The sequence below is a fragment of the Amblyomma mixtum genome, chromosome 10 (assembly GCF_055824585.1).
Source record: "Amblyomma mixtum isolate Tamu chromosome 10, ASM5582458v1, whole genome shotgun sequence".
Classification (NCBI taxonomy): domain Eukaryota; kingdom Metazoa; phylum Arthropoda; class Arachnida; order Ixodida; family Ixodidae; genus Amblyomma; species Amblyomma mixtum.
Window position 1 is genome coordinate 16652958 of NC_143021.1, and position 144179 is coordinate 16797136.

At 47.2% G+C, this 144179-nt stretch overlaps 3 protein-coding genes across 10 annotated transcripts in view; 1 reads left to right on the forward strand and 2 right to left on the reverse strand.

Annotated features, from left to right (window-relative positions):
• Nucleotides 1-17841: 17841 nt before the first annotated feature.
• On the reverse strand, nucleotides 17842-77143 carry Scm (Polycomb protein Scm). 6 transcript variants are annotated; one of them, XM_089563839.1, is made up of 15 exons: nucleotides 77028-77143; nucleotides 76025-76099; nucleotides 73327-73487; nucleotides 48891-49086; nucleotides 47434-47487; nucleotides 45639-45709; nucleotides 43722-43898; nucleotides 42238-42384; nucleotides 39704-39947; nucleotides 36412-36759; nucleotides 28256-28456; nucleotides 25609-25788; nucleotides 23742-23966; nucleotides 22510-22709; nucleotides 17842-21297 (listed from the first exon to the last, which is right to left on the reverse strand). In XM_089563839.1, exons 3-15 carry the CDS (start codon nucleotides 73477-73479, stop codon nucleotides 21169-21171), a joined length of 2325 nt encoding a protein of 774 aa, XP_089419965.1. In that variant the 5' UTR covers nucleotides 73480-73487; nucleotides 76025-76099; nucleotides 77028-77143; the 3' UTR covers nucleotides 17842-21168. The 6 variants fall into 6 exon arrangements, with proteins under 6 accessions (XP_089419965.1, XP_089419963.1, XP_089419964.1 ...); XM_089563837.1 differs by having other exon boundaries at nucleotides 23742-23969; nucleotides 77028-77142; XM_089563838.1 differs by lacking the exon at nucleotides 77028-77143 and adding an exon at nucleotides 76764-76986 and having other exon boundaries at nucleotides 23742-23969.
• Nucleotides 77144-77270: 127 nt separating this feature from the next.
• ND-B15 (NADH dehydrogenase (ubiquinone) B15 subunit) lies at nucleotides 77271-86789 on the forward strand. Its single transcript, XM_089563844.1, has 3 exons — nucleotides 77271-77458; nucleotides 84746-84895; nucleotides 86643-86789. Exons 1-3 carry the CDS (start codon nucleotides 77300-77302, stop codon nucleotides 86709-86711), a joined length of 378 nt encoding a protein of 125 aa, XP_089419970.1. The 5' UTR covers nucleotides 77271-77299; the 3' UTR covers nucleotides 86712-86789.
• A 9361-nt stretch (nucleotides 86790-96150) lies between these two features.
• LOC149325216 (cyclin-dependent kinase 8-like) overlaps nucleotides 96151-144179 on the reverse strand; it is a 73315-nt gene continuing 25286 nt past the window's right edge. For 2 of the 3 annotated variants that reach the window (XM_089562766.1, XM_089562764.1), the window contains 10 exons: nucleotides 144167-144179; nucleotides 135146-135277; nucleotides 132591-132734; nucleotides 127494-127563; nucleotides 124369-124441; nucleotides 122830-122927; nucleotides 120749-120833; nucleotides 114947-115051; nucleotides 109267-109311; nucleotides 96151-96689 (listed from right to left, as the gene is read on the reverse strand). The exon at nucleotides 144167-144179 is cut by the window's right edge and continues 45 nt beyond it. In XM_089562766.1, the coding sequence (XP_089418892.1) occupies nucleotides 96573-96689; nucleotides 109267-109311; nucleotides 114947-115051; nucleotides 120749-120833; nucleotides 122830-122927; nucleotides 124369-124441; nucleotides 127494-127563; nucleotides 132591-132734; nucleotides 135146-135277; nucleotides 144167-144179 (882 nt within the window). In that variant the 3' untranslated portion in view covers nucleotides 96151-96572. The remainder of the gene's footprint in view (nucleotides 96690-109266; nucleotides 109312-114946; nucleotides 115052-120748; nucleotides 120834-122829; nucleotides 122928-124368; nucleotides 124442-127493; nucleotides 127564-132590; nucleotides 132735-135145; nucleotides 135278-144166) is intronic. The other variant, XM_089562765.1, reaches the window with a different exon arrangement.

The following is a 144179-nucleotide window of genomic DNA, read 5'->3' on the forward strand; positions in this document are numbered from 1 at the left end:
TGTTACAGCGAAGAAATTGTTATTCTCCAGAAAATTAACAAGATGTGTAAATATATGTACCATTATTTTGCATGCTATTGATCTCAAAGATACGGGTCAATGATTAGGTCCGGCTTCATATACTGGCATGACCACAGCAGTCCAGCGTCGTCCTGTGTTCCTCACTGTGTCTGCGTCCTCCAGCTGTTTTTTTTTCTTTAAGAAATATCCTCATGCCCTTTCAAGATTTCGCAGGGACGTCCCTTCGATGGCATCCAGTGTTGCCACTGCGGACCAGCCGTTCTAGAATCCGCTTGCCTTATGTGCAATGCGTTTCATGCTTGCATCTGCTCTCAACGACGAGATAGACTGAATTTTCTTTCATATATGACCCGCGTCTGTTCTTTGCTTCGTCCCTATAGGCTGGTGCGCACGCACATTTCGACGCCCTCATGTCGGCACGCGCATTGTCCCGATGCCGCGGATTCCGAGCGGTGCGAATTGGGAATCGGCGTAACGCGCACAACGCTGCGTGCTGCCGCCAGTAACCTGGGGAATCATTAGAAAGCTGGCTCCTTTCGCATTTGCCGCTGCATGTTCGAACGGAAGTTTCGGGATTTCCAACCGCATGTTCGCCTGAGAATGGGAACCAGAAGCAATCTTTGCTTGCGTGGCAGATCTGTCGGTGGTGGTGAAAAGCATTTATTATATAGAGAGCTCGTTTGTTTGGGATGCGACCCCTATAGTGGGCCACCCTCTGGCAATACTAGTCGAGGTCCCTATTCCGGGACCCTATTTGACTCTATCGCAGCTCGGGTACGCCGGACCATGGCCTGTTGGGTGGGAAGGTCGTGGCAGCTGAGCAGGGCCGCCTCCCAGTCCTCTCGGGTTGGGTTGGGATGGGGGTGAGGGAAGGATTGCTCTGGCATGCTCACACCATATGGCAGGTGTCAGCCATCTCTGTACAGTATGAGCAGATGCCAGAAAAGGAGGGCTCGAAGTGTTTCAGTACTGCCGGGCACAGTAGTGCATGAGTGAAGTCAGCCGAAGATGCTCACCTGCTTTCCCCAGCCCTTTTACGGGTGGGGTACTTATGGTGAGAGTCTTGGTAGTGGTTGTCGACATCTTTAAATTCTAGAAAGGGTTCGTTGTCCAGATCCGAATCGGTATGTTCGTCACCAGAGGCCCGGGAAGTAAGTGCGCGGGCGGCTTCGTCCGCAGCCTCGTTTAAAAGGACTATGCAATACATTAATTGAGATTACGTAAGAGCTAGCATCAATAACAACGAAGTTAGAGACGGTTAAAAATCGCGCTCCTCCTCTCTCCCCTTAACTCGCAAACGCGGGGCACCAGAAAAAAATAAAGAAAATAGCTCTGGGACTGGGCCTCGCCCATGAATACGTCATTCGCTGACGTCCTGTTTGCAACTTCCGGTTGTCGCACCCAGCACCCCAGCAGACGTGTCTCTATGGTCTCTCGTCGCCTTCCCGGAAGGCGTATTCATCTCGGGAGGACGAAAAAGACACTTCGAGTGGCTCCCGAACTCTCGACAGAAAGAGGCGGCAGAGGTAAATTGAAACCATCTGCGCGAAGGCAATGCCCTGGCCCGAGCTTGCCCGAGGAGGCCGCGCGGCGGCACGAGCAGACGATTTTCACGGCTAGCGGAAGTGTGCGCGTGACGTCGTGGCTACCGTGGCTCCAGTGAATGACAGCGTGTGGTGGCCTGCCGACGTCACTCGACTAGTGACGGCTATTTTCCCGAGTTTAGTTTCAATATCGGTCACTACGAGGACACCAATCGGCTCGCGAATTTTACAAACACGGTTTTTAAAAATTCATAATAAATTGCCGGCTCAGCTCCGAAGACTCATACTTGGTGTCAATGCTTCTGAACATCATTTCTAAGCACTGAAAACATTTACAAGCGACTTTGTAATTCCTGGTAGGCCTGGGTGGCCCGGAATCCAATAGCGGACCACAGGATCTCGGTCCCGTGCCGCGTTGCGAAGTATTCGATAAGCTGTGAGGGAGACCCAACCCAGCTCGTAATTTCGACAAGCTCCTTGCGAGTCGGATTGAGGCTGCCAGGGCGATGGCCATCTCTTGAGCGTGAGTTGCGCTCGGAGCTCTTGAAAGTGAGCCCGTCCACCTACTTCTCTTTGCTCGTGTATGACCGCCGCCGTACGTGTACCACCCCCTCCTGGAGCGGGGCGAATTTTCGGTTTTAATTGGTGAAACATATGATGGCCCGGTGTGGTCAAAAATGACGTACAGTTTACGTTAACCTTTTCTTTTTTTTTCACACTATAGTTTAGCCGCTCATGTAGCAGTTTGTAGCACATAAATGCCCGTCTTAAAGGGTCCCAAAAAGGGGTGTCTGAGGTTGACATTGTGGATTGTTAAAACGTTTATTTGGGGCCTGCAGTAGAACGCGCGCTCGCGCGCTCCGGACGGGGCCTACGTCGTCCTCTGGGCGCCGGCCGCGCTGCCTGGGGCCCCACTCGCCGTTGCCGGCTCGCTGGGTCCCTGCCGGGCCAGCGCCCCGATGACATGCTGGACGGCCCAAAGTTGTTCCTCTTGTTTGTCGCTCCCTGCGGCTGCTTCCAGTCGCGGCGGGATCCTCCCAGACTTAGCTTCTTCCTGGTACTTGCTGCAATTCCACAGAATGTGTGCGAAGCCGGCCGTCTCCGTTCGGCAGACTGCATTTGTCTGTCGGGTGTGTCTCGGGATACATTCTGTGCAACAGCGACGGGCTGGGGAGTGAGCCCGTCTGTAGCTGTCTGAATAAAACGGCTTGTTCTCGACTGAGCCCCGAGCAAGGGGGTGGAAGGGTTCTGCGAGCTAGGCGGAACGCCTTGGTTATTTCGTTGTAATCGGTCCTTGGTGCTAAACCACAGCGGCCAGTCGACCGAGGCGCGGTCCATTAGCGCGCGCGCCTCGGCATGTGCCGTCTCGTTGCGGTTGGCGTTGCGATCTGACGCCTCGCCCGCGTGCGCCGGGAACCACTTGATTCTCACTTGTTTGCTGCCATCGTCGTTCTTGGTTGCCTGCAGTATGCGCACCGCTTCCTTCGCTATCCTGCCTTTGGCGTAATTTCTCACTTAATTTCTCACGTAATTTCTGTTTCTCTCGCTTTTCTTTCACTTGAGGTAGGCCGCCACGTACGCTACGTGACATATGACGAACGAGTGGATCAGTCTCATCAGGCTCTCTTCCCTCAAAAAATACTTGCATTATGTAGAGCGTAGGCCACTGAACGTTCATGCCACATGCAATACATTATAATAAATTTTCATAAACTAGCGCTCCCGAGCCTCGCGGCGACCAGCGGCGGTGAACTTCCGCCCGAATCCGTACTCATTGCATCACTTTAGTACTCCTTACGTCACCAGCGCAAGGCTATCATTGGTTCGCGGTGCCAACGTGAAATCACGCATTTAACAAACTAAAAGCTCTAGATACTTCATATTCTTACTCTTTTCGGAAACATTTCGCATTTCAGCAAGGAGAGTTATCGTTTATATGCATGGTTACGCGGTTATTGTGGGTTGGGTGTCAGAAATTAGTACTTCACTTCCGGTTTACAATGTTGTCGTCTGCTCGTACCGCTTGTGTCACTCCGCCGGCGCCGCCGTCGAACCGAATCGAGAATCCAGGTGCGATTTGGAGTCAGCGCACTACTGATTTCTGCCGTGACCTCCGTCGCATGCGCAATCAAAATGGATCGGCCGTGCTGTGTCGTTGGTTGCAAAGCCAGGGTTCGGCAAGATGTTGCCCTTCGGCACTGCCTGCCTAAAGATGGAAGCGAGCGAGCTGTCGTCGTCGTCAGGATTCAGCGCCGGATTTCTGAATGGCGTGTCCTTATAAACTTGACCGACGCGCCACACCGATCGTCGCTTGCGAACTGCCGCCCCACTACAAGCAGGCACACACGGAGCGGTGAGCATCGCTGCACCGCTCTACCCAAGCTCCGCCCACAACCGGTGTCGCACCTCGCCGCCGTGCAGCAGTGCCTGAGCGCTGCTTGGAATGGTGTACAAATATCACAAGAAAAGACAAGATCGTCTTGTTATCAGAAAGACTGCTCGAGCAGCGACAAAGCATGCCTGCCCACGTAGCGCGCTTTCGGCAACGGCGCTGGACGCGGGCGCGCCGGGCGACGAACTGCACTGCTCTCTGGCTGCCCTGGTCGTCGCTAGGCCTGTTTCGCATCGAAGCCGCGGTGGACAGCGCTTCGGAAGTAGCCTGGGTTATAATAAAATGCCTACTTTTGGCATCGCTTTATTGTCAACAGCATCGTCTCACAACAAAAAATATGGTCATTGTTGCGGTGCGCTCGGTAGCGGAGCTATATAGCGGACGCCAGGCGCGCAAGCCGGACCGCAACGGCCGGGCAGCGGCAGCTGAGCGGCGGTTGTGGCAAGAAATTTGCTCGTATTACAGTTGCTGCTTCTACCAGCAACTCGGCATTGTTCAACGATCCTCAAAAATGATCTATTTTCCACACTTCTTGCTCCCACAGTTTATTATTTACGTGAATAAAGATCTTTACCTCATTTTTATGACGCCAGCGGACGGGATCCAGGCTTGCCGGCCGGCCTGCAGACTCGCTGTATTTCACATTCGCACCAGAAAAGACAAAACAGCCATGCTATCAGAAAGGCATTCGAGCAGTGGCAGCATGCCGAGCTTTCGGCAACGACGCCGCCTGCGGACGCGCCGGACGATGAACTGCGAGGCTTGCCGGCGGCCCTGCTGGTCGTCGCTAAGCCTACCTGGTTTTGCATCGATACTATCGATACCGCAGCTGAGGGAGCTTCGGAACTGGTCAGCGCTGTAAAAGGTACTACTCTCGTCACCCCTTTAACTGTGAACCTGGCCCACAATAAAATAAAGATATGCTCGATTTCCGCGACGCCAGCGGAGCTAGCAAATGCCAGCTATGCGAGCGGCGACCAGGTAGTAAATAAAGCGGTCATGGGATGAAATTTGCTTGTATCGCCGAATTAAATACTGCCAGCAACTCGGCATCAGCCAACGATCCTCAAAAATGATTCATTTTTGGCATTCATCTATTCCAGTGCTTGTTATGAGCGTGAACAAATAATACTAGCGTGTTTTTCTGACGCCGGAGGCCGGCATCCAGGCTGACAGGCTGGCCCCGAGAAACGCGCCCCCACGTCATTATGACGCTGGCGCTCTGCGCGCTCGCATTCTGCCCCTTGTCAGTGCGACGCGCCGCGTGCGGCCTGTCATTGACATCGGTTGGGCGCAGGCGGCGAGCTGCTGTCAGTCGTTGTTACGCCGCTCGCAACGGCACGTCGCGTGCCCGGCAAGTAGCAGTCATGCCGAGAGCCCGCCACATCTCTGCCTGCGGGAGCCCCGACCGTGAACCTCCGAACCCGGTCGTGGACTCGAGTCTTCATCTCTATCGCAAGGGGTGGGTTGACTCGCAGCCCCATCTGCAAATTATGCCTAACACGCTTCTGGAATATATTTTTCTGCAGCAAAGAACAGAAGCGCGGAGCCGATGCGCACCGCGATAGGTGACTCGTTCGTATCGAGTTCATGTAAACAGAGAGTCGTCGAGATGGGCTGACCTTGCTCAGCTCGATTCTCTGACTCAAACCACCGCTGTCGAGGAACACCACCTAGATAGGTTCACGTAAGCAAGGCTATATCGAGCCGCTGATACTGAAGCCAATGAGGATGGAGAACCAGAACCGAAACCGAAACTGGTCCCAGGTCAGTGTCTGATGTATGACCACGCGCTGCAGTTTAAAGGGACCCTGAAAAGCTCTTTGCCAAGGTTAGCAAAAGCCCACGAGAGATCGGTATTCCATCACTTGTCGCCGCACCGCAAAAATTGTTAAGCGAACTCCATCAACACCGAAGATATCGCGGATTAAAAATGGTGTTCCTCCTCTCCCCCACATACCACCCTCAACTCATACACGCGGAGCTCGCTCCGAAAAAAAAAAAGAAAAGACGGGCCGATGCTCCGCCCATGCATACGTCAAGCAAAGGCGCTCTGCTTGTTTACTTCCGGTGGTCGTAGACACATGTGCGAAAGTGAGTGCGATTCACTGCGGTGCGCTGTTGCGAACGGCGTCGCAACGTCCGATCGCAGCTCGTCGCCTGCGTGCAACTTGCTAGATGTCAACGACGAGCCGCGCGCGGCAGACGCAACGACGGGAAGCGGGAGCCAAAGCGAGCACGGAGAGCGGCAGCGTCGTGATGACGTATACAGCGCGCTCCTCAGGGCGCTCGGGGCCGAGCCACGCCGGGCCGGCCAGCCTTGATGCCGGGCGCCGGCGAGTGAAAAACGCGCTAGTATTGTTTGTTCACGTTTATAGCAAGCCCTGGGATAGATGCATGTCAAAAATGCATCACTTCTGACGGTCGTTGGCCAATACCGAGCTGATCGTAAAAGTGATGAATGCGATACTAGCAAATTTCATCCCATAGCCGCTTTGGCGCTGCTGTGGCGCTTCGCCTGCCGCCTGCTAGCTCCGTTGCTGAAGGCGTCGTGGAAATCGAATATATATTCTATTATGGGACGAGTTCGCAGTAAAGCGATGTGAAGAGTAGGCCTTTTGATATAGCGCAAGCGACTTCCGAAGCGCCGTCAGCGATACGAAACCATTAGGCCTAGCGACGACTAGGGCAGCCTGGGACCAGCGCGCAGTTCGTCGCCCGGCGTTGCCGCAGTTGGCGTCGTTGCCGAAAGATCCACTTTTGAACAGACATGTTGTCGTTGCTCGAATCTAGGAAGCATCATCTCTGGTAGAATGGCTGTTTAGTATATCCTTGTGCGAACGTCAAGTACGCCGAGCATGCCGGCCGGCCGACCGGCCTGGATCAGGTCTGCCGGCGTCATAAAAAATGAGCTAAAGAGTGTTCTTGAGTTAAATAATAAACCCTAGGCCAAGAAATGTGAAAAATGTGTCATTTTTGAGGATCGCTGACCAATACTGAGCTGCTGGTAAAGGTAACAACTGTGATACGAGCAAATTTCTGGCCACAACTGCCTTGCAGCTGCCGCTGGCCTGACGTTGGGGTCCGGCTCGCCTGGCGCCCGCTCGCTTCGCGGCTGAAGGCGTCGCGGAAAGTGACTATACTATTACTTTATTGTGAGATGATGCTGTTGACTGTAAAGCGATGTGTAGAGTAAGCCTTTTATTATAGCTCAGGCGACTTCCGAAGCGCCGGCCGCTGCGGCTTCGACGCGAACCGAGCTATAGGCCTAGCGACGACCACGACAGCCAGGCAGCAGCAGAGCTCGTCGCTCGGAGAGCCCGCGAGCGGTGCCGTTGCCGAAAGCTCCCAACATAAGCAGGCATGCTTTGTCGCTGCTCGAGTATAGCTGGCAGTCTTTCTGATGACGATCGGTGCGGCGCGCCGTCCAAGTTTTCGCACATCAGTCTCCTGATTGCTGCTCGAACAGCATGGATCCGGAGCTGGAAGCGCGGCTGCGTGCAGCCACCGCTGAGATGGGCTTCGAGCCTTTCAGTACACGCCATACCGAGACCCACAGGGCGACGACAGCAGCGATATATATAATTCTAGTACACTATAGCAGCGACTCGTCGGCGCAGCTAGGAAACTCGCAAAGGCGGGCGCCAAGATTTGACGAGAACACATGCTTTTGTGAGCAGACGGTTTTCTTCTTTACCGGAAATACCACATTAATTTCAAGAAATGCGCTGGATTCTTACCTCTGTATACGTATGTTTTAAAAAATAATAAGCAATCAATAAAATAGTATTTCAAGGAGCATCAGTGCTCAGTTTCAAATGAAATATTGCAAAAATTTCGCGTGACGTCAAGTGGCAGAGCCAATGAGAAGGGTCGCCCAGTCCATGGCCAAGGCTGCCCAGTTTACGTCAAGTGGTAGGGGCGGGTAAAAACGCGCGGTGAGGTGTCGCCCTAATCGGCTGTGAGCGGCAAGTTTGAAAAATTGTTTGTAAATTATTGGTTCCACGCGCAGCTTTCTGAATCAGACTAGAATACTCGCAGAGACTACCTCTACAGAGTTGCTGCAATAAAATATGATTGAAGAAACCATTTCAGGGTCCCTTTAACAGAGTGCAATTACGCGTGCAAATAATTCTAAAACCTTGTTCTGAATTTCTGAATTTCTCATAAAGCTATTATTTTATGGCAAACGAAAGTTGAAGATATCTCTATGTTTCTGAAGATCTTAAAATGACGTAGTCGAGTAGTGCGTGTGCCAGCCGACGGCGGCGCATGGTCGTTTCATGAGCATGCTTACGTGAAATTAAGGAGGCCATCGAACAACGACGGGTGGCTTCAAGGCTTCACAGAGAAACAAAGAGGGCGCAGTTATCTGAAGAGGAAATAGGCAAAAAATGGGAATCTTAACGACAAAAGAAACAGCAAGTTCAGGTCCTAGTCCAGGCTAAAATAAAGCAGTCCTCTGATAAATGGCCGGCTGAAGTTCGCGAGGCAAATAAAGGGGGGCCAAGAAAATTCCGGAACCATATAAGCTGGTTGGGAAAAACAAATCAAAGAAAGCAGGAACAGATTATAGATGCTGAGGGAAAATTTTTAGTGGGAGACGATGCTGTGGACTACATTACGTCATTTATAGCTGCGTATTTTAGCAACGCCAATGGGGTAATCTCCCCAAGTGAGGCGACAACACAGGACAGCACAAAAGAGAACAGCTTAGAACTGACTAGTCTTAACTGGGAAAAGGCGGAAGCGAATATTCCTAAAACCACATCCGCAGGGGTAGACGAAATTCCAATTAAGCTGATTAATGAACTTGGCCCAAGAAGCAAGGAAGCGCTGATAAAAGCATTGGAGGCGGTCATAACAAATCAGCAAATTCCGCACAGCTGGAGACAGAGTAAAATGGATTTGATTTATAAAGGGAAAGGAGATAAGATGAACATAAAATCCTTCCGTCCGATTATGATAACATCTGTTATGTACAGGCTGGCAATGCAGGCGGTGAAATTAAAAATGCAGTCATGGGTAGAAGATAATAGGATACTCGGAGAACTTCGAATCAGAATGGGTTCAGAAGGGGTAGGCGGTTAGATGATAGCCTGTTCGTGCTTACCCAATGCATAGAAGTAGCTAAGGCGGAAAAATAGACCTCTGTTTTTAGCCTTTCTGGACATAAGCGGTGCATACGATAACGTGAACAGGGAACTCCTGTGGAGCATGTTGAAGACACCAAATTTATGGTTCGCGCGTTCTTAGTTTCAAACGCTTCTTATGGCTCCAGGAAGCATGATACACACTCAAATATTCATATATTCACAGTGAATAATTTATTATCGCATTTTTAGGTGAACGATTTTCGGTTTCGGTTTCGGAACGCCGATTTGTACAGTGACGTCACAGAGGGGGAAGATCAATACTTCGCCTGGGCACGTGGGCCCACAAAAGTTGTGACGCATCAACTGCTGCATCGTCTGCTTTCTCACACACGTGCTGACCAGCGCATGAAAAAAAACAACGGCATGGCTATAGCAGCTCGGATTCTGACGGATCTGATTCCAATGAGTGAGGACATCGACTTTTTTTTGATCACACGCTAATATGTGATAAAAAAAAAATATCGCCTTCGCGAGTTCGCGTGAGGATGCGAAACACTTTCCAAAATGCCAGTGAGCATCGCTGCGCCGCTCTACCCAAGCTGCGCCCACAACCGGTGTCACACTTCGTCGCAGTGCAGCAGTACCTGAGCGCTGCTTGGGATGGTGTACAAATATCACAAGAAAAGACAAGATCGCCTTCTTATCAGAACTGCCAGCTATACTCGAGCAGCGACAAAGCATATACCTGCTTATGTTGGGAGCTTTCGGCAACGGCACCGCTCGCGGGCGCTCCGGGCGACGAGCTCTGCTGCTGCCTGGCTACCGTGGTCGTCGCTAGGCCTATAGCCTGTTTCGCAAAGGGCCGGCGCTTCGGAAGTAGCCTGCGCTATAATAAAAGGCCTACTTTTCACAAATAGCTTTAGTGTCAACAGCATCATCTCACAATAAAATAATAGTATGGTCAATCTCTTCGACGCCTTCGGCAGCGGAGCTTGCGGGCGCCAGGCGAGCCGGACCCGAACGTCGGGCCAGCGGCAGCTGAGAGGCGGTTGTGGCAAGAAATTTGCTCATATCACAGTTGTTACCTCTACCAGCAGCTCAGTATTAGTCAGCGATCCTCAAAAATGACAATTTTTTCACATTTCTTGTCCCATGGTTTATTATTTACGTCAAGAACACTCTTCAGCTCGCTTTTATGACGTCGGCAGACGGTATCCAGGCTGGCCGACCGGCCGGCAGGCTCGGCGCACTTCACGTCCGCACAAGAAAATACAAATCAGCCATGCTACCAGAAAGGATATGCTTCCTAGATTCGAGATACGACAGCATGACTGTGCTAAAAGTGGATCTTTCGGCAACGACACTGCCTGCGGCAACGCCGGGCGACGACCTGCGCGCTGGTCCCAGACTGCCCTAGTCGTCGCTAGGCCTAGCTGGTTTCGTATCGACTTCGCAGCTGAGGGCGCTTCGAGACTGGCCAGCGCTCAGAAACGTGCTCCGCTCGGCACCCCTTTACTGTGAACTCGTCCCACAATAAGAGATATGTTCGATTTCCACGACGTCTTCAGCAACGGAACTAGCAGACGGCAGGCGAACCGCACCAGGTAGCAGCAGCACAAAACCGGCTATGGGATGAAATTTGCTTGCTTCGCAGTCATCACTGCAGGAACTCGGTATTTGCCAACGATCGTCAGAAACGATGCATTTTTGATATTCATATATCCCAGGGTTTGCTATGAACGTGAACAAACAATACTATCGCATTCTTCAGATGCCGGCGGTCGGCACGAAGACTGGCGCAGGCCGCCCGGCTCCAAGGAGTGCGCCCTATGTCATCATGACGCTGCCGCTCTCCGCGTTCGCATTGGCTGCCGCTTCCCGTCGTTGCGTTTGCCGCGAGCGGCCCGCCGTTGACATCTAGCAGGCCGGACGCAGGCGGCGAGCTGCAGTCGGACGGTGCGACGCTGCTCGCAACGACGCGCCGCAAACCGAGCGCGGTGGTGGTGGTGAAAAACTTTAATAAAAGAGAGCTTGAAGGTAAAAAAAAAGGGGGGGGGGGGGGGCGGTTAGCAGCAAAAGCGGCTCGCTGGTGCGTCGACTGCGCTCACGCGGCTGTGCCCCGCTCATCGTACGTGACGTCACTAAAACTTTAATTTTTCTTCCCACCTTGTGACGTCAGGGTTGATGGCGCTAGCGATGGCTCTAGGTCGTGAGAGTGAGCATTTAGGTAATCTTTGGAACCGAATTAAAATATTTTTTAAGCGTTTGTTGTGTCCAACACTTGGCTGTCAGTGCCCTTGCATACATAGGAATCCCATAGCAGGCTTTTTATAGCTTCAAAATTTGGTGTCTCCACCCCTTTAATGTATGCGGACGATATTCTACTGTTAGCAGATAGCCAGGAAGATTTACAAACTGGTTAATTGCTGTGGAGACGAAGGAGACGCTCTAGGATTCAGTTTTAGCGCAACTAAATCAGGTGTGATGATTTTTAACGATACAACTGATCAGGTGCTTACAATACAAGGCCACGAAATACCCAAAGTGGCCGAATACAAATACCTCGGCATATGGCTAAACGAAGGGCAGATATACACGGAAAAGCATGAACAGGCTCTTAGGGCAAAAGGACGAAGAGACGCCGGGATAATGAAACATAGGGCATTATGGGGGTACAACAAATATGAAGTACTAAGAGGTATTTGGAAAGGAATAATGGTGCCGGGACTTACTTTCGGCAATGCGGTTCTGTGCTTAAGGGCAGAAGTTCAGTCGAGATTAGACGTAAATCAGAGAGCTGTTGGAAGATTAGCACTAGGTGCCCACGGCAAAACCACAAACGAGGCAGTACAAGGGGATATGGGCTGGGCATCGTTCGAAGCACGGGAAGCTAAGAGTAAAATACTATATGAAGAACGCCTGAGGAAATTGGACGATAACAGATGGACAGCTAAGGTATTTAAATATTTATACAGAAAGAACGTTGACTCACAGTGGCGGAAAAGAACTAGAAAACTAACCAGTAAGTATGCCGTTCATTAGGACGGAGCAAGAAAGAGCATATACGACAGGTTAAAAACGCGGAAGTTAAAAATTGGATGAATTCAATGGAAAAGAAACATAGTGTAGAGCTATATCGATACTGGAAAAGGCAGATCAGGAAAGAATTTTTCTATGATAACTCAAGAGGCAGTGCCCTACTTTTTGAAACTAGATCAGGGTGTCTTAGAACGCGCAGCTACAAAAAGAAATTTAACGAAGAAGATGACACATGTGCAGTGTGTGGTAGATCTGTGGAAACAATCGAACACCTCATAATCAAATGTGATGGTATCCATCCGGATGTCGATGCAGGCACAGTCACTCTTTCTGAGGCCCTAGGGTTTAAAGATAGCAATGGTCATGTAAATAAATCTGCAGTGGAAGTCAGCAAAAAGCGATTGGAGGATTGGTGGCTGAAAAGCAGAGATGTGGCATAAGGTTAGAATTGTAGGAAACCGTAGGCAAAGGTGATGGCGAATCTTAATGAGAATTGCCAACACAGGAAACAAACAAAAAAAAATAATAAAGAAAGAAAAGCTGAGCATGGTGGAAATTGCCACCACCCCGTTTCAAAGGGGGCGCTCCTATCCATCCATCCATCCATCGAGCACAAAAAGGCAGCGATTTTGAACGAGCTTTATTAAATGCAGACTCAATATTGAGTCGAAATATTTCGGAATCAGCATGTCTAATGCTTATGGAAGCATTAGACATGAAAATTAAAACCGGGCAGCTTCATTTTCTTTTCACAACCCCTTTAATCAGGAGGAATTACAATAACACATGGGATATATTCCAGTAGTGTAGCAGGGAGCAGGGGGGTCGGTGGAGGGAAAGGGAGAGGGGACCTACATGCGCATTAGCCCAGGGCCCCCATTTTTCTTAATCCGGCCCTGGCCCGGAGCGGCCGTGAGCGGTGCCGTTGCCGAAAGCTCCCAACATAAGCAGATATGCTTTGTCGCTGCTCGAGTATAGCTGGCAGTTCTGATAACAAGGCGATCTTGTCTTTTCTTTTGATATTTGTACACCATCCCAAGCAGCGCTCAGGTACTGCTGCACGGCAGCGAAGTGTGACACCTGTTGTGGGCGCAGCTTGGGTAGAGCGGCGCAGCGATGCTTACTGGCATTTTGCAAAGTGTTTCGCATCCTCACGCGAACCCGCGAAGGCGATAATAGCGTGCGAACAAAAAAAAAAGTCGATGTCCTCGCTCATTGGAATCAGATCTGTCAGAATCCGAGCTGCTGGGACTAGACATGCAGTTGTTTGTTTTCATGCGCTGGTCAGCACGTGTGTGAGAAAGCAGACGATGAAGCAGTAGGTGCGTCACAACTTTTGTGGGCCCACGTGACCAAGCGAAGCAGTTGATCTTCCCCGTCTGTGACGTCCCTGTACAACTCGGCGTTCCGAAACCGAAACCGAAAATCGTTCACCTAGAAATGCTATAATAAATTATTCACTGTGAATATGTGAATCTTTGAGTGTGTATCATGCTTCCTGGAGCCATAAGAAACGTTTGAAACTAAGAACGCGCGAACCACAAATTTGGTGTCTCCACCCCTTTAAGGACCAGCGGTTATCTTGCCTTCGCATTACATGCCCTGCCCAATACTTCTTCCTCTTGATTTCGACTAGAGGGTCATTAACCCACGTTTGTTCCCTTACCCACTCCGCCGTCTTCCAGTCTCTTAACGTTACACCTATCATTTTTCTTTCCACAGCTCACTGCGTTGTCCTTAACTTAAAACCCTTTGTGGGACAGCGGGACTCATACGTCCCACTTTTTTCATGGTAATGTTTTGCTTTTTGAGTTGAAAACCGATGAATTAATTTCGCTTAAATTTCCACTGCAACCTCCTGGATGTCCAAGGAAGCTGTTTTAATAGCAATGTTGTATTTAGCGGCGCACTTACAGCACAGGCGTGCGTCTCAAGCGAACTGTTCTACTTGCGCGCGGTGCATGCTGTTTTCAGCAGATTTTGGCACTCTGTCCAGCCGGTTGATTATGAACGACAAGTTTCAAAATTTTTCATTTTACTGACTAGTTCTTAAATATGCTTTATACATCATTTTCGTTTGTCCTGTGTGTACTGTTTGCAAAAAAAATTTTGCATAGTCAAATTCAGCATTCCTCATCCACATATTTCGGGAAGCATATCCAGTCTAAAGCTCTTTTGCCGCTCATCGGTGGATGCATGGAGGAAGGGTTTCTCTTTCGTGCACGGAAGTCTCTGTCCATGCAGGAAGTAGAGCTGGTGTTTAGACTCCTGGACATGCTCCTGGACGACTTACGTGGTAATGAAATACATGCCGACAGGGCGGAGAATCAGGATGATGCAAATCCATCGTTAGCGACTCATATGTCCCACTTTTTTTCGTGGTTACACTGACTTTTGAGGTTAAAACCGTTTTTACTTTTACTGCCACCTCGTGGATGTTCAAAGAAGCTGTCTTGATGGCTCTTTACAAGAGCGCCGAGCAGAGGCAGCACATACCTGTGCCTCAAGCGAACCGATTCCCTTGCGTGCGTTGTGTGCGGTTTTCAGTTGATTTTGGCGCGCTTTTCAGCCGGTATTCGCCATGAAGGGTAAGTTTCAACCTTTCTTTTTACTGACGAAATCTTTTGTGCTATCCTGCGCATACTGCTTGCTTTACAACTGGTGCCAAGTGAAATTCCCCATTTGCAGTGGCATATTTCGCGAACTGTAGTGAGTTTAGCGTTATGTGCAGCTCATTAGCGCTACCACTTTTCATTCTGATTTATGCAGGGAAGTCACTTTCCGTTGAGGAAGCAGTTGAACTGCTATTTAGCCTCCCAGACGACCCATCTGACAGCGAAATCGATACTGACGCATGTGAGAGTGACGAAGATGCAATTTCAACGCTAGCGCCAGTGGATGAGAGTGACCGAGATGCTGAACTTGATCAGCCATCTACGAGTGCGGGCATCAAAGGGAGCAAGTCATATGCGAGGAAAAAGCCAAAAAAGCGGAGGAGGCGATTGCTCTCTCCTGTACCCGTAGACGACGAGGAATGTGCAGAGGCTGACAGCGATGCGGCTACTCTGTGGACAGTGACGCCACCAACTGTTGTGAAACGCGAGGTGACAACCGACCCGCAGTATTCTGAAAAGTTGCCCAATTCTTGCAAGCCGATACAGGCGTTCAGTTTGTACCTCGACGATGAAGTACTTGAAATGATAGTACTAGAGACAAATCGCTTTGCGTAGCAAAAATCGAGGAAAGGCTGGCGTGACATCACGGAAGAAGGGCTGGAAGCATATTTCGGCATCTTGCTGCTCATGAGTGTCAATCCTATGCATCACATCTACCTCTACTGGAGCAGTGATAGATTCTTCAATGTTTCTGAGGTCTCCAACGTTATGGCTTTCAAAAGATTCCAGGCCATAATGAACTCATTGCACTTTATGGACAACGAGAAAATCAAGCGTCGTGGTGAAGAAGGCTTTGATAGACTTGCCAAAGCCAGGCCGCTTGTGAACGCTCTACATGAGCGCTTCCGCACTCAATACAGGCCATCAAACCACCAGGCTATCGACGAGTCAATGGTTCGCTTCCAAGGTCGATCAGCACTGAAGCAGTACGCACCCATGAAGCTGATAAAGAGAGGCTACAAAGTGTGGTGTCGCGCTGACTCTGCAACGGCTATCTGTGCGAATTTCAGATTTACGAAGGAAGATCTACTGAAAGAGAGGCCGGTCTGACCCTTGGAGAGCATGTCGTTCTGTCGCTCTGTAGTGATTTGGAAGAGGGCACTGAGCTCTATTTTGATAATTTTTTCACCACTACAAGACTAATGGAAAAATTGTCTGAGAAAAACATCCTGGCTGCTGGTACCGTTCGCAAGAACAGAAAGGACATCACATCCCCTGTGAAGTAAAGTACGACCAACAGCTAAAGAGGGGACAGTATGTTTGGAGGGCCAAAGAGCAGGTGTCTGCATATCAATGGAGAGACAACAGAACTGTCACTATGATATCCAATTTTCATGACTCTTGCGAGATAGTTGAAGTTAATCGCACACTATCCAACGGGTCTAAGATTGGCGTGACTTGTCCAAAAGTGGTCTCTGACTACAACAAGTACATGGGAGGAGTCGACCGCTTCGACCAGAAGAGAAATGTCTATGTGTGCGACAGGAGGTCCAAGAAAGGATGGCACCGTTTGTTCTATTATTTATTGGATGCTGCAGTCGTGAATGCATCCATTCAGTACTCTCACCATACACCAACGGAGTATTTGTGGTTTCGGTTGGTTCTCGGCGGAGAACTAATCACTGGGCGAACCTTCAGACAGAAAAAATATATCGCCTGCATTCCAGTACAAGAAACGTGGAAGCGAGTCCAGAGAGAGGATGGTTGGCGTTCCTCAGGAGGTTAGGTACCTTGGCGCTACCCACCACCCTGTTCCAATTGCAAGCCGAAGGAGATGCAGGTGATGTTCTACAAAAGCAAAAGAAGTACGAACACGATTCACCTGCAATGTCTGTGACGTGCCCCTTTGCGCAACATGCTTCTTGCCTTTCCACGACAAAAAGTACACAGCGGAAAGCGCGCCCATGTTCATTCTCTGAAAGTGACTGAGTGCTGGACATAGATCGATATTTTTTAGATTTTTATCATAGAAAGTAGGCTTTTGTATTCTCCGTACTTTGTTGTTGGTATGCGCACAATTTCACATTACAAAATAAAATTACTTTTTTTCTTGAGCGACTGTGCTTCAGAGGTCAGCGGGACACATACGTCCCACTTTCTCAAACGCACTCATGGTGCGGTGGGACTCCTGTGTCCCACTTTTATCTCGAAAACCGCTAACTCTAGAGAACTGAAAATTTGCATATTTCATAAAAAGCTGATAAGTACAAGAATCCCACCCTGAACAGCCGGTGTGCATTGCTCACAACTTCATGTCTCATAAAGGGTTAAGGGGGGACACTGGTCTTTGAGACCAAGAAATGGCCAAAAAAACGATTTTCAAACAATGACATTTGTGGAATTTACAGCTACCATTTTCCAATTGTACCACTTTTTTCCTTTAAGAAATCATCATTTTGACCATAATATTAAATTCATATCATCGTGTGGGCTGAATTTATGCAGGCGCTGATAATTTAATGGCATGAAAATTTTGGACATCTGGCTATCTTAGTATGTCGATATCTCAACATCTAGGACAGAAAGAGATGTATTATTTGCTAAGGGAAGCTGAAGGCACAGTGTGTGCAATAATCGAAGCAGATCTGTTGAATCACACTTCAAAAATTTATAATTTCGCAAAGTTTACCAAAGCACTACGTTCACACCTTGAACACTGATATTCCAAGTGCTGTAATATTACTAATGAGGGTAAAATGAAAAAACTGCTTTGATTATTGCACTCTTTACTCACCATACTATGCAGCCATGGATTAAAAATGATTTTTTATTGAGCAGTTTTTTTTTGCACAGAGGTAATAATGAATAATTAAAATTAATTATCTTGGGAACTTACTAATTTATAAGAAAGATAATTGCATTGTTGAAATCAGTATAAAAAAACTGAGCAAGATAGTACAGTTTCATTAGGATTGGGCTAAAAAAAAGGAAAATAGGTCTAAGACCAGTGTCCCCCCTTAAGCTCAACCCTCTCAGTTAGATTCCACATTTCTGCCCCATCACACCAATATGCATCTCAAATAGTGGTCTCTGAATGCCACAACATGTGTGAACTGCAAATAAGACACAAACTCTTTTTCCCAATCTCACCACAATCCTTTGTTATTGTTGATAGGAACAATGATTGCATACGGCGTATACAACGCATGAACAGCCATATATGTATATGGTATACCACATGGCTATTTACATAGAAGGATTTGTTGCACACACACTCTCTTGCACACACACATGTATGCAACAGCCATCAAAATGAGAAAGCACTCACATAAGATGCGGCCCAATGTACTCCCAAAAATGACACTTCATAACATCCGCCACAAAACAACCACCACGAAGTTTTCATGAGAAGTCCGGTGGGCAAAAGAATGAATACTGCACGTTCCATCAAAATGACAAAATCGAAGACAAAGGTTACAGTTTTGCGCTGCACCACATGACAATGAAGAACAAAAAATGCGCTGCTTGAACAGCAGCAGCCATGTTGCCTGTGAGGTTCACGCCTGCAACATCACACAGTGGGGGGACTCAACCAGTGCGCAGAGATCAAAAAACGACACATAGTCATAAACAGCCAAACTACATGGCTGCAACACACTGGTCCTTAGAAAGCCAAAATCGCACACACACAAAAAAAATCTGCTTCTGTCCACATGCGCAACACCAAAACGCACACGCGAAAAGCATGATTTACCTTTGGATACCACTGGTTTGACTGTGACCGGGGTCAAAAAAACCACCCATAGTCTCAAAATCAACACGCTACCACCAGCGACATAGCTGTGTAACATGTCACCAATCTCAAGAACACTGCATGGTTTGCACTAAAGGAACTTTTTTTCAGTCAAAACTGCGGATTCCCCCTGGTACATAAATGCAAGCATGGACTGAGGTTTAAATGCTTGACACCTCATCAGCGCTTCAGAAGCAAACTTCACCAGCCTGTCTTCTACAAGGGCAAAACCTGCAAGCCACTCGGATTCTTCCGCATCGAATAAGGAACTTAGCGGCGTTAAACCACTAGAAAACACCAGCTGAGAAGCAACTTTTGTCATTACAGATTTCAAAAGCACGATGTGACAATTCTTTACTAAACAGCAACAAAGCACATTGAATTCCATGATCTAAGGATGGTTATACTGAAAGCTTCATTATAATAGAGCACTGTTTCCAAAGACTACAGCACACTCGGCACAAGTACGGTACCACCATTATACAAATGAAGCCAGGGCCCTTGTGCCGAGTCCCAATGAGCTTGAGCTCAGCTACTCCACATGAGATCATGCAACCTAAAAGCAAGAATGCTAGGAACAAAGCTGTAATTTGCATGAGGAACCATTTTGCCAAAAGTCAACATACTACTGCAGGGCTAAACAAAGTGCAAGCATGCTTTGGGAAAGCTGTACAACTTGGCAGTACTAATTAGCCTTAGGAAACATGATGGATGCACTAAGCTTTGTTGAATTCTGCTTATGTAATGGTGTTGAGAGAGATTAATGCCGTGGAATTTCATACCTTGACCAGTGTTTCCAGTCACAGAACTTGAATCCTTGCCTAAACAAATTAATTAATATGATCCTCTCTAAATGCAATTAACCAGAATATGGCAGGCACTAGTTACAACCTATGCATCAAAATAAGGGCTTGTGGTCACAGTGGATAGTGATGTTCTGCACTGGCAAAAAAAAGTATGTTATCCTTTGCACTGCACTCGGTTCTAGCGTCTTTGGTATGAAGCTACTAGCATTTCAGTCCAATGATGTCAAAATGTTTTTTTAATCGCAGTAATTAATACTTGCACACCCAAAATAGCTAGGATACTGCAGATACAGAGAGATGAAGGCAGTACATTCACTAGAGTTAAAACTGAAGAATGCTGGAATTTGTATGAGGCTCTTACCAAACACTTTAATTGCATCATTCAGCACAATATTGCCTTTAATGCACCATACGGCACAACACCGCTGCACTGCGTAACTGCTATAAGCCAGCAGATTTGCTTACTTATAGGCACAAACACGCATCCTAGCTGGAGAATCAATTTCCTCTTTGACCGCAGAACCATTTTTCCTTTACCACTGCATGGACCCTGCACACATGGCCTAATTCAAGTGATGTGTGCCTGGAAAAAAAAGGTGTCATTTTCAACAGCACAATACAACTCCTCAGTATGGCATAACAGTGCTAAACATACCCATGTTGGAAAAGCAAGCTCAAACTACACATGGCACAAAGCGCTAACAACAAGTGAACAATTGAAATTGACTGAGACGCATGATAAGACAAACCACCAAGGACATTACACACTAAGGTAGTCAACACATCAGGCATAGTGGGGGAACTGCACGGACCAACATTCTGAAACCTTTTGTAAAGAACCCGTTGAATTCCTCCCGCCTGGAAATAAAGGAGGCAGAAGAATGCACTTTATGAACACAAAATGAGGACAAGCGCACCGGACTTTGGGGGAACTTTTGCAGCACACAAATAAATAAGTGAATGGGCCTTAATGCGGGATGGCACTGAGTGCAAAGACTTGTGCGGCAGCATGCAAAAGAAAAAAAGGAAGGGGATGACAAAATGTGATAGCTTTTGTTTTAAATGGCAAATCGTTCAATGAAACAAGAAAGACAGGTCGTGTGCACCTGCTTCTTTATTCTTAAATTAAAGATGGAATTCCCGAATCTTGGCTGCTTTTCCCACCATTTGTAATCTGCCTGTGAAAACGCAGCAGCACGATTTTTTTTTCTCCTTTTCCTTTTAGAAAAGAACAGGAGTGGCCACGACGGCAAACAAACACACACTCGCAAATGCAATTGTGTAGCAAAACAAGTGCTTCACTGTAAGGAGTCTGCTCTGACGATGGGGCCGCAGCAAACCAGAAAACAGGCTCCCACAGAAAACAAGTTCACTGCTCAAATGATCACGGGAGGTTGTGCCCGACTCGTGGCAAAGGGGCAGACTGAGTGTCGCGTCACCGACAAGTCGTTCTTCGGTCTTCAGAGATTGTGAGGCTACCCGATGGCACAACCACGCAGCGCTGCTCACTTTCAGGGAAGAAAACACACAACTGAGTTTCTCGAAAAGGAACAGACTGAAAGACAAAGCCAACGTTCACTCAGCCAGTCAGGACAGCACACTTGCACTCGAGGAACACACTCCACGGCATTCGTTCACAGGGCGGGAGAGATGGGGGGGGGGGGGGGGGGGTCGTGGTCAGAAGATGAAGCAGCACTGGGCACCCCCCCGCTTTGCTGACGATGCGCAGGTACTGCACACAACAGAAGTGATCGCTGAAGCAGCAATGGGCACTCCGCACTTTGCTGATGATGCACAGGATGCCACACAACTGTGGAGAGGGGGCGGGGGGAGGGGACACAGCGGCAGCGAGCCTGTCGCCATCACAGTGATTTCTTGCCCTTTATCTTGTCGATGATGTTGCAGATCTTGAGGGCAGGCCCCAGCTTGAGGCCCATGTACTTCATCATCATGTCACTGTTGAGGAGCAGCAGTGCCCGGCCATCAATTTCCTGCAGAAAAATGGGCAAACATCAGTGCACGCCAGCGCACAAAGCGCAATGGGAAGGAACCTCCATGCCTGCAATGACCTTCATAAACCACGCCACAAACAGTGACTGCAAGAGGAAAGCCCATCGTAGAGGTAACAACCATGCCCCACTAATTTGACCTCCATCAAGGGGGGACCTTGATTGACAGACTGAGACTGACTGACTGAGACTGACCAACTGAGACTGACTGACTGAGACTGACCAACTGAGACTGACTGACTGAGACTGCCTGAGACTGACTGGCTGAGACTGACTGATACCGACTGACTGAGACTGACTTTGCATCATTTCGTGAATGCACTGCACACAACAGAAAACTTCATTACGTAGCATACTGGGAATGCAGACGAAATGCCGCTGGCATTCGAAATGCCACCCATAGCATTCGACGTGCCACCCAGTACTACAGTGAGTGAAAAAGGTGTCTCATCTGTCACGGTAAAAACAACCGGCTGTGAAAAACAAAGATGCACAGTGATGCTGGCGGTGACCGCAGATGGGCGAAAACTACCTCCCTTCGTCATTTTCAAGCTCAGGGTCATCTCGTCAACAGTAATAAGCAGAAGTTGCGGGAAATGAAGACGAACCTGTTTGTTATTCCGGGCGGCCTAACATCAGTCCTGCAGCGCTTGGGATGTTTCAGTTAACAAACCTTTTCAAGAGAATATCCGCAAGTTGTACGTGGAATGGATGGCCATCGGAGAACATGGCCTCACTCCTACTGGTAGGATTAAGAAGCCTCCTTTTGAACAGCCTGCAAGTGGGTCTTAGCAGCGTGGAACATGGTCTCTCCCACATTGTGGAATACGGTTTTAAGACAACTCAACTATCCAATGCACTCGACGGAACCAAGGATGATGCACTTTGGAGGCCAGTGATGATGGTGACAACAGCTGCAACGATGTCAGCCATGGCTAGGAGTTTGATTTCTGCAACAGCGACTCTGACTAGGTAAAGTAGGTGTTCCATAAAATAAAGAAAAACCTTTTGGTTGTGGTATTACACTTGATTAAATTTTTTAAACGCAGCAGTTTCATTTAGGTTTAACTGTCTATATACTGAGCATTGACATTCGTGGACGAGTTTTCTTAGGGTGTTTTTGAAAATCTCCGCGTAATTTGAGCGGTCTTTTTTTTGCCAGCATGCTGCTCACAGCACTCATCCCTGACTCACGTGTCTGCGGAAGAGGTCCGAGTGGGTGGCCAGAGCAGCGTCCAGGCTGGAGATGTACCGGATCACGTCCTCTATGCTCCACTCGGAAGGAGGAGACGAAGGCGGTGGACCGGGCTTGGCGACAGAGGCAGCCGCAGTAGCTGGGCTCACTCCCGCTGGCCTCTGCGGCCTCTCGGCGTACTGGTTCGTCGTTGAACTGGCTGCAAGTTGAATTCGAGAAAAAAAAGAAACACTAAGTGCCATGCCACACTCCAGAAACACAGCACAGTGACACAAACAAAACACATTCGCCAGCAAGCCAACAAACAAGCTGCCGAGCAAACAGACCCGTTCCCCTGCAGCATGTCAAACTGCACAAAAGGCAGAGAAACAAGACAGGATGCTGGGGTGCTGCCTCGGTATGGCAGCTTTCAGTGACAAGAACTTGAGAGAAATTGCGTTCATCAACACAGTTTGGCCTGTTTGCCGGCCAGCCAATTTCCTGGTGACAACACACCAGCCAAAACACGCCGCACACTGTGGCGATTGACCACTTTCATGTCTTCACCTTCATGCAGAACGTTTCCTTTCATTGCATTGCCGTCTGCCCCGGTGTGGCACTTTGCAGGCAGGCGCATAGAGGCGCATAGCGGACAAACTACTCAATGCTGGGTGCAACCCACTCTTTGAAAAAGCTGCGAGCCTGCGTTGTATACAACTGTGTACACTGCATATCAAAAGGGTTAAAAAAAAATTCAGGGGGCACTTTGACGATCTAAATTGTGCGAGGCGAAAGCCTTTCCAGGCAAAACTTTGGCTGCACGTCAGTAGGCACACATGAGGAGGCTATGGGACGACTTGGATTGGCTGCTCAAGACTAATTTAGTCATGACCCATGACTAACTACTCATGATTGGTTAATGACTAAGTAGTCATGATTGGTTAATAACTAAGTAGTCATGACAGGTTAATGAATAGTTAGTAATTAGTTGATGACTAAGTAGGCATGACTGGTTAATGATTAGTCAGTCATGACTAATTAGTTGATGACTAAGTAGTCATGACTGGTTAATGAACAGTTAGTAATTAGTTGATGACTAAGTAGGCATGACTGGTTAATGACTAGTTATGACACTGCAGATAGTGATGACTAGTTATGACACTTCAGATTCAATGGACGGACAGAGTCGTGGCCACGAGTAGGAGCCATCAAAGGCTTCCCCCCTTAAAAGCCAGCACTTCAGCCCGCCCACCTTCAGTGTCAGTGGAGTTGCTGCGCATGCAGGCAATCTTGGCCGGAGGCGGCTGGGTGCCCTGCTGTGCGGACAGCGCTGTGCCGGAGGAGTCCGAGGACGGGCGCCGTTTCACGGCTGCCATCGAACTGCCACTGCTGCCCTGGTTAGCCTCCCCAGACGCGGCAGCCGGGACGCTGGCTGCGGCTGCTCCCGGCCTGGCCGTGTCCATGGCGGACTGCTCTGCTGCTGCAACAAAGCGGTTTGCGTAAAGCTACACCAAGTTACGATGAACAATAAGAGCTCCTAAGGCTCCGACTGCCCCATGCATCAGTTAAGGAAACAAGCCCTAGGGAAAAATATGGCACGGTGGCTTCACTAAAAATAGGGAGGGCAAGGATTGATAAGCTTCAAATCCCCACAATGAAACTGTCACATTATAAGTACACTTCCCCCAAAGCCGACAGGAATCCCACTTCTGCAAAGCAACCCTCTTTAACTATAAATCATACAAAACAGAGAAAAGTTTAGTAATGAACAGTGCTTCAAGATACAGTCGCCGACCGATTTTTTGGACTCTGCGGGACCCGAAAAATGGTCTGAATAATCAAACAGTCTGAAAAATCCGTGAACTTAAAAAAAAAAAAAACTTTTCTGGGAAAAACTGGCTTTCAAAATTGCGAAAATCGCCACTCTCCATGTTCCGCCTACAAGCGATAATATTAGACTCTAATATTAGACGCCAGACAATGCGACGCGGCTGCGGTCATGCCGTGAATAAATGCACTTGCTGCGTGAAGCAAGAACAGCCTGTTTGCATGGGGCAATGACATTCGGCAAGACTGAGAGATAACCCATGGGCCTCCGAATGCAGTCCCCTCCCTCCAAGCCACGGCGGACGCTGCAGCTGTCCCACTGTGCCATTTTCAATGAGATCGTGCGCCCTTTGTAGGACATCTCAATGGCAATGGAGAGCATCTCATTATCTTGAATGGGAACGATGGAGATCAAATAGCCAAGCCTATCCAAGCCAGTCCGATTGCATCCACGGGCCGATTCCGTTTAAATCCAAGATGGCGCCTTTCATGGTGGCGGCAAATGGGTTGGTTGTGACAGTGATGCCCACTCGCGTCTATATTAGGTCAAAATAGCAAACTTTCGGTTGAAAAACAATCACTACAATATTGTTGGCGTCTATTTTAAAAATTCTAACTTTTAAACTTCGCAAAGTCCGAAATATTGGTCGTGAAAATATACACGTTCCTATGAGGTGCGCAACGGTTACTCAGCGTCCAAAATATCGCGCTAGTCCGAATTATTAGAGTCCGAAATACTGGTCGGCTAGTGTACTCGAAGTACCCACATTTTCTGTGTACTGATCATGCATGGCAAAAATTTAAGCCATCTGTATAGCTATGCTTCCAAATAAAAACACCACAGTGCAAACAAAGCACTCAGTTACAATGAAAGGAGTGGCATGCGCTACTAAGACCGCCACCAAAAACACGCGAGCTTCGCGCACCTGATAACAGTAAAAGCTCATACATTCAACCTTCGTTCATTCGAATCCAGATAACTGGAACTGCCGGCTCATTCCTGGCTAAGGGCATGTAAGTCTGTAACGTTGTACACTAGCTAATTCAGATGCTACAGGTCTCGCATCGGTTAATTCGAACAGGCTCCCGAAGGGAGGTCGTATGACTGACGTGGCAAGAAATCAATGGTATAGCTTTACTCAAAACCTGAGTTCCATGCTGGCGAGTGAATGAGACACATAATGAGAAGACCTCCCAGCCACAATGAGATTGGATCTGCAGGGAGGAAGGCCTTCGGAAACAGAGGCAGTTCTCGAGTGAGAAGATGGAGGGCAAAGCAGAGCGGCAGTCACCTCGGGGCCTGGTGGCTGCCTTGCTGGCGCACTTGGTGCATCCCCCCTGCACGGGCTGGCTCGAGTAGAAGTTCTCGCAGCAGAGCAGATCCTCGAAGAGGTTCTCCAGGTAGGTCCAGAAGGCCGAGACCTTGTCCACGGCCGGCAGCCGGCACGTGTGGGGCTGCCCGTCAAAGTTGGCTGCACCACCACACAACAACAGCCTCTCAGTACCCAGGACACACAGCGCAGTGCTGTCTTTTAGTGGCAACAGACACCAATAAAAATTAAAAAAAGGTTTCTTTGCGCTATAGAAAATTTACAGATTCGCTTTCACATACATAATTTTCTCAAATTTACTGCATAAATGCATGTAAGGTCCGCACCCCATTTTCCCGAAGGAAATGTTAAAAAAAAATAAATCCGTGTAAGGGCCGCACCCCAACTTTCCATGAACCAGGCAGGAATAGCCTTCTAAGTGCACGCGCATGGCCTCCGCGATCAGCTCCGGCTGTGAGCAACCGTGCGCTTGATCATGGAGGCCACACATGCACACAGGATTTTCCGAATGCCGTCTATGGATGGTGTCCGAGGCAGCAGTCATCATCATCATCGACAACTTCTTTTTTGGCCCACCGCGGCCTCCCGCTATCCCCATTGCCATCAGTACCACCCGCTCTGGCCTTTTCTGCGCGTTCACCGTAGTCGTTGTAGTAGTTGTAGTGGTTTTGGCTTTCGCGGGCAGCTGCCATGATGGGCAAGCAGCTTAATAGCTACACGGCTGGGAGTTAACCCTCAAACACGGCAAGCGTGCGGTGGGCAGGAAATTTGACGTGGTTGAGAAGTGCGTCCGATGATCGTGCAACCAAAAGAGAAACACATGCTGCAAAGAGCGCGCTTTCCGAGGCAAGCCGTGCGAGTTTCCCGAACTGGAAGAAGAGCTGCTCTGCTATGCGATGGAAGTGTGGTACAACGGCTACGCGTTAATAGCGGACATGCTGTTCGGCTTCTTTTGGAATGAGCGTGCACCAGAGCACAGCACCAGCTCTAGAGTCGAAATACTCCGCGAGTGATGATTGAACGTAGAATAAATATCGCTCATTCCCTGATTGGTGCATCTTTACATAAAAAAAAAAAAAAATCACATTGCGTGTATAGGTCACACCCCGAAAATTGGCCCTCGAATCTGGAAAAAAAAAGTGTGGCCCTTACATGCGTTTATACAGTACAATAGAAATTATGGAACCACAGATATTGTTCAAATTACACTAGACTGTCAATTAAATGAGTTCAAAATAGCGAGGTTTTACTACAGTCTCGGAGGTGGGCCGTGTGGACTATGCACCAGGTGCAGACATTCCAGCAAAAATAGTTTTTCTCACAGCAGAATTCAGCCTTGTAGACTCTAGTCCCGGAACTACAGTAGTTCCTGACGGCACAACTATAAATTTGGTACACCTTTCCTCCAACCACAAATGGCCAAAGATCATAATGGAACTCTGGTTCTTATACCCCATCTCAAGTCATTTGCAGTGCTGTGACGGCCGTGGCGATGTGAGCCAATCGGAACGATGTGCACAAGCAAAAGGTGTTCCTCTGTGCCCCTCACCACGCAACTGCTGGTGCCATCACTGGGCAGGAAAGAGCATTAATATCCAGCTGCTGCACAGAGAATATTCGGCCGACTCTGTGAACACCATGTTTACAAATGGTGACTCACCACTTCACAGCAGGCCTGCGCAATGTGCTGTGTTCGTGCGGATTTTTTCTGTTAATTCAACCACTCGATGAAACACTTGCTGTACTTTCAAAACGCCATCCTGAACTACCGTTTCAACTACCGCAATAGTCATAACACTGCTCAAGTATTTCACGGACTATTTGTTGTCTTCCTTGGCACTGACTGAACAAGAGAGCTCTACATTTCACAGTGCTGCAAACGACTCGTGAGACGAGTATAATAGGCAGAACTGTGGAGGTGTCACAAGCTGCCTCACTTGTAGAGTGGAAGTTACAAGATCTCCCCGCTCCTCTGAGCAGCGGAAACTACGGGATCTCCCCGCTCCTCTCTGGGCCGTTCGCTCTGGGAAAGTTTTTTTTTTCCTTCACCGAGCCTGCGATCAACTCCTCGTTCTTCCTCATCTGGCACAATTGCCGCTACTGAACTCTGCAACTACGACGCTACATCCAACAAGAAAGTCATGAGAACTCCTTTCTTTTGCAAGACTGTCGGTCAATTGAACATTGTTTTCGCCTTTGTTTAAACCTTGATCTGGCGTAGTATTTTACGTTTTGTTTCTGTGAAACTCTTGCTCCTACTTCTATATCTGGAATATTTGTTTTGTTATCGTTATATTTTGCTTTTATCGCGGTGTTTGTTCATTGTCGGGTTTTTTTGTTTGTTTGTTCGATTATTATGCAGTGTAATTTGGACTACCAGCTATAAATATCCAATTGTTTGAAAGAGTGGTGTCTTTCTTGTGAACGTATTCCTCAATCCCACACCGACACACGTGCTTCACGGGTTGACCGGCCTAACTTTTAACTGTGTGCTCAAGACTTCACAGAGGGACGCCGGGCAACCGTAAAGGGGATCCCGCGCCTCTGTTGACCGTAAAGGCGGGGGTTTGTGACAGGAGGCCATGCGGAGGCCATGCGCTCCACTCACCGTTGATGATCACCTTTCCCTCGCCCCTGCGGAGCAGGTTGTAGACGTTCTTCTCGTTGAGGGCGCAGTCGACGCATGCCTGTACGGCCTCCCGCAGCACCCGGTTCATGGAGCCCGGCCCCAGCTGGCGGGGCAACTGGCCAATCTTGGCCGGGTCCAGGTACGGGCCACACGAGCACTGGTGGTTCACAAAGACGCACACTGCAACAGTGGGGCAAGGTGGAAAAGGTGCCGTGGGTGGATGCTCCCAGAGCTCGTCGCAACAGCAAGGGTGGAACTGGCAAACTGTCTACCAGAGCTATCCCGGAAGCAGGAATAACCGTGTTCTAAAGCAGGCTTGGAGCAGGTCTGGAGCACCAAAAACATGTCTTTTTAGCCATAAGTTGTGCAGACTATTTTAGAGCAGAACAAATCAGTTCATACATTCACAGCATGCACAGGCACTGAAGTGTTTGCACGTGCGGTAGGTCACTAAATGTTTTACGTGACCAGAATTTGTCTCAAGTTTGAACATAGTAGCCAGCAAATCGTGTTATCCAGGAATGTATTATCCGAAAAAAGAAAAAACAGTGCAACTCTGTGGGACGTTTTGATTGCCTGCAGTTTTGAGTGTATGAACAGGGAACGTAATATGAATAGACAAGGTTGTACGGTATTTACTTCATTTGCAGCAGAACCTTGATGATACATCCCCGGTTCATACAGTTTCTCAGTTCATACGCTCAGAATCATGAGCAATGAAAACCTTTATTCTGGTTAATATGCTCCCAGATACTACATTCTCCCAGATTGTGCCAGTCAAGATTTTTGCCAAATTCTAATTGTACGATGTGTTCAGGCACCAACTGTAGGTGTGCTAATGTGCAAGTGTGCCCAGCCTGGGATCATGCAACATAAGCAGAAGCCCATCTACAGTCAGCCACCAGGGTGACTTGGCTACATCAGTGACGTGGGGTGAAGCAACTGAACAACGAATGTGCACAAACATTTCAGCTGGCTGAGCTTCACGGCATGCAACACAAGCAGAGCGATATTCAACAGCCAAAGTGGCTTTTCTGCTGTGCGAAGCATCCGAAAACAACAGTGGCAGCAGCAAAGAGGCCTCCGATTAATTTTGCCCTTGCCGCCACCTGACTGAATACACGGGAAGTTTCTTTCGCGCTAGCGAAAACGCTAATGGGTAGAGAAAACCTTTTTGTTGCGAAAGCAACACTACTGGAGCCCAGCTCGGCTTGCGGAGTATGCTCGTGGCGGTGCAGCTACCAAACGACCTTGAGTCGCCGTTGCCTAGCAACCGCTTCAGCTGCGCTCCAAATGCCGCCTGTCGCCTGCACACCCAGAGGGCACCACCCTCGCACAGGCGCTGGGTTTCACAGCTCATGACGGCGTCGTGCCGGCCAGGGAGCTAGCACGAGCTAAACCTAACACTTAACCACAAGCTAACACCACAAGCGCATTGGCAAAAACAGCACGTACGATCTTGTGCCGTTGCCTAGCAACCCAAGTTACTACCCGAGCTTACATGAGTTACTCGGGTAAGCTCGGGTAGCAACTCAGGTAAGCTCGGGTAAGTTCGGACGAGCGTTGTGCCATCTGCACGAGAGGTTGCTCGGGAAGAGCAGCATGGGTCACAAAATCCCGACGGGTGGCTGGGATAGACACAGCCACCTACCAGTGCAGTGGCGCATCGCTTAACCGCTGCACTGGTAGTGGTATATGAGGACTCACCGCCATCTGTGAATCTTAAGTGGGAATTACCAATTCAGCATACATGGGCATTAATCCACTAAAGATATCATGCCACACCGCTAGGGCAGAGTTTTAAGTGCCCCCTCCAATTGAAGAGTGAACACCTGCTTTCGCAGGTCTACTCGGTTTAACTACGTCAAGCCCTTATCAATTTTTGCACTCACAAGCGCTCACAGGTCATTTTAGTGAGTGGAATGGTTGATAAATGTACTCAAAGAGCTCAGAGGTCATTTTAGTGAGTGAAAGCGCTCACAGGTCATTTTAGTGAGCGGAATTGTTGATAAACGTCCTTATTTTTCCATTCCTGACTGACACTCTTCCAAAACCTTAGTGAGCAGATGAAATGTTCTCCCGGATTATACCCCTGTCACACGGGCAAGTTTAGTGACACTTTCACGAAGTGCACTTCTCCAGAACGAGTGACACTTTCGGGGCGTGCTGCTACACGGAAAAATAAAGTGTCATTCGGAATTGATGGTGGTGACGATGGCTTTTCAAGTAAGGCACAAAAAATATTACTTTTCGCGCTTCAAAGCTTTAATGTACAGTTAATGTACAGTAGATTGCAAACTGCAAGCACTTTTTTATGAATATCAAGGAGCTTTGTGCAATACAGTCGATCCCGGATATATCGAACTCGAAGGGGATCGCGAAAAAGTTCGATATATCAATAATTCGAAATATAAAATATGCCTATTAGACGCTTATTTTAAAATTGCGCAAATCTCGGACAATTTCCCGGGATTGTAGGAAGTGGGAACTTACCGATTTACTCCACTAAAGTCCATAAAATTGAAAGCACAACTCCACGACCAGCGCGCTTTATTTCGCAAGAAAAAAGTCAGTGAGCTTTGCTTGCCTCTTTCTCTGCACCATGCAGTTCATTAAGCTGTCCTCAAGCTTGTCGAGAGTATCCAAATGAGAAAGTCCAGTGCCTTCTATTGCACCACAACAACGACGAATTACGCTAAATGCGGATGCAAGTTCCGCCGCAGTGCATGGCGGCTGGGCCTCTTCGCCACAATCTTCGTCACTGCTCGGGTCCGCTTCCTCAGTATCGATGATGTCAGCCACGATGTCAGCATCAGCAAGATCCGCAACGGCTTGCACGTCGTCGTCAACACTGACAAAATCTTGTGCTGTTACGCCGTCTGGGACGGCACCTGCAAACGCCGACAGCTCACGAAATTTGCTATCCAGGCATCCAGCGCCGTCGTCTTCTGTGTCTAGACATCTGTCGTCTGAAGCCACCACAAACCCGGCTTTGCGGAAGCAGTTAACAATCGTGTTTTGCTTCACGTTATTCCAAGCGCCAGCCAGCATCTGTATGGCTCCTAGGAGGTCCAACTTGAGTTCGATATTCAACCGAAGGTTGATTAGGAGCCTTCGCACCAGTCGCCGTCTGTCCCCAACCTTAAATGCCTTCACTATGCCCTGATCGAGAGGTTGAAGTTTCGCCGTTGTATTTGGCGGCAGAAATTTGATGGTGATCTGCTTCAACTGGCAGACGACATGATGGGCAGAGCAGTTGTCAAGAAGAAGACAAACCTTACGGCCCGACTTCTGCAGCTCGGAATCCCACGTTTGAAGCCACTCGGTGAAAAGATCGCGTGTCATCCAAGCCTTCTTATTAAATGCGTACCGAACCGGGAGGCCTTTCGTGTTTTTAAAACAGCGTGGTGACCTGCTTTTGCCGATAACCAGTGGCCGCAGTTTGCATGAACCATCCATATTTGCCGCGAGCAAAATCGACACACGCACTTTGCTGTTCTTCCCGCCATGGCATGCGCTGCCCTTCAAGTGGAGAGTCTTAATTGGCAGCATTTGCCAAAACAATGCTGTCTCGTCTGCGTTGAATATTTGCGACGGCGAAAAGCTCTCGCAAATCTCTGGCCACTCTTCGGACAGCCACTTCTCCGTGACAATGCTGCTGGTAGCCTTGCTTTCACCCAAGAGTGTCTTTCCGACGATGCTGTAGCGATTCTTCAAACGCTGCTGCCAACCAGTGCCACCAGTGAAGCTCTCTTCTCCGAGGGCTACAGCGAACCATTTTGCTTTTTCCATGAGCATCGGGCCGTCGACAGGGATGTTTCTGGCACTTGTCTCTAAGAACCAGGCGTACAAAGCTTTCTCGACCTTGTCGTAGGTCGGAGCACGCATACGACACGCTCCAGGGTGACTGGATTGCGCTGCCTTCAACTTCACGCCGGCTTTGTTCTTCAGGATTGTACTCAGCGTGTTGCAAGGAATTCCAAACGCATCGGCGACCAACGACTTTTTCTCGCCGGCCTCCACCCGTCGAATGATATCCGCCTTTGTTGCCAAGTCCAAATTCTTGCGTTTTTTCGCGTTCATGGCTCCCGAAGGCGAAAAAACGCAAAAAGAAAACGCACGGCACCGCACAAGTCACAAGCGAACTCACACTGGCTTCGCGAACAAAGCGAAAAGAACGACGACCGCACAGCAATCAGAACCACACCAGTCACGTGCGAATCAACACCGTCAGCAGTAACAGCCAAAATGGCTTAAAGGTTGGCGCCGGCTAGCTGACATCGCTTGGTTCGGCGACGCCAGCGGAGTCAGCCAACCAGCATGCAGAAATTAGGCGTCTGCGGGCCTGCGGCCAGCACGGTTTCCCTCTTCCCAGCTCCTTAACATGGCCCTCTGGCCATTCCCATTTCCTTTCACACCCCCCACAAAGTTCCCATCACGTGACTCAGAGCGCAGCTGTCCAAGGCCAGCGCCGTGCGATTCCTTATTAGGAGAAGCCCATTTGCAGGAGCGCGCGCTAGTGGGAGAAGCCCACTTCCAGGGTGGCTCATACAGGGAGAAGCGCACTTGCGCGGGCGCGGCATGGCACGGAGTTCGATACAGTGGACTCTCGTTAAACGGAACCTCAAGGGACCGGGAAAATATGTTCCGTTTATCAGGAGTTTCGTTTAGAGAGAGAATAGGTTCAGCATTGCGCAATCCGCTTCCGCGTGATCCCTACGCGGCTGGCGCGCGCGCAGTTGGCAGTCTCAGCGGATCTCAATTTGCGAAATCTAGGTAATAAGGAGAACGGTGCACTATGAGAACAAACTTTATTAGAGAAAAATAAGCAGTGAATTTTTTTTCCAGTAGTACTAGTACTGAAATTTAAAAAAAAAATGTCAAAAGAGTGGGAATTACCACTTATTGGCTAGTGAAAAAGGATTTTATATTTGCTTGTTTGAGCTCTCGCAGCCGTTTTTTGTTAATGGCATCACCCATACTTGACAGGCTGTGCAGAAACACTTCCGAACCTTCTTCTCGTTGGAAGAAACTCTTCAGCATTTGGACTGCCGATTCCGCCTGCGCAGGTGTCACCACAGGATCAGAGTCAGCGGTCTCGTTTTCAAGCTCTTCCTCCTCGTCTTCACTTCCATCAGGGGGGCAGACATCAGCTATAATGCTGTGCACGGTATTTTCTGGGCACGTTGCCACATCGCTGTCGATCTGGACATATTCATCAAGTTGAATGCCCATCGCAGCACAATTCTCTAGTAGCAAATCTTCCTCGGCTGCGTCGTGAACATCATCAGGCTCACTCTGTGTGCTGGGTTTTTCTGTGGTTGCGGCAAACCCCGCATGCCTGAAGCAGCTGGAAATGGTGGTTGCACTAACCTGCCGCCAAGCATCATCCAGGAGGTAAACGGCACGCAGTACATCTACCTTGTACTCTTTCCCCTGGTCCATGCATAAGAGCATCCTCCTAAGAAGATTTTTGCGGAAGCGCGACTTGAGCGCTTGAATCACACCCTGATCCATAGGCTGCAGCAGTGCTGTGGTGTTCGCTGGCAGGAATTCCAGCTGTATGGACTTCAAACCTGGCACAGTTCCGTGTCCAGGGCAGTTATCCACCAGGAACAAAACTTTCCGCTTGTTGCGGGAGAAGCGCGCATCCTCGCGATAAATCCACTCACTAAAAATGGCTTGCGTCATCCACGCCTTGCCATTGGCCTGGTATGAAACGGGCAAGGTTGCGACGTTTATGAAGCAACGAGGATGCTTCGATTTGCCGATCACTAGCGGCTTCAACTTATCGCTGCCCGTCATGTTGGCACCGATAAGGACGGTCAGCCTGTCCTTGCTCAGTTTCCCTCCGGTGCATTTCTCTCCTCTAAATGATAGCGATTTTGAGGGGAGCAACTTGTAAAAGAGTGCAGTCTCATCTACATTGTAGATGTTCTCTGGATCGTATTCCTCCAGAATCTCGGGCAGCCGTCTTTCTCGCCAGTCTCCGCATGCCGTCGCGTCAGCAGCGGCAGCTTCCCCTGAAACAGCACGAAACACCAGTCCATTGCGCTCTTTAAACCGGGTCAGCCACCCCTCGCTGCACGAGAAACCCTCGATGCCGAGGTGAAGAACAAATTCTTCCGCTTTTGCACGAATTAGTGGCTCGCTGATTGGGATGTTTTCACTGCGGGCTCTGCGCAGCCAAAGCACCAGGCATTTCTCCAAGTCTTCGTGGTCAGCCGCTCGCAGTCGTTTTCTTTGAGGACCAAAGCGTGACGTCTCGAACGCCTCCCGCACCTTGTCCTTGTCCTGAAGAATTCTTGTTAGGCTGCTTTTGGGGACGGCGTACTTCGTCGCTAGCGCCGTTTTCGTGAAGCGACCACTCTCGAAGTCGATGATCTCCATCTTCCTTTCCAACGCAAGTGCATTGTGCGGTCGTTTTTGCGCTGCCATCGGACCGAACAAAAGCTTTAGGGCTTAGGCCTAACTGAACACAACCGCCGTGAACGCGAGCGAGCGATGCGGAGGGCAGTGTACGAGCAAACCGGAAACCGCCGGAGACGGAAACCGGAGAGGTGACGCGGGGAGGAGGAGTAGGGGAGCATTGATGCGTACCGCGATGGCACTGCGCTTGTCCAACTAGTTGCGGTTTCGAGTTTTTCGGTTCCGTTAACGCGGTGGTCGCAAAATTTGAGTTCCGATTAACGAGATTTTTTTACATTGGCTTAATACAAAACCAACCAATCGCGAGGCGTTTGTTCCGTTTAAGCGGTAGTTCCGTTTAACCGATTTCCGTTTATCGAGATTCTACTGTATATCAAATATAGGGTGCACGGGAGTTCGATAAACGTAAACAAATGTGCTATACTTTTGCATGAGATTCCCAAGGGGATTCTACATCTGTTCGATATAGGCAATAATTCGATATATCCGGGTTCTATATGTCCGGGATCGACTGTATTGTGACTGTTGCACCCTCACACCGAAACGGTTGCAGATGGTTGCTACGGTCGCCATGCTAGCCGCCATAGTCATACCGCTGCGGCTGCCTAAAAATTATTGCAGTTGAAAACAAGAATGTCGGAATATGTGCAGTGTATATATTTAATGGCAACGCAAATAAGTTTACATGAACAAGAGGGCAAAAAAAAATTAGCTGCGTTCAATAAAACGCCATTTTTATTGCCGACGTTGTATTCTAATTTCGAAACGCTGCTACCGAGGCTATACACGTCGCCCCTCCGGAAAAGTGAAGTGCGTTCCCCAGACTCACTTCTTGCCGAGTGCGTTCAGCAGCGAGTGTCATTAAAGTTCATCGTGTGACACGATGCGAATAACACTACAGGCGAGTGTCACTCGTTGAAAATTACACTAAACTTGCTCGTCTGACAGGGGTATTACACACTTCCTTCCCCCGTTTTTTAAAAACCTTATCAACATCTACCACATTTCTTTAGTTATGCTTATTTCTGTAACTGACTGATCGCCTGGGCTCAGTGCGACCTGGAAAATGATCCGAATAATCGAACAGTCCGAAGAATCCATGAACTTAAACATGAACTTAATCCATGAACAAGTAGCAAGACGAGTCACAGCAAAAGGAAATGGCCTTTGTGTTCTTTACTTCCATCACATGTCACAGCACCTAGGTTAGACTGCTAAAAAAAAAAAATTCAGAGGGACACTTCGGCTCTCTAAAGTGCTGCAAGGCGAAAGACTTTCCTGGCACACTGTTTGGCGATGACTGCGAGACTGCTTGTGCTGTACTAGCGCTTTATTTGACTACACATTACAACTGCACACTTGGACTGCCGACTTTGACTGCTTCTTTAGCACGACTCTCTCTCTGCTTCGATGAGTTCCGTTGTATCCATGGCTCTGTTCGCAGTATGTAATGTGGAAGCCTTACGCCCCCTGTCGGAGAGGACGACAACTATTTTTTATTAGTTGTCGTCTGCTCCACAAGGGGGTATTAAGCATACGTGGGTGGCCTCATTACTTCGAATCTGCGCGGTCTTACGTCATAACCATTTCGACCAACCGAAAAGCATGACACCTCTGCTGACAACCTTCTGTCAATAACGATAAGACATTAAAGGCTTTCGCCTTAAAAAAAATATCTCTAGATCATCCCCCTGTGGCAGTCCTACCTGTGGGGTTCTGCTTGGCAGCCACAGTGCTGGTGTCTGGCTCGGTGACGAGCACGTGCGGTGACTTGACCCGCTTCACCTGCTCCCTGGGTGGCGCCTCGCCCATCGAGGAGGAAGCACCGCTGCCGCTGCTGCCCCCTGGTGTTGACGAGAGGGCAGTCCGAGCCCGGGTGACAGCGGTCGCTGGTGAGGCCGGTGCTGTGGAAGAGGAGCTGCCCGATGGTGCCGATGGAGTGGAGTTGCGTGGGGAAGGCACACGGGGAGGTGGGGGGATGCTGGGAGAACCAAGGGCAGCCGTAGCCACCACTGCAGTGCCTGCACTGCCCGGTCGAGCCTTGTACTTGGCACCTGCAAAAGGAGACTCACTCCTGTGGTGTTTGCGCCAGCTCTTCTTCACAAGTGCAAAGCATGAGCTACCTGGTCGTGAGCACACTTCCAGACAACGCAGTGGTCACTTAGATGCGGCTGGCTAGCCACGCGTTGATGAAAATCCATGCAATAACAAAACTCGTAGAATAAAAAAAACTTATAGACGGTCCTCGGCGAATCGTTTGAAAGTGTTAACAGCCAAAAGTTCGTTATATCCGAGGTGGCACACTCAGATTCATGATATCTGAGGTCGACACACTATGTTGGCGAAACGTTGGTCACCAACTGTACGCATGTTATTCTGAAATGATTGGTATTTTGAAATTCATAGTAGTGAAATATTGTTATAATGAAATTATAAGCATTCTGGTGGGAATTTTTCAAAAGTTCATAAATCTGAAAAATTCGTTTTTACAAGTGAGGTTTGAGTAACGAGATTTCACTGTATCACGTACACAGATAATATGAATTATTGCGTTTAATCACACTGTTCCTAAATATTTGCAGCAAATACATGCACTTCTCATTTTATACACCAACTTTTTCAGACTTTGCCATTTTTTTTTCACAATATTCACGCCAATTATTTATGTTTAAACACAAAGCCACATCAATTTAATGCAATTTTCACTGCTTCACACCTTGCATATTTTGCAGGAAAAAATTGTGTCTCAGACCTATCAAAAACAGTCATTTTTCCCATGGTAACAAAAGAGTTAGACTCTAATCTAAAAACATGGGCACAGCTCATGAAGGTTTATTGGGGTCTAACGTCCCAAAGCGACTAATGAGATAAGGGACGCCGTAGTGAAGGGCTCTGAAAATTTCGACCACCCGAGGTTCTTTAAGGGGGATGGGTCTTAGAGCATTTTTTTTTATTTACAGACCAAATGCAATGAAACTGCACAGAATTATTCAGTTTTTTCTGCTGATTTCAAATATGCAATTTGTTTAGTTCTAGGCCAATTAGTTCTTGAGATATTAATATATATCATGCTATTGTCTGCTGAAACAATAGAAAAGAAATGGGCCACCGGAAATTTAATTTTAATGTGTGGGTAGATACTACAATGTGTGACGAATGCAACGCTGGAAGCAGTTTTCAGTTTTTTGTCTGTGTGGACAAATGGGCTTAATAGTTAGTTTTCAAGTGAGTTGACCAGACATACAGTGCCAGAAAACATGACACACATGCAACTAACTATTAAGCCATGGACAAAAAACTGAAAACTGCTTCCAGCGTTGCATTCCTCACACATTATAGTATCTAGAGCTGTGCACGGGCCGCAAATTTCAGCCCGGGCCCGGCCCGAGCCCTACACTACTGACGGAGGCCCGGCCCGGCCCGACACTGAAGAAACCTAAGCCCGCCCGGGCCCGGCCCGAGTTAAGGCCCGGCCCGGGCCCGGCCCGACCTGCAAAACTGAAATTGAAGTGACGATGAAACAAAGAGATAATTTAAGGAAAATCAGTTTATTTCAATGTTTTTAAAATGCTCGGCTCTCATGGTCTAGATGAAAATTAGTGAGTATATGCAAACACGGCGCATATAGAGAGTTATCACTGCAAGTTATTATGTAAAAACAACAAATCGTCCATTGATGACGGCTTGAGGCAAATGCGGCGCTACTGCATAATGAACCCGGCAGCGCTGAAATTTCTCTCGCTGCTTGAACTGGTAACCGGAATGGCTAACACTTTCTTGGCAAGAAGAGAAAGCTTTGGGTACGTCGCTGCCTTGCTTCTCCAAAACTGTGATAGCTCAAACTCTGAGCAAGGGGTCGACTCTGTGGCCAAGTACTCGCTCAGCTCGTCTCTTTCGGCACTCCGATTGCTTATTTCGTCGCTCCACTCGCTGAACAAATCCATGCCCGGCTTTTTCGCAGGAGGTTGTTCTTGCATAGTTTCCGGCAACTCCTGGGGTGTCGACGCTACGAGCTCTCGTATGCGCCCGTACACTTTATCGCGCTCCTCGGCGGAAAGCATCCTAAGGTGCCGAAATTGTGGGCAAAACATCGTTGCTATCTTGTGCTCCATGGTCAGGATAACCTTTTTCTTCACCTCACCTTCCTTTGTGCAGTGTCATTTTTTTCTTCTTTTGTTTGTTTGTTTTTCTTTTAGTATGAGTGTTTAGACAAGTAATGTATACATATGGAGGTATTTCTCCACCTGCTGCCTGATCAGCCAACAAGCAAAATGTGCTCAGGCAGATCAGAATTTATGAATGTGTACGTATACAGACGAATAAAATTTTGATTTGATTTGATTTGATTTGGGCTCGTGAGACCACTCATGTGGAGATTAGTTTAGAAGCTTGCAACAGTAGGGCGGCTGGAGCCACGCAGGAGCAATCGCGATCGCGAAGCCCGGCCGGCCCGTCCGAGACAAATATACCGTGGCCCGAGCCCGGCCCGGGCCCGGGTGAATAGACTTCCGCAAGGCCCGAGCCCGGCCCGCGGGCCGGGCCGGGTACGGGCTTTCGGGCCGGCCCGAGCCCGTGCACAGCTCTAATAGTATCTACCCACACATTAAAATTAAATTTCTGGTGGCCCATTTCTTTTCTATTGTTTCAGCAGACAATGGCATGACATATATAATATCTAAGGAACTAATTGGCCTAGAAATAAACAAATTGCAGATTTGAAATCAGCAGAAAAAACTGAATAAGTCTGTGCAGTTTCATTGCATTTGGTCTGTAAATAAAAAACATGATCTAAGACCCATGTCCCCCCTTAACATGCACCAACATCGCAGAGTACACGGGACTCCAGAATTTTGCCCTCATCGAAATTCAACCGCCGCGGCCAGGATCGAACCCGTGTCTTTGGGGTCAGCAGCCGAGCGCCGTAACCACTGAGCCACCAAGGCGGCACAGCTCACAAAGGGTACAACAGCCACCGTGGTGGACGATGGTGGGCCCTACCTTTGTTGCCGGGTGGCTGCAGAGGGTGTCCGCTGAGGCGGCACCATCCCACGGGGAAGATGTCGCGCGAGTCGAAGCGGCACCAGTAGTCGAAGGCCCCCCGCCAGCCATCGAAGGTGACGAAGAGCATGTCGTCCTTGACGGCCCCCACCGTGGCTGGGCAGATGAGGTGGGGGTTCTTGCGGTCCAGGGCCTCCAGCTTCATGCCCACCTTGAACTCATTGCTGCGCGGGCTGGGGGGCTCCTGCAGCGTGGAGACATTTGCATCCGTTTAACCAGGGCTCTGTGTTTGCAGCCTCACCACATTAAGAACATTAAGGACAAAGAGAACAGGCACACATCACCATCAACTGACAATGTTTCCTTTCTTTGACCAAAGTCTAGCGTAGTGCTTTGAAGAAATGAACAGTACAAGAAGAATGAGGAAGAAATATGGGTGAACAAGAACACACAGCGCAGAAGAACAAAAAAGTTTAACAGCATGAATAACGAGAAGACATTCAAGAAAGTCCCAAAAGATCAAATGACTTTCCCCTTCAAGAAAAAAACACTAACATCAGCAACAGCCCTTTGTGCGTTCCCATGTACACAAAAACCTTGGTGATACAAGTCACTAGGATACAAATGCGTAAAATTCCCTGGCCGAAAAGGAGTTGTGTACAAGGTGTAAAATTTAGGGTGTTCCGAATCATCCCGCACCAATACAGATGATACAAATGCAGAAGTTGTAAAAGCGCACGCTAACTGCACTACCCGCACATCACCAACACCGCGATCACCAGATGCACAGTACACACCGCGGGCACCGAGCAGCGCCACATCGCTGTAAATAATGCATTGGGCGTGACACAGTTTTGTCAACACTTTTTCATGCTCAAGGCCCCAAATTTTCTGCGACAGAAAATTGAATTCCGCGAACTGAGAACAAAAAGTCTGCAATTTTCCTCAAGAATCCTCCAGCGTGTTATGGCATGTGGCCTTAGGCACAGGACAGTCACTGTGCAGCTGCTTTTTGCCTCACTGCTCAATGTTTTGTGCTGCACAGTTCTGTACCTGTTCACCCTTTTCTCTCTTGCCTACTGCTTCCATTGGCTTGACAGTCCGCTCCCCCTTGTTTCCACATCTGCAGCAGCAGTTTCCCACCACTGCATACCCCCCAGGTTTCACCTCAACAGCCCCCAAGGTCGTCAAGAAGTTGGCTTTTCCTCGCAACCCACTAGAGCCTGGTGGTTGAGCTCATTAACATTATCTTAAAAAAAAAGCACTATATTTGTAGCTTGGTTAAAGAGATACTGCAAGGTGTTTTCTGCAGCAGATGATTTAAAGAAAGATAACCCACAAGGGCCAGTATCATGACTCTTCCATAGAAGCGTTCCAGCACACCGCTGCCAGAGCCGCAGCATTTCATAGGCATGTAAAAGCGTCAGCAGAACTTCATCTGTTAGCAGATTCCACCTTTCAGAAAGTTCAGACAATTAAATCGATCAGATTCCTACCATTCTATCATTCACAAACACAGTATTATCAAAAAAGAGAATGCAGCTGCTGACACATAATTCTGCAAAATATGTTAAAATTTGTAACTTTTTTACAGAAAACTAGGGGCTCTACCCATGCTTCCGCAGAACAATTTTGTTCATTTTCAATTATAGAAATTTCATGCAATACGAATACTTTCCATCAGCAAGATTGTGCTGTATTTGACCATGCCCAGGTATGGTAAATGCAGTGAGTGTACTCCACACCAACATTTGGCACACGAGTTAAAAAAAAAACTGGTAATGGCGCAAGAAACGGGGACACAGAAGGCGTCAGTCCTGTCTTTTGTGTGCCTTCTGTGTCCCCGTTTCTTGCGCCATTACCAGTTTTTTCTTCCAACATGAACCAGCTCGCCCAAACTAGAGTTTTACTTGAGTTAAAAGAAAGAGCAAAGATGCACGCAAAACATGGCAGGTAATGCAAATAAATGCCTGCAGGTCACCAAAGTGTACACCTCATCTGCTTCCTCGTGAGCAAAGGCTGGGTTTCTCATCACTGCAACATTTCAAAATACTCCAACAATGCTCAAAGTTCACCAACAGTACAGTTCTAATGAAAGTCTACATCAAGCATTGTCTTACCCAGTACAAAAGCTGATCTGTCTGCACATTCACACCAACATATTCAGTGAGCTTTGAAAATTAGCGGACGCTTAGACAATCCACAGCCTGGGTTGGGATAGGACAAGGACCGCGTCAAGAAGTAGTTGGAACAATTCTATTTCAATCCTGTCACTTCCAGTCATCACTTCAGTTAGAGACATTGCTTTCGGTTAGGTAATGCAACGTGGTGACATCACACTGACTCTGTCATGACATGGCATGCTTGTCGTGACCCCCTATCACATCACTGACATCATCCAATGCGATGTCATGAGGTGCGACACGAGATGGCAACTCCGCCAAATGGCCCGACAAGCCCCGTATGCTCTTACATAAAATCAGCAAGTCAGTCCGCTCGACAGCCAATGCTATGCACTAGGCATGCACACCCACCGGCTTGAAGTATGACTCGTCGGCAATGTCCGCCTTGTTGAGGGTCTTCAGCAGGAACATTGGCCAGGAGGAGGCGTTCATGCGGAAGCCCAGCGGAGGCTGCAGCATGCCACCAACCCGTTCGCAGTGCCCGATGGGCTTCACCTCCTGCACACGTACGTTCCCCACGACAGGGTCAAGGGTCACAAGCTGAACCAGAATCAGCGCAGCAGTGCACGCTTTCTCCATGGGATGCATGGAGACGAGACACCGAGCAGAGAAGCCAAAAGAGCTTAAAAAACAGAGCTAGCTGGTGTGACTGCATGACTTTATAACTGTGGTGGTGAAAGTAACAGGCCAAGATGAGAGGGCGACACATACATTTGGGCTAAGCGCAGCCTGCAACTAAAGGTTTTAATGAATGGCCACTTGATTTTATACAAACAGCAAATGGAAAAAAAAAAAAGGTTATAACCTTTGGAGAAAGAGAAACGTCCTTCAAAATGTGCATCATGCACAGATGAAAGCAGAAGTCAAGGTGGCATAAAACAACCAGCAGCCAACATGCCCAGTGAGTTGCTATGCACTCGCAACACAGTTGTCACTCTGCAAGCAGTTCGTCTTCACGAGCCGCACAGAATCTCCTTAAATGCATGTTCACACAGACAGTCCAAGGAGGACCACCCACTTGGGAGAAAGCAAATTAAGGAGAAGAAAAAAAAAAGTAACATGTGTTCCAATCACGGTGTTAGAACAGCTTTGGTGTTCACACTCCACGAGACAGCATGCCCAGAACTTGTTCACCACTCAGGCCTCTTTCAATAAACACGTGGACAGATAGCGCCACGACAAATGGGCCTGTGAAGCCGCAAGTTGCTGCGGCTGTTCTGCAGGTCTTGTAGAACTGCTTAGTGCTGCGGCGCATACGTGTGCCTGTTTAAGTGCAACAAGGCACACAAGGATTACAACTGCCATCAACACTGGGTCATTCTGCGCTACTTCATGTTCTACCAGCTGGGACAGCATGAATGGGAGGAACAGCCTTCAGAGCTCCTCATCAAAATGCATTTACTGCAAGCTCGCTGCGTTGTCCTTAACTTAAGCTGAACCCTCTTCGTTAGCCTCCACGTTTCTGCCCCGTAGGTGAGTGCCGGTAGGATACAGCTGTTGAATACTTTTTTCTTGAGGGATATTGGTAAGCTACCATTCATGATCCGAGAGAGCCTGCCATATGCGCTCCACCCCTAACTGGCTGCAGATCCAAACGCTGCCTACACCAGCCAATTTTTCTAAATATATGCAGGTACCTGCCATATGCGTCTTGTGCTTCCACCCCAAGGCCACCCTTGCCCACATCCTTCTATCATGCCCGATTTCTGTTCTCACAGCCTTCTCTTTGGCATACAAACATGTCTTAACTCGTGACACTTTTCCCGACAACAGAGAGATGTCAAGGGGGCTGGTGCCCCTCTGGAGATGCTGTCCACCCCAGGAAGGAGACCCACCTCGGAGTCGACCAGGCGCCAGAAGTCGTTCTTGTTGTCCCCCCCGTCGAGGCGCAGCCGCAGCCGGGGCCCCTGGATGCCCACCACGGTGGCGATGCAGGTGGAGGTCACATTGCGGGGGTCCTGGGCCTCCAGCTTCATGCCCGCACGGAACTCGTTCTTGGGCGGCACCGGGTTCTGTGAGCAAGAGACGGGCACAACCCTCACTCAGTGCACGTCCTCATCAGTCTAGCTCTCTGTCCACTGCCACACAGAGGCCTCATCTATCCACTGATCTCTTAATTATTACTATGTTGCACCAGCCAACTGCAGCCACCCTTTTTTGGGTTAAATGGTTTTGAGTAGAACTGTGCAAATGTTCGAAACTTGGAACAATTTGCAAACAGCATTTGCAATTCTATTCAATTCAACTAAATTCGCAGGGACTATCACTACTCGAACTATGCGAACCTCTTGAATCTAACTTCAGGTGAAACATCGCAACATTTCCAAACAGCAGTGTTTTGTACTTGTCACATTAGTTTTCGAGCCTCCATGCCGTCAACAGCTGGCTGCGTCCGCAAGTATGTCAGAACCAGTGTGCGCATGGTAGAGACACCCAAATCTGTACCTGCCAGATATTTGGCACCACGGCTACACGTGCGGCAAGCGTGTCATATCGGGCACACCAGCGTAAGCACTTATCTGAGGACGCTCAGCTTCCGCGACTTCCACAATAACCCTTCGAGCTGACTGCCTTTCCTTGCTCACATTATATGTGAATGAAAACTTTTTTTCCTTTTCTGCTGTCTCCAAAGTACAGCTCGTATTCAATTGTTTGCGCCTGAAGAAAACATTAAGAATCATCGCACCTTCACCACAACCGAGCGAGTGTATGAGAGTCTGTATTATTTGTGGGTTTTTACAGTAATTACGAATCTGAAATCAACACAAGAAACTGAGCAAGTTGTTTTAGCTTCGATAGAATTGGTCTAAAAGTAAGGAAAATAGCACTAAGACCGCTGTCCCCTTTAAAGAGTAGCTGCATCACTTTGAGAATTCAACAATACTCAAGGATCCAAACCTATATATGTATAGGCTCTACGTAAAGTGTGCCATGTTTTTTTGTGCGAGCATTTGTAATGGTGACATAATCAACTAAGCCTCAGGCTCCCTACAGTGTCGGAGGAGTGCGGAGAAGCTTGGTGGTGACATTCAAATTTCCGCTGCCTTCACCCACAACTAGCTGTGTGTCATTGGATGCCACCAAACAACGCTCCAAAGACGCTGCCTTCTATGACTTTTTTTTCGTTCAAAGAAAGCATTTCTGAGCTGCAAATGTACCAGCTCCGTAGACGATGTCATCACGCGCCCGCCAACACTGTGCTTTGTGCTGTGGAGAAGCCTGAATGCCGCTACACTTTTAGTTGGCTATTAGGTCAGTGTTTCTAACACCAGCTGAAAAAGACTTTGCATGCTTTACCTGCAAGTTCTGCATGCTCAATGTCTTCAAGCTCATCGAATTCTAGAACCTCTTCCCTTGCCCTTTAAAGCTACTGAGCCTGGTGGCTGAGCTAATTGTGGCTATCTTAAACAGCAGTAAAAAAAGAAAGAAGCCTGCATTATACTTGCACCTTAGTTTCGAAAATAATGCCAGATGCATTCCAAAGCAGATGATCAAAGAAAAAAATCAAGCACCACATTCGAGCAAACAGGGCAGCTAATAATCACACAGGAGGCCCTCCTCACCAAAGTTTTGAACTGTGGACACTGCTATATGTGCCTCCGCTTGACAGATAGAATGAAGTGTGGGCGCAACTACCACGGGTATCCTGGCACTTCATATGAATCGAAATGCTACGACCAGTTCCAACTGCACAGAGCCACCATGGTGGCAGAGCAGCCCCATGGGTGAACAAGACAGAGAAGCCAACTTGCCTGCTTGAAGCATGTCGAAGGCGCTGGCTGGGAGTTTGTCTCCTTGAGGTACTCATCCCAGTCAAAGTAGCCTGCAAGACAGCGGTGCACCAGTTCGGGCACTCTCTTTCTCTTTCCTCCCCTTTGTAATGCACACGGGACAATGTTCTCAGAGAAAACTAGAAAAAAAAAAACACTGCGCAAAAACAAGCTTTGTCTCGTAACTCTGAGGAATTAGCTACTGCATTCTGCCACACTGCAATCCAACTGTCATGGCACTAACCGCATTATAAAATGCCACACAGCAAAAAAGAGTGCACGCAAGGTATATAAAAAATAACAGAAAACAACTGAAAAATTTACTGTTCGAACTAATGCTCATATGTCCACGTGCTCTCGGAAAAAAATGCACAGGAGTGCTCTCACACAGTGCGGCTGGCAAAAAAAGGTACTTCCATCATACCGAGTGATGGAGGGAGCTGGAAAAAAAAAAAAGATACCAACAGTCTACTTGACTAAGGTCTAACTGCCTGTACAGTTGAGTGAGTGAGTGAGTGACAGTCACTAAGCATTTAATGGCCAAACTGAAATAGTTGATAATGAGGCTGACTGCTCAGTGCAAAAGCTACTTGCACGTTAATCAGTCGCATAAAAACTGCCTTGTCCCTATCATAACCAATCATCACAACTTTCTGCGCTACACATCTTTCTGCACTGCACATAGAAAAACAACTAATCCGTCATGCAGCGGCGGCACAAGTAAAGCATGCCTTGAGTTAGGCCTCTGTTTTGTCGTACATGTTAGGAACCTTATGAGATCATCATCATCATCATCAGCCTGACTACGCCCACTGCAGGGAAAAGGTCTCTCCCATGTCTCTCCAATTAACCCTGTCCTTTGCCAGCTGCGGCCACCGTATTCCCGCAAACTTCTTAATCTCATCTGCCCGCCTAACTTTCTGCCGCCCCCTGCTAGGCTTGCCTTCTCTTGGAATCCACTCCGTTACTCTTAAGGACCAGCGGTTATCTTGCCTTCACATTACATGCCCTGCCCAAGCCCACTTCTTTTCATTTCGACCAGGAGGATATCATTAACCCGCTTCTGTTCCCTTTCCCACTCCACCCGCTTACGATCCCTTAACGTTGCACCTATCATTTTTCTTTCCATAGCTTGCTACGTTGTCCTTAACTTAATCTAAACCCTCTTTGTTAGCCTCCACATTTCTACCCATAGGTGAGTACCGGTAAGAAACAGCTGTTGTATACTTTTATCTTAATGGATACTGGTAAACTGTCATTCATGATCTGAAAGAACCTGCCATATGCGCTCCACCCTATTCTTATTCTTCTAGTTATTTCCCTCTCATGATCCGGATCAGCTGTCACTACCTGCCCTAAGTAGACATATTCTCTTACTACTTCCAGCACCTTGCCACCAATTGTGAACTGCTGTTCCCTTGCTAGGCTGTTGAGCATCACTATGGTTTTCTGCATGTCAATTCTTAGCCCCACCGTTCTGCTCTGCCTGTCACGAGATGGCCCGTGGCAAAGGCCGCAATGCCACAAGCAGAGAGAGAGGCTGCCACTTCCTTGGCAGTGGCCTATGTGGCCAATTCTTGTAGATACACAATAGGCAAGACTGCTGTGGCTCTGTGCCGATCATCTTGAGCATCCCCCAGGAGTTGGGTCACACACAGCCTACAGCTCTCTCTCTCTCTCCCGTTCTAGTAGTGACTGCCCGTGGATGCTTAATTATCAGGCCGAGGGAGCAACGCAGTGCCCTCTGCTCTAGTGTTGTGTCGTGGGTGCTACTCACCATAGCTCTCATACTGGTAGTGGACCTCGGTGCGCAACTTAGCCCTGGAGCGGCCTGAAAATTTACTCGGGATTAAGGGCTGCGTTTGGTGTGCCTACTGGGCAGCCCAGACTGGCACGACAATTCTGAAGAGTCCTACAGGCCGCGTGCACCCCCCCCGCATCTCTCTTCCCCTCCTCCAAGGGCTAGGTGCTCTTCATTTATTTATTCATTTTTTTCACTGATCCACTTACATCCCAGGTATCAGAGGAGGCCAAGATGCAAAAATGCAGCTCAGAAGCACCCCATTTTGAAAGGCAGCAGAACACAGAAACATAGCAGATAAGTTTTGCAACACTAGCAAGGAAAAACAAGATCAACACTGGTTCTGTCCATTCTTCCCAAGATAAGGCAGACTTACGAAAAAGGCAAATATGATAAGAAAAACGTGTGAGTATGTAATATCACTGGAATAAGAATGTACAAATTAGTTAAATCCATAAACATTCAGGGTGCAGACATTTTCTGCTTTATAAGAGCTTTAGCACCACCATTTTCTGCTTTATGGTTATGATAACTTTACCGAAGCAAGAACAGCTTTGGCCAAACAGCACCACGGCACAAGGCGTTTTTGTCCACCCAAACCAAGCTATTTTCCAAGCATTGCACACCCGAGAAGCCAGTGGTATGTCACATTTCCATGTGGTGCACATTATATGTTGGTATATTCTGATGTAAGCTTGCAACGGCCACCTAAGCTAATCTTTTTTTTTTTTTCACTACAAGGGGAGCGTGTGATTCGATTCAAAATTTCTCTCATGCCACATATTAAACAATGACTGTGTGTGTTCAGTGCAAGGTATTGATGATAACAGATGGGGTTCGTTTTTTGCATGACTAATATGTCAAGCGTTAATCCTGTTGTATCCAGCACTGAATTATCAGAGGTATTGAGCAAACCAAAAAAATGCATTGTGTAGCAATAATTCCACTGCTGTTGGCAAAGTGTGCCTGTTTTGTCCTAGTGTACCTACTGTACTGCTAAGCCTGTTAACAAAATCAAAATACTCTAAGCTACTAAAAGAGGTTAAGCTAGGAATTTCAATTTTATACAACTTTACGCATGTAAAATTAAATTTATGCTAGCTGGTATAAGGGGGCGATTTTTCAGTTCCTAGATGCGTGTCCCCCCTTAAGGTACAACTCCATACTGATTTAGCTTCCTCATGAAGGATACTGCAGCCCAGGCTATGTACGCCATCTCTGAGCTACTGTGCTCGACCAGGTACGGAACTGCAATCAAGGACACCCTAGCAAAAGAACTGAACAAGACCCGAGCTACAGTCAGCACCACTGTTTCCCCACCCATCCACCAGGGAAAGCTGGAACTCTCTTTTAGCCAACAAGCTGCACGGAATCAGCTGCACCAGTCAGTATGGATCCTTCGTCACGCAGGCAACACCCTGCCGGCAGCTCACCTGAGCTCTCGTACTGGTACTGGATCTGGTTGTTGTGCGGCTTGAGCTTGGGCCGATCCGAGGCAGCCATGGTGGTGGGGTCCCGCAGCCGGTACTTGTCTAGGCACTCAGTGCTGCAGAACTCGCGCAGCTGCCCATGGTCCTCCAGGTGCACCGACGCACCACGGATCACAATCTCACACAGGGCACAGGCCACCTGGTGGAGGTGAGGAGGACAGACCACCACTCAGTCCCAGGCACTCCCTGATGGTTGCAAGAACCATGGCTCCTCCACCTGTTCCCAACTATTCGCTGTACTACTCCTTTGAGCTAGTCGTGACCTCGCCATGCAAGGCGAGAGACTTTGGTGTGGGATGGTACCGGGGTACCGACTCAAATCCTACATGTGCAGTGAAATCTACTAACACAAAGTACCGCCCCAGTCAGCAAATAAGCCATAGCCTTTAACAGGTATCATCATCATCATCAGCCCGACTACGCCCACTGCAGTGCTAAGGCCTCTCCCATGTCTCTCCCATTAACCCTGTCCTTCGCCAGTTGCGGCTACCGTATTCCCAAAAATTTCTGAATCTCATCCGCTCACCTAACCTTTTGCCGCCCCCTGCTATGCTTGCCTTCTCTTGGAATCCACTCTGTTACCCTTTAAGGACCACCGGTTATCTTGCCTTCGCATTACATGCCCTGCCCAAGCCCGCTACTTCCTCTTGATTTCGACTAGGATGTCATTAACCCGTGTTTGTTCCCTCACCCACTCCACTTGCTTCCGATCTCTTAACGTTACGCCTATCATTTTTCTTTCCATATCTCGCTGCATTGTCAGCAGGTATGCTCTGCTTCAACACACCAATCCACATTTCAAGAACCACCACCAGGGATGCTACCAATGAATGTGATCATTCATGCAAAATGTTCAAATACAGCTGGCCAGCCATTCAAGGGTTCAAAGGATTGTTGCCAGGCTCAACAAGCACAGAGAACAAATACAGCAGCTCGTCGACAGAGCAGAGAGAACGCCCCCACACAGCATGCCAATGCCACACAGACAGACTGCAGCTTCAGAAAGCAGCCCCTTTCTAAAATTTTATGGGAAGTTCACTTGTTTCGCAAGGGGCCCCAGGTTTCCTAAGCCATGTTTTACATGATGCATTCATTAGCATAAGCACCTGCATGTAAAAGTGTTATTGTAAAACAGCATAAAATTCTCCACGTGTACAAAAGGTCATCGCAGGTATGAATGATTACACAACACAAGCTTACATCTGTACTCTTTCATCCCTGAACACTCATTTTTGCTCGACAAAATGTACACAAAAAACACAATCCCTCTTAAGATGTGCAATAAAGGAAATTCAATCACTCCACTCCAGCTTTCCATTTCCTGCAACCACAAGGCACATTTAGTGCTGAAGAGCACTTAGAAAAGTCTTTTAAGGAAACCATACGAAATTCGCAAGTTCACTCCCTGCTACGGCATTTCTGACACAAAGGTCAAGTACAAGGTCAGGCATGTACAGATCCCAACATGCACGCCTATCAAGCGCCCATTTCTCAGATTGCACAGCAACCAAAAGGGTTGCCAAAAGACACCCACAAAAGGGTAAAAAGAGCACCTTGATACCTGGTCTTTATAAGACCCCAGTATATATAGTTGGCCTTTACAGAAACTGTCTCTCAGCACCGTGGAATGTAGTAGTGCACACTAAAGAACTTCCAGGCAATGTGCCACACCAGCAGAACAGCCAGTCCCTAGAGGTTCACGCAAAAGGTGCTATGCAGCAAGCCTACCTTCGTTGTGAAATTTACCACCTGTCAGTGCGCAGAACCCTCTCGACACTGACTGCAGCACGCTACCATTTTCCAGGAAGCTCGGAATGACAAATACTTGTCTTCCGTTCACCGGCCTTAATCTCGTCGCAGCCACTAAACCAACCAAGTGACATTTTGCGCTCAAAAAAAAAAAGAAAACTACACTAGTGAGCTGATTGCGCAAGCTTGCTGTGACTAATTTTTAAGCGCCAAAGTGGCAGTCGGAGGTGGTTAAGAAACCTTTGTGCTTACGTCTTGATAAATGACTCTGCTTAGAAACGTCTCTCGCTTGAAGCAGTAAAACAAAAAAAGAAAATGTTATGCACTCTGAGTAATGTGCAGCTCCAGTCTCCCACTAGAATCAAGAAAAAAGGTTTGTAAGCACAATTTTAAACAAAAACAAAAAACGGCAATGCTGAACGCACACAGCTAGCGTAATATTTTGTATTTTGCTTCGCCAACATTACACCGCCCCTCAAGTAACATCAAACGCTGTCAGTGTTAAAGAAAAAAAAAACGAAAAAGCGCAACCACAAACCTGCGATGCCCCGTCCGCTCGCAAATCTGTCTCCAATTCCTCACGGGAGGCACATATGGGAGGAAAGGCCGCAGCTACACAAAGGGCAGCGGCGGAGAGAACAGCTGTGGGGCACCGCAAGAGCGGACAGAGACAGATGGCTCGCAGACGCGGAAAGAGGGGGGAAACAACAGCGCAGCAGGCTGTCAGCCCTCGCGAGGAAGACAAATGCCTCGCAAACGTTCAGCTGTCGACACTGGACGCTGCTACACTTACCGACACAGCCGGAGTGGATGTCAGTCATTCAAGAGGGGATCCTTATGATACACACAGAAGCTTTGTACGCAAAGACCAATAAGACATAATGTTCCCTTGGTTATTTCTTTGGCAAGGATATTTATACGAATGTTAAAATTACTTGTAAAATAAATTGTTAATTGTGGGGTTGACTGTTCCAAAGTGACACATGGGGCTATATATGAGGGAAGCCATAGTGGGAAGGGGGACTTCGAATTAATTTAGACTACTTGGGGTTCTAAACATGCTCTGACATCAAGCAGCAATGAGATGCCTTTTGCATTCTGCCTTCATCAAAAAGCTAAGCTTAGTTATCAATTATTGTACTGTTCATTTTCTCAGGGTGTACTGTGTTGGAACATGAACCACAACCTTTGTAAATTCAAGGACCGATATACTGCAAGCAAGCTGCATGTAAAGTTCACAATAAAGCTGGATCCTCAACTTCCCACCCATCAAGTTCAATGATTTAATATTGAAGCAGTTACCTCTGTAAAATACCTAGGTGTAACAATTCCCAACGTCATCCCGAACTCTGCTAATATTTTTTACTAATTGACGATATTTGGAATAACAAACTCAAAAAAAAATTCTGTCTTTGCGAGTGGATTGCAAACAGGAAGCCTATTGAGTGGATTGCAAACAGGAAGCCCAGACTTTGAATATGGCTCCAGGGTATGGGATCCATTTTTTCGGACAAGACTGGAGCACATGCACCACCTTATGTACCAGCTTAGACCGCTGGGCATAATCCACATGCACCAAAATGTTGCCAGATTAAAATACCTCAATTTTCTATGCAACAATATTGTTTCCCATGCTCTGGGTATACGACTCATGCTCTCAACCGGGCCTTCCACTGTAATCACTCCTGACTCCTTACATTGCTCACACGAAACCATATCGGTCCTCCCCGATTTCTGCCAGAAAATTTATGGCTCTTTATTGAATGGCTGAAAGCAATTCCCCTCAATATTTCTGGGAAAAAAATTTTCTGGGCATGTGACACCACTCAGATTTTCCTGGACAAGTACAAACTAGGTCTCATTAAAAAAAATTACAAAAATCAACAGTTTTTCTACGCTAGAGATTTCTCCAGAACAATGCAGAAGCATTGTACTTCAGCATCATCCAAGAATAAGCTGACAACAGAAAGCGTCTCAAGTAGTTTTGCTCAATTTTCCTGAAAAATTACCATTTTTACAACTACTTTTTTTGAAAAATGTACGACATTCATGAGCAATTTAAAACACTTCATCGGATGTCTGGGACATGCACTACTTAGCAAAAATCTTTGAACATGAATAGAGCAAAACCAGTCAAAGGAAAAAAAAATCTGATCTTGCAAAAAAATTGAGATTTGTCGTGTATTCAGCCTTAAATTCCATACCAAGGTTGTTCAAGTAAAACTGCAAAATGCAGCTCATTACACAGCTAACACGATCGTAATTACGCTCAGCTATTTTCATCACATGCAAGTACTGACAGCACACGACTTGCGCACCTATCCCTAAAGGGGTGACACATAAGCTGCTGTTCCCATTTTTGCTCGCTTAGTGATTTCTATCTCCGCAGTCTGGATCCAAATGGTCACTACTGAGCATAGCTAGACACTCTCTCACTACTCCCATACCTTGCAAAACTGCTGTCTCTCCACCGGAATATCTCCACAGTCTAGATCCAAATGGTCACTACTGAGCATAGCTAGACACTCTCTCATTACTCCCATACCGCAGTATCGCAGTGTATGTCTCACATATATCGGCGGACACCTGAACAGCGCCATAAGGGAAGGGAGGAAGGTGGGAGTGAAAGAAGAAAGACGACGTGGTGGAGGGCTCCGGAAATGTCGACCACCTGGGGTTCTTTAACGTGCACTGACATCACAGAGCACACAGGCGCCTCTTGCATTTCGCCTCCAGGAGGCGCCCGTGTGCTGAATACTCTTCTGCACTGCCAGCATTTAGTTCCTGCTACTGCTGTGTGCTCTGAATGCATTCTGCTACTGCAGCTTCTACACCTGTCCTAACACAGCACTCCTCAAAAGCCTTAATGGTGCTATAAAGAGGAATCTGAACTAGTCTTTTTACTGCGGGAAATAGATCTACCCTTTCCGAGCATTCTTAGAAACTTCAAATTATTGTCCTGTGCGGCTGATTTCCCTCATTTAAATCGGATTAAATGTCCCAGATCCCGCCTATTTTTTTTTTTTAATTCACCGCGGAAGGTAGAAGGAGTCAACTAGTGCGTGGAGTGCCTTTCAGGCAGTCGCGCGGTAGCTTCGCTTTCGATTTCATTTTGTTTTTTAGGTTTTCATGAATAAATAGGTCTAGTCAGAGACTGCACAGCTGCAAATTAGGCCCACGGAATTAAAAATACGCATGGACTCTTTGCTTTCGTCGATCGCTACGTATCACTCCGCCGATGGCAGAGTGGCAAGCCACCATGGGACTGGCCGAAAGGTTGGTCGATTCCTCCTACTGTCAGCGGCGAGTTCGAAAAAAGGTGGGAGCAGGGAGACTCCCACCACAGCTTTCGCTCTGCAACCAAGTTTAGCAGTAGTTAAACTGCAGCCAACTTTTGGTGCTTCGTAGCTATGCGCTTTGCATGCCCGCGTGGTTCCTTTTTGAACGTGCCTCAATCTACAAGTGCAGAGCAGCAGAGGGCCTCTAAATGCCTGTCTAAGTGCTCCTCGGATGAACATCACACAGCGGTGTGCACCTGCAATGAGGAAAACACCTGTGTCTAGCTAATGTTGCACGAGCCTCCAAGTAAGCAAAGGCACCACTCAGTGTGTCTGCTTCATCAACGTACCAAGGCGCTGGGCTGCATAACCAGTGCTATGAGGACTATTATTGCAGAATTTAAATATGTTCGTGTGTATCAAGTCTCTACTCATCAGTCGTGATGGTGGCTTGGCAGTGACAGTGCTGCACCAGCAGCTTGGCTTGCTGCCAACTCTGCAAAATTCCTCAACGCTCGGATTATGCTGCCAGAGCCACTGCCTCAGCCCTCAAAGGCACCATCTCACGCTGTGTGGGCAGCAAGGACTACAAGCTGGACATTCGACTTTTACACACTAATGCACAGTAATTTCAAAGTTCGTTGAGTAAAGGTACCGCATTCCCGCAACAAAATTTTTTTGCTGGGTGCATTTTTTTCTAAGATTAATTAATTCAATAACTCTGTTGATTCAAATAGTTTTCGCGGCCCACTGACTTCAAATTACCAAGGTTTTATTGTAAGTGTCCGTTTCTCCTAGCATTTACAGAATAGCAAAACTACCAAATGTACGTACCTTGCAGAAACTGTAGTGATGCCACAAAAGGGTAGTATCAGATAACCGACTTCCACTACCGATGACTGTTGGCTTCAGTCATGTATGTCATAGCAAGCACCTCTTTTTCCCTCCCCATATCTGCTCAATAGTGCAACAAAGAAAATTTTTGCAAGAACTCACGCTTCATGATTGTAAGCCATTCACAAAAACCATAGATATCAAGTCCTCAAGATGCTCGACCCATAGCGGCCACGCCAACCCATCCAGGGTTTGCAAGTTTGTAGATTACAGCTAACGCTAAACAATTCCAAGATTTTAAGACACAACGAAGCAATAATCAAGGAGGCCAAAAAAAAAATGTTTAATTGACCACAAGGACTACAAATAGTTTAGACCAGGAATCTTTGACAGCTTGCATCTGATTTCCTTTTAATGAGCACCATCCCATCCTTCTTTCTCCCTGGCCATTCAAAGCAAACAATGAGTCATGTCATTCCTAACCACAGCATCCCTGGGGGCTCACTTGCAGATTCGGCCAAAGACGAACACTCTCTGCAGTTTTGTCATTTCACGCAGATTCTAAACCTCCAGCTACAGTACCTCGCATTTCTGACTCTCCTGCTCGCTTGCTGCTTCTTTTTCTTTCCTGGTTCCCCAAGAACAGACCATACTCTTGCCTCACAAAATACACGGAAGCTTTCAAATTCACAGACATCAGCCCACTGAGTAGGCCGCTACGGCTTTTGACTGCATCACAGATGGTTCTCTGTGATGGCTCTGCCTGTCTAAGTCACTGACCAAGCTTTAGAGTTCACCCCTACATGACTTAGCAAGGCCATGTCATCACCAAATTGCAGATTATTAAGATATTCTCCATTAACTCTTATCCCCAACTGCACCCAATCCCAATTTAAGAACCGTCAAATTTAAGGAGTTACAAGGGCTTTAAAATCGCAAGGATTTCAAGAGCCCGCGCGAACCCTGAACTTTCAGCGACTCTAGCTACACTTTGCTTCCTATGGTATCCACTCCATTACCCTAAGGAATCATCGATTATCTGTTCGACACATTATGTGTTTTGCTCAGGTCCACTTCTCAATTTCCACTACAGTGACAATAATTAGAGCTTGTTTGCCAACACAAGTTGCTTTCAATTTCTCAATGTCATCCTTATCATTTTTCTCTCCACATCACTAACATGGCTTGGGCAGCTGCAGAAATGTGCTATTGTTCCACTGAGTCATTTTTGGTTCCTGTTTCTTCAGTCTTAAATAATGAGCACTTCTCACTTTTGTCGTCATTCACAAGACTGCTAAAGAAGCACACAGCAAATAACTACCAGAAAGGAACTACAGAAGCCAGGAGAATTGCACAGTCCCAGCTTTGCATACGGACTGTGCGAGTGCTGCAAAACATCCAGGAATGTACTGACAGAGTTCTACTGCAGCGACTATACTCTGTCTCACAAGATGTTTGCAGCACTACGGAAGGCACGGAAGGCAGAGCTCTTTCATCCAATCAGGGCTGCAGGAACACAAGAAATAGTCCCTCGAATATTTGAGCAGTGTGGGACTATTAATCCAACAATAAGCACAGCAATTGAAAACATAGTTTGGACTGGTAGATTTAGATGGTAGTGAGTGCTTCAATCACTGGTGAAATTAACAGACAAAGCCCGTACGGACACAGCTCTGCGGAGGCCAGCTGCGAGGTAGTGATGCGTCGCCATTTTCCAACATGGTGTCGGAGGAGTCTTGTGTTGCCTGTGTGCCCTACACCGACAGTGTGCTGTTTTCCCGAGCAGGTGATTGCAGTTAGCTTCTTGAAGTGCTTCGCGTCGAGAACGGGGCAGTTCAAGTACGAATGCGCTCATCAAGAGGACGGCAAAACTCACCCAGTTGAGCGAGCGAACTCTTTACCAGTGGACAACACAGACATTGAAGGCGGGCCAAATGTTGTCCCCAAAGAAGCCGGCAGCGCTACAGTGATGGACAACGCGCCATATCATTCTGTGAAGCAGGATAAAGTGCGACGGATGAGTAGCCTCAAAAACCGACATACAGACTTGGCTGTCCGAAAAGGTGTCGCGTGGAGCAGAGACATGGTGAAGTCCAGGCCCATGAAGCTTGTCAACAACGTGAACACAGGTGGGGACCGATCCCGTGTGGACTGCATCGCCGAAGCTGCTGGCCATCTCGTTGTGCGCCTGCCACCCTACCACTGCCAATCGAACCCGATAGAGCTTGTTTGGAGCGATGTCGAGGGTTTCGTGGCCAGTCAAAACAGGACGTTTAAGCTCCAAGACATGGAGCCTCTGGTTTCGCAAGGCATCATGCAAGTGACTACTGAGAAATGGAAGAATTATGTGCAGTTATCAGTGAGAAAGATGTGATGAGGAAACTGGACCACATCGTCGACGATGTTGTTGACTGAGGACCGGCTATTGTTGTTGACCTGGAGGACGACACAACCAGCAGTGCTGAATGGAGCTGTGATGCGGACGTTGAGATGAGCCCCATTAACGTGCTAATGTGCGTGCAAAAGTCGGGACCATTCAGTACTGTCGCAGTGAGAGTACCAAAAATGACAAGGACATCGTTTCTCATGAGGTATGGCAGACGCCGTAGCAGAGGGCTCCGAATTCTTTCTGACCGCTTGTCCGCCGATTTCCGCGCAGCGCATGAGCTTGTTTTGCATTTCGTCACCATCAAAATTCGGCTGCCCAGGCCTGCATTTGACCGAGCTTAATAGTGTAGTGACCATGCTGGAATAAATAAATTTATAGACACATGACATGAACATTGAATATTACTGTGACGTGACAACAGGGGAACTGATACTAACAGGTGGCGACAAAAAAAGAAAAAGTGGAGCAAGTCCCTTTGGAACGGGTGTTTGCCTGTCCAAAAACAAACAGATGAAAATAAAAAGACATCGAGCGCCCCCTACTGGAGGCATAAAGAAGCTAACTATTAGTACGCCTTCTTTCACGTGGATGGAGCCACCTGCCAGTAATTTGAGGGGTGACAGGAGCGTAGGAACACACTAATGTAGTGCGCGACACAATGATTGGACGAGAGAGCTCTACCTTTCGTAGTGCTGCAAACATCTTGTGAGACAGAGTATAGATATTCATGATTAACACACGTGTGCACAATTCGCTGCACGTTTTCTCCTTCTCCAGTTCCTTCGTCTACAATCATCTTCGGTTTATGCACCTTCCTCTCTCTGTATCCCCATCTGGTTCAGTAATCTAGCCATCCGGCTACGAGCATCTGGCATATACACGTGGCAGGAAATGCAGGCTGCATAGTCGACCACTAATTATTCACATTTAGCAATCAAAAGGAGCCTTTTTAATCCACCTGATGCTAATGGAACAAAAGCATCAGTGTGAATAGGCAAGAGGTTCAAATGAGCGACAGCTCACTAACTTTACTGAATACAACAACAGATTGTTATAGCCCCCATATCCACATTAGTCTGCACTTAGACATTACATAACTTTAAGAGTACTGCCTGCTTACAGAGTAAAAAGAAACAACGGTACTGCCAACCTGCAAACATCACACAAACTACGATGCAACAAAGTAGGCACATGACATGCATGCAATGGTCCAAGAGACTGGAAGTAAGACACCAAGACCACCACCTAAAAACAATTCCCCATGTGTCCACTCGTGCAAATTTGCCAAACAGTCAAAAAGAAAAAAAAATGCAGCCAAGAAACTTTCCTAAGAGGTGTACAAGATGTGCACCACAGTGGAGCCTCTGCAAGGAAGGTCAATCCAGCCTCCACACATAGGCAGGCATCCCAAACATGGCCAACAAAACCCAATATCAAAACAGACACAAAATGCAGAGACTGCGTGCACGCGCCACTGTGCTATGGGCGAATGCATCGACAGTTTGTACACACCTGACAGATGCTAACATAAGCGAGAGATGTATGGCCTAACCACTCAACAGGAAGGCTGCCTCTCAGCTTGCGAGATGTCAGATTCCACACCTTAGCGCATGTGCAAGGCACCTAAGCAGGCCTTTCAGCGTGTTTAGAACTAAACGAGGCCTTCATTAATCATCAAACTCTGATCTTCAGGCTGTTCTGCAACATTTTCTCTCTCAAAGGTCCGTAAGGTGCACAAACTCCATCACCAGGTAAGTTTCCTCCACACTCTGAACCTGCAGAGGTGTGGAGCCCTTTACATCCCTTCGGAGCTATGCAGCAATATATAAAGCACAGCCGTCCCCATATAAGCATAACAAAGAAGACCTCCTCCTCAGAATGTATTCACAACTTGACAGGCCTGACCTTAAAACAAATGCTCTGTACTCAGCACAGCTGGAGTGTGTGCCTGCACTAGGAACAGGTCAAACAACTGTTCTGAAAGTAAACTATTCTTTCATCCATATGCTGCAGCAGAACAATTCAGAATGGCAACTACACACAATGAAGACTGTGCGGGCAGGCCACAAGTACACATTTCCTTTTTTTTTTTTTCCTTTAAACATAATTTGTCAGCTCACCCAATCTACTAAATGCAAGGCCACACAGCACGCCGACGATTGTGAGCAGTGGGGGCTCCCATTTGGTAGACAACACGGTGAACACAAACCAAGTGAAATCAGCCCACAGAAGCTTCCATGCAAACCAAGAAACCCATTTAGTAGGTTACAAGCCCAAGCTAAAAAGTTCTCATGCACAGGGGTAAGAAAGGTAAGGGAAACTAGCAGCTGGCATGCCGTGCACACAACATTCAAGCCTTCATGCATCGCATACACTCGTACTACATACACACCACAAGGCAGCAGTCAAGACTAAAAACCTAAAAACATCAACAGATAGCACTGCGTAAGTTACTCTGCTTCAAGTCAGGTCCAAGTAAGCAATTCAGCCAACATGGCACTTAGATACACCGCAGTATCTATGGCTATATGTAAGCTATGCTGATGGAATCAGTAACTCTGTCTGGTCTACAGCATGAGTTTCATTATGGAGGGTACCAAGGCAGTATTGACTAAAGTGGCTGTTTGAGCCTGTTGGTCAGTGAGCATGGTTAAAGAATGCAGCGTGAAAAGACACGGACAAACGAAGAAGTGGACAGGACTGGCGCTGTTCGCGCCAGTCCTGTCCACTTCTTTGCTTGTCTTTGTCTTTTCGTGCTGCATTCTTTAACCAGTACTGACCGCCTCTTCAGTGCACACTGAAAGCTTAACGCACCTTTTCTTTTCTTTCCCCCTCTAGCTTCACTGAAAGGCGACATCTGCACTTATACTCTGAACCTCAAGGCTATTCTGCTGAACCATCATGGCAAAGCACTCACTACAGAACCCAGTGTCCAAGTCTGAAATATAGAGTTCATCTGTGGTTAAAGGCGCCGAAAAAAGACACAGGACAAGGCAGAAAAATGGGACGGGCACTTCGTCCCATCTTTCTGCCTTGTGTTGTGGCTTTTTTTCGCACCTGTAACCAAAGGTGAATGGTTACCAACTTGCCCAACAAGACGTTCTTTTAAGGAAATATACAGGACGCACGGCCTCAACATTCTTGCCAGTCGTGGTGAACAATCACGACGTCACAAGAGGTGTTTCGCGGAGAAAAAAAAATGGGGCAGCCCTGCGCTTTTCCCAGCAGCACGGGTGGACCCCCCCACGGACAATCAGCCAGCAGCACACGTCACTCACTCAGTCGTCACACTCTCTCCCCGGACGGTGGCGATGACAGACACAGAAGCGAAAAGCAGAGAGAGAGGAGGAGGGGGAAGAAGCAGCACGTATAGCACCGGCGGTCGCAAGTGACCCAATACGCACCTGCCACACCGGCCCTGATCAAACCTGGCAGAGGCGACACTTCTGACACTCTGCAGGGTCGGAGGGAGAGACAGACAGTCCCCGAGACCAAAAAAAAAGAAGAGAGGAAAGAAAAAAGTAAATATCAACACAAGGGGTTGCCACTGTTGCTGCTAATGCAGTTATCAGCTGTGCCTAGCAAAAAATCAAGGCAAGACACGTGGAACAAAACAGAAAGGGCACAAAAACAATGCTAATGCTGGCGTGTCCGTCATTCGCACCATACCTCGCCTGGGAAAAAGCCGGTTACGAGCTGCTCTCTGCCAGCTCAGCATCCACTCTGCCTCTGCTTGAATTAGCCCTGCCTTACAGTCACAGGTAAATTTCCCCTTAGTTTGCAATGAGGCAGGTTTTGCTTCCAGGGGTACAAGGAACACACAACTGCACCCTTTCGCTGGCATTTGGTAGTGGTTTCATGTTCTTTCAGTTACTCTGACTTTTGACAACACTGAGCTAATGACTCCTAATTGATCGGCCCTAGGCTTCAACATCCCTCGATGCCGAGCAAAGGCACAAAAGTGAGAAAAGTGGCACAGCAGCTTTTAATTCCAGCAAACTGGGCATCGCTACACCAAACTTTTTGCATGCAAGCCCCTCACCAGTTGATCACTGGCTCAAAAAAAGCTTTGGGCTGTGCATTCCTGTTTAAATTCCGAAGCATTCAAATTCCTGTTTTTTTAAGCAGACTCACTTTCGCCCCTTATCTCACAACTATTACATAATTATGCATGCATACGGCATGACGTTATTTGCAGCTCGGTCAAACTTCTGTTGACCCCACACAAAAGTCGCCTTTACTATGTCAGTAGACTTCAATTATAACTCGTCCCCCAACCCTTGGAAGGCCATTTTATGAAAAAAAATAAAAAATGCGAACTTATAATTGGCAATGTAAAGTAAATATCCCAGGAAAAGTTCAAATCTTTCACAGCGCTAACAGGAAGGCTTCCACCTTAACCATTTATGCGGCCTTGACAATTCCATGCACAAGGCGATGCATAAATTCAGTAATGTTGCAATAGGAGGTGTCAGACTGTGCCTGCAGAGGGGACTTTACTGTGTGCAAATGCGGGAACGCAACCAGTCATGGATATGCAAGCTGAGATGCCGACTGCCAGTAGTGGTCATGATAATGTTGTATTAATGCTACCCTAACAAAGACAATCCGTATTCCCAGCTGACTGTGGCCTCTTCTACACAAGAGTATCGAATGCGCTGCAACCTTTACGCATTCAACAAAGCATTTCTGGCAACTTTCCAAATCTATTCTTTCAGCTGCCTTTGCCTCAACATATAGGGCTCAACAAAGCTTCTGAACAAGAACATGCAGAAGCAGGTTGCGGCCAAGCTTCAAAAGATGCAAGCCATTGTGGATACTAGAGCCCAACACACTTCTACACTTTAAATTAACATCAGCCACTGTATGTGGGGTCCCATTTTCTTGAAAAAGTCCCCCACTACCAAAACGACCAGCACCACCAAATTCAAGCAGCTTGGAAGCAGCCTACGACACAGCAAGAACCAACTCCTTTGCAAGCACGGTGATCAGACAGTGCACGAACTGCTAAGGTGCCACGATCTACCAACAACTCTGACTAAGAAACAACTGACATTTAGATCAATATCGAAGGCTTCCTGTTAGCAGTACTCGACACTAATTTTTTTTTTCCGGCATTTGTGTTACTTCATAAATATGCACACGCTTCCTGAAGGCAAGGAAGACAACTTACACACGTACACATCCCTGAAGAATTTGAAATCCAGCATTTTTGTTTTCCCCCTCCTTGTACCTGCCTCTTTTACATAATGAGCACTCTAATCACATACCATGCAATCCTTATGTGTTTGCATGAAAATATCAACACTTCCTCCTCCTAAACATCGCAGGTCCATGCTGAGGAAGAATAACGCCAATCAGGTTGTGCAAAGTACCAATGGCAGACCACTGCTACAGGGTATTCGACCATAACCTCTAGGACCTCCTGAAAAGCATCAGCAGACGGCATAAATTCAGTAACGTTGCAAAATAGGATTACCGTATTTACCCAATTCCAACGCGCCCCCGATTCCAACGCGCACCTAATTTACGGCACCAAAAAAAAATAAAAAATTTCAAGCCCCGATTCTAACGCGCGCCCGATATTGGTAATAAAAAAAAAAAACTACAAGCCCCGCTTCTAACGTGCATGTGACTTCCACGAATGAAAATAATTTGCAACCGTTTTTATATTTTAAGGGGAGATGCGGGTGAAAAAACCGCGATTTTTTTCGATGAAGTCGATTTTGTATTTTCTTGCGTTTTGTATTCCCCCAAGCCTCTTCTTTTATGTGTAAAAAAATCAAAGCCGATAATCAATGGGAAGTTAGTAAAAAATACAATTAAAGCACTCGCGGTGGCTCGCGAAAGTGCGAATTTCACCGAATTTCGGGAACGCGGCATTTCGCTCCACGGCGTCGCCCGCTCTTGAATATTCGCGGGGAAGTAGGCCTACCCCAACGTTTTTAGATCCGTTGGCCTACCCATCGTCTACGATGGTCTACGAGAAGCCACTTCGGCAGCGGCGCATTCTTGATAAAAATACGAAAAAAAAGATCGTTTCCCGCCCGAGTCGAGCGTCGCGACTGGCCCTTCAAATCACGTGGTACGATCGGAGCCGTTCCATTGGCTACGAGCATTCCACCGCACGGTCGGGCGCAGACGCTCTTTCTTCGTTCTGCCGCCACCGAGACGTGAACCAACGCTTCTGCCCGGGTTTTTCTCCTATCTCCGCTATGGATGTGACTGCGAAACGAGATTTTCGCTCACGCAATTTCCTGACAAAGCATCAGTATAAAGGAAGACGCCCCAAGCGCAAGCGGAGAGCTCCGGTTACGGGAGGTTCGTCTGCTGCTAGGAGTAACTGCGGCAACGGCGATGCTTCTTGCGGAGCATCGATGACTTCGTCAGTGCGTCTGAGCGAAAGATAAAGATCTTCGACTGTAAAAACGGGCGCGGGAGCGCTGTTATCTGTGAGATCGGCATGATGCACGACCTCGTCAGCGGCGCGGCGTGCCCCGCCTGCGGACGATGTAATCTCTGTCAGAGAGTCGGCCGCAAAACAGAAAGTAGTCTCATCGTTTTTGGAACTTTACCGCCGAAATGACGCGTTTCCGATAACCGTTGTTTCATCAACATATTCTTCGATCCGCGTATCTTGATCGTGCAACGGCAGTGATGAGGCGTCCGCCCGCGGCAGTGCACGGGATACCGTCGCCGTGAACGCGGTCCGTGGTCGCTGAGCACGCGATCAATGACAAGCGCCACACCGGTTGAAAACGGCTCCTGCGACGCAGAAAACGACGAGCAAACGTGCTCCCATGTTTCCAGCAGTTAGTGAGCTCCCACATCGTATAATGGCGATGACGACGGGCAGCTATGGGGCAGTTTCGGTTTGCACTCGAATCCAACGCGCATGCGATTTTGAGACGTACTTTCCCCAAAAAAAGGTGCGCGTTGGAATTGGGTAAATACGGTACTTTTGCTTTGTTCAGTAGCTCTTGTCAGTTATCTTGTTTGCTTTCTTCTGCTTTCTGCAGTCACGACTTGCCCTGCCATGATTGCTGATAACTTAAATCTCTAACCAAAGTTAAGTACCCACTCCAACCAGGTGAGAATAATGTCAAGTTTACCCGGCAGTGTCATTAGCTTTGAATATGTGACAAGAGTAACTTCAAATGCAAGAGTAACCCCTTCACACTTACCACAGATGTAGCGAATTGAGAGAGTTGGGGAAAGTTCACACTTAAAACAATGCGACGGACAGAACACAATGACAATGCTTGTGTTGTCTGCTTCTTTACCACAGAATTCACAAGAAAACGCCTGAAAAGTCTTCTTCTTAAGAATAACGGCCCATTTAATGGAGGCTGATCAACTTGACAAGTCAGTCTTGAAATATGCATTTATAATACACCCATTGCATTGCACAATTTGTAATACACCCCATCTCAGTTGATGTCTGTGAATGACTTAAGTGCCAATGAAAGCAGTGCCACGCAAGAAAAATACGCAAACAATAATCACCTATCGGATATCTCACACTAGAAATGTTTACTTCACGGTGAATATTTTTATACTACAAACCCCGTTTCAAAATACACATTAAGACGCCATGCAATACCAGTGAAAACCACTGGACAATGTCATCCAAACCTGCGGCAAGTAGAACAAATGCTCCCCCCACCACTACACTCTTCCCACTGAAGGACTAGCAAGTGTGAGCACCTGCCCAAGAGCAGCAAAAGCTGTGGCAACATGGCGTCAAGGATAAGCATGACAAAATCTAGCTGCTAAGTTGGCAAGGGTGCACAGTATTTTTTTATGCATAACGTTACAAGTTTTACGCAATAAAAATTGCCGAAAGGGTGACATTCACTTTTCTCTACTCTTGGGCCCAATTCTACACTTTCGTGTGCTGCTACTGCCATTAACACAACATGTTCACTTCAAAATTAATGCCCTCTGACTTCATTCAACTGCAAGTACTAAGTGACATAACACTAAGACACAGTGACACATGAGTGATATGCTTTTATCTCTAATGCATCACTCCCTGCCTTTCTTTCTTCTTTCTGCCTCTTCCATCAACTTTTCACCCTCTGAAATGCTTGCCACCGCGATCAGCACAACAGGAAGTTACGGCTCATATGCCTGCTTGCAAAAGACCCCAGAAGAATGGCCGCCGCGGTGGCTCAGTGGCTATGGTGCTCGGCTGCTGGCCCGAAAGACGCGGGTTCGATCTCGGCCGCGGCGGTTGAATTTCTTTGGAGGAGAAAGTCGAGGCCCGTGTACTGTGCGATGTCAGTGCACGTTAAAGAACCCCAGGTGGTCGAAATTTCCAGAGCCCTCCACTACGGCGTCTCTCATAGCCTTAGTCGCTTTGGGACGTTAAACCCCATAAACCAACCAACCAACCAGAAGAATGCAGAGGCAGTGGCACGTTGGTGCCGTTTCCATGCACCGCCTCTCAGAAAAGCACACATTCCAATAATGCACTCCCATCTGGCAGGAAGAGTACAGCCTTCGTCAAAAACTTAACGAGCCATCAAGTTTGCTGCAGACGCATACTGGGCCTTGCAGCCACCCGGGCAAACCCATGGCCTGGAGGGATGGGGTCTGGAGAGTGCTACCAATGCAGAAGTAGCCCTACTGCGTGGCCCAGAAGGAAGCCAAGTTAACGCACTCGGGACTAAAACACGGGAGGACAACTCTGACAGCATACACAGCTTAATTCCATGAATGATAGGATGCCACACAGCAAGGGGGGTCTCTCAAGCTGCTTCCAAGTAAGGGCACTTCACGTGAACTGTCCTACATTCTGGTTTCACTTTCATTCAGGATACAAGATGTAAAAAACAGCACAACCCGACAGCTTGTTTGTTGGTTCTTTTTCTTTTAGATTCTCTACCTTTCGTGGAAATAAATAAATAGCCGTCTCGTGAGAAAAAAAGAAAGCACAAGCTCCAGACCCGTTTAACAAGACCCCATGGCAGTAACAAATGAAGGAGGTTTTGCTATGCCACATGTTGCCTCAACAGACACCAATGGCTAATTTTGAAACTGATGTAAGCACAGCGCCCTATCCATACACACTCACACAGAATGTGCGAATGCATACTACTCCCGTCTTAAAAGAATTGGAGCTAGGTGTGCAGGTATTTCACAGCTTGCCAAAGCATGCACGACGCTTCCCCTTCCAAGGGACCACCGTGACGTTCTCGAGTGCAAGCTGCAATTACAATGACAGCATCAAATTCTCTTTAAGTTGCTTTCTAAGTCTAACATTTAGGTACCAAGAATTGGGCACACACCTTAATGGCTACAGATCTGGCTTTAAACTTAAAAAGTTGTAGAGTTTGCTCTGGAACGCGCCAGCGTACGGCGAGGCAGGAAATCCGGCGTGGCCGAGAAATGTGTTCAAAAAGCACGCTTTCCAAGGCAAGCCATGCAAGTTTCCGAACTGGAAGAATAGCTGCTCTGCCATGCGATGGAAGTGCGGAACAACAACCACACGTTGACAATGGATGCACTATGCAGGAAAGGATTGAGAGGACATAGTAGTAGCGCTAAAAAAACAGGGACGAGGGTAGACGAGAACATGTATGATATATGTAAATGCAGACCAGAAGGAGCGGGAGGTTTTGGAAGCCTTTCTTATTCACACTGAAAGGCAATCGTGTGTAAGCAAACCAAATGTTTATCTGTGTACTGAAGATTTGAAGTTCCTTTATCGGGAAGTGCCGTCACGCATGCGATTCGATTGTTGATTTTTTGCTCCTGATTGTCACCTATAAATTCATGGTTCTTTTCGAGAATAAAGTCAGTTGATGTCTAGCGCCTGTGTTGCTTTCATCTACCCTCGTCTCTGTTATTTAGTGCTACTACTATGTCCTCTCAATCAAAACACCAACTAGCCCAGCTTTCTGCTTTAAATGTGCGGGAAGGCCCAAGCCGTGGTGCAGGCAAAAAGCATACCGCACGAGGACTTCACAGCTAGTGCCAGCTGGGCACGTCGGTGTGTTGTTTTTACTTGAAAAAAAAAAAATCGCACATCGCATACAGGGGCCGCAGCCCAAAAATTGGCCCCCTCGAATCTGGGAAAAAAAGTGCGGCCCTTACATGCATTTATACGGTAGTATGCAAGAGCCCAAATTTTTAAAGTCCAAAAACTTTGCTAGTGGCTGTAGTAACTGTGGTCGTTCTGGCTTCAGCCCATAACGAGCACTTGCTAATGAATTCTGAATCAAGCCAGGGGCAATTTTGGGGAGATAAAGGGTCATGTTCGCACAACTGGGAGGTTCAGTGGAAATTCAGGGGTCTCCCGGGCAATCTGAGGAAGTTGGCAGGTATGGCTAAGATCATGATGTTTGGCTTCTGCCTTAATGGTCTGCTGCTACTTAATGCTTCTCGAGCATCTCTTGTACACAGGCGAAATTCGCTATGACGATACACTGGCTATAATAAACAAATACCTACTCCCATTGAAAGCCCTCATAGAAACCCGTATTTTCTATGCATCATTTTTACAAAGAAACATTTTTCTAGAAAGGGATATAATGAACCCCAATGGCCATTCAGCATCACGTACAGTGGAACCTCGCTGATAATTCCCAGTAGATACACTTAAAGTCACGAGCAATGAATGTCCCATACAGTTACTTTTTTTCTGGTTAACGTGTTCCTAGATAACAGCAGCTCCCGGTAAGTATGATCAAAATTTCACCAAATTCTGCTCATATGATACGTTTGGCAACCAACCATACGTTCGCTAACATACAAGTGGGTCAAAGCGGGGGACATACTGCAAGGATGGCATCAAATTCTCATCATGTTGCTTTCTAAGACCGACATCTGGATACCAAAAGCCCTGTGGAAGTCAGCTATCACAACAGCTGCTCTGCAGTGCAACAGTGCAAAGGGGCAAAGCATCCAAAAACATATGAGGAGCCAGGCAAAGAGCAAAAGCGCAGCACCAATCAGCTGGCTACTCTGCTGTGCAAAAGTGCAATGGGGCAAAGAATACGAAACCAACTATGGTGATAACAAGGAGATCCCGGCTACTCTCACATGACCGTCGTAGCGAATTTACCTTCATGCCAAGGACCATGCAAGTATGGATAGAAGTCTACAAGCAACCCGAAATTTCTTCAGACCGTGTGCCAACAAGCACTGACCGTCCTTCGCAGAAAGTGAAAGTGTCAATAAATTCTATTGCGCTTATTCTTAAGTCACCCTTCTGAACATTATATTGGTTTCTGATCATATGTTTACCCGGGTGATACTCCTGTTCCTCACATTTTTAAGAACGCACATCAACAAGGTTCTACAGTAGTACATCCATTTATAACTGATCCCCACTTCCGTACCCATTTGATGCAGCAAACTGAAATTGTTGAGCTCTACTGAGTACCACACAAAACGTGCAGGAAGCTTTATCACCTCTAGCAAGGCTTGCACGGAGCATTTTTCTGGACAATTCGTTGGTGTCTGCTTCGTCACAACAAAGTTTGACACTGGCGCATCCATCAAGGCTCCCCACATCAAGTGCATACCAAGCACTACCAAGGTTGTCGTCAGTCTACATGTTGGAACACAAGCCTAATCACATGCGACAGTTGTGGCCAAGGTACCCAAGAGTTGCAACGAAGCAGTGGCCATAACGAAAAGATTGCAAAGCCCCTTTTACTTCATTACAACAAGATTCAACTAACAACCAACCTTGTCAAATGCATTTCATATGCTCACGATCAGCACTTTTTGCTTTATTCAAGTGGCCACCTTTCACATGCAGCAAGAGTGCACTTCCAGCAGACAACGGTCCTTGCACTGACCAAGAACTCTGTGATTAGTCATTAATTTTCACCTACATGATAATGCCACATACACAGCGACACCATGCAATAAGGCAAAACCTTACCCCCGACACGGTGCCACATCAAGTAATTGGGCTTGCAACAATGCTTTAAAACCAGCGTACCACAACTGAGATGAACAAAGTCGACCAGATTAAGTAACACGCACAAATTTGGTGTCTGCACCAAGTATCACTCATGTGTCATCCGATAGGTCTTTCATGTACAGCAGGCTGCGTTTAGGACACAGTGGTTTGCGGGGTTTAACGTCCCAAAGCGACTCAGGCTATGACGAACGCCGCAGTGGAGGGCTCCAAATAATTTCCATCACTTGGGGTTCTTAAAGAGCACTGATGTCACTTGAAGGGACCACGAGAATTTGTTTATCCTATCAGAAGTGCCCTCAAAAAAAGGCCATGCAAGTACAGGACAGCCTTTGCCAGAAGTGTAAAGGGTTGCAGTGCAACTCCTTTTGCATCACTAGCATTCCAAACCTCTGAAAGGTGAAAGGAACTCTGATCTTTTTCCCCTCCCAAGCTTAGGAGCAGCCAGAGGTGCTAAAGAGCGTCAAAGCATGGCTAAAAGGAAACCCCCTAGGCTATACAAAGACTGTACACCTCTCCAAATACAGTACATGTTACATGAGAACAATCAATAAAATTTAATAATGATGACAAGATGAAACTATCTGCTGCACTATGCATGAAGTGAGCTGGAAAGTAAAGGCAAGAAACTAGCTCCTGCCATCCCACTTGGGAACGCCTTTTTTTTTCCCATCGTCTCTCTTTCTCTCTTCCACAGCGATCTTTACAAGTGCTTTTTCTCTATTCCTGTTTTCTCTCTGGCTCCAAGCGTCCCGAAAGTGCCCAGCCTGCTAACACAGTACAGGCTCTCAAATCACATGACAGTCCTTCTTTCTTTTACCCGTCTCCTTACTTCCGTAGCACAGCCGTTGAAAATCCATGAGTAGGTGCACCCTGTATCCTTCCTTTGGACCCAGGCGAAGCTCACACAGCACTGATATCTGGCCAAGCCACATCTTTGCTCACAAAGACGTGTGTTGTAACACCGTGTCAGTTGAAAACATGCTAAGCCCAGAGCCAACGAGCAGGCACAGCCTATACCTACGCGCTTTTTCGTTTGCCACAGGCAATGGAGGGCATGTGACACAAAGATCTGGCCATGTCACACGTGCTGCACGGACACATGCATCTGTGCACAAGTAAGCATATTTCTCTGCAACAAAACACACTCCCACAAGAAAGTATCGCTGAACCTCTGCATGAATGGCAGGAATGCTTTCTTCCTTGGGAGGGGAGGGGGGACTTGCCTGCCTCAAAAGTGCAAGGCAGGCAATTTTATTCGCATTTTGTTTATTTGAAATTTTATTTTTTTATTTTTGCAAAACTGATTTAAAATTTTTCATGGCACAAGCAGATAAGGTGCACAGAAACAGTTCTCAACGAATTTCACAATTTCAGATCAAATAGTTAAGTGGAAAAAAGTGGGACATATTTGTCCCGTTGGCACTAAATGGGAATAAAGAAAATGGGACATATTTGTCCCACTGACCAAAAGGGGTTTCCTCACTAAGCTAGTTTCCTGTAACCACTTCATGAACTTGTTAGCTTGTTGTTAAACTTGTTTGCATACTACTCTCGTCTTGGAACACGAACGCCATCATCTGGCCGCCGCTGTGGCTCAGTGATTATGGCACTCGGCTGCTGACCTGGAAGACTCAGTACAATCCTGGCTGCAGCGGTCAAATATCGATGTAGACTAAATTCTAGAGGCCCGTGTACTACACAATGTCAGTGCACGTTAAAGAACCCCAGGTAGTCGAAATTTCCGGAGCCTTTCACTACGGCACCCCTCATAGCCTGAGTCACTTTGGGACGTTAAACCCACATAAACTATAAAACAACAGCATCTATGCCTTTGTTCGACCTTCACAGGGTTGTGTTCTTAGCCGATGAGCCGAACTTCACCTGAGACGCCAACTATTCTTGGCCATTATCTTTACCCTCCGTGTTCATTCAGAAGGGTTTCTTGCTGCTAGCGGTTCTGAATGATTGGCTATTGATGAATTGATGTCCAAGAGCAAACCCTGCATACGATGTTTGAGAATTAAGACTCAATAATAAGTCGTTAAATGACCAACTATTTACAGCATGGTAAAAAGCATGGTATTTAAGCATGGTAAAAAAAAGTGCTTTCCTCTTATTACTTGTCATCTCAAATCTTTGGAAGAAGTGGATGTTGTGACCTAGAGCTGGTCCTCTCTACGCAGAAAAAAGGAATCACTCACCGGGCATTCTGATTTTGCTTTTTTTTTTGCCAGATTGAATTAGCAAAAAACTTGCAAAGTGCCCAAAAAGAAGTGTCAAGGTCTATACTGGCTTCCTCATCTAGCAGACGCAGCTGAAACCATTTTTAAACAAATCACTGAAACCTTAGGATAGGTGGGAGCGCAGCAAAAGTGGGACTGCCGTGTCCCACTGCCTCTTACGAGCCCTTTAGAATGGCGAACAAAGTGGGACGTATGTGTCCCATTGTCCCATGAAGGGTGAAGATGAGCTTAAAGCCCCAATTTAATACGACATCCTGTCAAGCATAGCTTGAATTTGTTTTTTTATTCCCCAATAGCACCCCTAATACAGTAAAACCTCATTAATGTGTTTAAAAAAACGTGGAAAAAATGTATTATAAACATATGATCCAAACCTTTGAATAAGGTAACTGTTGAATGAGGGACAAGGGCATTTAAACAACCTCCCGTCATAAAAACGATCAGTATTTCCTGGCACAAGTTATTAACATTTCCTTTTTTTAGTGCTCACTGAAATCAAGTCCACATTTGTGTAGTCCTTAGCATAGATCAAGCTTCCCAACTCATCCGGTCCATCTATGGCAATGGCGAGACGAGATCTCTTCCGCCTAGTTTTTGGATGCTTCGCCCTTGTACACAATGCCCCGTGGAGAAGCCATTGAGACGGCTGACTCGCAGCGTTTTTGCTGCGTTCCTCAGACCCGGGCTGATCATCTATAAGCGCATAGTTGTACTTCTCAGATGCTTTGCCCCCTTGCCCGAAGGCACTGCGAACGGGCTGTATTTCTCTGCATGTCGTGTCTGCACTGGAACGGCCCTCTCGTACGCTAGCGCACCTTTTTTTTTTTTATGCTTCACCCCTTTGCACCAAGGCACCAAGGAAAGCCTACACAGCAAGTATACGTCACTGCACTCCAGCTTAAGCCATGTGCCCTCAGGTTAGGCCCATTTGCATGTGTGCACGAGTGGTTGATCTCTAAACACATGATGTGTCTAGAAATTGTCAAAATTTTGAATGCAGTAGCCGAGAAATCTTGTTTTCTGGGAAGTTACTGCACACGTTTAGCCTACCGTGTCACCATTACCATTACCGCAGTACTAGGAGCTTGCTCTTCATCAGTGTACATGCAGAGGTCACCTTGAGGACACCAGTACCCGGTTACTCCGGTAACAGCAACACAGTCTGCTAAAAATGTCTTAATAAACTGGAACAAAAACAGTCCAACTCTAGGGGACATTTTTACTTCCCATGAATTTCAGCGTATGAACTGGGAATGCATCAATGAGGTTCTACTGTATCTGTGCAAAACTAGAAACGGCACACTTCAATTCAGATGTACTGGAGCGAATAGTTTATAGAGAAAACGCCTTGATTCAAGAACATTTAGACATTGTAGCACCTTACTGTGCCATCAAACAGGACCCCCTGCAGTTATATCATACACCACCTTGTGAACAAAAATGCTTCTGAATAATGTTGCTCCACTTACACCGTAGCAAAGTTGCTGCTTAGCAGATTTGCTTTTTCTACACGTGCTAATATTAAAATAAAACTCCACTCTCATGCTTTCACCCACCCACCAAAGCAAAGACGAAAGCAGTCAATCCTGAGTGCTATCATTTGAATGAAATGAAACCTCAGGTGCAAAGCTCACCAGAAGCAAAGCTGCTCTAGCAATGCGCAGTGCCTGTTAGTAAGCCACAGCCCAATACACCTCAAAACGAATCAGTCCTGCAGCTCTGCCACCTGACCACTGGTGCAAAAGTGAAAGGACTCCACTCCCGCCCTTTATAGGCAGCACTGCCAGCAAGTGTACACAGTCAAGCGAGTGAAGAACCCCACAAATGACCACCTGACACCATGCTAGGTGATACAGGCAAACTTGCAAAGCGTGCACCAGCCCTCGGGAGCAGCGTCAGGCGTGGGGCAAAAAAAAGAAAAAAGGGAAGGGAAGAGACCACCCACCTTGAGGTAGACGCGCTTGAATTCGTGCAGGCAGTTCTCCGAGCAGAACTCCTTGCGGATGTGGCCGACCGTGATGGCGTGCCGCAGGTCCTTTCGGTTGTCTTCGCACCAGGCGCAGCAGGGTTTCAGATGGCCCGGACGACTCCTTGACATCTCCTGGTCTGGGCACACACAGCCGACAAAGCAATGGAACAACAGGCACTGGGCATCTCTGAACATGCTTGTGCACGGAAGCTCTAACGCTGTCGCCTCAAAAGGACAGGAGAGGAGCCATAGTGGAGTCATCATCATCATCAGCCTGACTACACCCACTGCAGGGCAAAGGCCTCTCCCATGTCTCTCCAGTTAACCCTGTCCTTCGCCAGTTGCGGCCACCGTATTCCAGCAAATTTCTTAATCTCATCCGCCCACCTAAATTTCTGCCGCCCCCTGCTACGCTTGCCTTCTCTTGGAATCCACTCCGTTACCCTTACGGACCAGCGGTTATCTTGCCTTTGCATTACATGCCCTGCCCAAGCCCACTTTTTCCTCTTGATTTTCACTAGGATGTCATTAACCCGCGTTTGTTCTCTCACCCACTCCGCCCGCTTCCGATCTCTCAACGTTACACATATCATTTTTCTTTCCATATCCTACTGCGTTGTCCTTAACTTAAGCTTGAACCCTCTGTGTTAGCGTCCACCTGGGCTAATACAGTGCGGAAATGCAGTGTAGGCCAGATCTCCACAAATGATGGAGAGGCGATCCAATACACTTCACCACAGAGTGGCAGCAGTAGAAAACTTTACGATATGCCATGCGGGACACAACGTACAAAGGCAGCACAAAAATCTTATGAGAGTATGACGTGATAATGTTAATGGGTTAGCCCCTGTGGAATTGGTCATCCTCGACTTTACATACACAGATCCCGGAGAGCCCTCACAGCACTCCAAGCGCAGCGGTACAGGGGTTAAGTGATGTGCCACTGTCATTGGCAGGACTTGTGCAACCTCTGGCGACCAATCATTAATTTAACTGCTACCTGCCACGGTGGTCAGTTCGCTCACAATCCGATCGGCAGGTTGTGACGACTTCGCAAGGTTATGTGATATAGGTGGCACTGCTATTCCGGGGGCTTTTCGCTCATAACACCGATGCCAGATTTTCTGCAGCACGGAAGCTTTAACGCTGTCACGTTAAAATGACAAGAGAGGAGGCATAGTGGAGCGCTGAGGATTCATTTCGACCACATGGAGCTAGTTAGAGGGACACTCAAGTTGGCGTGTATCGATAGATTACCACATGGTAACGACAAAGACACTACCTTCACTAAAAGCAGACCTTTCAAAAGCTCGTAAAGGTCACAAAGTGGAATACAGGCACCACCACACCATTTTTGCAAGCAAATGGCAGTGTGTCAAGACAGCCTTAAGGATAGGCTGCACCATCATTCACTTCAAAACGGTGAGCACGCAAAGTAATTCCAAGGATCTATAATTCCCATTTTCTCGGAAATAAATCATCCTTTTGGTGCCAGAAAAACATCAGCAAAGGCAGAAACAGCCACAGAGTCTATGTTCACTAAGAACACATCATCAGATGGAGCTGTCCTTAGTGTCCCTTTAATGCGTACAGGTATCCTTGCGTTTCGCCTTCACAGGAAATCCAGTAGGACATGTAAGTTTTCTCAAAGCACCTATCCCCCGTGTACATGCACCATAGCTGGATGCACGCCAAAGAACTACTTTAAAAGCAAACTAAAATAAGGTTTCCAGAATGCGCACCCTTTCAACACACATGACTACCAATGGCTGCCCTTCTACGTAGCACTGGCTGGAGGAAAAAAAGAATAAAAAGTACTGGAGAGTTGCAAGCAGTGCCTTGTCCAGTCCAGCCCTTTGTCATCTTTTGCACCTTGAGTACTATACAATAGCCACCTCCTCGCAACATTATGTGCACCGAGAATAAATATCCAACAATCCAGCTGAGATTCGGAGACCAAAATGGAGCAGTTACAGGCCACACTATCATAAGAGGTAGCAAAGCATGAGTTAATCAGGCGCCCCTAGCACAGATTACTCTCCAGACAACTGCCAATGCAAGCTTTATGACCAATGAAAGTAGTAAGGAACATTGGTCCAAACATTCGACGAAGGCTTCTGAGGCGTCCCTAGTGGAATTCTGCCCAAACAACAAGCTCTGGACACAATGTCTGTGACCTATAAAAGTACTGGGCTCTAAGTTTACGTCCTAAGGTACCACACAAGCAGCAAAATACCATGTCCCCCTCTCCCTTCACAACTTAGTGTGACAGCACAGATGAAGGAGAACCACAAGACTGCATGTCACAGCACACACAATTTAAACACTGACATTTCAGCTGATGGCATTGAGCGCCAGACTTGCAAGTGCACGGGTGTGCTGTCATTGTTGCATGTCACATTCTGCAAATATCAGGGCAAAACAAATGCCTACATTCAAAGCGTGCAGGGCAAAAAAGCAGCTGTGTGTGCCTTGCCAATAAGCTACACCGCGTTTTGCGCCAACCAGGTCTTCCATAACAACTCTGCTACAAAATAAGGGCGCAATGGAAGTACTACACACCCTGTCTACTCCCTTTTTGACAACTCCCCCCCCCCCCCCCCCCCTTTCCCTGTGTTGAAGCTGTGTCCCGCAACATGTTCACGCTAAAGGCAAAAGGAGTAAGCATCTATACCCTTGTCTTCTCTTTAAACGTCACCTCCTCCTCCTCTTCCTTGGCGCGAAAATCCGACGAATCTCACACTTCGGCCTGCACAGAGAAGAAACGCAGAGAGCGAATGTCTGCCATTAGAAAGTGACGACGGGTCGGGTACTTTCGAAGTGCTGGTCACAGAGCTGGCAGCTTGTCAACGCGAAAGGTGGCGCGCAACCGAGTGAAGCACCGCGAAGGCGCGCACGGGTCAAGACTCCGTCACTCAGTGGGCGTAGCACAATTAGGAGCTCGAATGCCAGCTGACACGACGAGCACGCATCGATCCGGCTGAAAAAGAGGCGCCGGAACCGGGGCGCGCCGCAACGTGAGCGGGACAAGGCCAAGGGAGCACGCGGGCGCCGAGAGAAGGTGGAAACGCTGTCAAAAGTCGATCACTCGCGGGACAGCGGACGCGCGTTCGCGCAGCAGCGACTCGGCGACGCCGACGACAGGCAGCGGCTACGTGGGCTTCGAAAGACGCGACATCGCTAATTTCGAGCATCACACGGAGCGGACACCGGGCATAAACAAACGGACAGGCCTGGATGGTGGAGCAAGGCGGGGCGGAGAGGGAGGGCGAGCGCGGCGACGCGCGTTTTCGCCGCCGGACGCGGAGGTCTCCCGCTCGGCGATCGCCCACGCGACTGATGGTTACGAGCATTCCCTTGCTGGACACACCGGACAGCTCCGAAGGGATGGAAAAACAACTCCTAATTAATACCGGGGTGCGTGCCCAGCAGTGATGGGACGCGAGTCTTGAACCAGGTGCGCGCGGTGAGACGCGAAGCGTCGAAGACTTTCGAACGTCGGTCGCCCACTGGATTGGAACGATGGACGGAGACGCGGCACTGCGTTCGGCGCCGGTCGCCGAGATAGGGCTTCCACAATGGCACTCGCGGGAACAAAACGCGTCCCGTAACCGTCGCTCGCCTATCCGCTCGACGCGTAATGACGACTCGTCCCAAAATATTATATATTCACTCACCACAACACCGAGCCGCATCAGATCACAACGAGTTGCACAAGCGCCCAAGCTGGCATTAAACCCAGAATTAACCTCAGAAGCAGGTGCATTGACTACTACCCATCAGAAAAGTACAAAAAATTTAAAATTTTTACCTCATGTTTACTATTTTTTCCGCAGTATTTTTGAAAATTGGTACTTAATAATGGTTGTTAAGATTTGAAAGAACGACTTTTAAATTGTTGCGAACGAAACCCACTTATGACGAGAGTAGTGCTCAGCCAGCAGCAAACATGGCGTACAGGCAGCCGTCTGCAATTCGTGTTGACACCGAACTCTCGCCCGAAGAAAAACGCTTAATTCAAGAACGAGCCAAACTCAGGGCTCAGCTGAAGCAGGAGTATGTCCGCCAAATTACAGACCCTCACAAGCAAGCCGCGGGTGGCACTTTGGTGAGTTCCCGTCCCCGAGTGAGCCAAGGTCGACTCGCTGGTGCGTCGGCCGGCGTGCGGGAAGCTCAATTGCACTTTGCCGGAATATTTCTGCATTTTCGCGATCAGGCTAACGTCGTTGTCGCGTCAGCCACAATGTTTACTGGCACTTCTTTTGCTCCTCACATGCTCGCCGACATGGCTTTTTCGTAGGACGAAAGCAACCGTTGTTGCAGTCAAACAATCGGGGTTACTTGTAATAATTAGGCGCTCTTATTGTTGTAGCGCTGAATAAAATGTGTAGTAACGTCCCTGGCGGCACACGACATAACGAGGACAGCAGCTCAACAAGTGCAAATGATAGCGTTGCCATTCGTGGCCATCTGTCGACACAGGCCGCCGAAGTTTCGGTTGCAGGGGCGCCCTGGCAGTGTCGATTATTCTGCCAGTGTCTGTTCTGCCGGGAGAGTTTCCCTCCTGAAATCCCCAGAGCTTGGGTTCAGGAAGCCAAGTGACAATTTGCCATGAAAACTTTTGGTATTTTGACGGCCGTCTGCCGACTAGTATGCATGACTGGAGAGCAAATCATACTTATAAGCGGGAGAACACTAGGCAAGCGCATTCGCAATATCATTCGGTGGGCCTTGTTTCACGTAAGTGCGCTCGTCCGGTATATTGCACCAGAGGATGGGATATCACACTAAAGGACGGGACGCAGAAAGATAGAACAGTCCTTTATCACTTTTTGTGCTTAATTAGTGATGGAACTAACTAGCCGAACTCCGTACTCTCTCACTCTCTCATTTGCCATTTTCTTCCGACTACTGGTGTACTACTGGGCGAGCCAATATGGTGTAAACTGTTGGTTTATTGGGGTTTAACGTCCCAAAGTGATTTAGGCTATGAGGGACGCCGTAGTGAAGGGCTCCGGAAATTTCAGCTACATGGGGTTCTTTAACGTGCACTGACATCGTAGAGCACACAGGCCTCTAGAATTTCGCCTCCAACAAAATCCGACCGTCTCAGCTAGGATCGAACCCACATCTTCGGGTCAGTAGCCGAGCGCTGTGATCACCGTGGCCTCTATGATGTAAACTGTGATCTAGGACAAAGACTAGGTGTTTTGATACAACCATGTACTGCACAGCTTCAATGCACATTAAAGAACCCCAAGTGGCCTAAATTAATTTTGAGCCCTCCTCTACACAGCATCCGTCACAGCCTACACAACTGAACCGCAAGAAAAAAAAGGACACCACCATTGCACAAACTAGCAGCTGGTTCTTTATTCGTTAGGAGGTACTCTTGTTGCTGTTGAGCAACTTGGGAAGAAAAACAAACAGAAGTCGCTAACATAACAATAACGACAGTGGTGCAGGTGCAGGAAAGACTGATGCTACCCTCCAAAGCAAAATGATGTGTGAATCAACTTCATTCACCACGTCCTAGCTCTTGCTTCGGCATAGCGCAAGCAGACAAGCTCTTTTTCTAGCAACAGCACTGATACTTTAGTTAGGCAGGTTTTTCTATTGATTTCGCTGGACTCCAGAATCTAATGGTTGTGCCCACCTGTCGGTGGCGGAGGGGAGATTGTGCTAGAAAAACTACCCGCCCTGTACACGTAATGCCTTATGACCTCCAGCGTACCAGAAGCTTAGAAGAATACTAAAATTACCTTAATTCATAAGAAAGGAGACATCAAGGGAAATATTACAGACTTATCAGCTTTAGTGTCCGTTCCCTACTAGGTATTTAAATTGCTAATAGAGTCAGGACAGCCTTAGGCTTCAATCAGCCAAATGATCAGGCAGGCTTGCATAAAGGATACCTGACAACTGGCCATATTCACACTATTTATCAGGTGATAAAGAAATACGCAGAATGTAACCAACCCTGTAATAGCTTTCATTGATTGCGAGAAAGAATTTGACGGAGTGGAAACCTCATCAGTCATGCAGGCATTGCGGAATCGGTGTGTAGAATAGTCTTATGTGAAGATATCGGAAGATATTTGTAACGGCTGCACAGCTACCATAGTCCCTCATAAAGTCAGTGATAAAATTCCAACAAGGAAGGGTGTCAGGCAGGGTGACACGATCTCACCAACGCTATTAACCACCTGTTTACAGGAAGGCTTGGATTGAGAACAATTGGGGATAAAAGTTAATGGGGAATACCTGCATAATTTGAAATTCGCTGATGACATTGCTTTGCTAAGTCACTCAGGAGATGAGCTGCAAAGCATGACCAGTGAGTTAGACAAGCAGAGCAGAACGGTAGGTCTTAAAATTAACGTGCAGAAAACCAGAGTAATGTTCAACAGTCTCGCAAGGAAACAGCAATTCGCAATTGGTGGCAAAGTGTTGGAAGTGGTAAGGGAATAAGTGGCCGGTGATCCAAATCATGAGAGGGAAGAAGAAGCGCATATGGCCGGTTATCTGAGATCATGAATGACAGTTTACCAGTATTCTTCAAGAGGAAGCTATACAACAGCTGTATCTTACCGGTAGTCAAACATGGAGGCTTACGAAGAGGGTTCAGCTTAAGTTAAGGACAACGCAGTGAGGTATGGAATGGAAAATGATAGCTGTAACGTTAAGAGATCGGAAGCGAGTGGAGTGGGTGAGGGAGGAAATGCAGGTTAATGACATCCTAGTCGAAATCAAGATGAAGAAGGGAGCTTGGGCAGGGCATGTAATGCGAAGTCAAGATAACTGCTGGTCCTTAAGGGTAACGGAGTGGATACCAAGAGAAGGCAAGCGTAGCAGGGAGCAGCAGAAAGTTAGGTGGGCGGATAAGATTAAGAAATTTGGGGGAATACGGTGGCCGCAACTGGCAAAGAAGGACAGGGTTAATTGGAGAAACATGGGAGAGGCCTTTGGCCTGCAGTAGGCGTAGTCAGGCTGATGAAAGTTTTGTACCTAGGTCAAAAGACTGCAATGTCAGCCTCCCTTCTGACCTTGCCACTGCCACCAGTGGAATATGTGCGATCCAGGTTGCTCTTTCCGAGCTACATTAATTTAACTGCCACCTACTTGGTTGCATGAGGACGCTTTCTTTTATGGATACCATTGAGTGCTACCACACACACAGGCGGGTTTTCGCTCCATGGGGCAAGCAAGGCTTATGCCTTTAAAAAAAATATGCACGACTATGCCATCAGAGCTGCTGTTGGGGAAAAGAGCAAGAGCCCGCCCCAATTTTGGTGACTGAGGCCAATGTACTTGTCATCCTATTGAGGGGTGGGAATGGTATTGGCCTTTCCTGTTACTGCAGAGCTGTTGTTGTTGTTATGTTAGCAATTTTGTTCTTTCTTCATGCTCCCACACACATTGGCAGCTACGATAGTATGTCTGCATGTAAGTAAAAAGAACCAGCTAGTAGGCTGCAGCAGTGATGTTGTCACTTTCTTTTGTTTCATCTTTTCCCTTAATTGCATTTGGCAACATGTTCTGTTCTCCGAACATGCCAGTCTGTTCTACAATAGTTGCTTGGCTTAAATAGTTTCCCTTCAAAGTGATTATAATGAGTGCAGTTGTTGCACCTGGTCTCGTTATTGTTTGCTTCATCAGCCTTCCAGTTGGTGCAGTTAGGTCACTTGCTGGTGCACTTCTACTCACCAGCTTCTTGATTATTGATTTGGATGGAGAAACTATGGTGTAGGGGTAACTGTAGCCAAAATTGTTGCTACCTGTTGGTAAGATGTGGCTTGGGATTTCATTGCGTGAAGCCAAGAAAGCAGCTAGCCGGTGAGAGTGAGCGGTAAGGATGAAAGATGGCTCTCCATTTTATGTACACTTCTCAGAGGCATCATTTTCTGTGTAAACAGCATTGCTGGCAAATGGGTTGTTCCGCTGATCAAAGGTATAAAACTGCTCTGACTTTGTTCGCAAATGCTTTGCCAGAGCTGCTAAAGAAGGCTGTGGCTTCAAAACTGTGGTTCTAAGCCAAAACTAGCTAACTAACTAGCCCAGCATCTGACGTTAACACTCTGGCTTCTGTTTGGATGTAGGCTCTTCTGCCTGGCACATTTGCTCATTGCAGAATGGCTGTGCCACTTAATCATCAGCCTTGTGTGCCCAGTCTTGTTCCTTTCAACATATTGTTTTCAGATATGTGAATTGCAAAGAAAAGTGTTGAACAGCACAAGCAGATGTGTCAGCGAAGAGCTTGAAATGTTTCAACAAGTGTGCAGAACATAACAGCCATGTTGTATGGGCAACACCTTTTTTGTTCTTATCCGTAAAACAGACAAAAATTTCTGCTTATTCTAGTATTTCATTGATGACAGTGCCGATTGAATCACTATCACTATCATCAGAAACGTGTTGTGATGCTGTGGTTGAAAAGAAAAGATCTGATGTTATATCAAGAGAACAGCACATTATAATACCTTTGAAACAAATCATTTCTTACTTCGCATTTCAGATTATGGTGATTTTTCTTTCAGAAGTGTTCATTATGTCGTTTACACTTTCTTCACTGTCTCTTTCATTGTTATGCTTGGCGACAACTTTTTTGGCAATGAAGGAAAAGCTCCAGGTGGGCGGGGTTGGAGGAGGGCCATCTGGCAGAGTGCTCGCTGCATAGTTGCTTCACTCCGTTGTTGGTGTAGCTATACCACCATAATCAAAGAAACTGTTTTTTCCATGGCATTTGAAATGTACAATTATGTAGGAAATATTCCTTAAATAACGAGTATTACCAATATACTGTATTTGAAGAGGAAACTATTAACTGCAACCTGGGACTATATTCCACTGCGTGTTTCAGCTCTGTAGCTTTAACTGCATCGCCAGGACAAGTTGTCATGGAGTATTGTAAAAAGTATAGGTTGAAAAACTCTGCTTTTGCATCATGGAGTTGAAGCACTTAGAGTTCCTGCTACCAGATGGTGCTGTGATGTTTTGCATTTGCCGTTTTTATGATAATGAGGTAGTCTTGTTATTAAAGAGTTGTTCTGCATCACACCCACATAGTGTGCATGCTCATGATGTACTATAACCGTTGAGAGTAAGTACATGCCATTGATGCTAAGGCAATGTTCACTTGGGGCCCGTTCATATTTCAGGGGGTTTGTAGAGTCAGGGAGTGGAACAGTGAGCAGAGCACGTGAGGAAAGTAACACACAGCAAGTGGCGGCATATCCTTTTGTTGTGAAAGCAACATTACTGGAGCCCAGCTTGGCTCGTCACGTATGCTCTTGGCGGTGTGTCCACCAGACGACCTTGAGTCGCCATTGCCTGGGTTGCTCTGGGTTTCACAGCTCATGACAGCGTCGTGCCAGCCAGGGAGCCGGCACGAGCTAAACCAAACGCTTAACCACAAGCGTATTGGCAAAAACGGCACGTACGATCTTGTGCCGTTGCCTAGCAACCCAAGTTACTACCCAAGCTGATACGAGTTACTCGGGTAAGCTCGGGTAGTAACTCAGGTAAAATCGGTTAAGTTCGCACGAGCGTCCTGCCATCTGCACGAGAGGTTGCTCAGGAAGAGCAACATGGGTCACAAAATCCCGACGGGTGGCTGGGATAGAAACAGCCACCTGCCAGTGCAGTGGCGCATCGCTTAACCACTGCGCTGGCAGTGGTATATGAGGACTGGCCGCCGTATATGAATCTTAAGTAGGAATTACCAATTCAGCATACATGGGCATTAACCCACTAAAAATATCATGCCACACCCCTAAGGCGGAGTTTAAGTGCCCCTTCCAATTGAAGAGTGAACACCTGCTTTCGCAGGTCTACTCGGTTTAACTATGTTAAGCCCTTATCAATTTTTGCTATTGCTCAAATGAGAATCGGGGAAGTGTGAGGCTCTTTAAGTGGCCTGAAGGAGCCAGCTAGCACTGGCGCCTAGAAAGGCACATTGTTGTGTTTTAACTTCATGGCATCTGCGAGTGACTTGCCTACAGTCATGCTCGGGTTGAAATTCTGATGACTGAGCTGCTGTAGTCATCCACTTAAGCACCCAGTAAATTAGCAAAAGAACACCTTTCACTCTTAGCGAACGGCAGGTTTGCTTTAGTCCTTTTTGTTTTGTTCTCAGGACGCTGCTTAGTTGTATACCTCACTAAAAACAAAGGTGTGCTTTCGTTTTCCGTGGTGCTGATAGTCCATCAGTCTGTATTGTTGTATTCCAATCTCCCCGTTTACCTCTCCTATTCCCACCCCGCTCCCAATCTTCGTATCCTTCCCCTCCCGACCAACATGTCCCCCGTCCTGCACGCCGGACGTCGTCATGCGGACGCACAGCACCATTCCCCTCTCTTTGATACCCAGGGTGTAGCTTACACGGATGCCTCTTTCGTGGCACCTCGAGGTTCCTGCGGCTACGCCCTGTACCATCCACACCTCCCTGCTCCTGAAACCCACACCAGCGGGCCGTATCTGCACCCTCCAGACGCATTGTCCCTCGAGGTTCTCGCTATTGCGCATGCCCTCCAGTCATTTACCCTCCTTCCCTCTCTCCAAGAGTACACAGTCTATTCAGACTCACAAGCCGCTATACACCACATACAGAAACGCACCCTGACCCCTTCTCTCCAACAGGAGGTCGAACGAGCGGTCTCCGCACTGCAGCCTTCCATCGTTTTCCTCCGCTGGGTCCCTGGGCATTCAGGGATTGACGGCAATGAGCTGGCCCATCAGCTCGCCCGCGACACACTTTTCCGGGCACCGTTGATCCCCTGGCCCAAGCCCTCGGAGGACGGTGGGAGACTCACCCTTCGCCGCACCATAAAAGAGGTCTACCTTGAGCTCCGCCTCGACAAACGCCTTTACCCTCCCCCTCATCCATCACTCACGGTGCCGGAGTCTCGCCTTCTTCGGCACATTCAGATGAATGCAGTTATCACCCCGTCCCGCCTCTTCCTCTATCGCTATCGGTCGGACCCTTCCTGTCCCAACTGCCCCTGTATCTATGCGAACCTGGCCCATTGCCTCTTCTATTGCCCGGCTGCTCAGCAGTCGGGTTCCTTCCCCCCACCCTCTCTATCCATCACCACCTGGCTCGACTGGCTTGGCGCTGAAGGGGAAGAAGAACAGCGGCTTCTGGTCGCCCAGGCGGTCGAAATGCTCGGCCTATAAATTTTGGTCGAATAAAAGTCTTTTACTACTACTACTACTATTGTTGCCTATCTCAAGAGCAGTGTTGTAACTGGCATTATTTTCTCTGCATTCAACACATGCAATGGAGAGTATCTCAGTGGTGCGATTAGCTCACCTCGGCTGACTGATCTTGTTTTTGGCCACGTCGGAGCTTGTAGACTTATAACAAGCGTTGCTTTTTTTCTCTTTCTTCCACCAGTTTGATCCCCAGATGGTGCGATTCCATGCGGCTCGTGCCAACAGCATGATATATGAGCACTTCCGGCCGACCGTCAGAGGAGGATGGCAGTGGTTTTCTTTAACCTTGCTGCCAATGATAATCCTTGGCTACGTTGTTCACAAAGACAGGGTAAGCTGGACTTTTGTGCAGGGCCGAGTTGGCAGCAGCTAATGGCTGCTGTGTACAAAGAATGCAATAACTAGGCGAGCGAGCTGGTGGTACATGTTCAAAGTTAACAGTGCAAAATACAAAGATGAAAACGGGGCATAACAGTGCAAAGAATGCAATGCTCTGGTCCTTCTTGCATCATCTGCAGCTTGTTTAGCTTTGCACTTTTTTTTCCCTACTTTTATTTTACACATTACGCAGGCATTTTGCAGCGAGCACTGCAAGCATTGTGAGACCTCTAGGCTTGTTAAGAAGACCAGTTTGGGCTTGGGTGGTCTGGTATTTATTTGGTGACACCTGTTTCAAACTGAAAAAAATTGGCATAGCACCAGCGCTGAGGCTGAGCAGGATGCCTAAAAAGCAAGCAAGGTTATGTGATACATCCAAAGAGAGTACTGGTGCATTATAAACATTTGCTTTTGTACTTTGGATGCCAGGCATATGTGGAAACCCCAGTTTGCTTCAAGAAAATTTTTAACATGCGAAAATAACTCTGAAGTGTTTACATAACAAGCACTATTTTATGGAGAAGTTACTCGGCCAATCGGCCAATAACCAAACACTTCCTAGAAGCAAAATGCAACACCGTTTGCGAATGTTGGAGCCAGACGAGTTTCCAGCCTGCCCTCTGCTCCTGGAGACAACAGTAAGATGCCGGCGTGCTGCAGGATTATTTCGCTGCTCTTTTTCATGGCGCGTCCCGACAGAGGACATGGTGTCCGCCCACATAGTAACGATTGATTGAATGATCCTAGGGGTTCACCAGTTGCACTTCTCGAGGTACATGTGAAACATAACCATGGTGCATAGTGATATACAGGGTCTTTCACCTAAGACTTTCTGCAATTTTTAAAAATAAGCTATTTGAATTAGATGCGCGCTTTTTCTGGCATAGCATTGTCAGTGGTGTAGTACATCATAATTCAACTAAGACGTGCTAACTAGCAGGCGTGTTAACCAATATTTAATAGTTAACTTTTAAATTACCGTTGGGCTCCTTAATTATTGAGAGGCATGCAGCCCACCATAAGTAATGTCCATATCCATTTTTAGAATTTCAAGAACGCGATTATCCTCGGCGCTGTGGCCCAACAAATTTCGCCTACATCGCGCCAAAATACATGCGGTTTGAGACGCTTGCAGGCAAAGCAACCTCTCCAGTGAACCTAACTCGTCGAAATAGCCAAAATTTGTTGGGCCACAGCGCCGAGGATAATCGCGTTCTCGAAATTCTAAAAACGGATATGGACATTACTTATGGTGGGCTACATGCCTCTCATTAATTAAGGAGCCCAACGGTAATAGTTTAAAAGTTAACTATTAAATATTGGTTAACAAGCCTGCTAGTTAGCACGGCTTAGCTGCATGCATTATGATGTACTACACCACTGACAATGCTATGCCAGAAAAAGCACGCATCTAATTCAAATAGCTTATTTTTAAAAATTGCAGAAAGTCTTAGGTGAAACACCCTGTATATAGTAGCAGGTGTCGTCGTTCAATGGGCCAGGAAGATTTGTAGAATTACAACAGTCCCATTATCTTTGTTTATTACCAACAGTTTCACAAAGATAATCGGTCTGGACTGCTGTGAACCCTTAATTCTATATATATATACATATATTATTACTACTTCTGAAATGCTTTTGACATAAACTACTTGCGTGTAAAAGTGATGTCTTCCTTTGCGTGTTCTCCCTTCTTGCAGAGAGAGTTTGAGAGGAAGTGCAGGACTGGTGAGATTCCATACAAGGACAGGATGTTCAAGATGGTCTGATGTGCCAGAGGTCAGCGCAGTAAGCAAAGCCTCACCTTGGAGAGCAGCGGTAGTGTAATAAAGCAGTTGTGTGGTTGCCTGGGGCTTCTCTTTGTTTTGTTTTCTGCTGCTACTACTGATTTCACACAAGCTTTGTCTTCTGGTTGCGTACAATAAGTGAAGCGTAGCAAGCAGCCTTTGTGACAAATGAAATTATTTAAAGGGACACTGAGGAGAAATTGAAGTTGGCTTGTATCGACAGAATACCAGCTCCTGATTACAAAAACGCCACTCATACTGACAACAAAACTCTTGTAATGTAGAAAAGAGCAAGAACCAAAATACAGGCGCCGCCGCGGTGGCTCAGCGGCTATGGTGCTCGGCTGCTGACCCGAAAGACGCGGGTTCGATCCCGGCCGCGGCGGCTAGAATTTCTTTGGAGGAGAAATTCTAGAGGCCCGTGTACTGTGCGATGTCAGTGCACGTTAAAGAACCCCAGGTGGTCGAAATTTCCGGAGCCCTCCACTACGGCGTCTCTCATAGCCTTAGTCGCTTTGGGACGTTAAACCCCATAAACCAAACCAAACCAAAATACAGGTATCGCCGCTACAGGCCAAACTCGCAAGTACAAGCGTGGTGACGTCATAGGACAAAGCAGTGTTGCCAGAACCAATGGTTCTAGCAACTCTAGGACCCGAGAAGCCACAAATCCCTGAGGCGCAGCCAATGCATGCGCAAATGTCCTTGACGTCGCCAGATGGCACCACGTGCCCGTCAGCTACGCGCGCTCCTGAAGCATCGGGACCAATCAGCACCTGTTTTCTGGCGGTAGGCGGGCTCCCGGTATTCCGCTAGCGGTAACAAGGTACACGGTATGCTAAAGGTGTCTATTTGCGAGAACTTCGTTGACGACTTCGAGAATGAGATCCATTGTAACGCTGGCAAAACGCCAGCGCAAACGTAATCGAAGCGACTGTAGCGACGGCCGCAATAGCCGATAGAGGCCTTCAACGTGCGGCCGGCGGTAGCTTCATTTTCCGCTGCTGCTAGGCCGCACTGCTGGCCGCCAAAAATCACGGAGTCTGCGGTTCGTCATGTGCACGTCATGTATCGCGTCACTTAGTCCTGTGTCATCATAGGAGAATCCCAAGTTTGAATCAGAGCGGCGGGAAAAACTTTTTCAACTTCGAATCCAAATTTCTTAGAAATAAATGCATCTTTCGCTGCCGGCCAAGTCCCTTTAAAATCGAGTTAGAAACAATTTGAACAAATTAATTTGGTGATGAAGGCATTATATCCTGCATGTGCAAACGGTGACCAAAGCGGTAATGCGAATTGAGTAGTTTCGTGGTAGGTTCCAGTACCTAGACCCGAGATCCATCTCCCTGACATTGTGTCTAGGGAAGCTCTATGAAAGGGCTAGACTGCAGGACTACCTAGAGAACAACGACCTGCCCAAAACCAAGTCACCATAAGGGGTTGAAGCTCTACTGAACCAGAAGAGACTGCGATTACTCTCGCAGTCGCCGAAGGCAACAGAAGAGGCGAATCCCTGGTAATCGTCTCAGACTCACAGATTGCCTGTCAGAATTTCCTTCGAGGCAGAATTTTCAAGAATGCTCTCTGCGTTCTATGCTAAGGTGGCTCAAGCGAAGAGAAACATTTGTCATGTGGGCACTGGCACACGGCCTGGCCAGGAACCACGCAGTGGACAGCATCGCTTGAGGACATACTGAGTGACGGCTGATGCGTTGGGACCCGAGCCAGTTACCCTGAAGTACGCGACATACTGGAGTATCTTGGGAGACTGAGGAGGGTTCTATCCCCCATCCCATAGCCAACTCTCTAAAGACGAGACTGTAAGTTGGAGACAGCTCGAAACAAATGCATATCCGTGCCTATTTATCCTAAATAAGATATACCCCACTGCATACAGGCCTGCATGCCCATGGTGCAGAGAGATGGCCATACTATATCACACCACATGGGGATGCCAACACAACCCCGCAGTCCCAGTCTAACACAATGCCACGCTGGAGCAGTGGGAGATAGCGATGTCCAGCTGGGAATGCGGAGATCATCTTTCACTGATCGAATGGGCCCAAGCTGCCTTATACGCCACAGGAGTCCTGCACAAGGGACTCCACCCATGAAGACTCCCAAGACACTGCGAGCAGTGTATAAACATTTTCTCTCTCTCTCTCTCTCTCTCTCCAGTACACACACGTGTAACCCTGACCAATCCTGCTTACTTAACCAAGGTAGCAGCAAGTGATGAACAGTAGCAGAAAACTCACAATAATCAAACTGAAACCGTTTCTTGGCTCTATTGGTGTAAATGGGAGCCTAAATGCTGGCACTACACTCACGGGGACACAAAATGAGAAAGATCGGCACAGGTGTGCAGTTACGACCCATGGCAACTCGACGTTTTCCTTTGCAGAGGCGTACTGTTTGGCTTAAGATTGAGGAGAGAATGTTTGAAGCTGCACAGCTGTTTTATTAATTAATCTGCATTAATGCCATGAGGCAGTGTATTCCTTTCCAAGCAAATTCTGCGATGCTACACAGCTCGGAGACTGCTTAGTTATTTGGTTAATTTATACATGCTGAAACTTCAGAAAATTGAAAAAAATCATTTTTCGATATAACATCCTTTTTTATAGATGAAATTATATTTCTTAACACCGAATTTTGAGACATTCACCATGTTGGATAATGGGGAAATTTGCTACCACCTGTTATGTTTGGCAAAGCTTCAAACATTTGATAGCGACTTTAAAATCACTATTTCCCGTCAGGCACGGTGGTTTCCTTGTGAGAGTGCATAAAAATTTTGTTTTCCTTGAAATATTACAATGTAGTTGATGGGGTTAAATGGGGTCCAAAGAAGACTGGCGGATTTTACTGAACACATACAACAGAACGCTTCCACTGGGAAAAGTTTAGAGCCTCTTGAATCTACGCTGGCCAGTGCAAGCTTTTACAAAGCAAACTTTTCAGGTTGCCGCACTAAAAAGCAGTGTCCTACTCGTAGGACGCTAGTCATATATGGGTTAGCCAAAGAGAGAACGCAAGCCAAAGTCATTAAATATTGCATATTGGATAATGCAAACTCTCATCAGAACACAGCTGAACAAGTCTGTACATGCAGCATCTGCTAGCATGGTAAGAGCAGTAGCAAGCTGCTCATCACAAGCCTTGCACGTGACGAGCAATTAGATGCAATCTGCTCCTCGGGCACAAGTTTTCCAGGAGTGTATGGGCTATGAGCAGACTACACAAGTAGTCTTGAGTGCAGCAAAAGAGTGGGAGTCTCACATACACCCGCAACAGCAGAATGTACCGTATTGTTTACCGTTTCCAAAATAAGTCCTCCCATTTATGGCCATCGATTGTTTTAGTAAATCAACCTATACACTATCACACAACCCGTTTCAGGTGCTTCTGAAAGCTAAGCAGATTTGCAAGGTGCTAAAAGGAGTCTACTGTAATGTTTCTTCTGCAATTTGCCGAGAGGAGCTGAAACCAATGAGAGCAGTACGCTGCTGCTGCTTGCTACCACATCACCCCACCCAGTACAAAATGCGAATCTGGTTTCATTTCACCTTCATACACTTCCGAGACGACGTGGGGGTTCAGGGTTGAAATAGAAAGTCCGCGCTAGGTCACACACAAATTTATGCTCGTATTTTGTTGCAAAAGCAACACTACGCTAGTCACCGAGCCATTTCGCGGAGCTCTGGAAAGGCCAAGCTGCCCATATGCGAGGAGCGGGTGACGTCACGCGCCGCACAGCTGGCGCACCGGGCCTAATATCACCTTTGCATCTTTGGTTCTAGATATTAGGCCTAGATCTGACCAAAGCCTTCGATAATGTGAAACACGCAGCGATTATCGCTGGTCTCCAAGAAATTGGGGTTGGTAAGAGAACATATGACTACATATAGGCCTTTCTATCAAACAGAACAATCAAAATAAAATTTCAGGACATAGAATCCCCCCCCATCCGACTGGGGAGCAGGGGTACGCCACAAGGATCGGTCCTTTCCCCCCTTCCTTTTCAACGTAGCGATGCAAGACCTCCCTGCAGCCTTAAGGGAAGTGGAAAATTTGAAATTCAGCATGTACGCGGATGACGTCAATCTCTGGATCACCCAGGGCAGCGACGCGAACATAGAGGAACGCTTGCAGGCAGCAGCGGACATTGTCGTGTCCTATGCAGCCGAGAGGGGCCTCTCATGTTCTCCGCAGCAATCTGAACTCCTTATATATAATCCGAAAGCACTCAGGTGCAAGCGCGAAATAAATTTCAGCACCACAGTCGATGGCCAAACGGTGCCAAGGGTCGAACAGACTAGAACCTTGGGGCTTTTCCTACAAGCCGACGGATACAATGATACAACAATTAAGAAGCTAGACAATTACATCGCACAGGTAACTGGGATATTCAGAAGAGTCGCGCTCAAGGGTCAGGGCCTAAAAGAGCGTAGCCACCTGAAACTGATGCAGGCCTACATTCTCAGCCGCATATGCTATGCCACTCCAATATCTGAACATTAGGACAGATGAAGAACACAGAATAGACGCACTTATCAGGCGATGCGTGAAGAGGGCGCTGGGGCTTCCCATTACAACTTCAACGGACCACCTCCTCGAAATGGGAGTGCATAATAATTGGACTGAATTGGCGGAAGCAGTGCATATGGCGCAGCTAGTAAGATTGAGCCGAACTAACACGGGCAGAACCATCCTCGGCTGGGTGGGGCTGCAGTCAGACAGGGGTGCGAGTGACAAAACAGATATTCCCCTAAAATGTCGCGAAAACATACTCGTAGCCCATCTTCCCAAAAACATGCACCCGACCTATAACAAGGAACGGAGACAAAAAAGGGCGGAAGCGCTTACGAAGCGCATGGAAAATAAGAAACCTGAGGAAGTCGCCTATGTAGACGCGGCTAGCGGGAATTCAGGGGCGGCAGTCTCCACAGTGGTCAACAGCCGTGGCATACCAGTCACCACCGCATGCATTAGAAGCCGAAACATAGATACAGCTGAGGAAGATGCAATAGCGCTCGCATGCGTTGGAATGAAAGCAAACATCATAATTAGCGACAGCGAAACGGCTGTCTGGAATTTTGGCAGAGGAAGGGTATCGAAAGAGGCAAACAAAATTTTAGCAAGTTCGGAACTAAACCGTAAAATTACGATAATCTGGACCCCCACACACGAATCAGTCCCAGGAAATGAGGCAGCACACGAGTTAGCCCCCTACACTAAAATCGTCGAGCACTATAGAAGGAAGAAGGTCTCTGCCACCACCTGACCGAACTTTAAGCAACAGAGAGGCTGTTGCCTGGCGACGCCTACAAGCTGGGAATTTCCCAAATCCAGCCTGGTTGTTTCTCACGCGAATAGACAATAGACCTGATGTTAAGTGTAAAACCTGCGGAGATAGGGGCACTCGATCATATAATCTGGCAATGTCCTGACTCCCCAGGCGTCAGGAAGAACATTAAAAGTAGAGATGCCTGGGAGGCCTTGCTGCGAAGCGAGTCCCCCGCCGAACAGCAACAAGTCATCCGCCCGGCTGGCAACGGAAGCCGCGAAGATTAGTCGCGGAAGCCCCGTCCCCCGCCGCTTGAGCCTGAGTGCCAGGGGCGGGGAGTAGGGGGCTTCCTACATCGGTGGAAAATAAAGTTATACTACTACTGGCGCGCCGGGGCCGCCGCCGCGCGCTCTCCATCGCCTCGCCGGCAGTCTCAGTCTCTGATGCGCAGTTGCGATTGCGCATCGCCATCTGCGTGGACACTTGAACCAGAGGGAAGGCGCATAATTGCCCTCTTGGAACAGTGGACACCCCAACCATGCTTTAAGCTAAGTGGTGGTAGTGACAGGTGTGTGCTTCCTACGATGGCATTGACAACGTTGTGCCAGAAACGCCGCGCTGAAGCCATACGCCGTCGGCGTTCGTTGTGTTAATTGGCGTTGGCGTTGACCACGTTTTACACTCCGGTCATCTTAAGGAAAGGAAGTGCGCATAATGGTTCCCTGGGTCAGTGGACGCCTGAATCGCGCTTATAGGTAGTACGTTGGGGTGATGAGAGAGAGATGTGGGCTGCAGGCGTTGACAAGGTTGTGCCAGAAACGCGGCACTGAAGCCACACGCCGTCGGCGTTCGTTGTGTTCATTGGCGTTGGCGTTTACCACGTTTTACACTCCGGTCATTTTAAGGAAAGGAAGCGCGCATAAGGCTCCCTGAGTCAGTGGACGCCTCAAATTAGAGAGATATGTGGGCTGCAGGCATTGACAAGGTTGTACCAGAAACGCGGCGCTGAAGCCATACGCCGTCGGCATTCGTTGTGTTAATTGGCGTTGACCACGTTTTACACTCCTGTCATTTTAAGGAAAGGATGTGCGCATAATGGCTCCCTGGGTCAGTGGATGCCTGAATCGTGCTAATGGGTAGATGAGAGAGAGAGAGATGTGGGCTGCAGGCGTTGACAAGGTTGCGCGTTCGTTGTGTTCATTGGCGTTGACCACGTTTTACACTCCGATCCCCGAGTCAGTGGACGCCTCAAATGAGAGAGAGAGATATGTGGGCTGCAGGCACTGACAAGGTTGTACAGAAACGCAGCGCTGAAGCCATAGGCCATCAGCGTTCACAAGGGCGTCTGCAGAACTTTTTCCAAGGGGGGGGGGGGGGGGGGGGGGTCCGGGGATGGGGGCGGCGGTAGGTTAGCACCGAAAAGGAACTAGTGCATAAATATCCGTAATTCCGGGAGCGCCCCCCCCCCCCCCCCCCCCCCCCCCCCCGCCCCCTCCGGACGTCCATGGGCGTTCATTATCATTCATAGGCGGCAATATACGATATACTGCCCGTAATGACCTTTGGAGAGGTTTCAGGACACATTTGCGAAATTTATGCGTAAATGTTGCGTGCCCAAAGTAGGACATATGATGAACCAGGTCTAAATGCTTGTTTCCTAGCATATCACCTGTAGCAGGGAGCATGCATTACCTTTTCTCAGAAGACAAAAACTTTTATTCACTGACAGCAACTCTTTTGTTCACAGCCAGCGGTATTTTCGAATAGAGCATGAACTGTCCAGCAGACACCTCTACAGAGATGTCTACAGAATAATTGTGGTGCAAGCTGTCCCCATACCACAGCAGCCAAAGTTGGAGAATGAAGCCTCGTAGATAAAGGAGTCCTGGCAACTCTCATATGACCTTTGCACTCACCATCAGCAGCGAGAGGCCTTGTTGTTTTGCTTTCCATTCTTTTAAAAGCCCTGTACCATTGGTATTGTCTTGCACTGCCTCTGTCACCAGTAAGCTGAGACCAACAGCGCAGGACCAAGAGGAAAGAAAATGAAGCGGAATGTTACAAAACTTAGGCCACATCCACTGCAGGGCAGATGCCTCTTCAAAAACTCTTACCATCTCAGACCAATGAATCCCTTGTTCTCATCTACCCCTTTCTCTCCACTTCCCTTCTTTTAGATTCCACTGTCACTCCAGCAGACCACCACAGTTCATGCATTACACCCAGTCGTCCTGTTTAATTTTGTTCCTTTTCCCATCTCTCAGCAATTTTCCTATCATTTTATAGCATTCTGCCACTGCTACTTGGCAAACTGCAAGCAGTGCTAGGCCACGTGATCTAAGCTGTTGTGACCCTTCCGCACTTTCAGTCCCAGAAAAGTGATATCCCGCCTCAACCCAGCATTGGACTATTCGGCTGTTGTTTGCAAGTTGGTGTTCAGGCAAAGAGTAAAAATTTGGAGGAATTTTCAGCTCAAAATCAAAAGTCGCGTACAAACTGAGCTTCTTTAGAAAATGATGCGAAACTGGGAGAGAGGGGGGGGGATCGAGTTCTTAAGAATACAAAATCTCAACGCGCACTCTTATGTGGCACCTGGAATGCTTTATTTGTCCAAGCTTTCAAAGACAGCGTGCCTACATTCTAGACACACCCAAACTACAGCAGTCTGCTGCCTATATGGCTGTGGTCTTTGCATTATTCTGGAGAAGCCTGTCTTTGGCAATGGATTCCACTAAGTGTCTTGCAATCACTTCCGTTCACATGCTTATGGCTTATACCTGTGGTCCTAGCTTGGTTCTTTGCAACACACATAAGGCATTTGGCAGTTTGTCAGTCGCAGACTTGTTTCTGTATGCCAGTAAAGTAAAACTCAGTTTTGGTGTCAGCTTGCTGCTCATTTAAAGATACTTGCCGACTTCCCTACTCCTTTTACAGTTTTAGTGCACCATAGAATGCTTCTCTCAGCTAAACTGGAATTTTTCAAACTCAAATTTCGAACAGAAATGGCATTTGGTCAGCAGTTTATACATTTGTGTGCGGTACTTGCCCGATTCAATCAGGATTCAGATATTCACATCGTCTGCGGTGATGGCGAAGCAATGCAAGCCGCTGACCCAGCCATGGCACTATCTTGCCCCCTCCTCTTCTTTTGCTGACTCTCCGTGGCTAAGCTGCTACAAACAAAACAAGAAGATGCCACCAGGGCCATCACTGGGACAGCAGCTTGTTTTGCTGTCACCACAGAGGATGCGAATATCCAGCTTCTGACCGAATCAGGCAAGTACCCCAAACAAATGTGGTATAAAGTAATACTGCCAACCAAGTGTCATTTCTGTGTGAAATTTGAGCTCAAAAAATTCACCGGATTAGCTGAGATAGGCATTCTATGGCACACATAAAACTGAGGAACACGCTGTATGTGCCATGCAGCCGGTTAAGCAAAAATTAGGTTTGACCAAATTTTCATAGAAGCTGTTTGGAATGCAGAAATTTTGGAATATCCGGTTGGCACAAAACCAAAGGGCCCCCAAGTAAAATGGAGGCTATGACAAGCATTACATTCTTTGTGCACTGGTACCAGATTAAGTTAACTGGGAAATGTGTGCAGGCAGTTCTGTGGTGCAGTCACCAAGACATGCGACAACCCTTTTCAGCTGGTCAGTGATTTCTCACTGATGTTTTCATACTGGCCTATGAACCAGGCAGCCTTCCATGCACTTGCTGCCTTTTGTACACAAAGAGAGACAATAAAATGCGCTTGGACTGACCCAAATTCACTTGGTATACTGCCCAAGTTGCACAACACAGTGGCTGGGATTGCCTGGATGGAAGCGTTGACAAACAACAGTAGCCATCGGTTCTCTGAGCTCCCTCGGGAGCAAACTTTCAAGCTTTCATCACCCGCATGATGAGTCACTACCGGACGCTTCCACGAAATGGTACCTGTGCCAGATGACGATGTGAAGCAATGTTGAGATAATCGTGTAGTGGGTTACCAGCCACAAGTGTTGGTCACTGTTATTTTTTATTTTTTCTCTGCAAGCCAATGCAGTAACTACCAGCAACTTGTACCTTTGCGTTGTGTCTTGCAGTGCACAATCCTGTACACAGGGAACAAAAAATGTAACAATACAAAATTTTCTTGACGAAGTCACATGTGGTGTTTTAATAATTAAGAAATGAAAGGAGCTGACGGAGGCCACAAACGAACAAAGACTTGCTGGTGCATATTCCTCTTGCAGCTCAGCTGTGCACACTTCAAACAGCGACCCATCACCCGATCACCATTCCGCCCAACATGGGATGCGCGTGCCACAGGGGGTGCTCGTCAAGCGATGACCGCTGTGTGCCACGATGAGATCACACAATAGAGACGTCACCTTCCACACACTTCATTTGTCTAAAACCGGAAATGTCCACAGCACACTCGGACAAGTAAAAACAAAAACAGAAATGACGGGGCCCCTCTATTCGGGAGAAACAATTGGAAAAAACCTAGAAGAGAGTCTCGCACAGACAGTCTGTCACGCGACCGAGGGCAAAGCGATGGCACGTCAGAACCGCTGAGAGAAGGTTGGTGGACCCGATTGCTGGGTTGTGCCGCTCGCCGACGTGAACGCCAACACTGGCTGCTGGGTGGGTGGCACTCCGGAGCTGAGGCTGCTGTGGGTCTACGGTCACAAGAAAGAGAGAGAGAGGACGGGTGCAGGCACCATGAGTAAAACTGGTGGTTCAAAGGCAACAATCGCCGCAGCCCTGGCAATAGATGGCCAATTTCTTGGGCCCCGCGTCACAACAGCCTCTGCACAAACTAGCTGAATACATGTACAGTGCGGTCCATTGTTAAAGGGAACATGCGATCGCGTGCCCTCCGCGCTTCACGAAGCTCTGCCGCCTAGATGCAGCGAGAGTAGTTGGCATCAAGTGCGTGCGCGGAATGACCAGCCGTCATGCTTACTGCGCATGCGTCTTATGCCGACAATTCCCACAAGTCCTCGGCAGCAGCGCTCCGCGAAGCACAGAGGCCACGCGATCGCATGTTCCCTTTAACAGTGGACCGTACTGTACATGTTCACAGGGCACAGCAAGCTCTTAAGGGGGCGAGGGCCTTAAAACAAACTTTTTTATTTGTGGCTAGAATCTCATGAAATTTTGCACACAGATGCGTTTTTCTCTTCTGATTCCAAATATGCAATCATAATTGAGCTGGTGGTGTTAAATCTTACGAAGCCTAGAATGTAATTAGGTAATTTCTTACACAGCTGTAATGAACCTTCCCGTTTCATTTTGTTGCTCGATTACCAGAGTTCCCATACACGGTGACATTTTTCGTTTTTCTCTAAAGGCATGTCATCCTGATATACTACGTCGAGAGTGTATGCTCGCAGTATTTGACACCGCAACTTGTTAAGCTAATTGTAAATTGCTATTTATACATGGCCTAAACAAAAAAAAGTAAGAATGTCATCACGTATTGAATTTGCTCGTCGTAATTAAAGCAATTAGAAGCAACAAAATGCAATGAGAAAGTTGATTACAGCTGCGTAAGAAATTACCTAATTAGATTCTAGAATTTAAGATAATCAGTTATGATTACATATTTGGAATCAGAAGAGACAAACGCATCTGTGTGCAAAATTTCATGAGATTCTAGCCATAAATAAAAAGGTTCGTTTTAAGACCCTCGTTCCCCCTTAAACAGGGCCACCACTAGGAACAGACCTCAGAGAAACATCTGAAGCGTCCCTCACATCCTTTTGCAAGACATGAAACAGTGGGGCACGTGAGAAACATGAGCTATCCAGAAAGAAAATACGATTAGCTTGGTAATGGCGCTTTTTGCCATAGACAAGGCACACAAGCCATAGGCTGCCTCGTGACAATATGAAGGCACCACTCCACACTTACGAGGCATTGATATGATGCAACAGAATGTCTACTAGCGCCCATTGCTGCCAGCATTCGAGGCACAATACTAGTTCATAATCCCAACCATCCACTAGAGAATTAGTAATGCCATGTCACAATTCACTGTCTGTCCGTGAGATGGCACGCTGAGAGCCCACTTTGTACAGGAATTCGTCAGTGCAGACCTCGCAGTTTTAATTAGAGTTCTCCGTTACTGTAACTGTTGTACAGTGCCTTTAGCTTTGGCAATTGTAGGAAAGTTCTTTGTTATACTTTGCAACTTAGTGCCTTCATTGCAGAGTGTCTGGAATGTTAATGATTCTCCCTACTTCTTGTTATCCAGCAAGTAGCATTCTAAATTAAAATCAAGGTTTTTCCTCAGTTATATGGTAGCATCATTGATGACTAGATATGGAAATCAAGGCTTTTCATTTTGCTTGTACCAGTCAGTGCTGCCAATTGCTGCCAATGCCGTAGTGCTAGTTTTGTCCCATTAGTCACCATATTTGGCTAAAAAGTTATTTACTGCTTCAACTGTGGCACAGATAACACTGTATGTGGCTTCATTTTGCAGAAATTAGGCAAGTGTGATATCAAGCAAAACCACCTGGCCATATGCTGCCTCCGTGTAAAACTTTAGCGTGAACATGCAAACATCATTAAAGGGAAACTGCATAGGTTTTAGAAATCAACGACCTTAAGTGAAACTTGGAGGTAAAGCATGCGAAGTATTTTTGGGCTAGCACTTGAAATAGTGAAGTAACCGCCAATTAAAATCCGGACGCCCTTCAAGCTTCTCCACAGCACACAACGCCAAGTGGAGAGGGGGAGGGGGTGGGGTGCACGATGATGTCATCGAAGGTATCGGTATATTTTCAACGCACAAACGCCTGCTTTGAAGAAAAAAAAATCCAAAGCCACCGAAGGCAAACCCTGACAAGAGTTGTTTGGCAGTGTCTAACGAGTCAGGGCAGGGTGTGGCTGATGACAGTGGTAATTTGAAATCATACTTTCCATGACGTCACGCTTAGTTTCCCTGCACTCCTCCGGTGAATTGAGGAGAAGCGCAAAATGCAATCGTCGATTATGTCGCATGCTTTACCTACAGCCTATATATTTGAATCCTTGAATATCGCGAAATCTAAAAAGTGCTGCAGTTGCCTTTTAAACAGGAAAAGTACTAGTATTAACATGCGTGCTCCTGGGTAGTGCAAAGTTTGGTATACAAGAGCTAAGACATGCTGGCAGCGGCAACAACTCGTACTGTGGCACCTACCTTGACGGAGCTGTCACCACAAATCACTAGCAGGCGCTCCAGACTCAATGCACAAGAAGATCATACTATTTAAACCTGTGTACCTCCCAAGTGAATCAAGGATGATTACCTTCCGTTCAATGTACAAGCTGATTTGCATCTAAACTGCCTTCCTCCTTTCAACTTATAATTAGGGATGAGGCATTGAACTCTACTTGCGCAGCATAACAGGTCACAACTTCACACACAAACACTAACTTCACATACAAACACCCTGCTCTAACGGAATTCAAAGCTAAAGTCTGCCAGCAGTAACTGAAAGGGGCACAGGCGATGCTCAGCTTTTAAAGAAGTATAGACACCACTTTTGGGTGCGTTTTTCTTTTTTTGGAATGATGCGCAAGGCATTATTTATACGTGTATTGCCACGTGGTATTCTCCTACAACCACTAAATAATTTAGAATCGGATTTCCTTTTCGCGCTGTTTCGGTTGAGGTTTCAACAGCTGAACGATGGCTGCAATGCCAAAGTGTAGTCACAAATCACGTGACGCACGAAAAAACTGCAATATAATCGCTGCTTCTGCATTTGTTCTCATTCCGGCTCTTGAGGAAGGCTGGTTTCGGCACTGCAGTGAATTAAACCGACAAAGCAGCGATTATATCGCAGTTTTCTTCCATGCCTCACGTGACATATAACCACACTTTTACGTCGGTGCCATCGTTCGGCTGTTGAAACCGAAACCAAAACAGCATAACAGAAAAATTCGATCATAAATTATTTCACAGTCACAGGCGAATATCACATGGTGATTCATACATCGTAGCACCTTTCACATCATTGTAGAGAAGAAAGCATGCCACCAAAATTAGGTGTCTATGCTTCTTCAATGTCTATTAGGCAGTGCCCACCTTTCCTGAAGCAGCTGTCTACCCAGATTCATCTGCAGGTTTTTAGACGCCCGTAATCCTTGGTGCCAAAACTAGACACACACTCTGAACCCTACTCAAGTAAGACATTAAAGGGATACTGAACCAAACTTTTGGAGCTCTTTTTTTACATGTAAACAAGAGCTTGACAGCTAAAATTGATAAATGCGACAAGCATTTTAGCGAAAAAAGGCGGATAGCACTTTTTTTTCGTGATTTATTGCCGTACCGTTGCACCTGGCGGCCGCCTGTGGAAGCTGCAACTAGACGTCATAACACCCGCGCACCCACTATTCCCGCAGCAGCACGATTGCCATCGCTACTCGCGGGTTTTCCAGTTTTGCGTCGGCCGCTCATCGTCTGCGTGTCATCTGCTCACAGCATACACAAATATGGCAAAATGTTTATTGATGCTGTCTACATACCATAACCGTATGCTTACATACACTAAATGCAGACTTTTTTTCAGGACCTTACGCCATTTCTAAAATTCTCACTTTTAAAACAGAGGTGCGATAATGTTTAGACTAGTGGCACCATCTGGTGGTTAGGAGGGGAACCATTGTTGTCAACAAACCGATGCCCCTCTTAAGCCTAAAGGCGGCAGAGTCGTCACGCTAAATAAAAAATAAAGCAAATTTATTGCTTGTATGTTTTCTTATGGGCGACAGGAGACGAAGCGAAAGACCGGTGGCCCATTTATGGCCATTGAACGTGCTGAAGAAGGCAGTAACAATGAATCCAGTCCAAAGCGCGAGCCGTCATGCATCGAAGGGCGCTGCCATATTTGTCGCCATGGGAATGCAACGTCGTACCCGCCGTCTATTGGCTGATCAGAATTGGCGGAATTTTTTCCGGTGGCAGAAATCAGTCCTTGACCGATCTGGGTTTCCGTTGGATATTTGAGCAGAATCTCTGCCGCGGTGGCGGATTCCGCTCGCTCTCGCCGCCGAATGCCCAAGTGTGAACGCGCCTTTATCGCTTGGTCTACCCAAACTGCAGTGCGACATCGCGCTTCGAGTGATGCAACTGGTTGCCTTTCGGACGAGGGTGTCATGACGCCACGCTCTTCACCTCACGCCGGCCGGAAGAACTTGGCGCGCGGTCATAGAACATCGAAAATAAAACCATCCGCTGAAAAATATGTGCAGTGACGACTAGATTTTGGTATAATCACATTTCAAGAATCTATTTTCAGCATTTTTGTTCAATTTTAAGATTTTGCTTCAGTGTCCCTTTAAACTGGGCATACGCTGGCAGAGCTCGCTCGGCCACTCTTCAAGAAAAGCCACTGGCACGCTGTTGTCGTGTTACACACTCGTGCTGGATGACCACGTTGCCTCAGCAACACGGTCACGTCGCCGAAGCACCGCGAGCTGCAGAAGTGCCCAGACAGTGCTGGTGCAGTCACGTGCACCGTTTGCTTCACCTGAGCAACTGCGGAGCCACAAGCGGCAGAACAACGGTCAAGGCACACACTGCCACCGATGTCGGACCAGCATGCAGGCCATGAAATGAGAACAGAGCGCTTGTGCCACACCATGCAGGAAAGACAGCAAGCCAAGCAAGGAGGCATCCACAACACAGCATTCCTCGTTTCACTGGCACCGAATGCACTGCACATGTTACTCCTTGGGGGCTCCCAAGAGAGGCAGCTGATCGGTAGGCAGGGGCCAATGCAGCACCTGCTCATCAAGCCACTACCACTTGCTACGAGCTTACCTTAAAGGTGCACTGAAGAGGATTCTGAACTTGTCTTTTTGCCGCAGGAACTCGATCTACATGTTCCTAGCCTTCTTAGAAACTGCGACTTATTGCCCTCTGTGGCCGATTTCCCTAATTAAATCGAATTAACGTCCGGCTCCCGCCTTTATTTTTTTAATTCTCCGCGTACGGTGGGCGGAGTCGACCAACGCGTGAATTGCCTTTTCAGCCAGCTCCGTGGAGGCTTTGCTTTCGCTTTATATTGTTTTTTAGGTTTCCATGAATAAATAGTTTCATTCGCAGATAATATAGCCGCAAAATAAGCCCCCAGAAATAAAAATGCGCGCGGACTATTTGCTACTACGGACTACTACTTATTACTCCGCCGATGGCAGAGCGGCAAGCCGCCACGGGACTGGGTGAAAGGCGCTCCACGCATTGGTCGACTCCGCCCACCGTACACGGGAGAATTAAAAAAAAAAGGCGGGAGCCGGACGTTAATTCGATTTAATTACGGAAATCGGCCACACAGGGCAATAAATCAAGGTTTCTAAGAAAGCTCGGAACGTGTAGATCGAGTTCCCGTGGCAAAAAGACAAGTTCAGATTCCTCTTCAGTGCACCTTTAAGGGGGAAGCCTGGTCTTGAAAAGAAAATTTTATTAATCTATTCATAGATGTGAAATTTTCAGGGCACATGTATTTTTGTGTGCTGATTCCAGATATGTCATCTAATTTCATGTAAAACAATTCCTTGAGCACTTATGCAGTTTTTATGCAAGTATTTCGTGAAGAGTTCTGAAGAAAATTTGCTGCAGGAAACTCGCTGAAATGTATGCCGTTGGGTTCTCTTGCCACCGAAGAATGCATTAAGGGTAAAATTATCATCCTGGCTATCATAGAACTTGAGTTATAGGGTACTGAAGCTACCACTTCAGAAACAGGAATACACACTTTTCTTCTCATTTCTGAAGGGACAACTTCATAACCCTATAACTTAAGTTCTATGATAGGCAGGAAGACAATTTTACCCTTATTGCATTCCTTGGTGTCAAGAGAACCCAATGACATACATTTCAGCAAGTTTCTCGCAAGAAATTTTTTTTCAAAGCTCTTCACAAAATACATGCGTAAAAATTGCATAAGTGCTCAAGGAATTGTTTTACATGAAATTAAATGGCATATTTAGAATCGGCACACAGAAATACATATTCCCTCAAGACTTCTTTACTGCGACTTCATCAATAAAAATTTTTTTTTCAAGACCAGGCTCCCCCCTTAACGGTGCAAACCTGCATTGTTGGAAGACTGCAGCTTCTCCTTACAGAAGCTCCTGAGCTGACAACACTTGCTAAAATGCACCGAGTGCTCAGAACAGCTTGTTTCTAATGCACATTCACTCACAGCAGATATCGTACAGTACTGAGGTTCAGCCACTAAAAGCTCATCATGCAGGGTCTTCAAAAGCACTTGACCGAACAGTTTTGTGTATGCTGTCAGTGCGTGGCAAAGACCAGCAAAAAACGGAAAAAAAAAATCTCAGCATTTCAGCTGCCTCGGTAAAACCCATAATTTGCATTCATTTTTGGAAGACATAGTATATCTCGAAAGAAAAAAAAATACCACCGGAAAAGTAATCACACGACTGTCCTGCGGGTTTTCTAGTGCCTGCTAAAGCTTCAATTTTGATGCAGCAATCCCCATATCACTCAGAGGTCGGCGACCATGGCAACAACTACCATAATGCACCATTAAGGGGTACAGACACACAAAGTTTTGAGATGTATGTTTTTCTTTTTGCCTTGGCAGAGGCCTACAAACAATTACAGACGGTTCTGCACTGGCAGTTTCAATCTCGGTCAGTACCAGCGCAGAAGTGCCAACGTGGTCTACCACGTTCCTGACGATATCAGCGTTGCTGGCAAGCACCGATTGTTCTCGAGAACAACCATTAGATTCGGCAACGTCGCAACAGCTGGGGCAAGTGCATCCTGATGTCACTCGATGTGGGGTGACAATGCCGAGCGGCTTATTGTGCAACATTCAAAATCCTGAAACATGCAACTGAAACTTGCTATAAGGCCTTCCCTTACGCCCACAAAACAAATCGTATCATTTGTTTGTGTTCGAAATTTTGTGTCTATGCCACTTTAAGACATCCAGAGGTGCAGCTCCTCATGTCGTGACAGGCAATATGTGTGAAAAAGAGCCAATGTATAATCGCTCATGAAATCTAGCAGCATGCAACTATTCATGCTGCAAGCAGACCACTCTGCAGAACAAGTCAGTGGTGCTCATCACAGTCGAGGAGAAGAAGCACGTGCAGAGAAGGTAGCACATAATGCCACAGAATGCCAGACATTATATAATCTGCTGCATTCTTGTAACACTAAACAACTGCGAACGACTGCCACTTCAGTGACATACTTGGCTATCATAGCAGCAGCAGTAATGCAACTGTGTGACGTAACGAAACTTGACGTTTAACCGAGTTCTGCCCAGACAGCTTAGTAAATTCACTTAGCAAATTCACGATGGGCACTGTCAGTTCTGTGCAGGCATCCAGTTCGCCAGAATCGAATGTATCTGTAGACATGGATGTGCCTCAAGTCATTCACATGGCAACTGTTGCCATCAAGGCCTTTCAATGTGGGCTGACCAGACGTTCCATTTTTGCCAAACTGTCTAGGAAGCTCAATTCCATAGCTACGTTATTGTTTCTTAAAAAAAAAAAGTAATCTTCTCTGGACTCATGTGTGGATAAAAAAAGTGGCCAATAGTTCATGCTCTGTTGTGTAATGCGCTAAAATCAGTGAAAACTGTCGCCACGCTGCTGGCTATCATTTGCTAATGCCTAACGCCCACAGTGAAGCCTAAAACCTACAGACTTTCGGGCAACATCAGCTACTACAGCAATCACAATGTGAGCAAAGTCACGAGCCCGGCGAGTGGTCATGTGGAGGCATGTGACCGTCACGTGACCGCATGTTGCTTGTCTATGCGTAGACCATTAACATATACTGGGGACGACTCTTAATGACGGCTTTACTGTAAAAAAGCTTGGACAGCCTTTTGTAGACAGCCATTGTTGCAAAACCTCATAACCATAATGTGTGTGGTTTAATATCTGGATAGGCATGGAATGACCCCTACTTTAATAACATTAATCCCAAGCTAAAATATGCAGACATGCATGCAACTCTTGCTATGGGCATCAGCAGCTGAATGTGAAGTATGAAGCAGAAGTAGAGGACTTTACAATGCCACCACATCAGAGCGAGCAACTTTACAAGTCTGAACACAAAAGTCCCATGGCGTGCATAAACTAGCCTGAACTAACCACAACAAGTTAAAATATGAAAACTGGCTCTGGGCATCAGCAGCAGAAGTGTGAAACTAACTGCGAGGCTGTGGAACTGTACAATGCTGCCACCTCGGGGTAAGCAGCTTTACAGGTTTCAAATGAAAAGCCCCATAGTGTTTACAACCTAAACTAACTATGAGATTGTGGGTTTTACAATGCCACTGCACCAGCGTAAACAGCCCTACAAGTTTCAACTGAAAGCCAAAAACTGTCAGCCTTAAACCAATATCACTAAAAACCACCGCCATTCTCTCGCTCATAGGAGCTAGTCAAAGAAATCCACAATAGTAGCAATAACCTTCACAAGTAATGCACTCAGACAGGTTCACTGGTTTTGGCAGTGATGTGCATGCCGTCCAGCCATTCAGCCGTAAACAGGTGTGTGCTATGTACCAACAGCAGTATCATCATCCGCAGCCTAATTGAGTCCACTGGCAAAATGCTAGCTGTGGCCCTCTATACCAGCACTTTACACAGAGATGGCGTGTGCTGCAGTTACCTTAACAGTTTTATTTCGTATACAGTAGCCAACGAATTTTTCGGGCTCAACTAACTCGGACATGCATGATATTTCGGACTTTAGTAAGGAATCATCATGCACCTCATAGAGACATGTACACTTTCACCACCAATATTTTAAAGGGACACTAAAGGAGATTATCAAACTAAGCAAGACGGATAAATTATTTGTCGGGAACACTACCGACGTTTTTTTCTGTGCAGAAAGGTAGCTACGTAGCTAGAAAATTGCAAGTGGAAGTCCCAAAATGCTTCTACATTCAAACTGCCTGCAAAAATTTTTAATTCATTTCTATAAGCCATTTGCTATGGAGTTCTCCTACCAATCAGAGGCATTACTACAAGAGACCGAAAATGCGGTCCAGGGGTGTGAAGAAATAGGTTCCGTGGGTGTGAAAGAAACTATACGAAGTTTTCAAGAAACTGCAGAACAAATTGCTGATTGCACCCATCAGTGCATACATCGGCGATGATAATGCAAGCGTGTAGGCCTTCGGTGCGTTGTGTGCTGTCGTGAGGTGTACAGCTTTATGCCCTGAGGCAATCAACATCACATAAAAAAAAAAAAATAAAGTGTACAGCTGGCCAAATCTTTAGCTGGCGTGCGTGACGGCCGCATTTTCCGTGCTCCTGCAGCCTATGACGGAGCAAACTTGTAAAAATATCGAACATAAGCACAGGCTCACTATATAAGCCACTTTGTATATAAGCTCACTTTACAAGCCCGTGAGTAATATTGACCTTTCCGCAGGTTTCCTTCGTCGCAAAGTGCAGGAGCGCAGAAAAAACCAACATAGTCAACAGCGCGAGGAGTCTCATAATTAAAACAGTGCAAAACAGAAAACGGGAAGAAAGGTTAGTCACAGACGCGAACGCTGAATCTTCCGCCTCGCATTCTATGCACTCAGGCCATTGTGATCAGCAAGTTCAGAACTGCACTGCAAGCTCTCAAAGGCATTCACACTGTTTGCACTTACTATGCGGCCAGTGAAGCGGTTTCGTTCCCATTTCAGCCATCGAATCAACTACTCTGTGCAGGCTGCAGGCGTTATGAAATTGCAAAGTGCTTGTTTTCGTATTTTTAGCATTTGATCAAGCAAAAATGTGCATGCATACACGTCATCAATGTGTGAAGCACGATGAGAGGACCCTTCAAAGCTTATGTTCACATTAATTTTCGCAACAGTACACAATGCACCAAAGGCAACACGCTCGTGTTATTGTCGCCAATATACATGTGTTAGCATAGCGACAGCCCTCGATAAGGTGTTTCCAGACGACGGACTACGGACCTGTTTGGGCACGCGGACTAGCAGTCACGTGGGGTTCAGAAGAGCAAGTTCCCGGGCTAGTTGGTAATGCAGTTAAAAGGAAGAAACAGTGCGAAGAAACACGCACACACGAACAAATGACACACACACGAGCGCTGACACACACACACGTGGAATCTAGCTCGCAGTTTACAAGGTCCGCGCACGGTCCGCGGATCGAATCACGCAAGAAATCCGAGAACATTTTTTTCTGGCGGCAGACCACGGGACTTTTTAGCCTACTGGCTCACTTCAAGTCTAGCAACCACATCACACTTGTTTCTTCAGGCAGTCGATTCACCACTGCTATCATTCTGCGCGCCAAGGAGATTCTGCCTTGCGAGCACTGTGAATATGTCAGCATAGTTGGACGATGCTACGTTCTACTTTTTAGGTTCAGTACAGCTTTATGCCTCTTTTGTACTTGGGCATGAAAGCGAGCGAAATTCGCCGCCTCCGAAATGCTGCCTTGTACGCACCTCATGGCCACCACAACGCCGCTTGCGGCGTACACTGATATGGTTAGAAAATAAAATTGACACTGTCTACGCACCGCTAAACTCAGTACTTTGCGACACATTACACCTATTCCCAATACCCTACGTTTAGTTCAGTGCATGCAAGCACAGAGATGATAAGATCAGCCTAAAGGCGCCATCTAGTTGTTAAGAGAGGAACCATTTCTGTCAACAAACCTATGCCTCTCCTAAGCCTAGAAACGGCAGAATTGTCACTAAATAAAAAATGAAGCAAAATTTTCATTCATAAGTTTTCTTTTAGGTGAGGTGAGACCAAGTGAAAGATCAGTGCCCCATTTATGGCCAGTGAACGTGATGAAAAAGGCAGTAACAACGATGAGTTGAGTCCGAAGCGAGCGGTACTGCTTCGAAGTGCACCGCCATGTTTGTTGGCGTGGGAATGCCACAACTCTATCCTCACCACGGTAGAAATCGGTCCCGGACCGATCAAGCTTTCCGCTAGGCATTTAGGCGGAATCGCTGCCGCGGCGGCGATTTCCGCTTGCCCTCACCTCCGAATGATGAAGCGTGAATGCGCCATGAAACGAGCGCTGCTGCAAGCGGATCACAGAGCTTTTCACTCGGCCCGCCTGGTCGCCTGCTCCTTTGGTTCGTTGTGTGGATGCTGTCACCGGATAGCCCTGGCAGGGCCACGCGCGGTAGACCCCACGTGACCGGTTCGCGAACCAGTCCGTGGCCCATCGTCTGGATACACCTATAGCTTCACGTAGGTTCTTTCACACCCATGGAGCCTATTTCTACAGTAGACGTGCGTTGCAACGAGACACAGATGCATGCAATGTAGTGGAGAGCCCCCATTGAAATAGCGAGGGGCTGAGGCAGCATGCACTTGCACCTCGCTGCCGCGACCACTGCTCTGCTGACTTTCAGTTTTTGGTTTCCGCTACGTCTCCGGTCTTTGGAAGCAGAGCCTCCGACTGGTTGGACCTCAAAGCTGTTGGATTGCAGGGACTTTGAATGTGGAAGGATTCTGTTGCTTTCATTTGCAGTTTTCTCCGTAACGCAACCAGCTTCCCGTGTAAAAAAGGGTCAGTGGTGTGCCCGAGGAATGTTCGGTCCGTCTTGTTTAGTTCTATGTTTCCCTTTGGCGTCCCTCTAAAGCCATGCACATGCCTTCCACCCAGTTTCAAGATGGCCCCGCTTGAGCAGCAAATAGGATCCCTCCCAATCCTCCATACAGTTTCTGCAGTTGCCGGTGCCATGCTAAGCAAAGCTACTGTGTAAATGCCCGTGAGCCAATACCCCTGCAGTGAGCAGGACTCAATTAGGGCAACAGGGGACAACAGCCGGGTTCCTGAAGCCAGCCATACTGCGGCCCGGTTGTGACGGAGACACAAAGGAGGCCGCGACAGACAAGGACTGTGCATGAGAGAAGCATCTGGGCTGCCACAGTGACCGCGGTTCCCCCCAACCCGCGAACACAGCTGCTGGGGTACGAGTGCGGCGGGAGCGGAACACTACCGCGGGCATGACTGCTGGCATGATTGACAGCTCATGCAAACAACGGTAGGCCGCAGCGCAGGCGCTACCTCCACTAGGATGCTACACGGCTCCTGTGGGGCACTGAGCAGCGCCCCCTGTGTGTGGTTTCAAGAAGCGGGAGATGAATGATGATGATGTAGGCCTGCTACAGGACACCAGGGAGGTAGGAGGAGGAAGAGGATTGGGGGAGAGAGGGGGGACAGACAGGGGCAGGGACTCACACTGGGTGGGACTCTTACCTCGGGCTTCTTGAAACCATGATAATTTTTATTGTAACCTTGCATCTGAAGGGGAGGAGAAGAAGAAAAAACAATAAAAGTGGAGCTAACGAAGGGGCACGGCAGCAATGCCGCACCACTGAGACATAAACAAACATCACCGCAGGGGGAAACAGAGGGACGGGCTGTTAAAGAAAAAAAAAATGGGGGAGGGAGGGGGGAAATGAAAGAAATAGTACAAACTCTTCAAAAAGGTAGTCTGCTTCGGGATGCTTTAACCAGCTGGCTGAGAAGAGGATGCAAGGCACTGCCACAAGGTGGCTCAGTGGGAATTCAGCATCGGCGCGTCTTTCCTCCTGGCCTGCCACGTTAACTTTCGGCATTACTTTAAAAACAACGCAGCGATGCTTTAAGAATTCTCGTCTCCATGGCATCCATCACCTTAATGCTTGCACTCAATGCTGTCGGAGCCAAACTCCATTCTGCAAGCTCAGTCGTTCTCAAAGGCAGCACAGGCTACTTTTCCCTCGGCACTCATTGACAAAGGCTGTGCCAACAGCTATCAGTAGAGACCTTTCATCCCAGCATCTCAGCATTATGGCCACATTAAATAGTAGGACTAAGCAAGCAACATACCTTGAGCAGCACCACAACTACCTGCAGCAATATTCGGCGAGTTTAATGCCAGTCCAACTGGACAGCCACCCAGGACACTGTCAGTGCTTCAAGGTTACAGAAACTACCACTGTTAAGGTTTGCTTGAACAAACCTAACTGAAGCGAGCACCTCTAGATCATTTGAAACAAGCTGCTAGTCATCCAGTAAATGGCATCCATGAAAGGGACAGCACAGTTCCCTCATAAGACAAATCCATTTATTCGCCCTGTCACAACATCGGTCAAGTAGGGGTGTGCGAATAATACTTTTTTCAAACCTGAACCAAATCGAATACAAAGAGTATAACTAAAAACTGAATTGAATATCAACCACATAGTAAAAAAAAATAACTGAATGAAATACGAATCGACTATTTGTATACTGATAATCACTACTTATGGCTAATATTTGCTACACAGTAAAACCTCGATAATTCAAACTGAGATAATTCGAAGAATTTCTGCGGTCCTTGAATTTTTAACATAAATACGACCAGATAATTCGAAGCAGCGGCGCACACCAGCCCGGTTAATTTGAAGATCTGAGGTGCTGTGCGTTGATGTCCAATCCCGATTTCACTGCAAGTTCATGAAGCAACGGCTCCTTGGAGCTAAGAGATGACGCTGTAGAGCGATGCTGACTATTAATGCCGATGCTCAATATGCGAAGCGCCCCAGACCCAGTACTCTCAGCGCAAAAAGCAATCAGTACGGCATGCGGACCGCTAAAGCATGCACTTGCAGAGGAGGTTCCTTCAAAAAAAGAAAGAAAAACATCCTAAAGTTCGGGGCCGATGTATTTGCGGGGGCTAAGGTAGTTTTGGAAGAGCACCAGGTAGTGCACGCCTCGTGCCTGTTTCCGGTAGGACGCATATGGCTCCATGCCTAAAAAAAAGTTAATTCTTATGCAAATCGGTTCCACTGAAGAAAATTCGGCCCATCATGATGGCTCAGTGGTTATGGTGTTCGGCTGCTGATCCGAAAGACACAGGTTCGAACCCGGCCGCAGCGGTCGAATTTCAATGGAGGCGAAATTCTAGAGGCCCGTGTACTGTGCGAAGTCAGTGCACGTTAAAGAACCCCAGGTGGTCGAAATTTCCGGAGCCCTTCACTAGGGCGTCTCTCATAGCCTTAGTCGCTTTGGGACGTAAAACCCCCATAAACCTAACAAAATTCGAATTGCACGCCATTTACCCAGCTCGTTCGCGCTGGCGGTCACTGTCTCGGACGAGCGGTAGGTAGCACCAGGACAATTCCAAGAATCTCCAGGGTGTGCGTCGAACAGGAATCCAAAATTACGGGACTGTTTGCAGTTCAGACTGCCACTAGTCTGTAGAGCGCACATCGCGATGCCATCCCGCAGAAAACTACAAATACAAAAAATGCTGCGTCAGGACGAAGCACAAAGGGCGGGGCAAGGGAGTGTGCGTCTACTCAATATTTGGAGTCATTTCTTTTGGCCAGCACAGCGGAAGTGCCAGACAGTAGACTTTTACGCGGCAATATACGGTTATTGCAAGATTCGTCCAGGAAAGGTAGCATGTTCCCGCTAAGAAATTTTTTACTTTTACCTTGGCCCATTTTTTTTGCTGTGATTGGTTAATTCGAAAACCTGGCTTATTCTAATGATTTTCGCGGCCCACTGACTTTGAATTAACGAGGTTTTACTGTGCTTCCGGTGTGAGATTAATTAAAAAGTGAGGCACTAGTGCCAGCGCTGCAGTACAGTGCTTTAATTCATGGTGTTACGATGATAACTGTGAAAAGGCGTAACACCAGGCGGACACAACATCGTTATGTCATACACACAGGAAAATTAACTTTTGCTACTGATGGTGGCAGCATATGAGCTGGTAGCACCACATCTCAGCAGATAAGAGGGATGCAAGCTAGGAGACATGGCTTCCGAGATCTGGCATTGTGGCAAGGTTTGCACAACTGGCTAAACCGCGCGGCGCCAATCTTGGAGGCCATGCATCAGCATTATGAATGCCACTACATGAATGAACCGCACTGGAGTGCCGGGTTATGTGAAAACTAATAGAAACCTTTTGAGCATGTTCGAATACTGGTTTCAAGTCATTTCGTAATTGCACTAATTGACTCATTCAGTCAGTTTCACAAATAAAGGCACATTCAATTCACTATTCGGAAATTTCCAATAACTGCACACCCCTACAGTCGGGACGCATCGTTAGGACAAAAATGAGCCTCGTGCCATGCAATAAGCTATTTTTTATAGGCCTTGCAGCTCTGGCAGTAAGCTGCCTTCCTTACGATGATGTACAGAGCTTGTTGCTCATAGAACGCCCAATACTATGGCTCACTTCCCACACAGTTGTGGCTTCAGGCACCTCTTGCAACCTGAGTGGGCACATCATACAACTGCAAAGAGAGGAACTTATACACCAGACCAAATCTTTAACTGGCTCGGGCGTTGCATCGCTAAATGCACCTTGTAAAAGGTTCTTTTCGGCTACACCACTGGCATTTTGTGGTTCCTTTTTGTTCATACAATGTTTGAGAGGAGTACTTGCATGTTTAGATCAAAGTTATCAGAAATATTCATCGTCTGTCACTACGAAGAGCGGAAACAAGCGGAATATGCAGCAATGGTTCTGGTGGCACATTTGCGCTTACTCCGGGTAAACGACTTGTCCGCCATGAAAGGAGTGGTAGTTTACCCAGAGGATGAGGCCATATGGACCAGAGCCACTGCTGCGTATTCCACTTGTTTCTGCTCTTCGTAGTAGCAGACGAATAGTTCTAATAACTTTGATCTAAACACGCAAGTACTCCACTCAAACATTATATGAACAAAAAGGAACCACGAAATGCCATCTCACACGTCAAATTACAGCATGAATACGCCAGCGGTGCAGCCGAAAATAACCTTTTACAAGGTGCATTTAGCGATGCAACATCCGAGCCAGTTAAAGATTTGGCCAGGTGTACTGACCCCAAAGCATTCCCTGCAAACAAATCTGAGCTATGTTCAGCATGGTGCCAAACGACCCATTCAAAAGGAAACCAGGCCACTGGACTACCTCACTGGCATCACAAACTGCTGCTGACAAATTCTGATGACCACAAATGGACAAGCTGAGCAACTTATGCGGTGGAAAGTGGGACCATGCACTTGAGAGACAACACACATTGTGCTCTTCGTGGCTGTGCCCATTTTTGCTTGCAAAGGTGCTCGAAGCTGGAAATGTGAAGGAAGCAGGCCACACTCCAATGTGCTCCCTTTAAGAGCAACATGCACTGTACATTACCACGCCCCGAGTGCATGTACCCACAGATCAAGCCAAGATCATCTCCCCTTTTAATCCTTGCTGCAGAGCAGCTTGATACAAAAAAGGAAACATAGCAATTACTCCTTCCTGTATGCAGTAGCTTAACGTACAGTCGTGATCAATACGAGAGAGAACAAGCTTTTTGCATGCAACTGCAAACTTTCTGATTTGTTATCCAGTAAATTTGAGAATGACCTTTAAGTAATACACTCAAGCCCCCTTGTAACGAACCTGATGGTCACAGGGATTGCGTTCGTTGTATCCGAGGTTCGCAGTAAGTGTCGACTTCCCTGTTATAGTGAAAAACGCTAAGTCAAGCAAAAGTGGCATTCATTTCATTAAAAGGTTCGTTGCACGCGTATGCTTCTTCAAGCAAGCTTTGAACAGCTCTGCCCAAGCTGTCCAGAGTGGTCATGTGCTTCTCTCTGACATGGTTTTAGCTAACGAGGTACTTTAACTATGCAATATTACTAATTGTAACTTGCAACATGGGCATCCATGGCACTTAGCAATAGGTAGGCCACCGCGTCTCAGACTCACGACAAAGCTGTTTGGATGCAGTGATGAAGGGGGTTGTCACGGAAGCGAGGAAACACTTTCCGCACACTGGCGTGAAGCTCGCGTTTTTAGACTGCAGGGCCGAATTTAAGGCACCTCTTAATTCGCTCTAACCAAGTTCAGCTATCACGGTTGTCCGTTATGTCTGAGAAGTATTGCCATTGCTCTAATACATATTTTGATGGCCACCCTCATTTGTAATAGCCAAAAACTGTGGCCGTTATAAGTGGGCTCGAGAGGAAAACTACTTAGAAAACAGAACAAACTATGCTTCTCACACATAATTGTGGAGTAATCAATAAATTATTGCTCAAACCTTGTTCCCTCATATGTTGGTCACGACTGCACAGGTGTAACCAAAATATTACAGGTGCATGAAGTTTTCTCATGGGTTCCATAAAAAAATATAAGAGTTTCTAGGGATTACACGCCAGTGCATCAGCGACATTTGCTTGCGTACATATTATGTACATCTTAATTTTCACTCGGTAGGGTATTAAAATTGCACGATCGTCGAAGCATACTCTATACTATGGCCGTGACTATGCAAACAAATCAGCTGCCCTAGCCGGCTTCACAGTTCACGACTCTGCAGAGGGACTTCCACAAGATCTTACACATTATATGCGTAATGCACAGCAGATATGGATGGTATTGTTTCAAAGTCTGACTACGCATTATTGCTTCTTGCAACAAGGTGCTCATGCGCAATACCCCGCATTACAACATGTACACTACTGTCGTGCTCCCACAATTCCCCTGCACACTCCTTGGTCAACGAAAGGTTGCTGCTGATGGTCTCGAAATTCCGTATGCGTTCATCTTGTCCGAGCACAGGAAGGATGGGCCAACACACAAGAGCCTGTGACTCAACCATACTTTCACTGTCCTGCATTTATGATAAGACTACTAACAAGTAACCAGCAACATGACTGTCACCCGCTGTCTGGCAAGTACTGCCATCAAAAGAGCTCTGCCCCAGGGTGATTACCAACTGCCGCTAAGAGGTGGCAACGGTGCAGTGCAACAACACAAAGGGAGGCAACGAGTTTCGCAGACCATCGCAAGCTCCCCGAAGGACCAAAACCGAGGCAGGCAGAGAGCCCCCAACCAGAGAACAAAGAGGGAAGCCAGAGGTGCGCGGGCAGCAAGAGGAGAGGGTGCAAACGCACTTCCTAAGCCCGGCCTCACCTGATTGGCTGCAGTGGTGGTGGGCGGAGCCATCCGGACGCGCTTGGCACTCGGGCCATGGTTGTTGTTGTCCTGGGTGCCTCCTTGGTTGTTGGCTGCCGCTGTCTGCGAGGAGAACACAAGCTGCTGATTTTGCCACCCCGACTGCGGCCATGTGTTTCAGTAAACACCGCTCAAGACCACAGTCAAGACAGTTTCAGGAAGTCCGGATCGGAGTTGTGCAGTTCAGAGGGATGGCCAGGCATAACAACGCAAAGATGAATGAATCACCCCACTGCAGAATGAGCAATGCCCTGCGACAGAACTGAGCACATCAGTTCACACGGGACATGCCTGTGCTGCATGTTCCTTGGTGGGTGGCAAGTTCGGGTGGCCACGAAATGAGCATGGATGAATTTTCAACCTTCACACCACCACCATAGAAAGCACACATCCACAATGCACGCAGTATTGCTCCAGGAGGCCAACTAAAGGCACAGGCTTGATGACCTGAAATAACAGCGTTAATGCTCAGGGTAGCCGGCCATTGAGAATAAAAGGTTATATGAGTGGACTACACAGACAGGAGTGCCAACTCAGGCAGTCCGAAAATCTTATAATCTTATACTCTTGAAGCCAAGAGAACGCGGCGCATCCAATTCAACACTCTACTCTCTGCCTACGCTCAGTTCCTAACCTTGTGGTGTCTAAGCATTTGCATCACCTTTTTGCTTGCAATGGCAACCAGATTTTCGCTTTCCACCATCACCAACTTTTGGCCAGGGCCACAATTAAATAGCTCACAGCAATGCACAACTACATAAATATGCTGCACAGGAAAGCAAAAGAGTACTAGTAAAGCACTGCAAGCAATTGCTACCTATACTCTTGTCACATCCACTTGTTTTGAAGCACCTCTGCAAACTGAACTGAATGAAGAATGTGCAGAGTGATGCATTTGTATGTCCCATGCATACTACACTACAGCAACAGCGCATCTCTTCTTTATTTAGCCTTTTCAGGCGCTTTGTACACAATTGTGTAAGCGGCAAACTTGCAGCTTTTTCTGAGAACCTGAAGCACTTAACAGTGATCTCATTATTTCAGTAAAATTGAGCACCCTTCTTGTCGCAAATAAGTTGCTTTTTTGTACCATGTAGCGAATGCAGTAAATAATATTTCACATAAGAGTGAGCTAGGTAGCAGTTTGTCCGCCGTTTTTATGCAGACAGATTTTGCCGTGAGTGAAAACACAGATTGTTTTTGCTCAGTTTCGAGGGTAATGTGAACCTTCGAAACACAAAGCGATTCCACGATCCCTAGGGCATTTACCTGACACACGAGAGCATTTTGATGTTATTATTTCTAACAAATCTGACACTTGGTACAGAATTCCCCACATCGTAGTAAGAACTGACCTGCTGGTCTTTCACATTCGAAAACTAACGAATTCCCTTTCTTGAGGCCTGAATATACTACTTAGGTGAAAAAATAATTGTTTTTCAGCCAAACCAAAAAATGGCGCCTGAAACGGTTAGTATACAAACACACGTGCTCTACAAGAAAATGCAATGGGTAAAAGTGGAGGGATTAAAAAAATACTGAGTAAAACTTTTCCCCATGAGCTCAGCAAGTGATGACAAGAGCTCTGCTCCCCAACCCAAGCGCTCTTCCTGGACCCCAAGCATGGACAGCGACCAGCAGTAGAGTATGCAGGTTTCCATCTGCAACATACTACATGGCCGAGAGCAATGGCTGCCACCAACGCCCTCCACCATCGTGCTCAGGATTCCCCCTGCTAAGAGTACCAAGTGGAGCTTCGGCCTATCCACCACATATCAAAGTGGGGAAGAGGTAGGCACTAGTGCACTGCACGGGCTCGGGCCGGCCCAAACGCCCGGGCCCGGCCCGCGGGCCGGGCCGGGCCGGGGCATGATTTTTTTGCCGGGCCTGGGCCGGGCCCGGGCCTGAAGTTGCGGGCCCGGGCCGGGCTCGGGCTTAAAGCTGCGGACCCGAGCCGACCTTGGGTCCGTAGAGAAACTGCTGGTGTCCGACTATTCATTCCCTATTGCAGAGTGAAGCACACAGCTGCGGCATTGGAGCAGCGACACGGATGAGCTACGGGTTATAGTACGCACTGAGAAAAAAACTAAGCTTCATTCATTGACTTATTTATTTCCCTATTTCCACGCCGCGGTGGCTTAACGGTAAAGTTTCTTGACTACTGAGCCGGGGAACCAGGGTTTGCTCATAGCCTCGGCGGCCGCATTTCTGTTTAGGCGGCAACCAGGACAGCCATGTACTTTATAGTATCATTGCTCATTGAAGAAACCCAGGCGGTCAAAATGATCCGGAATCCTTTGCTTCGGTGTCTCTCATAACCTGACTCCCCTTGGGCCCTTTAACCCCAAAACATAGCTTTTATTTTGTAGCTACATTTATCTCACGAGAGAAAATTCACTAACTAAAGCGCGTTTGTTTTCTTTTTGATCAGCTCACCGGAACATCTTGTAAATGAAGTAGCCACAAAATCTCGCGAGAGTTTGTAAATCTCATCTCATAACCACATCTATCCCTCCTCGCTTCTTCAGCCTGGTTGTCATGACAAGTGTTTTACCCTGTAAGTTATCATATAGCTCGCGCGTTATCTTCTGCTCCACCAGTAAGAGTAAAATACAACCGGCCTTAATAGGCGATTGATTGTTCGTCATCCCAAAACATACCTATACACTATTAGAAATGCATTCGGGGAGAACGTAATAGTTTAGGACGCTTATAGCCCTCAAACACACACCGTGAAATACTAAAGCCTTTTAGCTCCTCGTTTCAGCTGAAAGGAGACCATTTCGGCTGTGAGCTCAACCTGAGAGCTCGCGTTCACTAAAAAAAAATGTCATCCCACTGCTTGCTAGGCAGCTTTAATGTTTATACTTCGCGGGCGGGAAAATATAACTGATTTAAATCAAAGGGAAATGCAAAGTAGTCTATTACGCTTGTATGCAGGCCTTTTTATTTGGCTCTCGGAACTTCCGAGTTTATCTTTGCGCACCTACACGAGATAACTGTCCAAAAGGCGGGCCTGGCGAGTACTACTCTTAATCACTTCCTTCTGGGTTAAAAAGAACCAACTTTCTGCAAGCCAAACCGTGGTTTCAGAACTTTTGTCGGCCAGTTCCTTATCGGTCTAGTAGCAGTCCACTTCCTCATAGTGAGCAGTATACTTCAAGCGTTACTGTGAAACAGGCCGGGCCGGGCCCGGGCTGGGCTTCACTCCGGGATTCACGGGCCGGGCCGGGCTCGCTAGAGCGATAATTTAGCGGGCCTGGGCCGGGCCCGGGCTTCAGGTCTCGGGCCCGGGCCGGGCTCGGGCCTCAGATTGAGGCCCGTGCAGTGCTCTAGTAGGCACCACCACCAGAGCTAGTACCTCCAAGGGTAGTAGAACAAGCAGGCACAGAAAAAAACAAAATCTACGACTGTCGTCCCAAGCAGCATGCATTCAGAAACTCAGTGAATGTTGAATCAGTCTTCTACCGCATTTTGTCGACTCTCCAGCACTGTTGCCAAATCGTGGGAAAAGCAAGCTACAAAGGGAAAAAGGGAAATTTATTTTTAACCCATTGAAAATGTGGGAAATTTTTGGCGTCGCTAATAACTGCTGTTCCAAATGTGTTTTCTCGGGAAAATGTGCACAGATACAGTGAAAAGTGCTTCGTTGTGGCGTGACCAGTCTTGTGAGCAGAAATATGGCCCCGTCTTCTTCCTTTTCCTGCTTAGCCTTGGCTGCAGAGCCACAGAAAGCTGTCGAGGTGTACAATTAATTGCGGACACGGCACGAGTACACTGCACAAGAGGTAGGGGTGGACGTCCATGGCCGCCTTCTCCTCCGGGGAGGTGGGGAGGGGACACCTTTCTCATTTTCCTATAGTATTGACTCCTGGAATTCATTGAGATACCTTTGACAACATTTTTGCGAATGCAGTGGAGGTTAGGCAGGGTTTTTGACACTGTGTAGTAAGTGGCCAGGTTGATGGTTGTTCAGGCTAGAGGTGTGGAGGGGTGAAGGAGGTAAGTTCATGAATATGATTGGCTTGGTTTATGGGGTTTAACGTCCCAAAGCGACTCAGGCTATGAGGGACGCCGTAGTGGAGGGCTCCGGAAATTTCGACCACCTGGGGTTCTTTAACGTACACTGACATCGCACAGCACACGGGTCTCTAGAATTTCTCCTCCAAAGAAATTCAACCGCCGCGGCCGGGATCGAACCCGCGTCTTTCGGGTCAGCAGCCGAGCACCATAACCACTCAGCCACCGCGGCGGCTCATGAATATGAGGAGATGCGGCTCCTCCACTCTTTCAACCTCATTTCACACCGACTTTCATTCCTCCCCTCAAGGAGCAGTCCTGGTGTCCACACCCTGAGTGGATGCATTCTTCCCCTCATGCCCAGCTTCCATCGCGAATTCTTTTCTTTAATTTCCCTCTCCTAGCTGTCCTCATGCTATAGTCACAGCTCAGGTGCTTCAGGTCTTGGTGCCAGATTTTGGTGGCTAGCAACATCTTTTCCTTCCATTGCTATTTTCGCAGCTTGATTTGCGACAATATAACCCTCTCAACCAATGAAGATGTTCTTGATGCGTCATTTATGACGCCGGGTTCTCCGGTGAACGGGGCCCTTAATGTTAAAATACAAATCACTGGTGCAGAGGCAATCCAGTTCACATTTGCACTTCTGACCAGTACAATCTCTTCCCCTCTACTGAAGAATCGACTGTGGGCGAGTTGGCTCATGATTAGGTGAAAACAAAGCACACGACAATGGACACAGGAAAAGAACCTGAGCAGGAGCAGAAGCACCATGTCCATGTACAGAAGAAGGCAGAACGCATGTCTAGAACGAGCGAACTGTCTGTTCCGCACCTCCCAAAGCCACTGCGACCAGGAAGTCAAAAAATGACAACGAAATCCTATAAGTTTCAACTGCACATGCTTACATCCAAACCATTTTATTGCGTTAGGAATACTACTCCAGGTTTCACCTCATCGCGTAGACCCGTTCGGTAGGGACGGATGACCTTGAACAGCCACTGCGCCGAACAGGTGGCGCGCCGTTGCTTCAGCCGCACTCCGCCAGATGGCAGCGCCATCGGCACGCCGCGCGTATAAATGCACGCTTGCCTTGGCGTGAATGCTTTGCTATGCAGTCCTCTAAGGAGAAGTGGCAGCGACAGGAAGAAGCGAGAAAGCGACAACGTGCACAACAGACACCAGAACAGCGTAAAGAACGTCTTGCAAAGCGTCGTGCTAAGGATGCAGCTCGGCGACAACATTCTACATCGCAGAGTGGTTCCACGTCGTCGGTTACCGATGAATCTCAACACCTGACTGCTCCGAAACGCCGCAATGCTACCAATTGGACGACTTGACGAATCCCATGGTGGAAGGAGTGGCTTTAACACTGGACCAACATACTATGGTGTGTGAGCTACACCACAAGCTATACTACACAAGCTACTCCACAAGCGAACACACAAGCGTAGCCATGCAGCCATTGCTAACGCAATTTACCCAGTTTAACCAGAGCTAAACCACTGGCAATTTTTTTTAACCAAATGCTATCTACAGACATCGCGTGTTCAACCCGAAACACTGCCAGAACGTGTTCTAGACAAGCGTTTTGCGCTTTGTACATTTCTTTCTTTGTCCTGTGTCCATCTTGTGCACCTTGTGCTCTTTTACTGAGTTCTCCAAGAAAGCAGAACGAAAGTCATTGTTCGGGACGATGTAAACCGGCTCTGCTGGTCTGGTCCCTCTGCGGGGACATACCTTGCTGGCGTCCGACTTGTCCTCTTGCTCCTCGTCCGTGAGGAAGTCCCGCTTCGGATATGGTATGGGCACACCGGCAAACACACTGCGGAGGCAACGACAGGCACATGCTTGCACTCCCTCACTCACGGGAGAGGCAGTAAAAGACGCCCAATGGGAGCAACACACCGGACTATGAAGATTTTTTGTCATGAAGCGACAGAATGAGCTCCTAGCTGTGGTGGCAATTTATGCCAAGTTCTCACCTAACTTCAGGGCACGCAGCTGGTGTGAACAAAATGCAATGAATAGAACAAAAACAAGCGCATAACTACAGCAGCAACGGTCACTTCACTGCAACCACACACAAAGGTGATGAAGGAACAAACAAAACATGTAGTATACATAAGTTTTCCTTCGATTCCTTTTCTGTGCCCCAACAGCTGCAAAAACTGTAAGGGTGCGTGAATACAGTGCGATCCAGTTATAGCGATACTGTGAAAACCGGAACATATGATCATTATATCTCTAGACTGGCAAAAAAAGGGCAAAAAGAATGCACTCACATATTCCCCCACGCATACAGGTATTGCCCCATGCATGCAGCCACCAACATCGGCACTCCTGTAGAGGTCCCACAGCGTTCTGGCGCTCTGCCAATTTCGCCGACTGAGCCACCACCCCCAGCCACCCCCGCCTGAGCTCCCACCAAAACATAATCACGCTGCGATGCTATCAGTCCACAGAATTTTGGCACAAAATGGAGGAACGTGCTAAGAACAGCTAACGCTAAAAAAATAAAATTTCAACGGCAAAAGTGTGTGTGTGTGTGTGTGTGTGTGTGCGTGTGTGCGCGTGCGTGCGTGCGTGCGTGTGTGTGTGTTTGTGTGTGGGGGGGGGGGGGGGGGGGGGGCCAGAGCTAGCGCCACTATCGCCTTGTGGTTATTCACCGCCATTTTTACCCACTTCACGAATGCGCAAGCGGGCGGAAACGGCAGAAACTACATTTGTGTGAGAAAGCGTTGTACTGAGGCAACCAAGGAAGCTCTTCCCTCCATCCTGCAACGATTGCAACAATGAACTTCTGCAACAACGATTGCAACAATGAACTTTATTCGAACTTCTCACCAATTATTCGAAAAATATATGAAATCAATTCGTTTCAAACAATTTTTGAGTGTGCACTATTTGATTCATTCAGCGGACTGAATAGGACATTCAATCTACTACGAAAAAATTTTGAGTATGTGCACACCCCTGAAAAAGCATTCAATTTTTTTTTCCTCAGGACCATGTTATACCCTGATTTCAAATGCGCAGCTTTTGATTTCACCTGCCAGCTTGTGAAGTTATATCTACATGGAGATAAGTTACGTCTACGCCTTCGCTTCACCAATCAAGACTTTCCCATCTGGTAGGGGAAGGTCTGAGATGATGACAACCCAAGGTCAGATTCAGATTTTATATTTGGAAGCTGTGCAGAACCGCGCATGACGTTTCATTCTTTCTAATTATCACCGAACAAGCAGTGGAACTGCCACGAAATCAAGTTTGTCCCTACCACTTCTTACCCACCGCAGATCAATAGCTTCATTGTGTCTTCTTCATAAAATTTACCAAAACAGCTTTCTCAAACATAAGTTACTGTCAAGACCCTGTTACATATCAGCACGCGTTGATCACCGTCATAAATTTGGAATCCCATCTTGTCACACCAAATGTTTTCATGACTCATTCATACTCCGAACTTGCGTCAGCTGGAATCACCTTCCCCACGACATCGCAGGTATTTCTGATAATACTGCATTTCGTAAAGTCCTTAATGTTTCTTTCCGAGTATGTGTTTGTTTATTACTGTATAAAAATTGCCTTTCACTGTCTACACACTGTTTTAATGTATCCCCACTGCATTTCTGATCTCATTGCCTTCCCGTGTTTTCACTTTATGTATTCCTGGTTTATTTTTGTTTTCTCTCATTCTTGTTGTTACTATTTAGGCTGAATTTTTTATGTATTCCCACTCCCCTCTGTAATGCCTTTGGGCCTTGGAGGTACAATAAACAAATAAATATATAAATAAATAAATAAATAAGAGCACTCACTCCTGAGTGGGCACGGGGTCCTCGAGGAAGTAGGGGTCCTGCATGGCCTGCTCCGAGGTGATCCGCTTGGTTGGATCCATCAGCAGCAGCTTCTGAAGCTGTCCGTCCCCAAAGGAAGGGAGGGCTAACACATCACTCATCACAAGACGGGGAGGGACCACAACACCCATAGCAGCACAGATAAGACCCAGCCAGTGCACCAATTTGTAGGTGCACTGGCTGACAACAGTGCATTGTCCTGCATTGTACTGACAACAGTCGTCAGTAGCGTGTCTTGTCCACCTACCTTGTGAATGTCTCATTTTTTGCGCCAACGTTTGCACGTAGAACTATGCACCAACTAGCCCGGCAACAAGTGTTATTCTGGCACTAAATGCCCACTAAAAAAGAGGCAAGAGCCAGAAAAGAGAAGTGAGCCGGCGCTGCATGGATAAGAACTGCGGGGAACTTACAATCATTTACAGTGTTTACTCTGCATAACCATAACGCCGTTTTTGTTAAGAATGTCTAACCATAACACAACAATTATGTGCATGCCTCCTGGATGGTTGCATGCAGAAGGCACTCTGGCCACTCCTGCTGCCTTCCACACACCCCACTGTACTGCTGCCACCGTGGTGGTGTTCCCTTTTTTCAGTAAAGTTAGTTGCTGGGCTAGTTGGTAATCTCGAATTAAGTTCATTGTAAACAGCACGAAGGCACAAGGCCAAAGAAAGAAAGGGAGAAGAAGGACGGGAAGGAAGACGAACACAGTGCTGACTGACAGCTGTTTATTCCTAGACACACACACAGCTTAAGTACCCTCAGACCAATGCAGACGCACGCCGTACAGGGGGAGCAAGGAAAAAGAAAAAAACCATTACACATTTATCTCAGAAACCTTGAAAGAAACATCTTTTCTGCGTGACACAATACAATTGAAGTGTCACGAACACATTTTGAACCAGCTTTCTTGATATAATACGCCTCTATTGTTTCACATGTGGTTTGCAGTTTGCTCCTGAAAAACCTGCAAACTGCAGGAAAAACTGCAAAACCTGAAAAACTTCTTCCTCTAGGATGTCATTAACCCGCGTTTGTTTTCTCACCTATTCTGCCCGCTTCCTGCCTCTTAACGTTACACCTATCATTTTTCTTTCCATAGCTCGATGCGTTGTCCTTAACTTAAGTTGAACCCTCTTTGTTAGCCTCCACGTTTCTGCCCCATAGGTGAGTACCGGTAAGATACAACTCCATGATCTGAGAGAACCTGCCGTATGCGCTCCACCCCATTCTTATCCTTCTAGTTATTTCTCTCTCGTGATCCGGATCAGCTGTCACTACCTGCCACACTCCTGACCACCTGTGGTTTGGCGCACTGTCGTCACATCCGCTGGACACTTCATTAGTGTCTTTCCATTCCTGAAAACCTGCTACAAAACCACCCAGAGATGAGACATGTAAAATGCATGCAACTGCTTCAGGCCAAGTAGTCACGAGCGTCGGCACCCTACGCTGTCCCCCCCCCCCCCCCCCCCCCCCCCCCGAACACTCGCTCACCAAAAGGAAGGCCTTGCTGTCTGGCTTGACCTTGTGCTTCTCCATGTACTTCACGAGGGAGCAGCTGGCATAACTGCAACACGTGACCAGCGATGAGGAATGAGTGGAGGAGGTGCTCCGAAGCAGCAGTAGCACGGCAGCAAACAGGTGCCACAACAATCCTTATTAACCTGAGACACTCCACCTCAGCTGCATGTGCGAGAGAGGGCAGGGCAGATGCTGGAGCACAACAAAGCTCGCTATTTTCAGGGAACGATCCTTTGTGGTGCAGTGAAATCCTCGTGGATGAGCAGCAATAGGATTTCATTTTTCTTTTGCTTTACTTTTCTCTAATACTCTGCATTTTTTGTTCAGTACCCGATTGCCTTTCCTTTTTGTGTGTGAATATACTGTTTTGTTGTTTGTTAAAAGTATGCGGACCATAACTGCCTGTGTAATTTTTGTCCGTTTGTTTTCCCTATATTTCAAATACCACGATGCCTCGTTGTGTTTTTCTTGTCTGTATAAATATGACCATGGCCGTACTTTCTTGTCCCCCCCCCCCTTATGTAATGCCCAAACCAGGGCCCTTAAGGGATAATAAATGATGATGATGATGATGATGACTATGTGATGATTCACTGGACACCCGATTCATGCGTGCCCACAGGATTGTCCTTGTTTCATACGCCATGACCTCCTCGTTCGATAAGGCTTTCACATTCTGCTCTTAAAGGGGAAGCTTAAGCATCCTCCAAGCTCTCTTTTTTTTTTTTACTGACCGCTCGGCGCTGAAGGGAGTGTCAATAGTTGCTGGAAGGGCCGCTGTTCTAATCGCAGCGGCACCGTCACTCGGAACGGCAGCATCACAAAGTTTAACACACACAATAAAACAGATTGGTGAGCTGGACTGCTCTAACTGATAAAGAGAGGAACAACTCTGCAGACACTGTCTGCCAACAATACAGCCAACAATACAGGAGTGAACTTATCACAGAGGCATAAGAAGGCTATCATAGAGGAAACATTCACTCAAGCACATGTTACATCATGCCCCCCCCCCAAAAAATAGACCTAAACATAAACTCGGCCACTGCCATAAGCATCACTCAAGCCAGATTTTGTGCACATGGAGCATGGCAAAAAGCCACGCCACATCTACTCAGCTTATCGTCCCATTGATGGTTGGTTTGGTTGGTTTATGGGGTTTAACGTCCTAAAGCGACTAAGGCTATGAGAGACGCCGTAGTGAAGGGCTCCGGAAATTTCGACCACCTGGGGTTCTTTAACGTGCACTGACATCGCACAGTACACGGGCCTCTAGAATTTCTCCTCCGAAGAAATTCCAGCCGCCACGGCCGGGATCGAACCCGCGTCTTTTGGGTCAGCAGCCGAGCACCTTAACCACTGAGCCACCGCGGCGGCTATCGTCCCATTGAGGCTGCATTCTGTGCACTATTATGGCCCCCATCACTTCCCATGCAAGTGTCCTATATAATCGCCTAATGATTTTTTTGACCCGGTGGGACCTGGAAAATGGTCGGAATTATCGATAGTTCGAAAAATCTGTGAACTTCAAAATAAAAAAGAAACCTTCTGCAAAAAAAAAACAAAAAACAGCGCTCAAAATCTAAAAATTCGCCACTCCCCATGTTCCGCTTGCAAGCAATAGTATTAGAATGTATCTGAACCATAGTCATGCTTTCATCATGTCCCCACCACCTCATGTCATGATACCAAATGGTACAATGCAGCCACAAGTCATGCCATGAACAAATGCTCACACCGCGCAAAGCAAAAACAATCAGTTTGCACGGGCAACAACACTAACGAAGACGGAGGTAACCAACCTGCAGGAAGACAAGAGTGGAAACGAGAGCCTCGGATATGCTTGATACATGATTAGGATATGTCATTTTGCCATATATTCCATATATTTTCTTCCAGGAGAGATATTTGACATCTTAATGCATATTCAAAATCAGCATTCTATAATATACCCGCAAGCTAAGTTTCAGCAAGATATGTAAACAAATAAAAAAAAAGAATTTTAAGACCCTCATCTCCCTATATTAAGACAAAATAACAAACTTTCAGTTGAAAAACGACCTCCACAGTATTGCTGGCATCTATTTTAGTTCGAAAAATTCAACTTTCGTTGGTCATGAAAATGCACACATTCCTATGAGGAATTCAACTTTCGTTGGTCATGAAAATGCACACATTCCTATGAGGTACTGACGATTCCTAAGCGAAGTCTGAAATATCGCGCAAGCCCGAATTATTGGACCCTGAGACATCGGTCGGCTGCCGTAGTAGCAATTTGAAAAAGACACGGATTCTGTGCCAAGCTTCTCAGCGCTACGATTAAGTTCCACTTCCTTTACATGAAAAGTGCCGCAAAAGGCCTTACGGAAAAGTCTATGCATGCAAAATGTATTCTACTTACGGTCTGGGGCTGTATAAGAGAGGAAAGTCGAAAATTGACTGCACAGCCTTTGATGTCACACAGCTCATTTGTGTAAATGATAAAGAAAAACTGCAGTTCAAGCATATTTTTTGCATAATGAAGAAACTATATGAACGCTATAGTATTCGAAAATTTCAAATTAAAGAGATTTAGGAAATTTTAACGATTGTTTTCCTATAAAAGCCTCTCATCCAGCCTAAACATTTTGCACCTGATCTTTTTCACTGCTGCTAAGTTCCAGTTAGTACAGTACTAACCAATCTAGCATGAACAAGTTTTTAGGGTTAAAAATGTTTTGATGCCGTGCCCACAGCATCACTACCGCCTGCATGCAATGAAACACAGCACGCATGCAGAGAAGTTACATCATTACATTTACAAAAAAATCAAGAAACAAAGTCACCATTGCATTAGAAGACCGCTTACAAAAAGCAGGCACTCCTAAAGACCGAAAAACATTGTGAAGTTACACTCATAGGAGAAATAAAGAATCTATGCACACTCGTCATTTCTTGTTTTCACGAGAATAAGACGAAACAAATAAAGCTCTGTTCTTCATTCTAGCACCAATACTTCCAGTCTTTGTCTTTCTACAAGAAACGAGCTAGAGTGAGCAACCAACCCTCGTCTCAGCAAATGAGAATAACGACGCGGCAGGAAAGCTGCCCTGCCCCACCTTGAGCGCTTGAAGTCCTTCATGAGCGTGTGGTGCTCGGGCATCTTCTTGATGTCCTCCCAGTCCTTCTCTGTGGGCAGAGAGAGAAAGAAGAAAAGAAAAACGTTGATGACTACCCTTAAGGGGGGACGCTCGTCTTCGGAAACATTTTCTACCAATGAAGTCACAATTATGACATCCTCAGGGAAGATGCACCTTTGTGAGCTGATTTGAAATATGCCAGTTAATTTCATGTAAACCAATTCCCTGAGTGCTTAAGTAGTCCGTTACCCAAGTTTCTGTGATAGCTTTTAAGAAATCACTCTGCACGAAACTTGCTAAAATGCATGCTGTTGCTTTCTCTCGATATCAAGGATTGCACTAAGGGTACAGTTTACATTCTGCCTCTTACGGATGTTGAGTTAGGGAGCTTAGAAGCTGACACTTCAGAAACAGGAACACTAACATTTCTTCCCGTTTCTGAAGTGGCAACTTTGAAATCCTTTAACTAAGTTTCTATGATAAACAAAGATGATAATTTTACCTTTATTGCATTCCTTGATGTCAAGAGGAACCAATGGCATGCATTCTGGCAAGTTCCGAGCAGCAAAATTTCTTGAAAGCTCATCGCAAAAAAAACTATACAACAAAAGTCCTCAAAGAATTGGTTTACATGAAATTAAACTACATATTTTGAGTCAGCTCATAAAAGTACATGTTTCCTGAAGGTTTCACAATTGTGGCTCTATTAATAAAAGATTTCTAAGATCAGTGTCCCCCCTAAGACTACAATGCCATAATCCCTCCCTCACTAGCACTCCTTCTCGTTAACAGATCCACAGATTGCGCGAGTTCTCGTTTCCCTCCAGGGTGCAATGGTTAAGGGGTTAATCAGTGGTGAAACGGTTAAGCGATGCGCCACTGCTCCGGCAGGTGACGGTTCCAATCACAGCCACTGGTGGAGCTTGTGAGATGCAGTTTGCGTTTGCCGAGCTCCCCCGTAAGGCTCATTTTCAGCAGACAGTTCTTTCAGGCTGTCTACCGTTTGACCAATGAGCTGATGCGCTGTGCCACAGTGAGCAGGTGGAATCTGCACTGAATTTACTTTCATTACCCTATTTTCCGGCGTATAGACGCACCCTTGTATAAGACGCATCCGCCATAATATGCAGGCTGTCATTGAAAAAGTTGGTAAATAAGACGCATCCGTGTATAAGATGCACCCCAATTTACCCAGTTAGGCTAGTGAGGCTTTATTAAACGTGCTTGCGTGACATCGCGAAATTCACTGTACCTGTGAGAAATCCTTAAGCAACCCTAAGTGATCGAAAAAGGCAACACTCACGCCATACCCGCCCACGTTTTAGCGAAAAAACGAAAGAACTCTCCCATATGTCCGTACCAACATTTAATTTCTACTTAAAACCTTCAAAGTCCTCATCTTCGGATGCGCTATCAAAAAGTTTGCCCATTTCTGGAGGCAACGCGGCTGAAACATTCTCTGCGCACTACGTACACGGAGCAAAGTTGCAAAGGGTGGCTAAAAAAGAGCGCCAGCTTGTCTTGGCTTGTCTTGACAATGGCAAAAAGCCCAATTGTCGCCATCTTTTGGCATTTCACATCACTTTTGCTTGGGGCCTCCGAAACGGTCGGGTGTTTGTGATAACAGAAGTCGTCCTCCCCACCATTTCATGATAAAGTTCACCTAAAAAAAGTTACGCATGGCGGTCCCCGTATTGAAGTATTAACCGTGTTACAACTGCGTCATTGGTAGTGATATTTTTTCGGTGAAAAAAGCTTGAACATCAACCTGAGTACCGTATTTACTCGCATAATAGGCGCACTTTTTTGCCAGAAAATCCGGCTCAAAGTTCGGGGTGCGCCTATTACGCGGGGTAAAATTTCCGGAAATTTTTCGACTCGCAAAATTGAACACACCGTGTAAACGCACTCGTGTACGGGCCGCACCCCGTTTTTGCGAAGAAAATGTTAAAAAAAAAAAAAGATCCGTGTAAGGGACGCACCGAAACTTTCCGCGACACACGCGGGAATAGCCTTCGGAATGCACGCGCCGAGGCTTCCGCGATCGGCTCCGGCTGCGCGCAACGGGCGCTTGATCGCGGAGGCCACACACGTGCACAGGAGCTTTCAGACCCCGCCCACGGAGGGCGCCCAAGGCCAAGCTCATCATCATCATCATCGTTTTCCTCCGCCGCGAGCTTTCGCTATCTATATCGCCATCAGCATCTCCAGCTCGTTTTTTTTTGCTGTTGTTGCTGTCAAGTGCCGGGATTTGCGGTAGTGCGATAGTTATCGTGGTTTATGGCTTTGCCGCGGAGCGTAGCTGTTTTAGCTCGACGGGCAAGCACCTTAACAGCTACACGGCTGGGAGTTTGCTCTCGAACACGGCAAGCATGCGGCAGGTCGGAAAATACGACGTGGCCGAGAAGTGCGGCAGTTGCGACTGCGGCGTCCCTAAATTTTCGTACGCGACTCCAAGCGCCGAGGTTTTCGTGGGCCTAAGTCTGGAACGTTTCCGGCTGGAGATGAAGCTTTCCAAACAGACGTTTAAAGTGAGCATCCCTGAAAACTGCGTGCGGCTGTTCTACGCGATGTCGTTGTACGTGCTGTGGGTCCGCAGCAGCTGCGACGGCAGCAGCACTAGTAGGGACTGGTAGTCAGTTCAGCAAAAACTTTGTTAAAGTAAAGATTGGGAAGCGGGGGGTGGCGAGGCGTCGGCTTGCAATCGTGTAAATACAGTATTGATCACAGTGCAGAGTTCGGGGTGCGCCTATTATGCGTGGAAATAAAAAAATCTGATTTTTCGCGCCCTAACTAGGGGTGCGCCTATTATGCAAGTGCGCCTATTACGCGAGTAAAAACGATAATTTCTGAACTCTCAACAAAAAAAAAAAAAAAATCGAGAAACTCGTGCATAAGAAGCACCAGCAAGATTTTTGACAAAAAGCCGCGTCCTATACACCAGAAAATACGGTAATTTCACTGCCACCTGGCATGATGGGCATGCTGACCACAACCCAGTGGGCAGGGGGGCCACCCGCTTTTTTCTAACACAGACGGATGCCGGCTTTTCTCGAGAACGGAACCTCTGATGGCATCACGTCAACGTCCACCAGAGAAAGGTGCACTCCCGCGTGCATTCGTTTACAACCGAAGCTGCCAAAAGCGACGGCCAACTGTCATTAGAAAGCTAGCCACACAGCCTGGCGGCAGCTGAAGTGTTTGAACATGTGCGCACATTAAAGGAACCATGCAAAGAATTAAAAGCCGCTTGTAAATGTTAGAAGTGATGCTCAGAAGCATTGACACCAAGTATGAGTCTTCGGAACTGAGCCGGCAATTTATTATGAATTTTTAAAAATCGTGTTTTTTAAAATTCGCGGGCCGTTTGGTGTCTTCGTAGGGAGCCATTTTGGAACCAAAATCGGGAAAACAGACGTCACTAGTCCCATGACGTCGGCAGGCCACCACACGCTGTCATTCGCTCGAGCCGCGGCAGCTACGACGTCACGGGCACACTTCCGGTAGTGGTGAAAATCGTCTGCTCGAGCCGCCGCGCGAACCCCTCGGGCAAGCGCGAGCCAGTTAGGCATTGCCTTCGCGCGTATGGTTTCAATTTACCTCTGCCGCCTCTTTCTGTCGCGAGTTTGGGAGCCAAGAAAGCGCAGAGACCGGAGAGACGCTGCCGACGCACGCTGCTCCTCGGGAGTGGGACAACCGGAAGTCGTAAACCGAACGTCAGCGAATGACGTATTCATGGGCGGAGCCCAGTCCCGGAGCTGTTTTCTTTATTTTTTATGGTGCCCCGCACATACGAGTTGAGGGGGGAGAGGAGGAGCGTGATTTTGAATTGTCCATAACTTCGTTGTTATTGATGCTAGCTCAGAAATTCTTGCGCTGGGGTGACGAGTGACGGATTGCCTATCTTTACGTAATCTCAATAAATTTATTTCATAGTCCCTTTAAACCTGGTCACAGTCTCTGCCACCCCGTGCTGTTACACACTGCCCATTTATCAAAATCAAACGCAGGTTCAACTGTTCAACCTATCAGCGTCTCACACAATGATTGGAGCAAAAGTTCCCAGAGCATGCAAGAGGTAACCAAGATGCATGCATACTCAGTCTGTTGACCACATGTGATCAGTCTATATGGCATTGGAATTGGGATGAGCTTGGCGTTGAGTGCAGTCAAGTCGGCTCCTGTCCACTTAGTGGAAGAGCATATCGAGGGTCTTTTATTTGACCGTCATTAATTGTAACACAGAAAAAAACCCAGGCAACATATCACGCATGTGTGCTCCAGATGGCAGACAAACTGCAGACCTGCATGCATACCGGGTGTTTCAGCACTTGCAAAAATTTTCAAAAGTGGGCTTTTTGGGGTAAAAACATGGCTTTTGCGGCATAGTATTACCAGTGTTGGCAAAAACCAGAAAACTGGTGAATCATCTTTAGTCAGCTGGTTAACTAATTTTCAACTTTTTAACTAGTAGTGCTAGGCGCCTAGTTGCATTTAGAGATTTGTAGCCGGTTGTTAGTAATAGCCATATCAGTTCCTAGAATTTCGAAAACGCGATTACCCTCGCCACTCTGGATAGCAAACCTGGCTGCATCGTGCGAAAATACATGCGTTTTCGAGAGCATGCAGGCAAAGCAACTCCTCCAGTGCTCGTAACTAGTCGAAAAAGCCAAATTTTGTCGAGCCACAGCGCCAAGGGTAATCGCGTTTTCGAAATTCTAAAAAACTGGTGTGGCTATTACTAACGACTGGCTTCAAATCTCTAAATGCAACGAGGCGCCTAAGACAATTAGTTAAAAAGTTAATTATAAAAAATTAGTTAACCAGCTAACTATTTAAGACGATTCATCAGATTTCTGGTGTCCGCCAACACTGGTAATACTATGCTGCAAAAGTCATACTTTTACCCCAAAAAGGCTACTTTTGAAAAATTTTTAAAAAGTTTGCTGAAACACCCGGTATTTCTTTCCAGGCAGTCTGGTCAGCAAAGTTCTTATGTTGCAAAGAATGCACGCTGTCAAGCACACAACAGAAAACACACTGAGGCGAGAAGGGTAGAGTAATCGGAGTCCCCACCGTGCGGGAAGCCCATGACATTGAAGATGCGGTCCAGCTGGTCGTGGTGGTAGGGGTTGCTGGTCTTGATGTCCTCCTGGCGGCAGTGGAAGATGGGCTCCGAGGTCAGCAGCTCAGCAAAGATGCACCCAATGGCCCAGATGTCTGCGGGAGAGAAGGGAAGAACTCCGCCCTGCTCAAGCTGGCCACGATTGGCTGAGCAAAACTCTCGGGCATCTCTTCACCACCAACGCGTAGCCGCACACATGACGAGAGATAGTACCGATATCACTAAAGACAAGTCACACTCGTCTGGCCCAGCTCCTACCTCCAAAGACAAGTTACGGTTGGTGACTGTATTGGTTGCAGTTTTCAACACCAGAGGGCGGCAGATGTCCATGAATGACATGTATTGTGCCTTCAGCACGTTTTAAGCTGACAACAACAGTCATTTTCGCCAAAAACTAAAAAAAAATTTGCAGACGATTACGCTTCTCAGCAATGCGATTTTTGAGTACTGCAGCTGCTGCAGTACTTGAACCGTAGGCAACTGCATACAGAACGCGCAGTGCTGAACAGAAGTGGCCCCAGGTTTCGACTTAGGTGGTGAACACAGTGTTCTGCCACCTAGAAGATTCTCGGCTCAAGCAAACTGCCAGCACGCATAAAACGCACGCTACTCTGGCGCTACCTCTGGCAAGTGACGCATGCCATACAGATGACATCATCAGAGAGCAGACGACAGCGCACTACACTGGTGCCAATGTAGTGCGCTTTGTGATTTATTACTCAAAGTGAATCTTCATAAAAACGGCTGGGCCAACAGCAGAGATTAATATAAGCCCACTACTTACTTGTTCTTATTGGCAACAGAATAAATGGATTTGAAACTCTACGAAAGGATTTGCCGGGCTAGTTGGTTCATTTCTGAAATAAAGATTTAACTGCGCAAAAGGGTTAGGACGCAAGGGAGACACATTCAAGTTGTCAGTCTGCACTTCTAAGTGTCGTGAATGTGTCTCGTTTGTGTCCTAACTCTTTCGCGCAGTTAAATCTTTATTTCATTTTTTGAAACTCTGTTAAACAGGATCGATGAAAAGGAGAGAACAAGAGAGTGGCTTAGTTGAACTAACAAGGTAATGGCAATGATCACGTAAGAGCCGCGACTCAAGACCAATCAATAAATCACATTCTCAACTTTCAAAACGTTTCAAGGAAAATAACAAGTTGTCAGCCATTTTGATTTCACGTGGTATTGTTTCAAGCACAGTAATGAATTAAGCACTGCCCACAAGTATTACAGGTTACAGGAGGTATGTTCTTACTATAGCTAAATTCTAAAGATTAGAATCTAATTTCTCTTTGCATGCCGACACTTTTCACAAACAAGGTCCAACAATATAACCACGAGCTCAACCACAATTTATTGCAAATGTTTCCTATATACCGCCATGAACAGACAACCAGTCAAAGAGGGCAGAGGCTGGAGCATTTTCTAGCAGGTAGAAGCATTATGACATCCAAATGCAATAGGCCTAAACGCACGATGCAAATCACATTTATCACAATTCATGCTAAGCTCGCACTGTTTCCTAACTAAAGCAGAAACGGGCAGTGTCGCAAAAACATGCCAATCGGAGTAAAGATTTATGCCGATGACGACTCGCAGACACCACGTAGATAGCGCACCACAGAAGTCTGTCCTGCGCGGCTGTCACCTACGTATTATGGCCAGCAGCAAACATCCGGCTATAACGAACAAAAGGCACCTGATAGTCACACTTGTTACAAGCAGGCTTGACTGTACACCCCGCCAAATCTTTAACTGGCTCAGGCGTTGCATCGCTGAATGCACCTTGTAAAAAGGTACTTTTCGGCTACACCGCTGGCATATTCATGCTGTAATTTGACGCATGAGATGGCATTTCGTGGTTCCTTTTTGTTCATATGATGTTTGAGAGGGGTACATGCGTGTTTAGATCAAAGTTATCAGAAATAATCATCGTCTGCCACTACGAAGAGCCGAAACAAGCGGAATACGCAGCAATGGTTCTGGTGGCGCATTTGCGCTTACTATAGGTAAACGGCTTGTCCGCCATGAAAGGAGTGGTAGTTTACCCAGAGGATGAGGCCATATGGACCAAAACTATTGCTGCGTATGCCGCTTGTTTCAGCTCTTCGTAGTGGCAGACGATGAATATTTCTGATAACTTTGATCTAAACACGCAAGCACTCCACTCAAACATTATATGAACAAAAAAAAACCACGAAATGCCATCTCACACGTCAAATTACAGCATGAATATGCCAGCGATGTATAAGAAAAGAACCTTTCTTTTTTTTTTTACAAGGTGCATTCAGCGAACCAACACCCGAGCCAAATCTTTAAGATTTGGCCGGGTGTACTGCCCTCGTATAATATGTATACTGCTTTTGGAGCTATAAATGTACAAATGTTTCCGTGCTTTTCATCTTTGTATTGCATTCATACGTACAGCACATGAATGCCTTGAGGCTATAATAAACTATACTAAGCAACTGGAAAAGAAGAAAGTAGCGTGCCCCCCCATGCTCACCGATGGCCTTGGTGTAGTGCCGTGCCCCCAGCAGCAGCTCTGGTGCCCGATACCAGAAGGTCACCACTACGGGGTCCAGGTCGGCCAGGGGCTTCAGCGGAGAGTTGAATAGCCGCGCAAAGCCCATGTCCGCTGCGCACAGCACCACCACCACAGCACAGGGTCACACACAATCAGTCACTTCTGCTTGCACAGCAGGCGTTTCGAAACCTGCCCTCATCAAGAGCTGAGGCTTCATACTTTTTTGCATACCGCATAGGTCTGTGCAAATATTCGATAACTTCGAATTAAAGGGTTCGATATTCGATTCAATTCAAATGTCTGGCATGTGAAATCTCAAAGTATTTGGCTAAAGCAAATAATGTTTCTGGAATGCTTGCTTCAAGTGGTTTGGTCCAGGCTACCCCCTCCAAAATGTTGCTGCAGCATGCACACGGCCGAAGCCCCGACTCTATGGACAGGTGTAAAAAAAAAAGCACACGACAGCGAACGCGAGCGCGGCACCCAGGTCTGTACCTGCCATTGTGTCTGCGCCCGCGCTACCCGCGGTTCGCATATGCCGGAACTGGCACGGCGGCGTGTATCAATTGGAAGACGTACAGCTCCCTTGACTTCCGCAAGAACAGCCCGAGTTGACGGGAGTAGCTCCGCGTAAAATTGGCTAATCAAACACAACACAGCCAGCATGAGCCACATGGAGATGGGTGCCCCTTTCCCACACCAGAGGCTCCATGGCTTGCCTCGGAAAGCGTGCTTTTTGCAACTTGTGTTCCTCAATGCATCCTTGTAGCTGCACCATGGTCGGACGCGCTTCTCGGTCACGTCGAATTTCCTCCCCTGCTGCACGCCTTGGCACGTTCGAGAGCAAACTCCCAGCCGTGCCCAGGGTGGTGCCCATCGTACTAAAACTGCGACACATGATGCGGCAGCACACGAAAGCCACAACTCCTGGGCCTTTGACAACCACAAAAGGCTGGAGCTGGTGATATTTCCTTCGGGAAAACAGGGAGCGGCCCGTACACGAATGCGGCCCTTACACGCATTTATACGGTACTTCTGTATCCACTTTAGCACATCACCTGATGTCTGTCCATCACAGAAAAATACTAGAAGGTAGATGAGGTTGTAGCTTATGGCCAGAACACAGTGACAGCGTTCTTTACAAGTTGAGGAGAGTAATTTGTTACAGAGACTGCCAAGTGCGCCATGACAACAGTTTCCGCAGGAGATGCAGCAGAGCGGAGGAATACTGATCCGTGCTCAGTGACCGACAACACAAAGTGGCTTGTCTTTGCAATGCATGATTTTAGAGTGAACACTCTTACGGGGAGACACAGACCTTGAAATCGCCAAAAAAAAATGTTAAAATTTTTATTTCGCAAAAATGGCATATTCGGGATCGATACACTCTAAAGTTCCTGCCTAAAAAGTTTCAGGGTTGTTACGTTCTTCTGGTGTTAGCAGCCTCTGTCGCCCGCTGCCGCTAGCGAAAGAGGTATAGGCGTGGTACTAAGCCAAGAAAACGACAAAGGGGAAGAACACCCCATTTTGTTTGTCAGCAGGAAGCTTACTTCGAGGGAACAAGCGTACAGCACAATTGAAAAAGAATGCGCTTGCCTGGTGTGGGCTGTCGAGAAACTTCGCTGTTACCTTTTGGGCTCTGAATTTATTCTAATTACTGACCATCGACCGTTGACATGGCTCCAGCAACTGTCTCAAAAGAACGGCAGATTGCTCCGGTGGAGTTTAACTCTCCAGGAATATGCTTTTGTGGTAAAGCATAAGAGAGGTAAACTTCATGCGAATGCAGACTTCTTAAGGCGGGCGCACGAATAAGTACGCCATCTAGTGTTCTTGTCAATCAGGCAATCATTCATGCTTATTCCTCTTTTCAAATGTTCGCTACTAATATTTTTATTTTAGGGCAAAAATCTGGTTGCATTTGGGAAGACTTTTGGGCAGTCTAATGAGGCAAACAAAGGCATTTTCGGTGAACAGAATTGACATCCTGGGCACCTCGGTGGCTTCTGTGGGGCTTGGTTGTTGTTTGTTTCCCCGTCTGCCCAGCCATCAGCCTCTTTCAAGAATGGGACACCGGTGGCTTCGGCCAGAGGTTCCAAAAGACACCGTCGGGGCAACCCTTGATGCCTGGCCAGTGCAGTCCACATCTCTTCAACGGCACGGAGGCCGTCACAATGATGTGTGGGTGCTTTCATCCTCGTGCTACAACCCCCTCCTCCAGCCAGACCTCGGAATGGTGTGCTGCTGTGCTGTGCTGGTGCTTTCATCTGTGGACTCCGCCCACCAGATCTCGGAAGCAGGATTTCAACTGCGCCGAACTTGTTGTCATGACTGTTATATGAAGCAGCAGTGTGTGTTGCACTTACGAACTTCGTTATTGTCGACTTGCGACTGTGGGGTAGCTCTTCACAGCTATTTGCACAACAGCGGAGAACTTGTTCAGTTTATGTGGCGCCCTCCTAAAAGGGGGAGGTGTTGTTACGTTCTTCTGGTGATAACAGCCTCTGTTGCGCTGAACATATTGCTGATTGCTTGTTCATCGTGACGCGTATGAAAAACGCTAATATCACGGGTTATTACTCGAACACATCATACTAAAACACATAACCGTCTTCCTTGAAAATGAAACCATACTCTCCCCATTTCAGCATGGCTTCCGCCAAGGCCTTTCGACAGTAACACAGTTATTAGAATTAGTCCACAACTTATCCCACAGCATAGACAGACAAAAGCAAACCGATCTAATACTATTAGATTTTTCAAAGGCATTTGATCGGGTTACACACATTAAACTAATTAATAAACTAGAATCAACTCTAGGTCATGGCTCTATAGTTAATTGGATTAGCAACTACTTATCAGGCAGAACACAATTTGTAGAAATTAATCATCAAGCCTCCCACGTAGTAAATGTTGTGTCTGGTGTACCTCAGGGTTGTGTCTTGGCACCTGTTCTTTTCTTGATTTTTATAAATGATCTGACGACTAATCTCAACGTTAATATACGACTGTTCGCCGATGACTGTGTAATTTATCGCGAAATTAATACATTAGAGGATCATGAAGCTCTTAACAACGCATTACATTCTATAGCAAAATGGTGCACTGACTGGCAGATGACACTCAACGCTACTAAATCTGCTGTTATGACAGTTTCTAGAAAGAAACATAAATCCGACTTTCGGTATACTATAAATGGCACACCACTTACTGTAGTGACTAATCATAAGTATCTTGGCGTACTAATAACCCATGACCTCAGGTGGAACGCTCACATGAACAAAATCACCTCAACAGCTTTGAAACGACTCTTTTTTCTTAGACGACGCCTCACATTAGCCCCTTTTCAAACTAAGCTTTTAGCCTACAATGTTTTGGTTAGATCTGTTCTCGAATATGCTAACGTCGTTTGGTTTCCTTATACTAATCAAGATATAACCAAACTTGAAGCCGTTCAAAGAAAAGCAGTCAGATTTATATTTAACAAATACAAAATAACCGATTCGCCTACTGAATTAATGAAAATTGAAGGAATAAAATCATTGCAGACCCGTGCAAAAGTCGCACGACTAAAACTCATGTTTCAACTAATAAATCGACATCTAAAACTCGACACTACTAAATATATTTCCCTTTCCGAAGCAAGATCAACGCGTCATAAACATTCGCATACATTAAGTGAGTATCATTTCCATACTAACTGCTTTAAAAATTCCTTTTTCCCACTAGCAATTCGAGAATGGAACAGCCTTGATCCATCTATTACTAACTGTTCATCATTGACAAAATTTAATATTGCAGTTGAGAGTATGTCATGTTATTAGTTATTCATTCCTGGTTGCTTGCGTTCTGTTTACTATTATACCCATGGTTATTTGTTTTTTTTATGTGTAAGTTTTTTTTTGTCAAACTATGCAGTGTTACTTAAACTAAACACCTATACTGTGTTAATGCCTTTGCAGTGTACGATTATAATATTTACTGTTTACTTATTGTCTGCGTATTATAACAACTAGCAATGTTTCAACATTTTGTTATTCTTTGTATAATACTACCGACATTAGCCTTATTTTATGCGTTATTTGATTGTTTTCGTCACAGCTCGGTTGTATTTTCGTTTTACCGTTTGTTTTTCTTAACATGCTGACCAGTTGAATGTTCCAATTATGCTTGACCGCGTTCTGTTAACCTTACTAAGCCCTCCTGCCACAATCCCAATTGGGATTAGCAATATTTGTAAATAAATAAATAAATAAATATAAGCGCCACGGCAGAGCACTGTGCCGCTCTTTCCTGCCCGGCTGCCGAGATGGAATGAAGGCATTCCAGACAACCTTTGGCGTCGCCGCTTGCTCGTCGTTCGTCGAATCGCCCAGAAACGTAACAAGGTCTAAGTTCGACCTCCAACTGCAAAATATCTATGCATTTCGCGCCTATGAATCCTGGAAATGGCGATTTCGGAGCAGAGAGCGGTAGGACATCGCGCCCGTCCCTTCCCACGACCATGTCCCCGATGGCCGCCATCTTGGTTTTATTTGAAAGCTGGGCCCCTTCCCCACTGCCATGGTGGTATTACTCACTACTGTGAAATATTTTTGAAATGCCCACATTCCTCTGTCTTTTGAAGCCTCTACAATGACCTCTGAATGGCTGGCGCGCACACTTCAAATGTGATTTTCTCACCTTAGTGTTTTTTTGCCAACTTGAATAAATAGCCTTACGAAAGTTTTAAATTGTGAGCCTTTCTTGGCTCATGAAGTGGCATGAGACGGAAGCTGTAGACGGAAGTTGTCCGCACTAACTGTCAATCATAAGTTGTATGGTAATTTAAAATAAAACGTAAAAGTCGATTAAGCAACAGGTGATAAGCAACATATATGAAATGAAATAAAGTAAACAAAAGCAAAAAATAATAAAACGAAAAATAAATAAATAAAATTTAAAAATAAAATTAAGAGAAATGGAGGGAGAAAGAGAGCAGAGGAAAAGGCCTTCACATTTCTGCTCTTGAAGGGACCCTGAAATGGTTTCTTCAATCATATTTTATTGCAACAACTCTGTAGAGGTGGTCTCTGCGAGTATTCTAGTCTGATTCAGAAAGCTGCGCGTGGAACCAATAATTTACAAACAATTTTTCAAACTTGCCGCTCACAGCCGATTAGGGCGACACCTCACCGCGCGTTTTTACCCGCCCCTACCACTTGACGTAAACTGGGCAGCCTTGGCCATGGACTGGGCGACCCTTCTCATTGGCTCTGCCAATTGACGTCACGCGCAATTTTTGCAACATTTCATTTGAAACTGAGCACTGATGCTCCTTGAAATATTATTTTATTGATTGCTTATTATTTTTTAAAAACATACGTATACAGAGGTAAGAATCCAGCGCATTTCTTGAAATTAATGTGGTACTTCCGGTAAAGAAGGAAATCCGTCTGCTCACAAAAGCATGTGTTTTCGTCAAATCTCGGCGCCCGCCTTTGCGAGTTTCCTAGCTGCGCCGACGAGTCACTGCTATAGTGTACTAGAATTATATATATCGCTGCTGTCGTCGCCCTGTGGGTCTCGGTATGGCGTGTACTGAAAGGCTCGAAGCCCATCTCAGTGGTGGCTGCACGCAGCCGCGCTTCGAGCTCCGGATCCATGCTGTTCGAGTAGCAATCAGGAGACAGATGTGCGAAAACTTGGACGGCGCGGCACCGATCGTCATCAGAAAGACTGCCAGCTATACTCGAGCAGCGACAAAGCATGCCTGCTTATGTTGGGAGCTTTCGGCAACGGCACAGCTCGCGGGCTCTCCGAGCGACGAGCTCTGCTGCTGCCTGGCTGTCGTGGTCGTCGCTAGGCCTATAGCTCGTTTCGCGTCGAAGAGGCAGCGGCTGGCGCTTCGGAAGTCGCCTGAGCTATAATAAAAGGCTTACTCTACACATCGCTTTACAGTCAACAGCATCATCTCACAATAAAGTAATAGTATGGTCACTTTCCGCGACGCCTTCAGCCGTGAAGCGAGCGGGTGCCAGGCGAGCCGGACCCCAACGTCAGGCCAGCGGCAGCTGCAAGGCGGTTGTGGCCAGAAATTTGCTCGTATCGCGGTTGTTACCTTTACCAGCAGCTCAGTATTGGTCAGCGATCCTCAAAAATGACACATTTTTCACATTTCTTGGCCTAGGGTTTATTATTTACGTCAAGAACACGCTTTAGCTCATTTTTTATGACGCCGGCAGACCTGATCCAGGCCGGTCGGCCGGCCGGCATGCTCGGCGTACTTGACATTCGCACAAGGAAATACAAAACAGCCATTCTACCAGAGATGATGCTTTCTAGATTCGAGCAACGACAACATGTCTGTTAAAAAGTGGATCTTTCGGCAACGACACCGACTGCGGCAACGCCGGGCGACGAACTGCGCGCTGGTCCCAGCCTGCCCTAGTCGTCGCTAGGCCTAATGGTTTCGCATCGCTGACGGCGCTTCGGAAGTCGCTTGCGCTATTATCAAAAGGCCTACTCTTCACATCGCTTTACTGCGAACTCGTCCCATAATAGAATATATATTCGATTTCCACGACGCCTTCAGCAACGGAGCTAGCAGACGGCAGGCGAAGCGCCGCAGCAGCGCCAAAGCGGCTATGGGATGAAATTTGCTAGTATCGCATTCATCACTTGTATGATCAGCTCGGTATTGGCCAACGACCATCAGAAGTGATGCATTTTTTACATGCATCTATACCAGGGCTTGCTATAAACGTGAACAAACAATACTAGCGCGTTTTTCACTCGCCGGCGGCCGGCGTCAAGGCTGGCAGGCCGGCCCGGTGTGGCTCGGCCCCGAGCGCCCTGAGGAGCGCGCTGTACGTCATCACGACGCTGCCGCTCTCCGTTCTTGCTTTGGCTCCCGCTTCCCGTCGTTGCGTCTGCCGCGCGCGGCTCGTCGTTGACATCTAGCAAGTTGCACGCAGGCGACGAGCTGCGATCGGACGTTGCGACGCCGTTCGCAACAGCGCACCGCAGTGAATCGCACTCACTTTCGCACATGTGTCTGCGACCACCGGAAGTAAACAAGCAGAGCGCCATTGCCTGACGTATGCATGGGCGGAGCATCGGCCCGTCTTTTCTTTTTTTTTTTTCGGAGCGAGCCCCGCGTGTATGAGTTGAGGGTGGTATGTGGGGGAGAGGAGGAACATCATTTTTAATCGGCGATATCTTCGGTGTTGATGGAGTTCGCTTAACAATTTTTGCGGTGCGGCGACATGTGATGGAATACCGATCACTCGTGGGCTTTTGCTAACCTTGGCAAAGAGCTTTTCAGGGTCCCTTTAAGCAGACTTAACTACAATCCTGTAATTTTTCATTATGTTTTTAGGAGCAATTTCAATTAATCGTATACTGCTGAATTCAGACAGAACTGAACTGTGGAGCTGCGTTTTTTTTTTTTTTGGCAGAGTCAAATGTCTCAAATTTTGTGAATCATCATGTAACCTGACTATACTTCATAATCATGGTGCTTGGACAAAATTCAACATTTTTAAATGATGAGGCATTTCACCAACAATACAATTGGCATAGCTACAGCCCCATTTCAATCGAAACCAAAAAGTGTTGAAAGAATGTGTCTTAACGACTCGTAAGAAAGAACTAATTAGGCTTGTTATTTTCCTATTATATGGGAACTAATATAGATATACTGAAACTAATTACGTTGAGAAAACAGGAAGAAACTCATAAACACATCTAATTTCATTACGATTATCTTTAATACTAATAAAAATACTTGAGTAAAACACGTTTTTGGGCAAGTTGGTAACATTCTTGATTCATACTGCAGCGACGAAACACACACATACAGAGAAGAAACACGCAAAAAACACGGACGAACGCTGCTTTTGTCCGTGTTTTTTGCGTGTTCCTTCTCTGTGTGTGTGTGCTTCTTCGCTGCTAATAAAAATGTTCATTCCAAGACACGCGTCTCCTTTTAATGGGGTGTTTTCCCCAAAGGAGCAAAGCGTGCTCCCAACCACGTAGTTAGCAGTGCCACCACAGGATGTCACTGTGAGCGCTCAAACTGGAGCTAGGGAAGTGCGAATGGAGTGAACGCAAGAGTGAGGGCGAGCTTTCCCCAAAATCAATGATTTATGCAGCAATAGTGCAAACACTGCAAGGCAGATTAAGACAAATGAGAGGGCGAGGAGGATGGAGGTTCGAACAGGTGAGGGGGCAATGCGCTTGCTTAGCACCACACCCGCATCGCAAGGACTGCGGTGGAAGGGGAGAAGTGGTGTAAAGCGCATACGCGCTGATACTCTCTGCCCCAACGAGCATGTACACAGGTGTCAACGCCATACCTTAAAATGTGAGGAGCGAACGAGTTTCCGTACACGCTTGTACAGGCACTGTAGTACGCTGCTTGAATCAAGTGTTGTGGATATGACAGTGCAGTGATGTCGTGACAAGCTCATAAGGAGCACAATGAGGTTTCGCAAACACCAGCAGGCAAGGTGCACTTGCTTGTGCTTGGTTTAGCACTTTACACAGCACAGCATAAACACTGTGTCATTTTTTCATAACACCTCTTTTACAATCATTTACACTGTTACTTCAGTTTCGCAATGCATTTTCTTCGTGCAGTCGGGGACAAAAAAGTCTCTGCACTGCATTCTCCATAAACAATAAGCCGCTGGATGGACACCACACTTGTGGAGGTTGAAGTTAAATCCTGTTCTTTTACCTCCACAAGCGTGGTCTCCAGTCAGCGGCTAATAATGAAGATATCGGCTTCACTTACGGAGCATGCAGTACGAAGACTTTAGTCCCCAAATGTACGGAAATATTGCATGCATGCCTAAGTGTATGCGCATCAAAAGTAGAAATACTAGTGCCACACGCATGAACAAAGCTACAGCTGTGCAAACTGACGGTGCAAGGCTTAAAGAAAGAAAACAGAGAACATACACTGGATCCCACACAGTGGTATCACGTCAGCCCCACGCAGACCCCGTCACTCACCAATCTTCACTCT

Coding starts and splice junctions, on each gene's coding strand:
- Scm (XM_089563837.1), bottom strand. CDS start 73,479: ATGTCAAGGAGTCGTCCGGGCCATCTGAAACCCTGCTGCGCCTGGTGC. Junction 45,710..47,433: donor CTACCAGTATGAGAGCTATG/GTGAGTAGCACC, acceptor GCTGTCTTGCAG/GCTACTTTGACTGGGATGAG. Junction 43,899..45,638: donor CTTCGACATGCTTCAAGCAG/GCAAGTTGGCTT, acceptor TCTTGCTCACAG/AACCCGGTGCCGCCCAAGAA.
- ND-B15 (XM_089563844.1), top strand. CDS start 77,300: ATGGCGTACAGGCAGCCGTCTGCAATTCGTGTTGACACCGAACTCTCG. Junction 77,459..84,745: donor AAGCCGCGGGTGGCACTTTG/GTGAGTTCCCGT, acceptor TTCTTCCACCAG/TTTGATCCCCAGATGGTGCG. Junction 84,896..86,642: donor ACGTTGTTCACAAAGACAGG/GTAAGCTGGACT, acceptor CCCTTCTTGCAG/AGAGAGTTTGAGAGGAAGTG.